The following is a 144,179-nucleotide window of genomic DNA, read 5'->3' on the forward strand; positions in this document are numbered from 1 at the left end:
TTTAAAGGGTCGTAGACTAGAATAATAACCTACAACTTAGCAAAAAATAGTTTTGAATCAATGATATTTCACTTATAAAGTTTTACTGTAAGAGGAAATGGGGAAACATTTTTTTTAATTTATCTGAAATGAAATGTGCAATTGAAGCTCACGCTGAGTATATAATGTTCGGTTACACCCGAACTTAGACACCTTTACTTATTTATTTTATATTTATCTTAAAAATCGCTTAGGTATGTACATCTGTTCACTATATATCGCATATCTTATACAGCTAATTATTTGGATATTACGAATAGGATAAGATTATTGTTCAGCCCCTTTCATGAAAGGCTCAGCCGAAGACAGTCCCGTCCTTACTTGTTTTTTTTTAATAAACCGTTTGGTTCCATTTTCATTTTATTTTAGTTTATTCGTGATGTAGTCTCTCCAACTCTCTAGATTAATTTCTTAAGAAATTTTATAAGAAATCCCTCCTATTTCGAAAGTCCCCTAGGGCTTAACCTAACGATGTTGAAAAAAAAATGGTTTAATGGGTACTCATTATATATGTATATACATTTGTACTTTCACCCACGCGTTAATGCGTATTTGTGATTTACCGCAAATTAGTGGATATATTTAATGTGCATAAAATTATACCACATACACGTGTATGGAAAAGTTTTTGTCGCACTAAGCCTTGGCAACAAGTTAATGATTGCCAGTTGAGACTCATATACATACATACACATGGATATGTATGCGCAAAAGTTTTGGCACAAACCACACGCGTAAAAATGAAAACATGAAAATATAGAAATAGAATATAAACACACATATTTCGTTCTCAAAAAAATAATTGAAGTGAAAATAATAGAAAAAGCCACAAAGAAGCATGAAATTTGTAAAAACAGAGAGAGGAGAATAAAGTACTTAAAAATTTCGTAACGAATTTAGGGAAATTCCGCTTATTTCAAACCTTCTGCTAACGTTCGAATCGCTAAACTGTTGAATAAATCACTCCAATATTCAGTAAGCAGTCAGCAAACCGGTCTTTATTTAGATTACTTTGGGAATAGTACTTCACAATTATACTGCACTTCGCAACTAATAGCGTGTTTAAATCAAACTGATTTATCATTCCTCAGCTTGCACTGCTTTTATACTCTATGTTGCCTCGTCCGCATATTTCTACTAAGTTCTAGACGTTTCGCCTTCTAGATCTATTGTATATCCTGCTTGGTAACTGAGCTATATGCGTGTGTATGTGTGAGTAACAACTTCGGCTGATGACTACCTCTGCATGAGTGAGTTATCTCTTCGTCGCCTTCTATGCATGTGCATAAATGATGTGATGTGTGCATGTACACAAGTGTAGCTTGCTTTAATGTTTCTGTTGTTGTGCCTTTATTTAGTAGCAGCTTAGTGATGCTAATATTCGTTAAAATATATATAAAAGAGTTAGGTAGAGGTGAGAAATTCTAAAAACAATTTTATGTATTCAAATTTTCTCAATAGATGGGGCAATCAGTAGCGCAGCAACACGCTATTTAGTAGAAGGACTAGCCACGACAGATTACTCGTTTGAAGATAGGTCAAATGGATTGCCTAGAACGTTGGACGTCATCAGTAGTAGTATCTTAATTGTGCCAGTTTCCAGAATAAAATAGATATATATCTAACTAAACTCCCAAAAGCTTTCGGAAAGTATTTTAACTGCTAATAAAAAAAACAAGAACAACAACAGAGTATACTACTCTCTCCATTTTTATGGTTTTCCCCTGAAATTCGACTATAGCACGATGACCATTTAGAAAACCTAGTCGCATACCTAGATCGCCTCTTAAAGAATTAGCTTGTATTACATTAAAAACGAGTTAAAATTAAAAGAACAGCCAGCAAGGATCATTACTTCGAACTTTACCTCGTGATTTGGCTTCACACGGCCAGCGTTACACCGAAGCTTAGTTAAGGCGTAATAATATGGTGACTAGATCTATACACACAATTTAAAGCCAAAAGACTAAAAAAATTACTACAAGTTTCCTGAAAAAGGGTAAAGTCGTGTACAACAGTCCTTCAACAAGCACTCTTTTTTCTTTCACATCCTTAAAAACACAAATTAGTGAGCCTGAAAGTATGAAATCAGCTGATTGGACAAGGTGATATCTTAAGCAAGCTTCCTGGTGAAATTCTAGTAACTTTTTTAGGGTAAGGTAGGGACAGGAAAGGTTTTCGGGAAGGACGCCATCATACTCCACACTGAAAGATTAAAAATGTACGGAATTGGAGCTACAGTTAATGATCTAAGTGACCGAATATCGCTACCTGAAATAAGTTTTATCTTCTAAACGGAAGCAACTTATGGAGTGAGATTGAGCTAATAGCCATTAACTTTACGTCATTACACCATTTGGCGACAAGAAGTGCTCTCACGCTGAGCAAAAGCATAATTCAGATACGAAACTAGGGACACGTAACGGTATTAGATGACATGAAAAGGATACGATTAAACTGTATAAAAACAACCCCAACATCTCGTTGTTGTAGCACCCTTCAAGGAAAGAAGGGGAGGAGTGATTAGACAGTGCGAGGGAAAATAAAATATACACTGACGGCACAAAATTGGAAAAAGGAACTGGCATTGGGCTTTTCGCGAAATATCTGCGGGTCAAGTAATCTCACTGATTTCCTCAATCCTGTAGGGTCTTCAAATATAATGCCTTTGCGATAGAAAGGCTAACTAGATTGCTTCGAAAAGGTACAACTCCAGCGACTGAATAACTTCAGCGATTTGGTTATGAATCAACCGCTTCAATTGCAAGATCTCAGGATATAGCCTTATTTCAATAGAAATAGGTGGAAATTTCTTCTCAAACCTAATAAATATGCGAAGAGGGGACATATGGGAGGCATAAAAGGACATTTTTTATCGCAATGGTTCAGTGAGTTAAAAAGCAACTAAAATTTACAGACCCGAAGGCACCAGGTGTCAGGACAAGCTATTTCCAGAGGGTGTTAGTGCCGGAGCGTATCGAATTGAATCCGACAAGGGACTGTTCATATACAAAATGCACTCCTAAACTTCGAAGAGTGCATTAACGGTTAAAATAATAATAACAAATAACTCTGCGAAGCTATCAGTATGGCGAGTGAAATAAGCTTACAGTATTCCCCCCAAAAGGCATGCCTGTTGTAAGAGTTGACTGAAATCCACAGACCCGAAAGTGAGAGGGGTTAACCAAATTGTTCCCGCGGCACACAGTTTAGTATGGTATAGTTCATATCCGGCAAAGGACTTCCTTTTCGGGGAGGGTTTTTGCATCCATAACAACCACTAATCTGCTGGTCAGGCAGTTGTACCATTTTCATGAATACTACAGTATCCAGGTAGAGATATACTTATAGAAAGAGCAGTGAGATTTCTCGAGAATAGTTTGACTCTAGCGACCAGCATAATGATCTTTCCAGATAGCCAAGCTGCCTTAAAGGCATTAGAATATAGTTCGAAGAAATCATAAATAGTACATACTAGAAGGTTCACGGGGTCGGGCAAGTACCAGAAAGCGCTAAAAACTGAATATATATTATACACTAACTTTACCTCAGGAAATTTTTTTATGGTAAGGCAACAACAACAAAACCAATAAGTTGCCTCTCCAGAAGCTATCACTTTGAGGAGAAAAAGGAATTGACGCATAACTTTCTTGGCCCATATCCAGAACTATATACAAAACGATGCACAACTGTGGACGCATGATTTTTCGATAGTATTTTGGAATTCGCGGAAGTGGAACTTTAGCCCTTGCTTAGGTTCAAAAATGTGGTTTGATTAAATGTGCCTTCACGGAGAGCACTCTTATTGGATCTCGCTTACCCCCCTAAACATGACCTCATCTTCTTTTGAACCGATGGACTTAGGTTACCCTTAACGAATCGAACCGAATTTATTGCCAGGTATATACTATAATTGAATTTTCTTCATAAAGGCTTTCCCAAAAATTAATTATACTCTTTAACCGATTTTAGTTTGAGACTGTCAAGAATAAAGTTAATATCAAATTATAATTAGATATTATTATATTATGGAAACTGCAAAATTATTAATTTTTTTACGCCAAAATGTCGTACCACGGAGATTAATTTAATTTTCTTGCCAAGCATTAATGTACATATGCCAATGTATCCATTTGCCACAACCGCACTAGAATGCTTTTGCAAATTCTTTTTTAATATCGTCTCTAGGTGCAAGAAAAATAATATGAATTTCATGCATGCCAACAACACAAAATAAAAAAAAACAAGAATAGAACGTTTGAAAGGAAAGTGAAATGAACACCCCCGAAGCCAGACGTCAGATAATGTACACCAGCTCACTCACATATGAGATTGATAAATTGTCGATGGCATAAGCAACTGATGCAAACTTTTCTGCACTTCAAACACTCATCATCATCATCGTATGTTCGTGCCAATCAATGAATGTAGCAACAGGAAATATTCCATATGTTGCAATTCGTCAAAAATATGCATTTCCCTTTTAGCTTGATTTTGACGTTCTCACTTTCTTTCATTTCCTTAATTTTGTATGTGAGAAACATCAAAGTTTTTTGTGGTTTCCGCTTTCAAGTACGTATATGTTTCCTTTGCATTTGTCTTTTCTTCTTTGTCGTTGAGGTTAGATCACAGTGCATTACATTTGATGATATGGATTGTAAAAACGAAATTACAGTTTAGTTTAGCTTACACATAAGGTTTTTGCCACCATCTTCAGTCCTCGCACTATCTGTCATACTATACTTCAGTTAAAGTTAAGCTTAATAGGAGATGGTGAAAACGGCCCTTAATGTGAGACTTATTTTACTTTAGGTAGATGAGACATATAAGTGTGAACTAGCGCACCTTTCGCTCCTAGAAATTTGATTTGCATCCATCTGTGAAATTATAACTACATCCCCTGTTCTCTCCCTTTATCTTCCATTCATCATGTTATTCTTCAATCATTTACTCACACTCCCACACCAACTCCCACTACCACTCCCACTCCCACTACTACTCCCAATCCCACCCTCACGCCCATTCCCACTTCCACGCCTACTTCCATTCCTATTGCAATTCCCACCCGCACTACCACTTCCATTCCTAGTACAACTCGCACTAACCTTCCACTTTAAATGGACTATGAATAGATTGGTATTGAAAATAGGGGAAGTTGAACCCAACCACGCCCATTTTTAGATGTTTCTAAAAATGGAAAAAGTATGATAGTCCATTACCAAAGACCGGTATATAACTAAATAATGTTTTAAATTTAACCTCAGTAATGACAAGACGTAATAAAGCACGACAGTAAGAATATTTTGAAAATGGGTTTGGCCCTGCCCCTTTCTCAGGTAATCTTTATAATACTACTAGAAGACCCAGCAGACGTTGTCCTGCCCTAAATTTGGCCTATCTGCATACATTTTAATAAGCTTTTTCCGTCTGACTCTGCCCCCCCCCCCTTCCCTTTTTCCTAATCCTTTTATTCACTCCTCCCTCCTTCTTTTTCGCTTCATCTATCTCCATCTTCGTCTCATTCTATCTCTTTCTCAATCTCCTTCTCTCTTTTCTCTTCTCTCTATTCCTTCTCATTCTTCTGCATCCCTTATTGCCTGTCCCAGAGGGTGGTATGTATATTATTCCAGTCCCAGTCCCAGTCCCACTCCAAGTCTCAGTCCCAGTCCTAGTCCTAATCCCAGTCTCAGTCCGTCTCTGGATAATATATTACTCTGTACCAAAGCACTCATCAACAGCTTTCATTTGATATCCATATTGTATAAACACTGTCTAGGCATTCACTGGCCCGCGTTTTGGCCTATATCTCGAGACCCTTTACCTGTAGTAACCACCGCGTGAGGTGTGCGCAACTTGTGTGAAAGTTTGAACAAAATCGACCGACGCATCTCTTCAAACACCGGCAACCAATTAACGCACATTTTAGCCTTTCTTTTTATGTATATAGATTTTTATTTTTCACACTTCACTATAATATTAAAACGAAATGCAGATTTTCGTTGCTTTTGAAATTTGGATTAAAAATTGCACATGGAACAACTAAAGACTCTCCTGTATTAAAAAAAATGTCATAGTACCTCTAAATCGCGGGCCCCCTCAGAAACCCCTCCCCCCTCTCGGCGGACCCGGTGATGTGCTATACTTGATATCATTCGCTATAATATTTTTTATTGATAAGCAGGTTGTTTAACTAAACATCAAGCAATTACACGGAAGTATATCCGCACCACCTGAAAATATGAGTGTCACTACGTATACGTAACATTTTAATATTACGTACAAACAAATAAAAAAAATGCTTTTTGGTAATTTTTATAGCCTTATGCGTTTATGTTATGTTAATAATAATGAGCTTAAAGGCCGTGGTTAATTAAAACACAATGTTTAAAATTTCATTGGTTTTTTTAATTTGTCAATATTTCGGCTTCAGTCTGAAGCCATCTTCAGGAACTTGTGGTTATTCTTTATCGACTCCACGGCCTTTAAGCTCATTATTATTAACATAACATAAAAAAAATGCATTAAATTAATAATAAACTGAGATATAACCTATCCTATATTTCAAGTTAGATCAAGCTACACGGGGTGCAAAACAAATTCAAAATCGGTTCAGTAGTTTAGGAGTCCATTGGCCCCAAGCATAGTGACACGTGTTTTTTATATATTAAGATTTATGCAATAGTTCCAAAAAAATCGACTAGTCCTAGCAAATTTTTGTATAAGGATTATTTATAAAATAAAACCTGTTTCATGTAAAACTGGACGAAATCAGTTGGCAACGAATCCCAATTATTATACCCAGTCGTACGTATTTGCTTCCGTTCATCCGTTAGCACGATCTCCTGTACAAACATTGAGAGATCCTTATCAAATTTAGTACACAGACTTATTCGAATTCAAAATATATTTTTATTGAAAATGATCGAAAGCAGATGTTCACCACGCCTATTTTTTCGATATCGAAAATTTGAAAAATGGTATAATGCATTAGAAAATACTGAAAAAGTGAAGAAGCTTTGCAACTGGACTAGAAATTTTGTAAAATTTTAGAAAATGGGCATGACAACGCCCACATTTATAAGAAGAAAATTTTAAATTTGTGCGTGCTGTAAGCATTACATATAAATTTTGCAGGTTAATAAGCAAAATATTCGGCTTTGCTACCATTAATTAATCTTTCTAGGCAGTAAGTTATCGTGCCTCAAAGGCACTTTATGTATGTAAAAGAATGCACGTACGTGGGGTGTACGTGGAGTGTACGTGCCCTCTCTCTCTCTCATTGGATATTTACAGCGATTGTAGAGCCTATCCTATGCTTTGGAGTCCTTTTTGGTGGACAGCCACATAAAAAAGAACCTACCTCAAAATATTAGAGGATAATGCAAACTATCAATGCTTAGCATTAGAGGAGCCCTGTAAATAACACCGACGCCAGTACTAAACATGCCACCTTAGACCTGGTTGCAAAGAACATAGTGTTAAGAACTGCAACGAGACTAAGTACAACATCATCAATTGCAAGGCAAACAATCTACTTGATTACGTATCTGCGCCTGGAAGGGAGCTTACAGCCACAATAGAGATGGATGGTTGGCGCAAGGGTGTCCAAATAGCAGACTGGGCGATACACGTGTACACCGATGATTCCAAAGTAGTTGAAGTGTTAAGGTCTGCGGTATACTAAGCTGATCCGGAAATAAGCAGATCCTACAACGAGCCAGATCACAGTTGGTAGGCGGAAGATGTAGCCGTAGCAGTAGAAACACTGGAAGACAGGCAGCAATTAAGGCTATAAGCTCGCATAGCACAGCATCTGAAATTATGTTAGAGTGTAAGCAATCCCTGCAAAGAATCGAGACAAGGAGGAGCAAACATCTATATTTGGTCCCAGCGTATTTGGAAATAAATGAGAATGAAAAAACACATTGGTCGGCCATGTCGGCTGGAATGACGTGGACCCAAGCGCGGATCTGCAAATGTTCGGAGATAATGCGTAGGTCCCAAAATCTAAGACTTACAAAGTTACCCCTATCATTAAATAGAGACGACTGTAGGCTCATCACGGGTATTCTGACTGGAAGCTCCCTACTGGCGTCACACGTAGTTTTATTAGGCTTAGTCAGTGATAGCAGATGTAAGAAGTGCAAGATGTAAGAGGAAACGAGCATATTTTGTTATCATGCTCTGCGCTTTCCAGACTAAGATTCCAGCTATTAGCAGCAAATGGCTTATGTCCTAGAAAGCTTGTATGTCCTAAGCTCTTGTATTTGCAAAAAGATGTAGTTATTGTATAACATATGTCCTGGTATTTGACAGGACTTTTCACATATGGACTCTTTTAGCTTCTCTGAGGTTCTCATGGACCTTCTAGTTCAGGCTAGTCAAACCTAGCATTTAATATTTGTGATATTTCTCTTTCTCTTTATATATATATATATGAGAGCACACTGCTGGATACGTAATGTTCCATTTCCCCCGAACTTCGGTTTCCCTCCTTGTTTTTCATTACCCTAATCTGCACATTGTTGGCCTTAACAAAGGCGCTGTGAGTACTGGCTTCGCTGGATTAGATTAAAAGCAAAAAAGTTGCTCTTGTTGTAAATGAGGGCAAGAGGAAATACTTGCTCACTTCCAAGAAAGAATCGGTGAATTCGAGCATTAACAACCACGTTGAGGAACCAGCATTTACAACAATAACAATGTCAGCTAAGAAATCAAACGGAGAATTGCCCTTGACAACAAGTGCTACCTCGGCCTTTGTAGGGAATTGAGAAGTAAAGTGTCCTCTCGACGAACAAAAATCACACTTATGGCTTGGAATCATTGATGGTGTCGAGAGAAGATGAGATGAGTTTTCGAAAGGATAGTACTCAGAGGATTCATGGTACTATCCGTGATGCCGGCGACGAGTATATGAGGCGGTATAATGATGAGCTGTAGGAGCTTTACGCAGAAATAACGAAATCGCAGCGGATAAAAACCCGAAGGTTTGGCTGGCTGGGTCGTTTTATACGAATGAACGAAGAGGCTCCGGCCAAAAAAATATTTCAGCTGACATCGTAGTTTGGAAACAGAGGAGTGGAGTGACTTCCATTGAGCTGGGTGTCAGGTATCATGAAACAGTGGGAGCTGACGTGACAGCCAAATCGCTTATTCGGTTAACTAATATGATAATGATGATTAACGCATTAAGCATTAAAGGCAAAAAAATCATTCACTTTAGTCGAAGCAACATTAAAACCATTTTTCATTAATAGAAAATAGGACGCAATTCTTTTCTATAATAATTTTCAGAGCTTTGTTCTTTGTTAATTCTTCTTAATCGCCTCTAAAGTACGTAAGCAATGGCAAAGTATTTGATTTTCCACTATTTCTGTTCAACTGTAATATACGTGTATGTGCTGGTCATTATTTTGCAACTGACGTACATAGATATGTGCGTATGTGCACAAATAAGCTACCCTTCAGTCAAACCAATTAATTGTATACTAGAAGAATACTAGTTTGCCGAAAATCCCAACTAGTTAGAGTTCTGTCTTTTTTCCATATTAGCAACCTGTATTTTTAACACGGCGATGTTCTACGAAATATCAATTGCTAGTATCTGCATCAGCATCATACCTGTTGACAAACTAGTCATTATATGCACCAGAATCGTACCAGATGATGCATCAGGGCCATACCAAATAATAAACAAGTCGGCGTCTCGCCAGAGTTATACCAGATGGCATTGTAACGAATTTTGGGGGATTCGGATTTGCACCTTCTGCTAATGTTCGAATCGCTGAACTGCCCAATAAATAACTTTAATATTCAGTGTTGCAAAATGGTCTTTATTTAGACTACTTTGGAATAGTACTTTGCAATAACAATTATACTTCAATAATAGCGTGTTTAAATCAAACTGATTAATATTCCTCAGCTTGCGCTGCTTTTATAATCTCTGTTGCCTCGTTCGCATATTTCTCCTAAGGCCTAGACATTTCGCAACCATGCCTTCTAGAACAGTTGTGTCTCATGCTTGTTTATTTAGCTACACACATGCACATATATCTGCAGTTTATGTTTTTGTTCTAGCCATATGCGTGTGTATGTATGAGTAATAACTTCTACTCTTAGCTGCCATATACATAATCTCTATGCTTCAAGCTGCTGGTTATGTGTATGGACTATTCCCCGTTGCCTTGTACATAAGTGTGGCTGCTTGCTGTTTTTGTAACTGTGATTATTTACTAACAGCATTGGATGCTAACATTCGACACAATATACATCAATATTATACCAATTGACATACTTGTTAGTTTAAGCTAGATTATATTGATAACAGCGTTCTCCGTGCGCGAACGCGCGATGCTACTTCCCGACTTAGCGTGGATTAGGATTAGGACTCCTTATGTTAACCTGGATCAACTGGCTGAGTTGGAAGGTGGTGTATCTCATCGTAATGCATACGGATATGTTTCCTTATTCCTCTTGGAGTAGCGCGCGGTGGATAACTGCGTCAAAATCTTTTGAAAGGTCAAGTGCCACGAGCATCGTGAACACCGTCCCATGATGAAGTCTTGGTTGTTTCAGTCCGCAATATATCTGGGTTTTATTGACGTTTGACGCGGTGGTAGTGATACGAATTTTACGGCAGCCATGCTGATGGCTGGCTAACAGAATATTTGTATCTAAAAGAATAACATCGGTAGATACGACTCACCATCGTTAACTGAATTTCCGGGCTTTGGTATTGGGATTATTCTGAAATAACAAGGGGTTAAATGACAAGTAGAAAACATGCATTAGGTAGCTGATGCGCTTATGCCCAATGTGTTTTAGCATCGGCTTTGCTACTCCGTTTGGGCCTATCGCTTTTAAAGGCTTGGACCTTTTAATGGCTTCTTTAATATGCAAAAGTAATGATAAGATGGTATGTGCGCGTGTTTGTGTTTATGTGCCCCTTGATTTATCAAAGATTATCGAAAAGTAAAGATGTTGCAGGCGCAAACTTCGGTGGAAAGCAGCGGAGCGTAACAAAATTCTAGTAGGTCACTTTAAGCACAGAAATACACTGATTGCAGCTTTAGATAGTAAAAGTTAAAATTCTGAACACATTACCTGAATAAAAAGTGTAAAAATAATTATTAAATAACAAATAAAGACAGTGGTAGTTAACAAATTCTGCTGTGGTAAGTGGTGAATGTGACCTACTAAAAGTTTTGTGAAGCTTGCTTCACACGATTTTTCGTCCCTGCAACATCTTTACTTTTCGATAATCTTTGGATTTATACAAAATCTAGCTAAATGAAATACTAGTTAGTGTGAATAACGCCACAAAATTGCAGTCGATATACTATTCAAAAACTGACTAGTATGAATAAGCTCGAAAAATTGTAGTGAATGAATTACAATCCCTCTCTCTCTCTCTACTGGCTCATTTGGCTTTTGACTGCAGGGTAGTAATGAGTTTCAGGAAAGTGCGTATCAGTATTTCTAGCATCAATATTTAATACTGGCTTAAATAGAGTCATACGTATTGTTGCTTAAATTATATGCACGTGCCATAACTTTTATAAATATATGTATGCAAAAGTACATACAAATACATAAGTAAGGGAGCATACAAAGATAAAATGCGATATAATATTCATAACTGCTCATAAGCGCTCCAAAGTATGCTTAAGTATTAAAAATTTTCTGTGCTTTTAACACTCCTTATTATTTTACGTAGAGCGATTATATGAAATGGGGAAAGTCGATGTACCTGGGGCGTTTTATGATTTTAAATCCCTTGGACCACGAAGGAGTTCTGGGGATTGACCGTTCACAAAATTATTTTTATACCTTTCATGAAAATTAAATGGTATATTAAGTTTGTCACGAAACTCAAAATTGTAAGGCCTTAAAAGAGAATAGATAGACCCACCAATAGGTATACCGAAATAATCAGGATGAAGATCTGAGTTGATTTAGTCATGTTCGTCTGACCGTCTTTCTGTTTGTATGCAAAGTAGTCCCTCAACTTTTGAGATATCTTGATAAAATGCGGTGAGCGGGTATATTTATGTGTCTGATTAGACAATTTGAAGCTTCAACCTTCACCATATGCTTTCGTATATTGCACATATTGTTGTCTGAAAAAATGAGTGATATTGGTCGTATATATAGCATATATCCCCCACAACCGATTGTTCAGATAAGAAGCTTTTCGTAATTACTGCCCCATTTTAACAACTAGAAACTTCAAATTTCACTTATTGCTTTCGTATATAGCAAATATAGTTTTCTGAAAATTTCGGAGAGATCGGTCGTATATATAGCATGTGTCCCCCACAACCGATTGTTCAGATAAGAAACCTTTCGCTATTTCTACACCATTTGAACAGCTGGAAGCTTCAAATTTCAGCAAATGTTTACGTTTATAGCATATAATATTGTCTGATAAAATCATAGAGATCGGTCGTACATATGGTATGTATCCCATACAACCGATTGTTCAGATAACTAGCTTTTCGCAATTTCTACACCATTTGAACAGCTAGAAGCTTCAAATTTCAGCAAATGTTTAGGTTTACGTTACACATATGTTGTTCAGAAAGCTTCTTAATTATCGCTGCTATTTCATGCAGACCACAAAAACGTGAAACTTTGCGTCCTCACGCAAACTACCTACTTATTTTTATTAAACGGTTTTATTTAGCTTGTCTTGACAGGCTATCTGGCCGTCACGAATTTTGAAATTGAAATTTAAGTAACTTTCCGATAAGCTACACGCTTGAAACTTGGAATATAGTTCAGAAACCGATGACAATGCAATAATAAGAAAAAACTCCACGCAAGTATCGAGATATTCAAAAAAATCGTATTTGTGGTCCGATTTGGCTCCTATTTGGAACACATAATACATACATGAATAGAAAGCGCCCTGTGAAAATAATCGCCGCAAGGTGGCGCAAGGATCGATATATTAAAAAAAATCGTATTTGTGGTCCAATTTGGTCCGGTTTTGAATAGAAAGCGACCTATGATGTCCGATTTGGCTCATATTTGGAACACATATTAAATACAATCCGCTAGAAGTGACATCAAAATATTTTGGAGTTCGAGGAGGGACAAGCATACGTGGCGCAGAGTCGAGTAAAGTCTTTGGAAGGATTATGTATTGAGGACTTGGATAGTAACAAATTGTCAGGAAAGAGTCCTTGTAATCATGAGTCACTAAATGATCTTTATAGAATGAGAAATAATAGGCATTTAAATGAAGACTATGTTACGGTCTGCTGCTACGGTCTACGGCTACGATCCACTTGGGAGCGTGTTCACGCGAACACACCTAGCGATGTGGCGAAAGTTGCGATAAAAAAATATCGAAAAACAAGGAAAAGACAGACCGGCCATCACTAGCAAAAAAGATGAAATTGAGTTTCCGGCAAGATAAATGTGTGGAGGTACGTAAAAATTTTAGGAATCGGAAAACATCCTCGCCGGCTGTGCACTTACCCAAGGAACGAGGAAAGAGTCAATAGCGCAAAGCACCGAAACAGTTCTTTGCGATAAATCTCGCTTTACGCGGCTATTTTGGGTGATAATAAACGCTGTACAGGTTATGTTGTGTGGACACAAGGTCCAGTTGAAGTAGGTCGGCGTTCGCAGTCATACTTAGCGAGATAAACCTCTTCCTCTACGTTTACTAAGAACACTACCACCTGCGGAAAAGCGTTCGACACCAACGGCGCCTACTATTATCACGGGCGTCACCATCAGTAGTATCTCCCCCAACCCATCCATTAGCGCCAACCACGAGCGCACAACCACCAGACGCACCGCCACCGCCAGCTGCAACGCACACAGCGGAGCCGCGAGCATAGGCCTGCGGCCACTAATGTAACACCTACAACAGGCGGTACCACCGAGAGCAATACTAGCCGCACCTTCATCGTCTACGACTATAACGGCTATAATAATACTATCGCAATCCTATCAGCTACGACTGTAACGGCTACAACAATATAGCCGAATCTTTATCAGCTACGACCATACGAGCTACAATATATCGGCTACCGTGACAACCACCGGGCAGCGAACCTAGGCCTGCGGCCAGGCCAACTGCGACAGTGAATATCAGCGCGTAAAGCGGTGAGTCCGTTCCTTTATATTTTACCTACGTTTGAGTGATTTTATGAATAGCTCTACAAGTTTTTTTTTTCACGAAACCAAGAAGGTTTGCCACCGGCACCAGGTCGATGAGGAATAACCAAAGCATACACACCACCCTATATGAAATGGTCATATAGCTAAAGCAAGCAAAACTATGTACAAAATTTAGATAATTCGCTTGTAAATGTTTGGATTTTGTATTCGACATATTTTACCGAGTTAAAAGGTTAGATAAATTGTTTTGAACCGTGGGTTAGATTGTAATATGTAAAGGCTCGTAGAATGTAGGATGTCGTATATACACCTGCGAGCAATAAAATTGCAGCAAAAATGATACGCAATTTTTATCATTTTCAAAGCAAAATTCTCATTGTTGTATGGAACGAAATTATATATATGATAGTTAATCATTAACCTTGGAAATCTCGTAAATTAGATGAGTTTCCAACGTATGTTTACGAGCTTTGTACGGTTAACCAGATTTGGGACTTTTCATTAGCTATTTTACGATTATTATCTCTATATATTTAGGTCTAAAATAAATTTTAAGAATAACGCAAAAAGAGCACTAGCCGCTATGGCTATCAGCTCGGCATTATTATATTAAAGTAATATACCAGTTGGAAAAAAAAAAAGTTTTGACTGTTGTTTAGAATAAAAATGTGTAGGTTCGGTGATCACTACTATAAATTTGAATATACAGAACAAGAGTGCTAGTTTAGTGAGCATCACTGTAAATTTTAACATCTAATTTTGTATTAATAATAAGTCTTGCACATATCCTTAAATGAAACAAAAGTTAACAATGACCTTACTAGTTTAGTTGTCGAATGAAATTTTTTTTTCTGCCTCCATTACGAAATTTTATTAAGGAGGGAATTTAAAAATAAAAACAATGATATTCTACATATGCCCACAACGAGGTGAGCAAGTATAAGGAAGCTTCCATTTATATACATGCATACATTTAAGTTGTGATGGTCTAATCATTCTTGAATTTAGTACACAAATAAATATTACCTTGATTTAAAACAAGTTTTACGCCAACAGAAAGAAATATAAATATATGTGTTTAATTTACTAATCACCCCTGGTGAATCTCTTTTTTTGTACGGCATCATTTCATTCACTTTTAACGTACCTACCTTTAAACTTATGTAAACTTAATCGTAATCATAAGGAATAAGCAGTAATTGCCATGAATTATAAATAAATTGTATTTAAAATGGGAATGCTGACTTCCTTATTTGTTTAGAAGGCACTTAGGGCATACAGGTAAGGGGCCACCGAAAATTAGTTGCGTCGGTGGCCATGGTTTTTGAGGGTGGGCTAAGCACCGGGCGTCGCAACAACACCCGCGGCGCCCCTCTGTATATTCGGCCCATTTCTTTTTCATTTTAATTTTCAGCTTTTTTTTTTGCAATTTTATTTTTCAGCAGATTTTTTTTTGAATTTGATTTTCAGCGTTAGTAACCGGCCATGTCCGGTTCGGTAGTTTTTTTTGCGTCAGTTTTTTTTTTGAATTTGAATTTAAATTTTTGAATGTTAACGGTCTGTTCGTGACATCCGGTTCGGCCGGATGTTGTTTTATTTTGTATTGATAAGCGTTTTGAGTCGGTCTCTGCGCTTCTGTCAGGGTTTTTGATTTTGACAGCTTTCAGTTTTGATAGGCATGATAGGAACTTTTTTCTGCTTATGGCGCAGTAACAGTAAGGTTGGCAAGGACCCGCCCCAGCCGACAATGACTAGCCACTGTGCACCACAACATCATGCCGACCGCCTTCCTTACTGCTCCCATCGTAAATGCGTAATCCATAACAACTAAAAACTTGAAAATAAAATAATTAAAAAAAAATTTTTAGTTAAACGGTTTTATTGAAATCAATACTTACATTAAGTAATAATAATAACAAAAACTAGAAAATAATTAGTTAGACCCTAGGTATTAGTCATCACACTCCTCATCAATCTAAGGCATTGATCATACAATGAAATAAAAACGTTAGACACGTCAAATTACTATTGATAGTTATATAATAGACCAACTGAACCTTAATAAGGTTTTTTTTAAAGTGGGCGTTTTCGTAATCCGATTTTGCTAATCTTTAAGTAACATATATATAGTTATAGTAGTAACGTGCCTGCCAAATTTTATCATGACATCTTCAACGACTACCAAATTACAGCTTGCAATAGTTTTAAATTACCTTCTTTTAAAAGTGGGCGGTGCCACGCCCATTGCCTAAAATTTTACTAATTTTCTATTTTGCGTCGTAAGGTCAAAGCACCTACCCAGTTTCATCGCTTTATCCGTCTTTGGTAATGAATTATCGCACTTTTTCGGATTTTCGAAATTTTCGATATTGAAAAAGTGGGCGTGGTTGTAGTCCGATTTCGTTCATTTTAAATAACGATCTGAGATGAGCGCCCAGAAACTTTCTTAACAAATTTCATCAAGATGCCTCAAAATTTACTCAAGTTATCGTGTTATCGGACGGACGGACGGACGGACATGGCTAAATTAATTTCTTTTTTCGCCCAGATCATTTTGATATGTAGAAGTCTATATCTATCTCGATTAGTTTATACCGTTACGGATTACCGTTATGCTAACAAAGTTAATATACTCTGTGAGCTCTGCCCAGCTGAGTATAAAAAATTCCAGGTATTGATGAACAGCAAAGTTAACGTTTAGGTATCAGAGATGAAGCTATTTTGCAGTTACTTATAATATGCTGTGATGTTGTTGGTGCAGGATATACACAATTCCAACGATAACCTACAAAAAATAGTGCGACTAGTCCCCAAAGACAGCGGTCTCCGATTGATCCCTCTTGTCTACACTGGGGCATAATTGATTTACTCAAGTCCCTTTTAGGTACAGTTGAATTGCATGTAGCCCATTTTAAGAAACATAAAAAAGCGCCAACGAATTGAGTTAAATAAAAAAGAATATAGGCGATTGATTCGAATTATTTAAGAAAAATGTGGAGCCACATACCGAGCCTAAAGGACTTGGACCATATGTTCCATTATCGTCGACCCATATCTCTTTGCATAAGTTGGCGGCTTAATAACTTTTTTACTTAGATGTACTTAACAATCTTTCGCAAGTTTTAGTGTGATGTTTAAAATGTATATAACCTCGTAGCATACGAAAACTAACACTTTTTGACGATAAAAGGAATTAGTTTTCATTCGTTCCCATATGGCTACAAAGTGGATTGGTCCTATCGTTCCCGTTCGGGTATAAATGGGTACAATTAGTCTCTTCATAGGATATGCTCAAACAAGAGGGAACAGCTCAACGTATACAAAGAGATTAAAACTGGCATTAGTCGCATACTTCTTTGTGACTCATCCCGGACTCATCCTAACTTAATAGCATTTTTTGCATGGTATGTATATAAATAATTGTATTTGCATGTATTGCACCGCATACTAACATATGATAAAAGGCTTTTCAATGCACATTCCAATTATGTCATTATAGTTTTCTCACATTCAACGTCAATTTACAATAATTAAAATGGCAATTATGAGAACAATTATTGCTGTCATTTTGCGAGCTAATTACATGTATGTATGTGCAGGATTGTATATCGGTACATACATATTAATGTTAATTACGCTGAATAATCAGGCATAATTGGTTAGCCTTTTTGTAAATAAATGGTTGAGGTTTAATTTTGTTTATCATATTGAATTAATTATGTGCATAAGCACATCAGGCTTAACATACATATATATACTGAAAGAAAAAGACTGCTAAAATCAACCGAAACACGGGTCAATTCAACCGAAATTTCTGTCAATATTTATCCGTCGCAACAAGATGTTGAATCAACTGCGCACAAATCGTTGATTCGTAATTGACCGTTTTAGTAGTCAAATAAACAAAAAAAGTTGTTTCATTATACTTTACACATAGTTTTGTTAAATTAACAATTATTACTGTCGCTCTAGGAATACCAATCAAAATTGTTATTATGAAAGGTATTTCTGTTCTTTTGAAATTACCAGTGCAAATTGTTAAATTAACAGAGTTTATTGTCGAAATGACACTCTCAGTGAAATCTATTGAAATAACACTTTGACATCAACAGGGTTTTCTGTTCATATGACACCTATGAATACATGTGCAAAATAAAAGCCAGATAAATATATATTTAAACCTACGTAGTTAACTTAAATCTGAATTCAAATTAACAAAACTTGTTCCGAATTACCATCGACAGCTTTGTACGAAAGTATGTCGCCATATATATACGTAAATATGTGAACCACGAACCACATTGGCGTCGGTTTCAAGAATTTTATCTCAATTTTTTCTTCAAAAATTTTCACCATACTTTTATATTATAGTTATAGTTATATTTGTGTACGCACATTTGATATAAAATGTTTCCATTTTCTTTGAATTTAAAACAAAAATTGGACAAATAACTACATATGTATGTACCTACTAACCGGACTTAAATTGGGCGCAGGTACATCAAAGCAGTAAGCAGTCTCTAGAGAGAATCTGGACAGGGAGAAGCATACATCTACATTGGGTCCCAGAGCATATGGGAATAGATGGGAATGAAAAAGCAGACGAACTATCTAAAAAGGGCGCATCCCTTGAAGCTTGCTCCGTAGACGTCCCAATTAGACTGGGCGAGATTAAGCGAAGACGACAGGTGCACATTATCGACCAAGCGGGAAATGCGTGGGTTCAAGCGCGGGGCTGTAAAGTGTCGAAATTATGTGTACGTCTTACAACCTTAGACTAACAAAGTTGCTTCTATCATTAAAAAGATAGGACTGTAGGCTCATGATGCGTATTCTCACTGAACAATGCCTGCTGGCGTCCCATGCCTTTAAATTAGGCTTGGTCAGTGATAGCAGATGTAGGAAGTGCGGGTTGGAGGAGGAAACGATCGAGCACGTTCTGTGCTCGTGCCCTGCACTTTCCAGGCTAAAACTCCAGTTATTAGGAGTGATACAGCTGTCAGATCTAGAAGCAGCAAGTGACTTAAGTCCCAGGAAGCTTCTAATATTTGCCAAGAGGACGGAGTTATTTTATAACATAGGTCCTGGTTTTTGATAGGGTTTTTCAGTATGGTCGTTAAAACAAACTTCTGGTAACACTACAGACTCAATCAGTCTATGTGAGGTCCCCATGGACCGGCCAGTTCAACCTAACCTAACCTAACATCAAATATGCTAGCACATATTAAACATTATACACTTTTATAAAACGCACTTTCACCAAATTTAATTTTTATATAATTTATTTAATTTATAGTTTTGAACTTCGCCGTGCGTTACTTCACTTTTCAAACAGAAATGAAAATAGTCATGAATCAATAAACAAATCCCGGATTAAAAAATGAGAGAGCAAAAAAATCATAGTTAGCTGTGAAATAAATTTTCTCGGCGTGACGTCACGCTTTTGACAACATGTTTCATTGCTGATGCAGTGTTCAGACTTTATTCCAATCGGAGTATTTTGCTCCGCTCTTACCTCCTACTACATTTTTTATCTCAAAGGTTTATTTGGGTCGAGCTGAAATTGTATCCAATAAATAGGTGTCCCGGTATCGCATAATTTTTTGCAGTGTTGTGCACAGTAAATTGAAAAAAGGCTTTTTTCGTTTTGTATTGATAACTGAAAAACTATTTTTTGTTGTTTTCGCAATTTGTGGTATTTTTTTTTTTTTTTTTTTTTTTGATTTTGTGGTTTTCTTATTTTGGTGTCTTTTTTTAACAAGTGGCACCATCGTCATAAGTACAAAGTAGAGAGCGTAAAATTCCCTTTGAAATTTGCTCATGCATTGACTGTTGTTCGCAATTTAAATGACCAGTGAGATCAGTTGTGTTAAGAGAAAAATCAGTTAAATTGATTAGGAGTCTGTCAATTTTACAGAATTTTGGTAACTTAAGAACAACAATTTCTCTTCTGTTTAAATGACTAAACTAATTTGTTCGCTTGACGAATAACTCGGTCGAATTAACCATAGTTCGATCAATTTCACCGAATATCCTATAAGTCAAGAAGAACAGAACCGATTTGTTGATATTACTACCACCATTTCTTTCATTGTATAGACAATACCAATGGTTTACCCATAAAATTAAAGCATACGTATTAGGCCGGGTCGATTTGTGGGGAGGCAAAAAAATCGCCCATTGCTCTGTGAAAATCATATTCTAGGGATCAAAATAAGAAACTTTGCCGAAGGAGCCATACATCTAAAACGAATTCTGATGTCCCCCCCCCCCCCCTTTGGGTCGTAGGGGAAAATTTTGAAAATCCCACTTTGAAATGCTATGTTTTTTCTTTTTGGAGTTTATTTTTCTCTTTAGAAATTTATTTAGTCAGAACATATGTAAATGAAAAAATTAATTTAACTTAGTAATAGAAAAGGGATTAAAAAAAAATTATTAGAAATTAGCGTTTTTACAACCCCCTTTTAAAACCAAGGTATCACTGTGATGCATTTGCATGTCGTAAACATAGTTGTGTGGGTTTTTTATTCAACCGTTTTAAAAAATGAAGGTATCACTGTGACACAATTGCAGATCGTAAAATTGCTTGTGTTGTTTTTTTAAGCCACCACAAGACACAGCAGGTAGAATTGAAATTGCCCCTACCCAAAAGTTCGACCCAAAGGGGGGACATCAGAATTCGTTTTAGAGGTATGGTTCCTTCCGCAAAGTTTCTTATTTTGATCCCTAGAATACGATTTTTGCAGAGCAATGAGCGATTTTTAAATCGACCCGCCCTAATACGTATGTATATATATTTTCCATTCATCGTAGACTGTCCATGCTCGGCCCGCATTCACCATTTTCTCAATTCACCCATAATGGCATTCCTTTTTACATTTGTCCATACAAATTGTGACACCGAACTGCAGGTTAATGCGACCCTCATTTTTGCATTAGTATTATAAATGCGTAAATCAAGGATGGCTGTTTTGAAAAGTTTAACAAAGCGAGTGTCATTTCTGTTTATACTGGTTATAAGTTTTTCATTTTCTCCATTATATATATATTTCCTTGTTTGTTTAAAAACTCATTGTATTCGCAAATTCGCGCGCATGTTTTACTTGTTATGGCCAGGTCCTCGAATTCTGTCCTATTTCTTGGTGAGTTTAATCTGCCTTTGGTAAATTAGAGTGGCATAGATGGCTTGCTGATTCCTGCTCCTTCCCATGCTATATCTTACGAGTTTTTCTATAAGCATGTTGTTCTCATTTTCTTCGCTGCCCAAAAGCGTAGTCAGGTAATATTACTGTTCATTACAGGAGCTATGCAGATGGAGGAAACACATCGGCGATGTTTGACAGAGAGCTAGGTTGTTTACTGATTCATATGTTCCGTTAAGTGATTTAGTGAGTCTGTAGGAATATATCTTTTGTTTCAGTCAGCACCAATTATCACATTAGGTAATTTTGCCCCTTCCTTAGCAAGTTATACCGGTCATTCCCTCTTTGTGATATTTGAAGCTAATGGGGAACATCAAGTGTTCCTCCAGCTATTTCTCCCACCTAGGGTGTCTGCCGCTTCCTCTGCTATCAAACAGTGGTGTCGACATTAATATTTTTCAGATCGGAGCGTCTTTAATCATATGCACTACATCACTTAGCAATGCTACATTTATAACTGACTAGCTGACCCGTCAGATGTTGTTCTGCCCTAAATTTGGTCTACCTGCATACATTTTCATAAGCTTTTTCTCTCTAACTCTGCCCTCCCCTCTTCTTCTTAATCATTTTATTCTCTCCTCCCTCCGTCTTTTTCGCTTTATCTATCTCTATTTTCGTCTCACTATATCTCACGGCGGCCACCGTGGTGTGATGGTAGCGTGCTCCGCCTATCACACCGTATGCCCTGGGTTCAACTCCCGGGCAAACAACATCAAAATTTTAGAAATAAGGTTTTTCAATTAGAAGAAAATTTTTCTAAGCGGGGTCGCCCACCGGCAGTGTTTGGCAAGCGCTCCGGGTGTATTTCTGCCATGAAAAGCTCTCAGTGAAAACTCATCTGCCTTGCAGATGCCGTTCGGAGTCGCCATAAAACATGTAGGTCCCGTCCGGCCAATTTTTAGGGAAAATCAAGAGGAGCACGACGCAAATTGGAAGAGAAGCTCGTCCTTAGATCTCTTCGGAGGTTATCGCGCCTTACATTAATTTTTTTTTTTTTATTTATATCTCTTTCTCAGTCTCCTTATCCTTCCCTCTTTTCTCTTCTTTCAAGTTTTTCCCATTCTTTTTCATCCCTTATTGCCAGTCCCAGAGGGTGGTATATATTTTGTTCCAGTCCCATTCCGAGTTCCATTCCCACTCCGAGTTTCAGTCCCAATCCTAGTCCTAATCGCATTCCCAGCCCGTCTCTGGTCTACTTCCCCGAAAAAAGGATCGTAAATACTAATATAGGCAAATGTGTGTACCAAATTTCAGACAAATCGAATAGGATGTATGTAAATAGGTATGTGGGTATTATCAATTAATGCTTTTTTTCGGCTTCGCATGCATATTTATCAGTTTTGCCAGGTTGATGCGACTAAATCGAATATCACAATGAAAATTACTTTAAAGCTCTGAGCAACAGCTTTCATTTGATATCCATATTACACACACATTCTAGGGTTGTCCGGGTCCACGTTTTGGGCTATATCTCGAGACCCAAGTCACCCAGCGGTGTAAATTACTCTGTACTAAAGCATACATCAAAAGCTTCAACTTGATACCCATAATGTAAAAACACATCCTAGTGTTACCCTGGTCCACGTTTTGGCCTATATCTCAAGACCCTAGTCACAAACAGATATGAAAATTACCCTGTACTAAAGCACTCATCAACAGCTTTCATTTGTTATCCATATTATATAAACACATTCTAGGGGTACCCGGGTCCACATGTTGGCCTATATCTCGAGACCCCAGTCACCCACGGGTACTAAAAATATCCCACATCAAAGTACCCATAAACAGTTTCCATTTGATGCCCACATTTTACAAACATATCCCAGGATTACCCAGGTCCACGTTGTGATCTCAAGACCCTATCCAGAACGGGATAAAAAGTATTCTATGTCTGTATCCTGGTTCTAAGCTACCCCTCCACCAATTTTCAGCCAAATCTGCTCATCCGTTCTTGAGTTATAAATAGTGTAACTAACACCACTTTCTCTTATATATGTACATATATACATTACATTAGAAACTTCAAAAATAACAGTATTTCTCCACTATTTAGTGGATGTTTTTATACAATCTACAAACTGCAATCACTATATCTATTAAAAAAAGCGCATGAAAATCCGTTGCGTAGTTTTAAAGGTTTAAGCATTCACAGGGACATGGGACAGAAAAAGCGACTTTGTTTTATACTATGTAGTGATGTACATCCATACATACCTATAAACCTACGCCCGAAGTTAAATAACGCAGCGAATGCTATATTTGTACGTATGTATGTGTCGCATTAAGCCTCACTCAAAAGCAATTAGCGACGACAGTTCATAGCGAACAAACACACATACGCATTTTTTGATAAAAATGTTACTTTTGTTTGTAATCAAGTATTTTTTTTGATGCAGATCGAAGGTAAATATTTCAAAGTTTTACTGAAAAGTAGAATTTTTGAAATCCATTCATCCGTTTATGAGTTATAGCTGTGTAAACAAAAATTTTATGATTTTTTGCTACATTTTGGCAATTTGCCACGCCCCTATAATATATATCTTCAAATTGTATCAACTGTACCATCCCACGTAGCTAAGCTTTCAAATGCAAAAAACCGTTTTAAAATTGGAGCATTCTCTGTGAAGTTATGTGCATACATGGCATTTAGTACTTTATTTTATAAGGTTTATAGATTTTTTTTTTATAGATCCAATGCGTTCATGTCTCAATGTTGTTGTTATGACCAAAAGGGCAATCATATGTGGATCTTGATTTTTATAAAATGGGCCTTTATTTATTTACTAGCCTTTACACGCGGCCCCGTCCGCAAGGAGAAAATAAAATATATGGGCTATTCACGTTAGCCTGCTTATCAAGTAATCTTTTAAAAAATTTGTTTACGTCTAATGCATTTTATATTTGTAATTAAGTAAAAAAAGAACTAAATGAGCTGATAACCTGATAGGATCACCAAATTATTCCGAAATTATCTATAAAAAGCCACGAAATGACCCCGACGCTATCTCGGACGGATCCCTAAACCCATCCAGAAATGCCCAAGAAGGGTTTCCAAAAGTTACCGGAATAAACCAAAAAAAACCCCGAAATGACAACTTCACGATTCTAGACTTATCCAGAGAACTATACAGAAATGATCCCTGAAGGGTACCAAAATGATCCCGAAATACTTACGAAAAAGCTCCAAAATGACCCTGACAGGCTCCCGGACGGATCTCAGAAACCATCCAGAAAATATCCAGGAAGAGTTCCTAAATTATCCCGACATAGTCCAGAAAAAGTTCCGAAATGACCCCGAGGGGATCCACGACGTATCGCGAAAACCACAAATAGAAATTATTCCGGAAGGGTCCCAAAATGATCCCGAAATAGTCCGGAAATAATCCCGATGGGATCTAGAAATGATCCCGGAAGGGTCCAAAACTATCCCGAAAAAGTAACAAAAAAATCTCGAAATTACTCCTATGTCATCCCGAACGAATCCAGAAATGACCTCGGAAGGTTCCCCAAATGATCCCAACATTGTAGCGAAATTACCCTGATGGATCCGGCAAGCCAACAAGAATTGATGCCGGAAGGTCCCCAAATGATACCGAAATAATACAGAAAAAGTCATGAAATGACCCCTAAAGGGTCTCCAAATGATCCCGAAATAGTCCCGAAAAAGTCCCGAAATTACCCTGATGGGTTCCCGTACATGATCCCGAAATGATCCCCGACGAATCCCGGAAGCTATGCAGAAATGATGCCGGAAAAGTCTTCAAATGATCCCCTAATAGTCCCGAAATTATCCCTAACGGATCCCGAAAACCATCCAGAAATGATGCCGGAAGGGACCCAAAATGACCCCGAAAAAGTCCCGTAGTGATCCCGGAAACAGTAAAGAATTTATCTCTGAAAGGTACGCAAATTATCCCGAAAATACCCCGACGGGATGCCGGACGGATCCCGAAAGCCATCCAGAAATGATGCCGGAAAGGTCCCCAAACGATCGCGAAATAGTTCCGAAATTATCCCGGAATAGTCCCGAAAATGTTTCAAAATAACCCCGACGGGATCCCGGACGGATCCCGAAAACTATACAGAAATTATCCCGGAAGGGTCCCAAAATGATCCCGAAATAGTCCCGAAAAAGTCCCGAAATGACCCCGGCGGGATCCCGGACGAATCCCGAAAACCATCCAGAAATTACACCGGAAGGGTCTCGATATGACCCTAGCGGGATTACAAATAAGTTGAAGCTAATTATAAAACCGTGTTAATAAGGCAGCATGCGCGTTGGAGCGAATGAAGAGTTACATAGAAACATACAGGTAAAGCTAATAAAAGCAATTGGTGGAGGGCGGATATCAGGAGGAGAAGGGGAGGATCACTGATCGTTTTCCAAAATTGTCTAGATCTCGATCTGTATGTGCCAGATACCAAAAACTACTGATTTAGGAGAAAACTTATATTAAGTTATAACAATTTATAGATTTTACACCGAAGGGAGAGATAAAGGGAGGGGGATGGGACGGAGGGTGTCACTGCTCACTTTGTAAGCCCTCGACTTATTTGACCCCTTGAGTCTGTGATATTGGTGAAGGCTAGTATACGTAAAGTTATAATGTGTAAAAATTATTAAAAAGTAATTGCTCGAAGGGGTCGTGGGTCCCCCACCCCTCTTTCCATGTTCGAAAAATATTTCGCTAGTAGACTTATGTTTGTGTCCCAAATTTCATCAAAATCCGTGTAGCCATTCTGGCGTGTTTCAGTCGCAAAGACGAAAAAACATAATAATTAAATTATAACTGTTCCTAGGGGGCGGGCACCACGCCCCTTTTGTAAAACATATAGCTAGTAGATCCTTCTAGACTATTGGCTATATGTGTGCAAAATTTCATCAAAATCGGTCCAGCCGTTCTTGCGTGATTGAGTCACAAAGACAAACGTCTGGACAAACATCCAAACATTCCAACATCCAAACATTCAAACATCCAAACTTTCCCATTTATAATATATACTAGCCTTTACCCGCGGCCCCGTCCGCGAGGAGAAATTTAAATATATGGGCTATTCGCGTTAGCCTGCTTATTATCTGTTTAAAATTTTGTTTTCTGTCTAATGCATTTTATTTTTGTAATTGAGTAAAAAAAAGAACTAAATGAGCTGATAACCTGATAGGATCCCAAATGATCCCGAAATTATCCAGAAAAAGCTACGAAATGACCCCCACACTATCGCGGACGGATCCCGAAAACCATCCAGAAATGCCCCGAAAAGGTCTCCAAAAGTTCACCGAATAGTCCCAAAAAAACCCGAAATGACAGCGACACGATTCTAGACGTATACAGAGAACCACACAGAAATGATCCCAGAAGGTGTTCTAAAATGATCCCGAAAAGGTTCCGAAATGACCCTGACGGGCTCCCGGGCGAATCTCAAAAACCATCCAGAAAATATCCAGGAAGGGTCCCTAAATTATCCCGACATACTCCAGAAAAAGTTCCGAAATGGCTCCGAGGGGATCCACGACGGATCGCGAAAACCATACAGAAATGATTCCGGAAGGATCCCAAAATGATCCCGAAATAGTCCGGAAATGACCCAGATGGGATCCCGCACAGATCAAGAAATGATCCCTTAAGGGTGCAAAAACTATCCCGGAAAAGTAACAAAAGATCCCGAAATGGCTCCTACGGCATCCCGTACGAATCCAGAAATTATCTCGGAAGGGTCCCCAAATGATCCCAAAATGGTCCCGAAATGACCCTAATGGATCCGGCAAACCATCAAGAAATTATGCCGAAAGGGTCCCAAAATGATCCCGAAATAATACAGAAAAAGTCACGAAACGACCCCTAGAGGATCCCCAAATGATCCCGTATTAGCCCCGAAAAGGTCTTGAAATAACCCCGACGGGATCCCGGACAAATCCCGAAAACCATCCAGAAATGATGGGGGAAGGGATCCCAAATGATTCCGAAAAAGTTTCGCATTGATTCCGACGGGATCCCGAACGCATACCGAAAATCATCCAGAAGTGATGCCGGAAAGGTCCTCAAATGATCACCTAATAGTCCCGAAATGACGCTTAAGGAGTTATGGACGGATCCCATAAACCATCCAGAAATTATCCCGAAGAAGTTCCGAAATGACCCTGACGGGATCCCGGACAGATCTCGAAATCCATCCAGAAATGATCTTGGGAGGGACCCCAAATGATCCCGAAAAAGTTCCGCAATGATTCCGACGGGATCCTAATCGGATACCGAAAACCATCCAGAAGTGATGCCGGAAAGGTCCTCAAATGATCACCTAATAGTCCCAAAATGACCCTGACGGCATCCCGGACCGATCCCAAAATCCATCCAGAAATGATCTTGGGAAGGTCCCAAAATGATCCCGAAATAATCCCGAAATGACCTCGTCGGCATCCCGGACGGATACCGAAAATTATCCAGAAATGATGCCGGAAAGGTCCACAAATCATCCCCTAATAGTCCCGAAATTACCCTGATGGGATCCCGGACGGATCCCAAAAACCATCCAGAAATGATGCCGAAGGGTTCCCAAATGATCCCGAATTAGTCGCGAAAAAGTCCCGAAATGACCCCGACGGCATCCCGGACGGATCCCGAAAACCATCCAGAAATGATGCCGGAAGAGCCCCCAAATGACCCCGAAAAAGTCCCCAAATGACCCCGACATACTCCAGAAAAGTTCCGAAATGGCTCCGAGGGAATCAACGACGGATCGCGAAACCATAAGGAAATGATTCCGGAAGGATCCCAAAATGATCCCGAAATAGTCCGGAAATGACCCAGATGGGATCCCGCACAGATCCAGAAATGATCCCGGAAGGGTCAAAAAACTATCCCGGAAAAGTAACAAAAAATCCCGAAATGGCTCCTACGGCATCCCGGACGGATCCAGAAATGATCTCGGAAGGGTCCCCAAATGATCCCAAAATGGTCACGAAATGACCCTGATGGATCCGGCAAACCATCAAGAAATTATGCCGGAAGGGTCCCCAAATGATCCCGAAATAAAACAGAAAGAGTAACGAAACGACCCCTAGAGGATCCCCAAATGATCCCGTATTAGCCCCGAAAAGGTCACGAAATAACCCCGACGGGATCCCGGACAAATCCCGAAAACCATCCAGAAATAATGCCGGAAGGAATCCCAAATGATTCCGAAAAAGTCCCGCAATGATTCCGACGGGATCCCGGATACCGAAAATCATCCATAAGTGACGCCGGAAAGGTCCTCAAATGATCACCTAATAGCCCCGAAATGACCCTTAAGGGATCCGGGACGGACCTCGTAAACCATCCAGAAATGATCGCGATATAGTCCCGAAGAAGTCCCGAAATGACCCTGACGGGATCTCGAACGAATCCCTAAATGACCCTGAAGGGATCCCGGACAGATCCCGAAATCCATCCAGAAATGATCTTGGGAGGGACCCCAAATGATCCCGAAAAAGTCCCGCAATGATTCCGACGGCATCCTGAACGGATACCGAAAACCATCCAGAAATGATGCCGGAAGAGCTCCAAAATGATCCCGAAAAAGTCCCCAAATGACCCCGACGAGATCCCGGACGGATTCCGAAAACCATCCAGAGATGATGCCGGAAGAGCCCCCAAATGATCCCGAAAAAGTCCCCAAATGACCCCGACGAGATCCCGGACGGATCCCGAAAACCATCCAGAAATGATGCCGGAAGAGCCCCCAAATGATACCGCAAAAGTCCCAAAATGACCCCGACAGGATCCCGGACGGATCCCGTAAACCATCCAGAAATGATGCCGGAGGAGACCCCAAATGATCCCGCTAAAGTCCCAAAATGACCCCATCAGGGTCCCGGACGGATCCCGTAAACCATCCAGAAATGATGCGGGAAGAGACCCCAAATTATCCCGCAAAAGTCCCAAAATGACCCCGACAGGATTCCGGACGGATCCCATAAACCATCCAGAAATGATGCCGGAAGAGACCCCAAATGATCCCGCAAAAGTCCAAAAATGACCCCGACAGGATCCCGGACGGATCCCGTAAACCATCCAGAAATGATGCCGGAAGAGACCCCAAATGATCCCGCAAAAGTCCCAAAATGACGCCGACGGGATCCCGGACGGATCCCGTAAACCATCCAGAAATGATGCCGAAAGGTTCCCCAAATGATCCTGTATTAGTCGAGAAAAAGTTCCGAAATGACCCCGACGGGATCCCGGATGGATCCCGAAAACCATATAGAAATGATGCCGGAAGGTACCCCAAATGATGCCGTAATAGTCCCGAAATGACATCGACGGGATCCCGGACGGATCCCGAAAACCATCCAGAAATGATGCCGGAAGAGACCCCAAATGATCCTGCAAAAGTCCCAAAATGACCCCGACAGGATCCCGGACGGATCCCGAAAACCATCCAGAAATGATGCCGGAATGGACCCCAAATGGTCCCGAAATGACCCCGACGGGATCCCGGACGGATACCGAAAACCATGCAGAAATGATGCCCGAAGATACCCCTAATGATCCCGAAATAGCCCCGAAATGGTCCCGACGGGATCCCGGACAGATACCTAAAACCATCCAGGAATGATTACGGAAATGACCCAAACTGACCCCGAAAAAGTCCCGTAATTATCCCGGAAACCATCAAGAATTTATCTCTCGAAGGTACGCAAATGATCCCGAAAGTACCCCGACGGGATCCCGGACGGATCCCGAAAACCATCCAGAAATGATGCCGGAAGGGTCCCCAAATGATTGCGAAATAGTCCCGAAATGATTCCGGAATAGTCCCGAAAATGTCCCAAAATAACCCCGACGGGATCCCGGACGGATCCCGAAAACTATACAGAAATGATCCCGGAAGGGTCCCAAAATGATCCCAAAATAGTCCCGAAAAAGTCCCGAAATTACCCCGGCGTAATCCCGGACCGATCCCGAAAACCATCCAGAAATGATCCCGGAGGGTCTCGATATGACCCTTACGGGATTACAAATAAGGTGAAGCTAATTATAAAACCATGTTAATAAGGCAGCAGGCGCATTGGAGCGAATAAAAAGTTACATAGAAACATACAGGTAAAGCTAATAAAAGCGTGCTAATAAAAACAATTGATGGAGGGCGGATGGCGGGAGTAGAGGAGAGGACCACTGATCGTTCCTCCAAAATTGTCTAGATCTCGTTCTGTATGTACCAGATACCAAAAACTATTGATTTAGGAGAAAATTTATATTGAGTTATAACAATTTATAGATTTTACACCAGAGGGGGAGATAAAGGGGGGGGGGGGGGAGGTGGGCGGAAGGTATCACTGCTTACTTTGTAAGCCCTTTATTTGACCCCTTGAGTCTGTGATATTGGTGAAGGCCAGTATACGTAAAGTTATAATGTGTAAAAATTATTGAAAAATAATTTCTCGAAGGGGTCGTGGGACCCCCACCCCTCTTTCCATGTTCGAAAAAAATTTCGCTAGTAGACTACTGTCTGTGTCCCAAATTTCATCAAAATCCGTGTAGCCATTCTGGCGTGATTCAGTCGCAAAGACGAAAAAATATAATAATTAAATTATAACTGTTCCTAGGGGGCGGGGACCACGCCCCTTTTCAAAAATATATAGTTAGTAGATCCTTCTAGACTATTGGCTATACGTGTGCAAAATTTCATCCAAATCGGTCCAGCCGTTCTTGCGTGATTGAATCACAAAGACAAACGTCTGGACAAACATCCAAACATCCAAACATCCAAACATCTTAACATCCAAACTTTGCCATTTATAATATAAATAATTAGATTAGATTAGATTAGATATTAGATTAGATTTATTTACGCCATGCTCTTCCTAAATATATTAATTGAGTAGAATTTATTTCCTAGAATATTTGTTATTTGCGCACAATTTTAACCCTATAGCTTGTGTAGTTACGGAGATATCAAATTATCCAGAATTGGATCAATTTTTTATTTTGCACATTTTTCTGAATTTGCTTTTAACTTTTGTATTTTATTTTTAAGTCTAATAAGTCGTAGTAAAAAGTCACGAAATTTATGTAGTGAGCTGATTCAAGTAGCGCTAACTCATTTTTATATGGCCTTTTCTTGGGAATTGCGCATATGTACGTGCAGTCAAATAAGTTCAGTGAAAGACAGCACCAAATTTTGCAGGAAATATTTGAAGCAAATCACATCTTTTAAAATGACGTTTTCGCAGACATGAAATACATGCACACATATGTACATGCATATGGCTCTTTCAAACTTTCATTTTTTATTTCATTGTCAGGCACAAAAGAAATTGCTTTCAAGTATGCTGAAGTGTAAATGTCAAAAAGTTTTATCACACTAACACTTTTTCAAGTGTGACGACTAGCGCAGCAGGACAAATGAAAGGAAATGTAGCATATTTTCTGGCGACGATAAGAGAAAGTACGGTGACAAAAAAAAAAGAAAAGAATAGAAAAAGTATAGAAAACTGTAAAAGACAAAAGTTGAAAACGAAGTGGAAGGAAAGAAAACTTAACGAACAAAGCGAATGCAATGTGAATGAATAAGAATTTGCTAAGAGCAAGACGAGTTCGTATTTTCGTTTGGCAATACCCAGCAAATAACATTGTAAGGCGACGATAGCCGAGCCTTAAAGCACGCAATTAGTAATTCTTCTTATTAACTTAGGGTTTATGCAAACCTGAGCGTAAAACATCATCTATTAACCCATAATGTCTCCCGTTAGAAAGAGAAAGGGTAGTTGTGAGAAAGGGCGAGAGGAGGGGGAAAGAGAGAGATTATCTTATATTACAGATTTACTTCACACATGTCTTCACCCTGATACGTTAAGTTACGTTCGAACAAAATAAGATGTAGTAGGTGTAGTGGGATGGCCGGTCTGGTCTGGTATGTCCATTAAAGACTTCTCAGCAGAAATCACCTGTATTAGCCGGCAAAATAATTTCCGCCCACCGATTTCATGAAAAATTACAACCAGTATAAGGGTAGGCCAAAAACATTTCTTTTCATTTACAAATGGCGATGGTTATACTAGGATATGTTTTCTGAATTTCACTTCTTCATCAGCTAGTTTTTCGGGAGCTGAGCGTTGAACTCGAATCTCCAACATTCATATGAGTGCAAAGGCAGATGCCTTTAGCTGCTTAGCCATATGAATGTCCCGTTGTTCGCTGTACAATTGGTCTCTAAGAGTTGCCTTTTTTGTTTTTATTCCTTTTGATCACCATGTAGGCACATACACCCTGTATGTAGTTTATTCCTAATGGTGTGGATATAATTTTTAGGCGCGCTTTTGAAAGCTTAGTAACATTAGTTATCATAGTTTTTAATACTTCCGATGTTACTATTGTAACGAATTTGCTTGCAAATCCTCTTATTTGCAATCCTCTGCTAAGTTCTAATCACTAAACTGTTGAATAAATAACTCCAATTTGTAATAATGCAAAATGGCCTTTATTAAAGTACTTCACAATAACAAACTGTGCAACGAATAGCTTGCTTAATAACCACACTGATTGATAGCTCAATGAAACTCTACTATTCAAAATAACACTGCTATTGCTCGCTAGATATCGTCTTAATCAGACTGCTTGACAACTCAAATCAAACTGAATTACTTCTTACTCGCTTGCCCCGCTTTTATAGTTTACGACTCATACTTCTAGGCTCTTCCATTTCCAGAACTTACCAACTATATTCGTGTGTGTATAGTTCTCATATAGTTTCTACTTGTTTACAATTGTCTACTTTTTAGCGCTTCTCAGATGTACATATGTGAGTTTGTAGTTTACAGTCTCCCGCACACACATAAGCGTATAAGTAAATTCATCTGTGTGTGACATCTCATCTCTCGCTGCCTTGTATGTAAATGTTGCTCGTCGGAATGTGTACATATGTGTAGACGCAATTATTGATTCGTTTATGTAGATACATAATGATTGAATTATTGATGTGATTTCACGTCACTGCTTAGCATCGGCCTGGAGATGGCAGCACTCCTTAGATTTGCTAATATTCGTAACAATATAATAGTGTTACGAATATTAGCAAAACTGAGGAGTGCTGCCATCTCCAGGCCGATGCTAAGCAGTGACGTGATTTCACATCAATAATTCAATCATTATGTATCTACATAAACGAATCAATAGCCGTGTTTTTTAACGCGTATATCCGTTTACGCTTAAACTTTATATTGACTGCTAAGAGACAAACTATAAATACACCTCTGAAATTGCTGCGCATAAAATTTGTCCTACTAAATTTCAATACGCATTATACTCAGATGTAACTGAAATATGTGTCTTTGTTTCACCCTGTACACTAATTCTATGTATTATATGTGTGTCCACAATTCATCGCAACTGATTCAGCTATATGTTATACCCTATGGCCATCAGAGCGTTGCGTCTCCGCTTTTCGGTACACCCTGTTGCTGTAGCTAGTTGTTTTACCACAGCCGCTAGATGGGTCTCCTAAGCATTATCTAAGCGAAGATAGGCGTTTTTTAACACGCGCAAACGAAACGTATACGAGCGTGTTAAAAAACACGGCTAATAATTGCGTCTACACATATGTACACATTCCGACGAGCAACATTTACATACAAGGCAGCGAGAGATGAGATGTCACACACAGATGAATTTACTTAAACGCTTATGTGTGTGCGGGAGACTGTAAACTACAAACTCACATATGTACATCTGAGAAGCGCTAAAAAGTAGACAATTGTAAACAAGTAGAAACTATATGAGAACTATATACACACGAATATAGTTGGTAAGTTCTGGAAATGGAAGAGCCTAGAAGTATGCAGCGTAAACTATAAAAGCGGGGCAGGCGAGTAAGAAGGAATTCAGTTTGAGTTGAGCTATCAAACAGTTATTGATTAAGCACGCGATCTGGCGGCCAATAGTTGAGTTTCATTTGAGTTATCAATCAGTTTGGTTATTAAGCCAGCTAGTAGCAAAGTATAAGTGTTATTGTGAAGTACTTTAATAAAGGCCATTTTTCCATTATTCAATATTGGAGTTATTTATTCAACAATTTAGCGATACGAACGTTGGCAGAAGATTGCAAATAAGGGGTTTTGCAGGAAATTCGTTACAATATCAATATGATTATATATATTTAATTAGCTCGCTAATTAAATACAACATTTTTTTTTTTTTTTGTTATACTGAGAAAATTGTACATCACATCCTCAAAAATTACAACAAAAAGTTAGGTCCGTCAATTTGATGAAAATAAGAAATATGCATTGGGGTGGGCACAAAAAAACTTTTCATATTTGCTGTACTGAAAATATTTATGGCCACCAATTTGATGAAAAATTAGATATCAGGATTTGGGTGGGCAAAATAAAAAACTATTTCTTTTTTTCCTTTTATTTAATAAAAATATTGTTCAGGACATTAAGCTGGTAGCCTTAGGAGCTAGTGCTCTTTCCTCGCTTGTTCCAAATTTATTCCAAATCTATATATATAATAATAATACTAGTTGTTCAGGACCTCCAAAACATAGCCTGTAAAAATATCAACGTTTTATTTCAATGTTCAGAGGCGCCGTATCGAGACTTCAGTTTTTCTGTACAAATCGTATGGCGAATACAATAATGTTGAACTTTAACCTCGAATACCTACTGAACGAGTCAACTTAGCAAAAACTCTGTGAAAACGGTTTTTCGTTTTTGTAAACCGTTCAATTTCCTTTCAGAATGTGTGAGGCTGGTGATTTGGGTACTTAGGGTTAAGGCGGTACCCTTCTCACATAAAATTTAAAAATTTTTAAAATTTAAGTCGCGTCGGGGCACATCTTAACATAAAAATAAAAAGCTAAAATTTTTGCAGCCTATCTTTTTGGATGTCGTTAACAATATTTTCACACAAAAAAAATGTGTTTGCCCCACCCTAATCAGCATCTGGAAGAGAAGGTCAGTCTTATTCTCTTCGAAGATATATCGCATCAAGTTCGTAATATTGTGGCGAATATTAGCATCACTATGCTGTTAGTAAATAATCTCAAGGCAAAAAAACATTAAAGCAAGCCAGACTTGTGTACATGAACACATAAATCATCATTTACACACATACATGGAAGGCGACGAATAACCAGCAACCAGCGACACATAACCAGCAAATTAGAAGTGAAGAGATATCTCACAGACACACACACACATAAAACTAAATTACCAAGCAGGAGATACAACAGTTCTAGAAGATTAAACGTCTAGACCTTTGCAGAAATATGCGGACGAGGCAACAATGAGAGTATAAAAGCAGAGCAAGGTGAGTAATAACTAATCACTTTTGATTTAAACATGTTGTGAAGTATAATTGTGAAGTACTACTCTTAAAGTTATCTAAATAAAGACCAGTTTGCAATACTGAATATTGGAGTGATTTTTTCAACAGGCTAGCTATACGAACGTTAGCAGAAGGTGCATAAATATCAGAAATCCCCAAATTTCGTTACACTATTATTATTTCGTTTTCAGGGAATTGAACCTAAAGCCGGAACATACCTGCCAGTTTCTTACAACGCCGTACACCATATGGTTCTTAGAAGTAGTCTTAGATGAGGCTGGTGCAAATGGCAATTTTTTTTTGGGTATACACCTACTAAGTATGAGTAAAATATATATGTATTCACTAAGTATGAACAAGGTGCGAGTGCACTTGAATACGCCATCTTGACGCCCGCCAAAAAAGCCCGTTTGACACTTCTTGCCAAAGCGTTTCAAGTACAATATTACTGCAAAGAGTTTTTAGCACAAATAATTTAAAATTGTTTAGATGTGTTTTCCTACTCCTCATGCTCATGTATTTGGTTCGTTTAGTCAGGTTTTAATTAAGTTATAAAATTTTTTATGAAATAGGAACAAAGAAATGGATAAAATTGCTGCTTGCTAATCCGTTTCCCTACAAAATTTATTATTATTTTTTTTATTTTTTTTTTTGAAAGTTGCTATGAACCTGTAGCTCCGGCAGGAGTAGAAAGAACCTCTCGAAGATGAACTCATGGCGGGTTATATTATTAAGATGAGAACACATCTGCTTACGGCTTATACAAAAATTTTAAATATGAGCCAAACTTTGCTGACACATATTGCACGTTGATAATGGGATGACTTATGGTTCTACCATCACTATCTGTATGGTAAGGAGACAGCCAAATGCTGGGTGGACTCTTTAAGGCTATATGATTATAACAAAAATCAGCATATTTGGAAAGATCTATCAACTTCTTTCTGATAGTGAAGAATGTAAATTCCCACTGAAGGCTTAGATAATGTTAAGCTGGGCGGCCTGAGTGTCACCAGAAAGTTGTTTGGCGTTTAAATAGATGAACCCACAACAAAAACCAGGACTGCTCCTTGAACAAGCTTTGGAACAGTCATCTTCCCGAGAGAGGAGTGAGGAAATAATATGGGTAGTGGACTTATTACCTGGCTTACGAATGGGTCGACGTTAGGTGGGAAGGTTGTGGAAGGGGTTTTGCGTCAGTAGCACGACGTTTGCCGCAAGTTTAAGTTGGCTGATCACTACACCGTCTTCTAAGCAGAGGTTGACGCAATTAAAGAAGCGGTGGATGGAATGCTTTTAAGTGCTGCTAAGGGTTGAAAATTCTACTTCTACTCTGATAGCCAACCTAATATTAAAGCCTTAAATTCAACTGTTGTGCGGTACCGAGGATGGTATGGGAGCGGTCTTGGCCTTGCTCGTGGTTGCGTTGAACTCTTTTATTATTAATATCATCTTGATCCCATAACAAATAAATATACCTGGCAACTATCAAGACCTCCTAGTGCTAATGTAGAGAATACGTTGTACCCTTGGCAACCTATGATCTGCTCGTCTATAGATGAAACTCTATTCAACTAAGCAAAATCTGGGTGGACACTATCTCTTGCAGGATAGCGAAATCATTTAGGCCGGAAGCGAGTAGTAAGCGGTATGTGGAAATTATTGGGCTCACCAAGGGTCATCTATCCATGGCGATTAGGGCTTTTACGGGTCACTGTCCAATAAAAGTCCATGCGGTACATCTCAACAAACTGGAAAACCTATCTTGCTACAGCTGCACAGAGGGTAACGAGGTCAAGTCATCGAAATACTTCATGCGTGACTAGACGAAAATATTTCGGTCTCGGCACGCCAAGTTTTGCATTACATATTCGACTTTGGTCCTCTTAGAAGCTACATCGCTCACATTCAATGCTGCTCTAAATAGCTATATCTTACGTCACCGTAACCTTATGTAGTATCACAACGAACCTAAATGTTGTGCAAGTGGGCTTCCCCTGCCGGGGAGGCCGCCACTCAACCCAACCTAACGTAGTGACCATACTAACTTTATATGATTTGTTTGTTGATGATATGCAACTATCCGCCTTTTTATATCACCCAGTCTGATCTGAAACTCTGCCGTATATGTAACGGTCATTTATTTGGATGCGTTTATTGGCGTTGAAACTATTGCGCTTTCACGAAACTTTCTATCGGCACTAAGTTTGTCCTTTCGGGCTTCTCCTCCTAGCTTAGGCGTAGTCCAGCTAGGGATTTCATACTTATTAATGAAGAGAACCAGATACGCCAAGTATCGACGCATTAGCCGACGACCCAACAGGCATTCTATTCAATTGAAACATCGCAAAAATGTATGTCTGGACTACTGAAAGAACATTAAATGCAAGTTCTGGACTACAGAATCATCATAACCGTCTCGTACGTTCAACAAAGAGAACAAATATAATACGAGCCACCAGTCTGCTACGAGTGGCGGGTAACTCGCTGGAAATCAAAAAATGGATGCCGGATGTTTTCTAAGAATGACATTTTTGTATTATCTCGCATTTATCCATTTGGTGTAAGCACCTTAGACATCTTTGATTTTTGGAAAGATAATTATATAGTTAATTAAATACAGTCGGAAAAATAAAGACAAATACCCCACGAAAATGTATAGAAGACATTTTATGCATAGCTCGCCCATAAAACCAGCGACTACCTTTTAGAAAACATCGAGCAAATGGCTGTGAGTAACGAATGACGTCTCTTATCATAACTTATCCTTTTTGCTTACACATAATGGCACATTTCAATTTGTGAGATAGCTCTACAATTTTCAGTTTGTGTACACGAATCTCAATCGTACCTAAGGCAAAGAGGATAAATAAAATAAGAGCCGTCACTCGTTATTTTTTTGGCATTTACTCGATGTATACTGAGAGGTAGTCGCTACTTTTTTTTTTGGGCGAGATGTTTATAAATGTCTTCTATACATTTTTGAGTGGTATTTGTGTTTATTTTTCGACTGTATTTAATTAATTTATTTAATTCTCTTTCCAAAAATTATAGTTGCACAAGGGGCCTACACGGCATGGATAAATGCGAGACAATTAAAAATGTCCCTCTCAGAAAATATTCGGCATCAATTTTTTCAATTTCCAGCGAGATACTCGCCACAAAATAACGAGTGACGGCTCTTATTGTATTTATCCTCTTTGCCTAAGGCATATTCGCTGATATGATTGCCATCCCTTTTCCTCCTGCCCACATGTTTCTACTTAACAAATATTCTTGTTCTTTCATATAAAAAATGCCATGAAACTTCAGTGCCGGTTCCGTCGGAGCTACAGATTGATTTATTTTATATTTTACTCGATATCCTCCTTACATTAAACTAGATATGTATATGTCTCATAGCCGCCTTCGGTTTTTGTTTCTGCTTCAGCAAAAAAAATTTCGATTCCAATTCCGGCTCTATAACATCCCCAATTAAAAAAAAAAAATAAAAAAAACTTTAACAATTTCAAAGTTACGAGTTTCGCATGCCAGTTTTGCATACAAGAGTCAACTTATAAAGTATTGCAAAAATTACTTTAAGCACAGTTGCGAATAACTGTTATCGCAATATTCAAATATCAAAAACGTCTAACAGTCTTCATTTATAAATATGTAGCTCAGTTTGTACCTGCACTTTTTACCTTTGATAAGCGCGCAAGAAGAAATGCACAAACGCACGTTCCAAAAAATTTTAGCTGTGCGTTAAGTAAAATCTTTAAGTGAAGCAGACGGTAGCTGCAAGAATTAGCAGTCAGGTGCAAGTGGTTGCATGTAACCTTGAAAGACTTTCAATTGCCGTAAATAAGTTAAGATCTTACACTTTTCAACTTTTATGCTCAGCAATTAGCTCACTTTTGCACTTAGGCGCTGATACATATTATGCTGAATGAAAGTAAAATAGAGTTGCCGTTCCAAGTTTTTATAAACACTCACAAAAAGTTCCATAACGTTCCCAAATCCCAAAAAAAAATCTGAATTTTTTGCGAGTTCCACACAAGCAAAATATATAATTTGAACACCTTCTCAAGGCAAACTCTGCCACATATTCGCTGAAGCTGTAAAACCAGTCCCATAGGTTGCACTAGCTGGTCAATGAGGACCTAAAAGGTCCTTTACATAGAAGCAAACGAATTTGCTACTTCTACTACTGGGTAAGATCAGATAGATAGGTTCATTAAATTTTATTGCGCTTATTTTAAATTTTTTTGTTTTTTCATCTTTAAAACGACCCCTGTTATCTTTGTATGAGCGGAAATACAAAATAGCATTGGTTCCCAAGTTACATCTGTACGGCGCGACTTTTAAGACATCAATTCCATGACACCCATGCATAAAAAGCGAGCATTGGCTCTGACTCGATGTTTTTCTTTTTTTTGATACACCTGCCTCCTCCAACTCAGTTGAGGTCTACCCTTTTCTTTATTTCCAAACTGCGGTGTCGATTGAAATACTTTTTTGGCCGGATCGTCTGCGGCCATTCGCATAACATGACTTCCTATCTGCGTTAAGCCCATACAGCTCTTCATTATACCTTCTAAGATACTTGGGAAGGCATCACGGACAGGACTTTATTTCTTCCGAAGAACCTTTCTCTCGAGCAGTCTAACAGCTCCTCTTCTTTCGATCACGTATTGGAGGAACTTGGCATCAATTTTTAGCTGCCTGCTCAGTCCAAAGTAGCACTTATTACCAAGAAATATTCTCCATTTGATTTCCAAGTTGACATTGTTTTAGCTGTTATTGCTGATTCGCATATGAAAAAAGGCCCTCACAGTCCCGAGCTTATATCCGTCAACAGTGACGTGGCTGCCAAGCTACGAATGCCTTCATTTGCCGCGTCTTATCCTCATTTACCGCAAGACCCATTTTTTCCTCTTTGTCTAATCTAGAGAAGGCAGAACTCAATTTTTTTGTCACTATACTCTAAAGAGGACCGAAACCTCCACAAAAAAAGCGTTTTCGATATACTAGGACTGTAAACCCGATATCAAACAAAGTTGAACTAAAAAAAAAAAAACAGTCTGTATCACATAAAATCACAGCGCGTATGGTTTCGAATGGCTAGGAGACGTCCTTTACAATCCTTGCGGAGCTGGTGGTGGTGCTCAACGTGTGCCTTATAAATTTAAATTTAGACACAGCAAGAAAAACCTACTTCATTTCGCGCTATCAAAGACTGGTTTGAAGTAGACAAAGATATTGTGAGTGTTGATTCTTATATGGTGAGCCTTTCTCAGGATCTGGCGAATCGTGATGACCAGATCATGGTATATTAACCAAGTCTGAAGCCACGCTGGCAAGATCCAATCAAATCGTTGACTTAAGGCTTCAGCCTTTCGCACAGTTCGTCCAGTAGAGCATTGTAGGTGATATTGAGCAGGCGAATTCAGCGGTAATGAATTCAGCGGTAATTGGCTCCGTTTGCGGGATCGTCTTTCTTGTCGATTGAGCAGAGCATGCTTAAATTCCAATCCATGTGCATACGCTAATCCGACCATATGTTGCATAGGAGTTGATGTATGCTCTTTACCAATTCTTCGCTTCCTTGTTTGAATATGTCGGCGGGTAGTCCGTCATTACTCAGCGCCTTTTTATTTTTTAGCCGGGATATTGCCATATTTGGGTACCGGAAAGTGTTTTCTGTTATCGGCGATTAGGGGAATGCGCACCCTTCTCACATAAGGAAAAATCGAGAATGTAAATACAAGGTAAGTGTAGGCGTAGGCGTGGCTTATGGAAAAAGTATGCTGTATAAGGGAATATACACCTACATAGGCGTAATGTGTGGTATAGGGGAATACAAAATCTAAGGGTAGGGTAAGTGTAGGCGTAATTTGAGGTATTGGAGAGAGTACAGAATATAAACTCAAGTGTAGTCACTACACTGCATAACGTGGGATTAATGTAGGTAGTAGCGTTGATATGAGCGAAATCAGACAGCAAATCCAGCAAGGAAAGGAAAGAAGAGGAAACGTAATGGATGAGAAATTTCTTAACGGAGTTAAACGATAAACTTACTATCGATAGTAAAGGTTTTTTTACGAGTTATCGGGTTTTAATCGAAAAGTTGTCGATTTATTAACAAAAACTATCGATTTTTTATCGAAAAGTTATCGGTATATGATCAAAATTGTTTCGAACTGCTAACGAAAAGTTTTAGATTTCTCTTCGAAAAATTAAAAATTTGCCGTCGAAATGCAATCAATGTTATCTAAGTCTTATGGATTGTTATCAACTTTTCGAAATTAATATTGTAACGAATTTTGGGAAATTCCGCTTATTTGCAATCTTCTGCTAACGTTCGAATCACTAAACTGTTGAATAAATAACTTCAATATTCAATAATTCAAAATGGTCTTTATTAGACTTCTTTCAAAATAACACTTCTACTTCTCAACAGATAGCGTGCCTCAATCAAACTGATTACTGCTTACTCCACTTTGACTCCTTTTATACTCTGTGATGTCTTGTTCCCATACTTCTAGGCGCTTCTATTTCTAGAATTTACTACTCGTTTACCAGCTATAAATTTCTCAGCTATAGCTACAGATGCACGATTATTATAGCTTCTCGCATAGCCATGCGCGTTTATATGTGAGTGATACTTCCACAGATGATTGCCTACTTTTGGGAGTATCTCAGATATATGCATGTGTTTGTGCGTTCCTCTCCGCTGTTTGTATGGACATATGTATAGACATATTGATTGATTTGTTGATGAGCATACAAGTCACTTCTTAATATTGGCTTAGAGATGATTGTATCCCTTATTGTTGCTAATATTCGTCACAATATCATTAACTGTAATTTTCTTTCAAAAGTGAATTAGTGTCAATTGGCGTTAATTCCATTGACACTATTACACTTCACCATCGCAATACAACCTACAAATTCAAATTTCCTCATATTTGGGTAATTACCCAAAAAAACAGCAACGTTAATATAAACATATAATTACCTAAATACATATACATTAGGCCGGGTCGATTTGTGAGGAGGCAAAAATGTTGATGTTACTGTTTTTGGTGTGTCTATTGATTTAACTGATCTTAATTTACCAACCCATCTGGATATCTTGAGATATTATTTTTAATTAAGCGAACGTGCTAAAACAGAATAAAAAAAGTTTTCCCATAAATCATTCACTATTCAAGTACAAGATAAGTTGATTGGAATTTGGGAAAAACTTGATATGGTAATAATGCTGGAAAAAAGTGTATTTAATAAATTGCTTGACAAGTATCAAAAGCAAATCAAGAGAAGAAACGATAGATAAAATTAATGAGAAGTATCATACTAGGATGGTAAAAGAACCTCATCCTGTTATTTTGAGAGAACCCAATTCCGAATTGATTGGTTACGTAAGACTGGAACATCATGCTTGGGTATATGACTCATTGGGTTTTCGGTAGTTGTTGATGTAGTTGCTTCATCTTGCGGTGTAGAGGATGGTGGATTCATTGCAAACTTTTTGATTTGGAATGGTCACTTCACTTATTTTTTTTTTTGAAATATTTTTTATCTGAAATTAGCACTTCACACTTTGAGTTTTTCACAACGACTTAATGCATTCACAAAAATTGTTGCATTATATATGGTCCACGAGACGAGGTAATAAGAAAGAAATGGTAATTTCAATTCCACCTGCTGTGTCTTGTGGTGGCTTAAAAAAAAACAACACAAGCAATTTTACGATCTGCAATTGTGTCACAGTGATACCTTCATTTTTTAAAACGGTTGAATAAAAAACCCACACAACTATGTTTACGACATGCAAATGCATCACAGTGATGCCTGGGTTTTAAAAGGGTTGTAAAAACTCTAATTTCTAATATTTTTTTTTAATTTCTTTTCTATTACTAAGTTAAATTCATTTTTAGCACGCTTTTATTAGCTTGGCCTGTATGTAACGGAATCTTTGAGCTTAATTTTCACCGGTTTCTGGAAGTCTGATTAATTTGAAACTTTGCATACGTATCAAGGACCGATGACAATGCATTAATGTGATGGTGTGGTGACATAAGGTCAACGGCCATAAGGTCAATTGGCCTTATCAGCACTTTGAATGGCGATAAGTTTGATTGCAACTTTGCACACCTATCAAGGCTCAATGACAATGCATTAATGTGATGGTGTGGTGACATAATGTCAACGGCCATAAGGTCAATTGGCCTTATTACCACATAGCCATTTAGCTGATTTTTTCATGTAAAGTGCAAAACCGGCGATTTTTTGAAATGTTTGTATCGTGACCCCCCGGGGGGTTCCAGGGGGTGTGCCACTGGCATCGGTGGGTCGGGCCTCCAAAGTTAGTGGGGGTAGGTCATACATTTGGACTCGATTGGAGCACTCTAAATGGGTCAAAGTGAGATTTTTCAAAATTTTCCCCTACCCAAAAGTTCGACCCAAATTGGGGGACATCAGAATTCGTTTTAGAGGTATGGTTCCTTCGGCAAAGTTTCTTATTTTGATCCCTAGAATACGATTTTCACAGAGCAATAAGCGATTTTTAAATCGACCCGCCCTAATATACATACATATAGGCATTTGTTTATATGTTACATGCCTGGTGGGTTTAAATGTATGTATAGGTACTGTGATTAAATTATCTCTCAACCCTTCTTCGTTTACAGGAGCATGTTGCATTTTACATTACAGTTGAAAGCATTTTGTAAAAGCTTTTACTCTCTTCAGAACACATACAAGCACACTTATACATATTACGACTAAAGCATTAAATAACTCAATTAAAAATTATATTAATTAAGTTTCTTTCATATAATTTCATTATAAGATATTTATATACAATTATACTGCAGGAGGAAATACTGAACAAACAAATTTGAAGAAGGATAATTTATAAATTGAAATTGGTTGGAAACTTCTTTAAATGTGTAAATGTATTTGGGCGCTTGTTGACATGAAATATTAGCCGTGTTTTTTTACATGTATATATATGCATACTTCTGCGGGTGAAAACAAATGCTTATTATGACTTAGATAATACTAAGAAGACACATCTAGCGGTAATTATTGAAGACTCGCGGCAATACCTTGCTACGAAACGGGTTGTACTGAATAGCGGAAAACGCACCTCTTTTGGTCATAGTTTAAAGCCAATAGCTGTATCGGTTGCGATGAATAGTGGGCACACGCACTTTTCGGTCATAGAAGTAGACAGTAATATGGAGATCCCCATTTCAGTTGCAACTGAGTATAATGCATACTGAAATTTAGCAGTACTAATTTTATAAGTAACAATTTCTTAAGTGCAGATAAATATATACACTTAGCAGTACATATAAAATTTAAGTGCATATGTAATTCTATTTTTTCCATCACGAGTATAGTAGAAACGTAATCTACAGATGATTGTAAGAAGAATTGCTGAAGTCACCATAGCTCTAAGTGCGATTTCGGTATAGAAAAGCCGCACGTGATAGAGTTATCAAAAAAATTTTATACTATCGAGAAAAAATACTTGATACAACTAAACTCAGAGTTTACAAAAAATATAATATCAATTTTAATGCTTCACATTATACTGATATGGTTAATCTGAATGACGGTAATTTACTATCTGAACCGGCATTAACAAGAAGTATTCCATACGATCACTTGGTACAATTCTTAGAATATGATGAGCCAACACTAGATGATCATAATATTCCAATGCATATACAAGGAACAGAAAGATATGTACAGTTGTTAACATCTGTTTCCAAACGTGTTAAAGAAAAAAACGTGAAGGTGTTATGGCTGTTACAGCAGAAAGTCGTGAAAAACAACCACGAATAGAGAGCAAAAAAGATTTTAAAAAATAATATAACGTTACTTTTATTTTGAAAACTACGTTAAAATGGTCAATTCTATGTAAAAAATAATTTTTTAAATAAATTACATTCAAATTATAAAAATTGTGTTTTTATGCTTATTACTTGAAAATATATGTTTTGTTTTAAATTTTTTTCTACTAAAACGAATTCGAAAAAAGAAAAACTGTGTGAATGAAAGTTATTGGAAATGTTCTGACCTTATTTTAGCTGTAAAGAAAAAAAAACATTTACATAAGAAATTTGTTAAAAATGATAATATAATAGTTAAAAGTTCATTTTAGGCTAATTTCTCATAATTTAAACCTGATATCTCTACTAAAATTCAAAAACAATATAGATATTAATACAGATTCTTAAATGTACGTAAAATACCTTCAAAGTAAGCCCAAAATGTTATTTTTCCTAAAATTCTATCAGAAGCTTGAATATTTTTTGGCCAAACCCCACATTCATATGGCAAAATATCTATTTTGCAAAGGTGGGGGACTCGAAATCGTACTTGAAGCTATTCTTAGAATCATGCCTAGATTACGTTTTTGCTATACTATGAAAAAAAAATCCATCCATAAAATTTGACCCGCGCTAATATACATGTAAAAAAACACAGTTATTATTTGTTTAAGGTTGGTAAGCTTATTTGATACACTGTTTCTTTGATTACTCAAAAGGCCATTTCATCTGCTTTGTACAGGGTCCATAATTCTGAGTGTAACATTAGAGAAGCTTATAAAGCGAGTTTTTTATAATCAGCGTGCTTTGCACACAGAGTATATTAACTTTGATTGGATAATGGTTGGCTGTACAGGTATAAAGGAATCGAGATAGATATAGATATATCAAAATCATCAGTACCGAATGATTGAGCCATGTCCGTCTGTCCGTCCGTCTGTCCGTTAACACGATAACTTGAGTAAATATTGAGATATCTTCACGAAATTTGGTGCACGAGCTTATCTGGACACAGAATGGATTGGTATTGAAAATGAGCGAAATCGGATGATAACCACGCCTCTTTTTTTATATATATAACATTTTGGCGGCCACCGTGGTGTGATGGTAGCGTGCTTCGCCTATCGCACCGTATGCCCTGGATTCGCACCCCGGGCAAAGCAACATCAAAATTTTAGAAATAAGGTTTTTCAATTAGAAGAAAATTTTTCAAAGCGGGGTCGCCCCTCGGCAGTGTTTGGCAAGCACTCCGGGTGTATTTCTGCCATGAAAAGCTCTCAGTGAAAACTCATCTGCCTTGTAGATGCCGTTCGGAGTCGGCATAAAACACATAGGTCCCGTCCGGCCAATTTGTAGGGAAAATCAAGAGGAGCACCACGCAAACTGGAAGAGAAGCTCGGCCTTAGATCTCTTCGGAGGTTATCGCGCCTTACATTTATTTTTTTTTAACATTTTGGAAAACACAAAAAACCTGATTATTTAGTAAATAATACACCTAGAATGTTGAAATTTTACTTATATTAAAACTCTTGATAAAAATTTGAAAAATTGTTTTTAAATGGACGTGGCACCGCCCACTTATGATAAAATCAATTTTACAAATATTATTAGTCATAAATCAAAAACCATTAAACCTATCGTAACAAAATTTGGCAGAGAGGTTGCCTTTACTATAAGGAATGCTTTGCAGAAAGCTTAACGAAATCGGTTAAGGACAACGCCCACTTTTATATAAAAGATTTATAAAAGGGTCGTGGACGAAAATAATAAGCTATATCTTTGCAAAAAAAGAGCTTTATATCAATGGAATTTCTTTTCCCAAGTGCATTTATAACAATAAATACGAAAAACTTCAAATTTTTAAAAATGAGCGTGGCACCACCCCTTTTATGACTAAGCAATTACTATGTTCCGGGGCCATAACTAGAAGAAAAATTAACGGATCGTAATAAAATTGGGTACACAGATTTTCCGTATAGCGCGAAATATTTCTAGAAAAAATGGACGAGATCGGTTAAAGACCACGGCAACTTAGATATAAAACAAATTTAAAAGGGTCGTAGACTAGAATAATAAGCTATAACTTAGCAAAAAATAGTTTTGAATCAATGATATTTCACTTATCAATTTCTATTGTAAGAGGAAATGGGGAGAAATTTTTTTTAAACGGCCGGTGCCACGTGTTATATAGAAAAGTAATTTATCTGAAATGAAATGTACAATTGAAACTCACGCTGAGTATATAATGTTCGGTTACACCCGAACTTAGACACCTTTACTTGTTTTTCTTAGTGTTTGAAAATCTCTTTCTCATAGACGAGTGATGGAATGCAGATTCCAATGCCAGCGCTTGAAATATATCTAGATTTTTATCCCCCGTGCTATTTTCAACACAAAGATAAGTACTCTCAGCATAACTTAGGTTTACTATGAAGTCGGTTTCAAGGTCGCCATTTTAGTTAAACCGGGAACACTCTTTAAACGTAAAACCTTCCGTCAACCCTCAATATTTTTCTTACGCTGTGTTAACGGTATAAGAAAACAGGAGTAATAATCAAAACATACTAATGAAGCTTAACATATTTTTAATTAACTAGAGGGACATCATTGCATTGAAGAAATATTTCGAGTATTCACAAAAGTGGCTTGAAACATTATAAATATGTGTGAGTATAGAAAATATTTAACAAAATCATGCCGCCGTCTAGAAGCATAATGCCAGGGGAGGCAAAATTCGCTTGAAATTTAAAACTAATTCCAAACATTTGGCTTCATTTAAACAACAGATAGTCAAAGTATGCCAATATGAAGCTCTGGAGAATATTAACATAGCACATGCTTCATTTAAATCCACTCTTTGGAATATGTTGGCGCATACTAAAAATTGCACAATTTGCATTATTTTCACACACACACGCATACAACAACAATAACAATAAATTTAATTGGAATAATGTAGTGAGTGGCGATGCTTTAGCGGCTAAGATCAAATAATTCGATTTCATGGCAAGTCGCAAATTTGTTGAGCGCATCGGCGCAATGTTCAACTTTGACAGGCGTCCTTCCACAAAAAAAAAAATAAGCAAAGGCATATGTGTGTATATTTAAGTAATTGCAGATACTTAACATGCCCAACAAAAAAATACGTAAGTGGTTGTATTCATATGGCAGCGCGATTTGCTCTGCTGTTAGATAAAGCTTATTTTCTGGAATAAATTGCAGAGCCCCTAGCAGTAATGAGTTTTATGGTAAGTCTTGAAATAAATGTGTTTGGACATCGTTGCTAACGAAATGTAAGAAACCAGAATGTAAACATAAAATAAAACTGTATGCGTAGTATTTGGAAGTTGTGTTCTATATGATGGAATACTGAAAGTAAGTGTAAGTGAATTCACTACACTGCAGCAAAATTGTGGAAGCATAAAGGGAAGGCAGGGAAAGGAGAGGAATTAAACGAAGCGGCAGCAATAACGAAAGGAGGGGAATGGAAATATTTAAAGGTAAAACCGTAGCCGGAAACGAAACCGGTTGGCGTATTAACAGTTTGCAATAGAAGTCCCAACAGTTTGTTGACGATGAGTTATGGGTTTGTTATACATAGGGCTGACATCGACGTGGTGAAGGCAAGTAATCGATTTTTATCGAAGATTAAAAGTGAGCTACCGGTTTCTTTTTTATGAGAAGCTATCGGCGTGTTATCCCAAAAGTTACAGATTTATTATCGAAAAGCATTCAACTGTGTATCGAAAAGTTATCGACATGTTATCAAAAAGTTATCGTTTTATTATCGAAATATTATCCATTTTCTATCACAGACTTATCGATTGCTGTCGATATGTTAGCAAGAAGCTATCCATTTTTATCGAAAACTTCTCGATTTTTTATCAGATTGTTTCAAAATTGCTACTGACGTTAATAACACAAGAACTTGTCGCTGTTCTAAAAAAGGCCGAAATCATTTGTTTCTGATAAAATTACTTCTTGTGGTTAATCCCAGTGCGAGCTCGAGTTAAATTAAAAACTTTAAGGCCGAAACACATTCGACTTTTGCGTCGCTTTGCATTTTGGAAACCGATTACTTTTATTTAACCTATTACATATGGTGAACCCTATGTCTGTTATGGAATCGATAACATTTTGGGAACCGGTTACTTTTATAAAGTCGTTTACATGATTATGTTTGGAGAACCTTTTAGTTTTATAAAACCGATTACATTTAGCGAACCGGTTATTCTTTTTAACACCTTTTTTTCGATTTCAGTTTGGGAACCGATGTCTTTAATGGAATTGGTTACATTTGGGGAACCGTCTAGTGAACTGTATTTTACCGATTACTTGTTTCGAAGTGATTACTTTGTTAGATCGGTTACTTTGGATTTGTTTTTTGCTGGTTATCATTTGTGAACCAATTACTCTTTTAGAACTGTTTTTTTTTTTATTGATAGTTTTTAACAAAAGTTCGACATATTGATCTTGACACGTTTTTATAATTGGTAATTTTTTAAAAAAAATTCTACTTTATGAGCACAAGTAACGCAATTGAAACCATTCGATTTTAAACAACCGGTAAGTTTTTAAGAAACTTCGAGTTTTTTCAGCACTAGAAATTTTTTAAACTTTTTCCTTTTTCAAGAACTGAAACCTTTTTGAAAACTTCAACTTTTTCTGCACCAGTAACTTTTTTTGAAATTTTTTAGAACTGGTAGCTGTTATGAAAACTGGGTTTTTTGGAAATGGGAACATTTTTGTAAAGATATACCTGATAAATTTGAGATGCTTTTTACAGATTAAAGACCTCATACTATAAGCAATTTAACCAAATGAAATTAGCTTTATATAAGGCAGAAATTTTTTTTGGTGGGTAGACCCAATATATGCCAATACCTATTTTTCATGCCTAGATACATATGTATGTTCTAAATTTTATGACAACAACTGAATTTATTTGCAAGATTTCAATTTCGTGCCGATTTAATTTCATCACATACTTATTCAGAGTGCGTATTTACAGCATAATTTAAATAAGAGCACATACTTAGTTGTTACTTTTATTATTACGCTTAGAATTTTATTGCTAAAATGACATAAGATTGAAGTACATAAATCAAAGATGCCGCTGGCATACATTGAAAGCAGATGTGCAATGTGTATTAAAAATCAAATACATATACAATCACACATATGCATGTAGCCTACGATAGGGATTCATATATGTAGTTCTTAGAGGTTTTGATCAAGTTCGAATTTGATCTCACATACAAATTTTATAGCACTTCTTACTTTAGGATTCAAACCACTTACAATATTAAACAAAGTATTTCTTAGAAAATAATTGAATGGAAAACTATTAGGTTGGACTAGGCTAGGTTGGTTGGTCACAGCCCAGTAATAGGACGGCACCGATAATACTGGCTTACAGTTTTTTTTTCGAAACGCTGTGTGGCAACGGTAAATATGCGGATAATGCAGACATCTATTTGGCATATTTCCTCCGTATAGTCGAATACATCCTCACAAACTATACTGCTGCAGACAAAGTGACTAGATGATGCTATCTCATTGTACTCTATACAGCTAGCTCAGCAGCGGTTATCCAGAATATTAAGGCGCACCGCGTGAGCTTTCGGAGGGCATTTCTCGGTTAAAACTCGGTTAAAAATCCAAAAATGTCGCTGCTCCTAGCATGAGATATTGTCAGCTCAGCGCTTGTATAGCTGACCAGAGGTAAGGCCCACCTATTCAGAATCAGAAATCAAGTGGCCAGTGGAATCCTAAAGTCTCTACCTATAGTCAGGTTCAGTTCGCAATGCCTGGACCTGCCACTCAAATATTTTTGTCAAAAAGTAATTCTATGTCACTGCGGGTGAAGTCAAACAAGCCCTGACAGCTCTCAAATTCAAGGTCACAGAGCTTAGCGCCTTGGGACTAACCTTTCTATCTGAGTAAATTTTAATTTCCTCTAAAGTGATCGGACAGGCAAAATTTTCGGCTAATATCGAAATTCTGATAGAATACACAACCTCCCCCAATATTCCGCCATCCAGCTGTATCCATCTGTTACCAAGCTCACTAGATCCCGCCTCACATTAATTTCTACCGTGAGGAAACATTAGTGGATATTTGAAATACAAAAATTGTACGGAAACTTTAATTTGCGTCAATTAGTCCATCGTCACCTATATCTTTCTAGAAGTAAACATTCTTCCGTCTAACTTTACCTCTACGTGTAGCTCTTCCTCTACATCTTCCGCAATCTCTACCTCTACATCTACATTTACCTCTGGTAAATGCCTTCACGCACTTTGAGCCCTTCGCCGAGGGCAATGAATAATCCCTGTTCTGAGGATTCTAGTTCATTGGGGTAGGTTCAGAAGAAGAAGAAGAAGAGATGGGGTACAAAAATAGTTATGTTTATCGTGCTTCCACTCATATCTTTCATGCCTTTGCCTTTTTTTGGTGTCTTCACCTAGTAGCTGTTCAAAGTCATTCCTTTATTCTTCCCACGATGCCCTAACATAATGTTGGGCACATAAAGTGCCTTGTACACTACTACAACTTCACTATGAACTGATTGTAGGCAAGTTTTTTGTCCCACTGAATTTTGATCTTTAACACAACAGCTCGCATTGTTTTTCACAGCGTTGAGGAGCGCTGCCATTCAAAGCAAGGATATCTACGATCTTCGGCGGACTTATCCATTTTGATATTATATCTAATGGTATCGAAGCGATTCTGAAGTATTAAAAACGGAGCGGTGACATAACGTCAACGACCATAATGTCAATGCACCTTATGACCAATTTAAATGCCCATATGATTAGTTGGTTTTATGACCATTTAAATGCACAATTGACTTTATGGTCATTCTTAACGTCACTTTATCGCCCTTGAGGAAATTTCTGTTTGACAGCGTGATTTTTTGTTAAAAATTTTATAAAAACTTTTAATTGAATATATTTCTTTTATCTCGGTGAGGATTTTTATGTCTTAGGCCAATTTCCCCTTTTTTCAAAACCAAAAGTATATTTTCATTCGACTTAACAAAAATAAAGCGAAAACAATAAAATGTAACTATAATTCAATAGTTATTTACATTGTTATATGTGATGCGAAACAAAATAATTGACCTTATGACCACCTGAGAAGGAAATAGTGGATGTTATGATCATTTCGAAAAGTCAGGATGAATATAATGGTAATATCGTTGACACTGTAACCAGTTGAAAATTTACGTCAAAACAGCAATTGAATTTGTGGCCATTTGAAGAGGGCATAAGGTCAATTGACCTTATTTCATCCCTCCAATTAAAACTAATTTTGTTTTAACATACTATGCTGTATTGGACTCAAATTACCCTACCCTTGGTCAGTTCTCCGGACATCATTGTGTTTGTTAGGAGATCGAAATGGACACAGGAACGCTTTTGGGAAACCAGAAGAACTAAATCCGCTTTTTATATGAAAGAAAAGAAAAAAGAAAAAGTGGACATCATAAGTACCATTTTACCATTAAACACAATGGCAGTGGGCCTGCTGGATAACAGCGCGGTCATCTACAGAGTCCCTTATATTGGTACATGTAACTATGAAATTAGACATGTCTTAGACAATATAATCATGCTTAAAAACGAATAGTGCTTTTTCAAAAACCTTATAAGTTTACTTTTAAAGTTTGCTACGCTCGTTTGAGAAATCTTTGAAAATTTACACTGAAATTCGTTTTTTATATTTATTTATAGAAACCAATTAGACTGCAAAGCATCCACTCGAACTATGAAATATCATAAATCGAAGTGATGCATACAAAGTGAAGATCAAAGGGTAAAATAGCGCGACATAAAGCAGCAATTGCTCTTAGAAGCGCATGCGCAACATAATTTTATAGAACCTTTAACTTAAGAACATGCATACAAACATACATATGTGCAGCAATAAAAATATAAATCTAGCGATAGTAGATATTTTAAAAAGTAGGAGATTTATGACGCTGCTTGTGGGTTGATGTACTTACATACATACATATGAACATATAAATATAAGTAAGTTGTCACCTCGTTTCTCTTTTTCTACTTTCATATTTCAGATTAGGGCCGGTTTTTCAGTAGTTGGTTAAACTAAGCTTAAACTAAGTTTTCTTAAACTCTAGTCAAATTTAACCTCCAGTTAAACTACTGAGCAGTTTTTCAGTCACAGTTTAGGGCCACCTTTGGGGTAGGCTATTTTGTGCGGCAACATTGGTTTTTTATTATCTAAATAATTTGTAGTTACAGAAACAACTGGCTTTTGTTTACCCAACAAACATGGAAAAACAAAATTTCTCCAGCGAAATATATATCTAGTTCCGGAGGTGATACATAACATCATTATTTAATTATTCTTAAACCAGATAGCTTTCAAGCCAATATCCAACTTCATTCTCCAACCACTCTCCCACCTTTGAAAAATTTTGTAAAATTTAGAGTTCTCGAGTTAATCTTCAACGTTATTATCGTTAGCAAACTATTATCCAAACTTTGAGATATTTTGAGAAATATACAGTTCTCAAATGAATATTCAACACATTTCTTCAGTTGATATTCTACCTTGGATATCGAGTTGAAAAAAATCTCCAAGGTGGTACCACCAAAACCAACAGCTGTTTATTGTGAGAAATAAGCACTTGGTTGATAGCAGTAGTGAAGTGCAATTAATCAAAAATATATTATATATAATTTATTTTATTTTCGTGAAAATACTGTAATCTGGAATCTTACATTCGAGTCCAGTTAGAGAATCGCAAGTTGGGAATTAAATTTTTTCAACTTAAGTAATAGCATTTTTTGCTTTCTAACAAATGCCCTCTTTTGCTGAGTACGCTATGATTGTGGAGTGAAGCCACTGTTTCAAAACAACTCTTGAGATTTTAGATGTATGCCTAGTTATAAACATGAGCTCTAATGATACTCAAGCCCAAATGCATGTTGGGTATATTCGACCCCATTTCGAACGAACGGTAAATAACTGGTGGGTGAACTAGAGTTTAACCATGGCAGATCGGCCGCGTAAGCTCAGCTCAAGCTTCAGTAAATTAGACTGAAAAACTGCAGAATAAGTATAAGCGTAGTTTAACTAACAAATTGAATTAAACTTGTACTGAAAAACCGAGCCTAAAGTCTTAAAAGCTTCAACAAATTTTAGCACCACTTTTACTAATTTCACAAATTAAATGACATCTTAAGTGCTTCATAGCATGTTGTTGTTAATTACTTGACAAGATATGTATGTAAGTATGCCTAAGTATTGGTCTCCTCAGACATTCTTCAACACGAAGAGCATAAAAAATATTACCTTGTCAAAATGGTAGTGCTTAATTGAGGTTTTCAAATAATATTTGTTTGGCCTTTTATTTAGACAATAAATATATTTGATCTCTAAATATGTCAAATTAACACATCTGTGCAAAAATTACTAGGGAATATGTTCAATTGTAACTGTAAACTGAAATAATAACAATTTGGTGCGAAAAAAATGCGAAGAAATTGAAGCTGGTAGGCGAATTTTGGCTGAGATGCTTTTTATCAGCGGAATACGCTAGGGCATGCACACATCTCTTAAAACATCTGTACGCTGCAAAGTCTAAGCAAATTTTGTTAAAAATTCTTGAAATTTTATTGCTGCACGTTTAAGTTGTACCTTAGGGTGGTCTTTAATGAAGTCTTCCTAGGTGTGATATTCGATATGTAGATCTACATTTCCATGACTATATAGCCGTAGTTCCAACTATACGGTGTAGTGGGAATACTCCCCATTAAGGGGAGAAACGAAGTGCTAGATAAATAATTTATGCTAATTTCCCAGAAATCTGGACATCATAACAGACATCTGAGTGATTCCACTTCGCCTCCTAGGGATATTCATGGACATCTCGCAAGTACTAAGAAAGAAATACGGCAGACAAGATTTCAGCTGTTTAAAGAGAAAAAAGCACTCAGCGTTATTCACAAAGAGTAGCCAAAATCATTTTCCCCACGAGCCCTGTCCTCAGAGTCCAATAACGGAAACTCGCAGTAGAGGAGAGCAGACTTACCAAGGAGATCCATGTCACTCTGGCACAACTTTGTTCTGAATGCTTTAATAGGTTTAACTCTTTCTTGTACTTTGTCCCTACATAACACCAATAATATTATGCAAGTTTTCTTAGAATTCCCTTAGAGGATAGCGATGACAATTTGTGGGCAATCGCACCTATTGATCGGGGTAAAGCACTGCTAAAGAAAGAAGAAGAAGATATCCGCACGCATCAGTGCATCGAAAAAATTGAGGAAGCAAGGATAGTTTGAAAGATTCGATAATCTTCGACGTAGTGTCGTAACTTGTAGTATGACATGATTGAACCCCACAGAACTGAAGGCTGGAGTGATTAATCAAAAGTTATTCCCAAAGCAGTCGGGCTAGTTCCAGAGGGTGCCAATACCCGATAATATAGAGTTAAATACGGAAAAGGTTTATCCATATCTGTTACACCGTAATCCAAATTATAATGACTGATGCCGCGCAGTTTAGTTAAGGTTAGGGAGGTAGTCGACCGTTGCAACAAGGTCACTTGAATGCTTTTACCGACCGTCGTAATACCCCACTAACCTTTCTATTCCCTCTGGGAAACGCATACATTCATACTGAGATATTTACACGTTATACTTGCAAAAGCTGGACAGAAAAGAATGAAGTGAGTAGAAGAACCCACCTCGCTTACTTATACGGAGCTTCACTAATTCTCCAATCACTTTTAAGAAATAGGCTTACTTCACGCCAATACTATCGCTAAGCGCTTGGCATTAACAATAGACCAAAAGGATGTCGATGTCTATAACGAGGTTGTTTAAGCGCTCACTTAGTTGACTGAGGCCCAGGTTTACAAAAGCATTTTAAAGTGACCAACGATGCTGCAAAGTTCCAAAAGGCATCTTACTCTATATCGAATCTACTAGCTCGGCCTGAGGATCCGCCTTAAAATTGCTATGTCCTAACACCCTGATCATTTTTATCCAAAGGTATATCCATGCAACCAAAGTTGAAAGCTTGAATTTCTCCTTGATTTTCTCAATAAATTTTAAATGGCCTTTAACATGACATTCTAGATAGTATCCTGTCCACCGCGCTCTTGACGTCTGCTTGGACTATTGACAGAATATCAGCCTAGTATCCAGCTTGGATCCAACCATTCCCTAGGTAAATGTCTCTGAAGAGATGGGCATAGTGTAAACATGGGGACTAAGGGGCCCAGAGTGATGTAATGATTAAAACCTTCACAAAAAAATTTGGAGTCACTGAATCGCACTAAATTACCCGTTCAGAAGGCGTATTTTAAGTAACTTCTCATAAGAAATATGGCAATCCCGAATAGTGGACGATTCACTTCGCTATTCGACTATCATATAGTGCTAAAAGCAATATATCAGCCGGAGTTGACAGAGCTGCTTATGAGTAATTTCAAACCTAACTGGGTTTAAGCGAAGGCTGCTTTTTATTGTTCTGTATACTTTGCCTGATGCTGGATGAAGTAGAGAGTTTTAAGCAAATTGAATTATTTTGATACAAGGTTCGATTTTCTAATGACAATTATTGTTATTTTTTAATTTTCCAAATTTGAAAAATTGTATTTTGTTTTTGGAATAGAAAGTAGAAAATTTTTCAGAAAATCTGCCATAGCTGCGCAGATAGATCCATTTCGAAGGGTGCTAAGCCTTCATCCTCAGTACGCTTTAGGCACGCAAAATACAATTTTTAAGAATTAAAAAATAACAATAATTATCATTAGAAAAAAATTAGTGTTCTAGCCTTGAGCTCGAATCGAACCTTGGATTATTTATCAATAGGCCGATAAAAAAAAAACAACTGAAATTATTTTGTTTGGTTGATTTTCTGACATGGTAGATAATGAAACTGAAGATGGAAGAACACCCAAACCGAATTTAACAAGAGATAATTTGTGGATGAAAATGCGCCGATTCAAAGGTTATTCCTATATAGTAAATGAGTGGCCCCTGCTTCACTTCTGATAGCAACTCAATAATATCGTGATCTCTATATATTACCAGAGCTGCATTTGCTAGCGTATGCCGTCGATATTGGCATGATTGACCACAATAAGTGCGCCGTTTCTTCTACCCTCTTTAGCTCAGATAAGGATGTCAACATATATAATCTTTCGTTTGACAAGAACAAGGGGACCATCTACCATCAAAGTAAATATCAACTAATCACGCTTTACGCACCTCACTGTTGAGGGGACCATCATAATCATCATCATTACTTTGCCCTGGACCTCCTAAGCGATTTTAGCCGTTTCGTAACAAATCACGAGAGTTATCTCTGTTTCGCGGCAATTGGGAGCACAAAAGGAGGTCAAATCTTCCTCCACCTACCTCTCCCAACTCAGTGGACGTATCCTCTTTCCTCTGCTCCCAAACTCTGGTATCGAATGAAATACTTTCTTGGTGGAAGCAACTTCGTTCATCAGCATAACACGACCTAGCAAGCGAAGCCTTTGTGTTATTATTGGCTACACTATCTTCATATCTACGTAAGGCTCATACAACTTATTATTATATCTTCTTCGATACTCGCCATTGGCATCATGTACAGGACCTTAAATCACCGCGGAAACTTTTCTCTAGAACATTCGAAGAGCCATCTTTGTCGGAAAATTTTTCTTAAAATTTTAAAATTTTTTATTGAACAAAGCATTCGAAAATAAACAATTAAAATTAATTTAATTAAAATATAAAATAAAGAATAAAAAAATCTTATGATTACTTAAAAAAAACGATAAATGACGATATCAGAAAATTCAACACAAAACACCGACAGCAAATTTTTCAAGTTTATGTTCTGAATTTCCAAAATGTTTATTCACTTAGGAAATTTATGAAAACAAGGACGCATTTATAACTTAACATAATAAGATTTTGCATGATTTTGCACTAAAGTTAAGTAGTTTTATGTTTATATATATCTGTACATAATTTCATTATATACATATCAAATGAACTTCTTTAAGTATGCAACATATTTTTGATGCATATTACACATGAACTGAACAATTTATTTTACATTTTAAAGCCATGAATGTTTAACTACAAATATTGAATTGAAGTAACATAAGTTTCAGCGTGATATTTATTTAATCATAATTATCTATAACTTAAATAATAGGGGGACTCATGTAATCGTATAAATGCCTTATAAAGTGTGTAAACGTATAAATTTATCTAGTTTACGCACGAGCTGTCAAACTTTGTATGAAAAATCATTTACACAATTTGTATAAATTTACGCGCACATTTCATTGTGTAAACGCGGTAAACTCAAAGGAATGCAACCTTGCAGACATTACAGCCGGCATTTTCATCAAAAATCTCCAACATCAGCAAGTAAAGGCGTTTTAGTTTTGATTTTTCACTTAATCTTGGTATTTTTTAATTTGTATAACAATCAAAAAAATTTTTTTGGAAATAATACAGCTGAAAAACAATCAAGTTTATCAAGAGTATTACTAGGTGCGTTCATATAACCGCGTGTGTAAATGGATATAATTTTACACCTTATAAGTTTATATGCTATCATGAGTCCCCCTAATATGTTTATGCCAGCAAAAGTTCTCTGTATACAAAGAAATGCATTTTACGCCTAAATGCACACTACATAATTATACCTTTCATGAACATGAAATGGTATATTAACTTTGGTCCGATGTTTGTAATGTTGAGAAATATAGAAGATACACTCACCATTAAGTATACCGAATTGATCAGGGCAACGATCTGAGTTGATATAGCCATGTCCGTCTGTCCGTCCGTCTGTACGTAAGTCTGTTTGTGTGAACGCAAACTAGTCCCTCAAATTTTGAGATATCTAAATGAAATTTGGCACAAGGATATATTTTTGTATTATATTAGACATTTGTCGGATCCGGTAGGATCGGACCACTATAACATATATCTCCCATACAACCGATCGCTCAGATAAGACGATTTCGGTCATTCCTGCCGCAATTTAGAAAGTATAAACGTGAAACTCGGTGATATATATTCTAATACATTACAGAAGATATCCTGAAAAACTCACTTTGATCGGAGCTATATATAATGTTATATCCCATACAACCGATGTTCAGATGGAAAGATTTTTGGCCATTTCTCCCTTAATTTAGAAAGTATAAACGTGAAACTCGGTGATTTAAATTTTAATATATCATAGAAGATTTCCTGAAAAAATCACTTTGATCGGAGCTATATGTAGTAGACACCTATCCCATACAACCGATCGTTCAGATAGAAACTCCCTTAATTTCCAATATAAAAACGTGAAACTTGGTGATATATTCTAATGTATCATAGAAGATTTCCTGTAAAAATAATTTCGATCGGAGCTATATGTTATATATATCCCATACAACCAATCGTTCAGATAAGGGGTTTTTTTGCCATTTTTTATTTTATATTTATCTTAAAAATCGTTTAGGTACGTACATCTGTTTACTATATATTTCTTTTCTTATACATCCGATTATTTGGAGATTACGAACAGGATAAGATTATTGTTCAGCCCCATTCATGAAAGGTATGAAGTCCTTACTTTTTTTCCTTTGTCCTATTTTGGAACAGCAAATTTACATAATTGCATTTTAAATTGAATTTGCAATATTAAAACAAGATTTTATAATAATATTATAATTAACTTCGTATGCAAAACTTCAATTAACATACATTGACAGTAACCAACTTACGTAATCGACATCAGTACAATATCTTCGTTTTCTTAACTTCAGCAATAGCTGTGAAAAATAGCAATATTCTTTTGTGATTGTGTCAAACGCCTATCTGTTTCTAGCATCGCCTTCGATGGATATCCTCTCATGAAATTGAACTGACGGTCAATCAAGCGGCATGAAATGCGATTGTGTCTGCCAAATCCTGCAACTAAGCCTCAATAGTCGAATGCCCAAAAGCTATGTTAAAATAGTGTAACGAATTTACTGTAACTCCGCTTATTTGCAACCCTCTGCTAAGTTCGTATCGCTAAACTGCTGAATAAATAACTCCAATATGTAATAATGCAAAATGGCCTTTATTCAAGTACTTCACAATCACACTTGTACTTTGCAACGAATAGCTTACTTAATAACCAAACTGATTTACAGCTCAAATGAAACTCTACTATTCAAAATAATACTGCTATAGCTCGCTAGATAGCGCTTTATCCAAATCTCAAATCAAACTGAATTACTTCTTACTCGCTTGCCCCGCTTTTATAGTTTACGCTGCATACTTCTAGGCTCTTCGATTTCCAGAACTTACTAGTTGTTTCGGCTACAAAACCGCCAGCCACAACTACGTGCACAAATTATTGCTCTCTCTTGTGACAACTCAGATAAGATATATGCATGTGTTTGTGCATTGCCGCTCCGCTGCTCGTATACGTACATATGTGTAGACGCAATTATTTATTCGTTTATGGAGATACATAAAGATTGAATTATTGATGTGAATGTTTGTAGTTTACAGTCTCTCGCGCGCACATAGGCATATAAGTAAATGCATCTGTGTGTGACATCTCTCTGGCTGCCTTATATATGTTTATACTTGATACTTAGCATCGCCTTAGTGATGGGATAATTTAGTGATGCTAATATCCGTGACAATAGCAAGTTTTTATACTGAAACTTGTGTTTCTGTTTTAAAAAAAAAAAACAATCATATACGAATACAGTTGTGAGCATAAATATAGCACACCTTGAGCTAATAGAAAAAGGATTTTTATTTAATAATTTGACAATTTATTTCTCAGAGGATGAACTACAAGATTTCATATGAAGAAATCATGATCTTATTTTGTGTTAGAATCAAAATTTTTCTGCATCTCACTATTTCGTTCTAGCTCTTGGCTGGTAAGGGACATGATTGTTACTTTTTTCGATTAAATTGTATTACATATCTGATTAGCTTTACTGTATTCGATGGAGTTAATATTAACTCATGCCGCATTCCTTCCTCCACCCTCCCGCTTAAACAATTTAGTTAAAAAAGAAAGCAACAAAAGCCAGTCAATTGGAATAATAAAAAAACGTGTTTGAAACGAAAGACATCGTTTTACCATACCTCCGAAAAGATTAAAGCAATAATGCTTTATCAGGATTTGTCTGTACTTATATGTCTGAATTTGAGTTTCCTGAAAAGGTTAAAGTATATACCTCCCTAATGATTAAGAAGTGCTTCTTTGAGCTACTTGAAACCATTTTACGCTGCAGACAGAGGTTTAAGGAATGCGTCGTTAGTTCTACCTTCTCTGCCCTGATAAAGAAGGAGGAAAATTTGACTGGACGTTGACAACGCAGAGTCCTCTCTAATATAAAAGCCAGCCAGCCAGACAGACACCTTTCGAAACAGTGAAAAACTTCGCCTGCATAGGACCTAGCTGTAACAGCGAAGAAGCATAGCCTAGAAATCAAACGGAGAAGTAATGTTGTTATCAAGTGCTACTTTAAATTAAAAGGGTATTTGAAAAGTCTTCTACCGGCGAACAAAAATAACGCCCTCTAAGTCTCTGATCGAACCTATTTTAATGTATGGCATGCTATCATAAACGGTGCTCGGAGACTTTGGGATACGACTTGGCCCTTTGAAAATAATTGTCCTCCACAAAACTTGCCATCCTTCAGGTAATGCAGATAGCGTATATTGATGGGTTTTATAATGGGCTACCCATGGGATTTCCGCGTTCAAAGGTCAGAAGGGAAAAAGGTGAATGTTGAGAGGAAATTTGCGTGTCTATTCAATCAATCTAAGGATCTGCGAAAGTGCGAAAATGCTCTCAAAAGCAAAATGTTTAATCCTTTTTCTTAAGGAAAGATGATGAATCATGAGCTGAGAGCAGTGAAGGTACTTTTAAAAGCATGCCTATGGCTAAAAAAAATGGGATGAAAAGGGAAATAAACAGTTTTCCATCTCAATATAATACCCTGGTTGATATGTATCGCTAAGGCTTTTATTCAACAAGCATGGCCTTAAGGAAAGGAAAGGGCATCATCGAAAATTTATGAAAAAGGTTTTTCAATTAGAAGAATGTTTTTCAAAGTGGGGTCGCCCCTTGGCAGTGATTGAGCAAACATTGTGAGTGTATTTCTGCCAGGAAAAACTTCTCAGTGAAAACACATCTGCCTTTCAGTGTGTAGATGGGCCATGACTCTGGCGAGTCCACATAGCATTTCTCTAATTTGAGTGTCGCGACATCGAAACATCCCAACGGAAAGAGCGTCTTTGAAAACCTAGGACTCATCAGGTGTCACATCTCCCAGCAATGACCTAGTAAGCTAACAATAAGTGGAAGCGGGTGCATTCCTTTATAGTTTCTAAGACAATGTGGCCATCTTACCACTAAAAACGAGGCATGAGCAGCAAGTGTTCAGGAAGTTTGTTATGTAAATAAACCGTTGAGCGTCTGTTTAATGTGTTTAAGTTAACTGCGGCCAGTCAGGGATTGAAATTAAACCACAACAGAGGTAACATTACCAAACACACACAAGTAAAATCGGGCTTTTTGAGGAAAGTTTCGTTCGTAACAACTGACATCGACAAGTTATTGTTCACCTATCGGCTTATTATCGATAGCGAACTTATTGTCATCGAGATATCGCCTTGTGGTCGTCGATTCATCGGCTTCTTATTGGATTTTTATCGGATTGTTATCCACGGGTTACAGATGTGTCATCGATTTTATAATAAAGGTAACAACCAGTTTTCATAACAAACCGATGAGTGGTTGATAGCAAATCGATAACACACCTATAATTTTTCCAAACTTTTCGATAGCGAATTGGTAACACTTTAAGAAAAGTCAGTAATTTTTCGATTAAAAATCGACCAATTTTTCATAACATGTCGATACATTTTTGATAAAAAATTTATACTTTTTTGATAACTAATCGATAACTTTTCGATAACATATCGATGACTTTTCGATTAATAATAAATCGATAACAAACCGACAACTTGTCGATTAAAATTCGGTTAAACATTTATAACCGCTGTTACCGATAACAAATTTGTAACAAATCGTAAACTCATCTGTGTTTTTGGATTTTCCTTGTGCTATCATTTTGCTCCTTACTGTTTTTGTTTATGATTGTAAGCATGAATATGCACTGGCGCTTTCTCTTACTTACACACATCCTCGAGTGCAAGTGTAAGCCATCAGTGCTAATACACAAAAGAGTTTTGTGCAAAAGAGAATTTAATGAAAACGGTGGGATGGCGGAGAAACAAAAACGAAATCGACATATCGGTTGGAAGCTAAATAAGCGGCTGTTCAAAAAATCAATAAACTGGCCACGCACGCAAAATAAAGCTGATTATGGACTAATATAGCTATTCCATAGATGTTGTTGCTGCTGATGTGATTGTTGTTGTTGTTGTTCGTGTTCGTGTTGTTTTTGATGATGAGATGGCGATTGTTGCGAATCTTGTAGGAAATGCTGGAGTTCGTGATGATGTTGACCATAGTGCTGTTGATGATAACCATGGGTGATAGCCAAAGCTGATGTCTCGTTCATATCAATGCCAGTCGCATAAAAGCAATTACCGCCATTGCTGCTAACGCCTACTATTGTATTGCTATTGTTGTTGTCATTATTTGTATTGCTACCTCTGCTATTGCTGCTGTTGTTATTTGTGCTGCAGCCATATTTGCTTGTACTTGTCATACCCGCATTTCTTGTTATTGATGTTGTTGCTTTTTTAGACGATGTGGGCTCTAATGGATGCAATTCTAAAACATCATGCTGTTGTTGTTGCTGCTGCTGTTGCTGCAAATGTGATTTGTATAGGTCATGAAATGAGGCAGTGGATTTCATAGAATTACGGTTTGATCCCCGTTCCCCCACATCACCACCACCATCAGCGCCTCCTGAGTTATTCGCAACATCTGCTTTAGCTGTTATGCATGAATTGTTGTCTGATATGGATGTTGTTGTTGTTGATGTGACTGCTGGTGGCGCTTTCGTTATTGTTGAGCACAAAATGCTTGTTGCGGGCGCACTAAGAGTGCCTGTATGTGGTGGCGGATCAGGCAATTTAGTTACGATAGCCTGTGTTAGTGGTACCATTTGATCCATGAGGTATTGGTCAATCTCCTTAGGGTCAATAGCGCTATTGCTTAGCGTTGTTGGCGCTAAATAACTATGCCCCGCTGCGTATTTTCCCATAGAGCAAGGGGAGTGAGCTTTATTGTTACTGATACCTGCATTCACAGAAGACCCAATCTCCACTGTTGCAGCCTCCGCACTCGATTCCAAGTAATTTAAAACGCCAATGGAGTGTGGTGAACTGCAAGCTTCCGAATTGTAGGCAGGATATTGATTTGCGCTATAATTGGCATAGTTTTCGCTCACAACGCCATCTATACCATAAATGCGTCCCATATTTAATGAGCCCTGGGCGCCAGCGCTATGTTGATAGTGTGAGTCTATATCATTTGCATTCAAAAATTCACCACCTGCACCACGTGAGAACTCTAACAACCCCACGTTGTAGGGGCTCTCATCCAATGAAATATACTCGCGTACGCCATCCGTCATCATACCATAACCGGCAACGGCATCAACAGCGCCCATCGTTATCGATTCACTTAGCGGTCGCAATAAATGTGTCGATATTGCTGCTGTCGCTGTTGTTGGTGTACGCTTACCATTCATACTTAGTAAGCTACCACTGGCACTTAGTGTGTAAGGTGTAGCGGGCGGTGTTAGAGGTTGTCCATCTGCTGAATTGCTAGCACCAGTCGACTGTAATGAGCTGGCAGTGGAACATGGGGAGTCTATAGGGCGCGCATAGTCATAGCGCTGTTGCTGTTGGGAATGCTGTTGGCCAACAAAATCTAGTCCCACCAACTCAGGCATCAAACCTCCATTAGCTGCGTTTTGCAGTGAGGCAGCACACGCACTATTCAGTGAGTTAATAAAAGCTTCGCTATTCAACATATCCGCTGTGCATGTGATGGTGCCATTGGTAGCACTGTTGCTTGGGAAGCTGCCATTTGCGTTATATCCATTTAGTGTATTCATTTTATTGCTACTATTGCATTGTTGTTGTTCTGTAAGCTTTGTACTACGTGCGCTAGTTCGATTTGTAGTTGTTGTGGTGCCACCACTACTGTTACCCATTCCCTTACGACCATTGCAGTTTTTCGTTTGGTATGCAGCGGATGTGAGGAAGTTTGTTGTTAACTGTAATGCTGTTGTTGTTGTATTTGATAATTTTGTAGTTGCTGTTCCATCCGTACCGGCAGCCATCACTTCATCGCATTGTACGCCACTGACAGCAAGGGCACGTGCCTTTTTACGCCTTGGCTGATATTTATAGTCCGGATGCTCTTGCTTGTGGGTGAGTCGCAATTTTTCAGCAAATTCCATAAATGGTTTTTTGTCGGAATCCTTCAGATTTCTGTTGGGAGAGATAGACAGAAGGAAGTTAAGTTTAAAGTTTTCGTTTAAATTGATAGAAAGTTATTAAAGATCAATTGAAGCAATCAAGAAAATATTTCGATAGCTTACGGCTAATTAATTGAGAAATTTATCCCTCATAATGTAAGAGATATACACTACAATATTCCAGTCCCATTTGATTATCGCAATATCTCTAAAAAACTCCCATTCCACCCATGAAACACGAGTGGCAACACAAACTATCTATATTCACCATTTTGTTACCGATGAAATGGCATAAGGGAGTGTTGTCGATAGTACTTCTCCAAATATATAACCGTTACATTTCGTTACTTGCACTTTGGGGTGCCCTCACGTCTTGGACAAGATCATCAGCTTCTGTTGCCTCACACCATTCAGTTAATGTTTTGTCTGATGCGAATTTCCTAGATGCTCAGGCCTTAGCAGAGGTAATCGCCTGGCGGATGATTTGCGGAGTTAGGTAAGTAACACCGAGTTAGCCAGCATCAAAAGTGGGTGTAGTGGATCGTAAAAACCCAGGGCTGCGACAGCACACACACCACTGGAAAAATCGTGTGAGAGAAAATCGCTTTTGCTTAATTAAATTATTTCCCCCTCACCACTTCGGCTCTAGCCCTTAGACTACTGGTGACTTAAATTGTCGTTAACGCTATGTTGTGGTCTGACAGACCACAAGGTAATGTATACGTGCCACTACCCAAAAAAAGTAATTGAACAAACCAAGTGTGTTACAATGTTTATTTAATTCAAAAATATAGTCAAGAATTGTTGCAAAAATGTATGAATGTTAATTTTTTAAATTAATATGCCAGTCTTAATGAAACTAGACTCCTATAAATCCTTAGTTCGAGGAGTATCTTGGTGTTTCTTCAGCAATCTTTTTGAAACACATTTAACTTGAATACGAATCACACACCGGAGATTTACATTTCATGCAATGGAAACACTTTTTCTTTTATCCTCCTTATAGCAAATACGACAAATAGGCCGGTTAGAGGCAGATGGGGCGTATATAGGCAAATTATTTTGTATTGGCACTGAAGAAGATGAAAGCTGAAGAGAAATTGTTTTATAAGAATACTAATACGGTTTAAGAAAATCAATTAACTTACGAAAACATTCAAACCTTTCATGGCATCTTTGATATGTTGGAATCGCGATATATTCGGCTTGGCTGCTCGTAACTCCGTGTTTGGTTTAACCAATTGATGTGCTAATTCAATCAAAAATTCCCGTCGTTTATCAGTTCCCCTCTTTGGGGATAATTCATCAAATATAATGAGCGAGCGCTGAAACGTCCAGCATGTTGTAGAAGAACGCAAGTGGCCATTGCCTTGTTTGGCGTTTCAAGAGTAAAGTTATATCATTTGATCCATGGCGTCTACTCCCGCCTTATACTTATTGTAATCTAATATTTGCAGTGGCCTCCCCATTAACGTCTAAAGTGTAATGTTCGTTTGAAATAAGAATGAGAGACTTGTTTTTCTTCGGCACGTACGAGCATAAAGAAAAGTAATTATCGTAGATACCGAAGATGCAAATTCAAGTTCGAAAATTCTAATTTGAATTCAGAAAGTTACGACTCAAGTTCAGAAAATTACAGCTCTAGTTCAGAATTTAAATATAAATTCAGAAATTTGCAATGCAAGCTCAGAGATTCTAATTTGAATTCAGAAAAATACGACTCAAATTCAGAAAATGACAATTTAAATTCAGAATTTCCAATTTTAGTTCGGAAAATACCAATACCAATACAAATTCAGAAAGTTACAGCTTAAGTTGAGATAGTTTCAGAGAATTGCAATCAGAATTTCCAATTTTAGTTCATAAATTCAAATTCAAAAGGCTATAATTCAAGTTCAGAAAGTTGCAATTCAAATTCAAAAATTCCAATTTAAATTCGTAAAGCTGGAATTTAACTTGAATTCTAATTTTCTGAATTTAAATTGATATATCTGGACTTAAATTGTCAATATTCTAATCTTGAACTGTAATTTTCTCAAATTGAACTATAAATGTCTGAATATGAATTGTAAATTTTTAAACATAGGTAGGAGTAGGTAATATTAAATATTAAATATTTAGTTCCTCTTCTTTTTATGTACTATTAACCAGCCTTTTCATGTGACTTATTTTAATTGTATCGATGTAGAATACTAAAGGGGTAATTACACTTCGAAATTTAGTGTTCAAGCGCAAATTTTTTAATATTGTAACGAACTTTGGGAAACTCCGCTTATTTGAAACCTTCTGCTACCGTTCGAATCGCTAAACTGTTGAATAAATCACTCCAATATTCTGTATTGCAAAATGGCCATTATTAGACTGCTTTTGGAGTAGTACAATTATACATCACAATTATACTTCACTTCGCAAATTATAGCGTGTTTGAATCAAACGGATTACTGATTACTCAGCTTGCGCTGCTTTTATACTCTCCGTTGCTTCATTCGCATATTTCTACTAAAGTCTAGACGTTTCGCCTTCAACAACTGCTGTATCCCCTGCTTGGTAATTGAGCTTCATATATGCATGTGTATGTGTGAGCAACTAGCTTCGACTGACGACAGCATGTGTGTGCGTGAGTTATTCTTCGTCACATTTTATGGACGTAGCTTAGTGATGCTAAAATTCGCAACAATATTAATATTTTGTTTATTAAAAAATAAATATTTTAAAATTAAACATTTCATAAACAGTTACAAAACATTCGCAAACCTAGCAAATTTCCTGTTAACCAAATAAAATTCCTCCAATTTATTTTTTATCAATTGATGATTGTCAATCAATCTGCTGCTGTAATGTTTTAGGCATTTAGTTTTTCATATTTGTATAACAAAATTTCAACGATATCCAAACAAAAGAATCATTAGTTTTAAGCCTTTTTTACATAAACTGCAACGGAAATATTCGAAATGTAAAAAGTATAAATTAAAAAAAAAAAAAAAAAAACATTATAATAATTTTAAGTGATCTCTGTTTATGAAGTTTGTATGAAATTGTGAGTGGTGATTGCCAATGAAGCGCATCAAGCAATTGATGACCAGCTGTTCGGCGAGGAAAAAAACGCACAAATATTGTGACTAAATATGCGGCGTGTGGGCTTTGTAGCTTTTGTAATTTTTTTTTTTTTTCGTGCTACTATGTTGATAAGCACTTCGTTAACTTGTTCAGTTAAAAGCGCCTGCACAAAGCTTATCGCTATAAACACCATCATTGAACCATGAAATTTTTTGAAAATATAAATAATTTGCGCTTGGATGGGAAAGTGTCTTATCAAGCACATGTTGCATATATTTCAGTTCATGGATTTATTTATAAACTTTTAAGAGCCTCATAACGAAATATTCCGCGCATTGAAAGCGGCGATTGGCAGCTGCTGTGGTATATTTTGTGTAATCTACCCTTGGTAAATAAGCTTGGCCGCCATACCCAGTTTTTAATACCGTGGCAAGATATTTGGAAAGCAGTGTAACCACTTGTCGTAGCACTGTGAGATTTATTTAGATTTATTTTGCTTGGCCTTTTAGCCCATTACTATATGTGGAGGTTTTATTTCACACCATTTAGATGGGAGAGTCTCTGTCTTGCCAGAGCGACACATTCGCAGAAAATGTGAAGCGACGTTTCATCCTCAAGCTCACAAAAGCTACAGATTTGTGTATCGGCTAGATTTAAGGTGATATCGTGGACTACAGTGTCCCGTATAGAACCCAGTGAGAGTTCGTAGGTTCTACCTGCTTAGATTAATGAGTTTGGCTGATACTCTCATTGTTGAGGATATTAACAATTTGGCCTGTGTTTGCCTAGTCATTTAATCCAGTGTTGTAGGAGCTGCTTTTTTACCCAGTTCCTTTTGGTTTTCCTACTATTTGTCTTTGTTAGTTCACAGAAGGGTTTTGGACATTAAAATACTGGTATAGCACCCTGATTGACTAGGTAGTCTGCCTATTCATGCCCGGGAACCCGTCTTAACAAAACCTTGTTTTTGACTCCAAGATCATTTAATACTGCAATATATTCATTCACTTTGAGGTAATTGTGTAGGACTGTAAGACACCTAAGGCTGTCTGGCAATCTGAGGATAATGAGGGTGCAGTTCGAAGATAAGCCTCATCGTTGAGATTCTCTGTAGAAAACTTTAGTATCTAAAATAGTGGAGTAGCATCCTATTAGTATCAATTTCGTTTTTCAGACATCAAAATTTGATGCATTCGTGAATCAGACCTCGGATTGAGGGCCACTAATCTATGAGACACTAATCGTTGATTGTCAAGCAAGTTTTTAAAGTATTGCATTGCAAACTGAGGGAAAACTTTGCCTCAATCTTCCCGATAATATTGCGACGAATATTAGCAACACTAAGGGATACTATCATCTCTAAGCCGATACTAAGCAGTCACTTGTATCTACATAAACAAATCAATCATTATGTCTAGAGATATGTACATACAGCAGCGGAGAGTTACTCACAAAAGTATGCAATCATCAGCAAAGTAGTTCTCACACATACACATGCGTATTTCTGAGATACTCACAAAAGTAGCAATCTTCAGCGAACTAGTAAATTCTAGAAATAGAAACGCCTAGAAATATGCCAACGAGGAAACCGAAAAGTATAAAAGCAGCACCAGCTGAAGCTTAAAGTAGTCTAATAAAGACCATTTTGCATTATTAAATAGTGGAGTTCTTTATTGAACAGTTTAGCGATAGGAACTTTAGTAGAAGGTGTAAAATAAGCGGAATTTCAGTAAATTCGTTGCAATATAGTGGGACCAAGTTGTTGAAGTAATATATTTTTTTTTTTTGTGAAATAAGATATATTGTATTATATTTCTTTTTATTATACCCGGCTGTACTTGTACACATTGTATTATAACTTTGATTGGATAACGGTTTGTTGTGCAGGTATAAAGGAATCGAGATAAATATAGACTTCCATATATCAAAATCATCAGTATCGAAATAAAATTTGATTGAGCCATGTCCGTCCGTCCGTCCGTCTGTCCCTTAACACGATAACTTGAGTATATATTAAGATATCTTCACCAAATTTGGTACACGGTATATGGACCCAGAATAGATTGGTTTTGAAAATGAGCGAAATCGGATTATAACCACGCCCACTTTTTATATATAAAAAATTTTGGAAAACACAAAAAACCTGATTATTTAGTAAATAATACACCTACAATTTTGAAATTTGAGGTGTGGACTGACATTGAGACTCTTGATAAAAATTTGAAAAAAATTATAATGGGCGTGGCACCGCCCACTTGTGATAAAATCAATTTTACAAATATTATTAATCATAAATCAAAAATCGTTAAACCTATCGTAACAAAATTCGGCAGAGAGGTTGCCTTTACTATACGGAATGCTTTGGAGATAAATTAACGGCATCGGTTAAGGATTTTTAAAAGGGTCATGGACGAATAAAATAAGCTATATCTTTGCAAAAAAAGAGCTTTGTATCAATGGCATCTCATTTTCCAAGTGGATTTATAACAATAAATAGGAAAAACTTCACATTCATGTGGCACCGCCCCTTTTATGAATAGTCAATTTTCTATGTTTCCGGAGCCATAACTCGAAGAAAAATTAATTCAGAATGGAACCCCATATCTAATATATAAAATTCTTCTGTCACGGTTTTAGAGGCTGAACTCCTCCGAAACGGCTGAACCGATTCTCATGAAATTTTGTGAGCATATTGGGTAGGTCTGAGAATCGACCAACATCTACCCTTTTTTTCGCTACGTGTCTAGGGTCTTGAGATCAAAACGTGTACCCGGGTACCCCTAGAATGTGTTTATACAATATGGATATCAAATGAAAGCTGTTGATGAGTGCTATAGTACAGAGTAAGTTTTACACCGCTGGGTGCTACGGTCTCGAGACATAGGCCGAAACATGGACCCGGATACACCTAGAATGTGTTTTTATGTTATGGGTATTAAATTGAAGCTGTTGATGTGTGCTATAATACAGAGTAAGTTTTACACCGCTGAGTGACTAGGGTCTCGAGATATAGGCCAAAACATGGACCCGGATACCCCTAGAATGTGTGTGTATTATGGATATCAAATGAAAGCTGTTGCTGAGAGCTCTAAAGTTTATTGTGATATTCGATTTAGTCGCATCAACCTGGCAAAACTGATAAATATGCATGCGAAGCCGAAATAAAGACATGAATTAATAATACCCACATACCTATTTACATACGTCCTATTCGATTTGCCTGAAATTTCGTATATAAATTTGCCTATATTAGTATTTATGATGCTTTTTTCCGGGAAGTATACCAGAGACGGACTGGGACTGGGATTAGAACTAGGACTGGGCCTGAGACTGAGTCGGAGTGGGACTGGGACTGAGACTCCGAATGGGACTGGAACAAAATACATACCACCCTCTGGGACTGGCAATAAGAGATGAAGAAGGAGGAAAACTTGAGAAAAGAGAAAAGAGAGAAAGAAACTGAGAAAGAGACAGAATGAGACGAAGATGGAGACGAAGCGAAAAAGATGGAGGGAGGAGTGAATAAAAAGATTAGCAAACAGTGTAGAGGGGTAGGGCAGAGTTAGACGGAAAAAGCTTATTAAAATGTATGCAGATAGGCCAAATTTGGTGCAGAACAATGTCTGCCGGGTCTGCTAGTGTATATGTATTATTGCGCAGACTTGTAACATTATTAAGCACACAAAACAAACAACAACAGCATTTCAAGTGTACAGATGGGTATGTAATGTTCGGTTTCACCCGAACTTAGGCTTCCTTACTTGTTTTATATGCCTAAGTTTAAAAAAAAAAAATGCTCTACTTTCCAATTTAGTAAATTTCTTTTCATATATGCTAAATCCTTAACTTATTTAACAATTTACTATATGTATAATTTTCTACTGTTATGTATATAATACTCAGCTGATGATTTTTATTCTGTAGCTGAGCAGTTTTAGATCTCGACGCTTAACAAACCTCCGCCTATCAACAACTCGGCAAAAACAAAAACAAATCCGTGCGTCATGCGGATGCGCCCCTCGTGTCGGTTGGGCGGGCTTTGGAGGGTATTAATCCGTTGGGTTTATTATTATTATTATTATTATCATTGCACTCCATACAATAATTTTAAATTAAACATTTTTAATTTATGTGTGCAAACACAATCAGCGAAACAAATCTTTCCAATATTCACAGAGAAATTAAAATTCAATGAATCATCACAAGAGAAGCCAACTAAAAGCAAAATTAATTGTTTTTTATTTGCAGTGCAGACGCAGAACTTTGCTATGTATTTGTTCGCTCGAAGCTGATGATCCAACTACCGCAGGAAATTTGACTAGCTCAGATCTAGCGTTGAGCCATATCATTTCACGATAGTACTATTTTCCGCTTAGTACACGGCGACCTGATCGGCGTTGGCCATTGTCAACAATGCATTACGTCGGTATTCGTTTGCAACTGATTATGGAAGGAATATATGTAGTTCTAAGATAGTGTCGCTAAAACTAGTACTCAACCATTCAAATCAAATTTAATAAGCTATCAAACTGCGTACTCAAAAAAAATTCTAAAAATCTCTAACAAAAAGTTTAAAAGTTTTAGTATTAAATTTTTCTAACTGTTTGAATTGCTGGCAATTTGCTTTCAGTACTGAAGCATTATACAAAATACCCAAAGGCATTGTCAATAAGACCAATATGATATCAAATAGAAAATAGAAAAGACCAGCTGATTTCGAAGGATACTATCGTGGTCTCATCCTCCGTGATAAAGATAGCCGACCGTATGCGCCACCATATTGAACATCCTGTCAAAATGCCAAGCAAAAGCTATCTTGAGCACCCTGTCAGTTAGTTTGAGAGATAAGATATGACACTTGGCTTGTACAGCAGTTGTGTATACTGTCTTAAAATAAATGTGTGTTATTTAAGTGACCACCACTGTATATTGCTAAAAAAGCAAAATGTAATCGAACGTAAAACAACCAACAATTGAAACTTTAGCTTCGCGAAAAGCTTCATCCATTGCCTTCTTATATCTGAATGAGGCGAACCACAATGGCGGATTGAAAACTTCCTCGCTGCTACTATTCAAGTTCAAGGTAGGGGTTTCTCTCTCCTTTCTATTTTTTCCTGTTTTCTATTGTCTAAAATTTTTTGATTTATTTCAGTGCTTCCTCATTCTCTAACTTTCAACGCTTTATAGCTGTATTTATTTTGCTTGAAGGCTAAAGTGCATTTGGTTGTAATTGGATTTGATTTTTCGTTTAAAGTTTAATTAAAAATTTTTAGTTTAATTTGTGATTGATACACTAAATTACGAAAATGAAATTTGTTATGAATTTTTTCAACATAATTTCTTCAGAAAAATTCAATTCGATGTCAAATTTATAGAAGCCATAAGAGCCTTTTCGAATTTCAGTGTTTGCTATGTGCTTCGTTGGGCGTTCGTGGCCATTTCGGCGTATAATTCGCTGTAATTTCGGAATGGTTTTAGGAACCATTCGAGGTAATTTAAGGGGTGATATGGTTTATGATTATTTACAACTTATTTCCGAATGGTCTTAGGGGTATTTCGGGACCATTTCGTGGTAATTTAAGCCTGATTTTTGATACTGTTTCAAGATTCTACCAGGGTGTTTTCGGGATTATTTGAAGTTCATTTTTATTCACTTCAGCCCCATTTTACGACTAATGTGACCCCTAAATAGTTCCCAAATCCTGGGAAAATTACCCCAAGAGAGCCCCTTAATGACCCGGAAAGCATCTCGAAGCAAACCTCAATATCATCTCAAAACTAACCTAGTTATACCCCGAAATTTTTCCAAAACGAACACGAAGTTATCCAGAATAAACCTTAAATAAACTCAAAATGTCCCCGAAATTACCCGAAATTATTCCACAAAATCAACACGAAATTATCCAAACTGACACCGAAACTACAATGGAAGGAGCCAGAAATAGTTACCAAAATGATCTTCAAATAATCCGTGAGGGACCTCTAAATGGCGCCAAATAGTCCAGAATCCTAAAATGTCTCGAAGACCATACCTATATGGCCCCGAAATGACCACGAAATGTCCCCGAAATAATATCTGACAACAATCCAAAATAACGCTTCAATGATCCCGAATGGTCTCTAACATCATCCCGAAATCACAGCGAAATATCCACATTAACCGTACGGAAGTAACACCGAAACTATTCCGTAATGGCCACGAACTCCCGATAAAGCACGGCACAGAGTAGTGGCAAAGCTATCAAATCTAGAAGGAGCAAGTATTATAGGTCCTAGAAAGCTTCTAGTATTTTCGAAGAGAAAGGAGGTGTTTCATATCATAGGTCCTGGCTTCTGTTAGCGTTTTTCAGTTTGGTCGTTCAGCAAACTTCTGGAAACACTATTAATTAATTCAGTCTATGTGAGGTTCTTACGGATCACCAAGTTCAACCTAACCTAACCTAGTGGAGCACATAGCTATGAATTTTTTTTTCACTCGCTCCACTTCTGCTATTTGCTCCGTTCTAAAAGACGACGTAGCTTACTTTTTTATGCTGCAGCTCTGCTCTATGCCTTTTTTCGTGTTCAGTGAATTTGAGAATTTTCGGTCTGCTAACGGATATAAAAAATGTTACATGGCAGGCAAAGAACTATTGGAACTTTTCGTTGAAAGCATATTTACTTTATGTGTGGCCAATATTTGATGTAATTCTTATGCCAGGTCCCAAATTGGACCAGGCCTAAGTTAGGAGGGGGGACTTTAGAGGAGAAATCTTGCACAAAATATCTAGGAATCATCCTAGACAGTAAGCTGTCATGGAAGCTCAACGTAGAGGAGAGGGTCAAGAAGGCCTCAACGGCACTCTATACATGTAAAAGAATGCTGGGGTGTACGTGGGGCGTATCGCCCTCAATTTCTCATTGGGTTTTTACAGCGATTGTAAGCCCTATTCTATACTATGGAGTTCTTGTTTGGTGGAAAGCCACACAAAAAACAACATACCTCAAAATATTAGGGGGTATGCAGACTATCGATGCTTAGCATTACGGGAGCCCTGAAAACAACCCCGACGGCTGCACTGTATGCCATTCTGCACATTCCACCTGTAGACCTGGTAGCAAAGAACAAAGCGTTAACGACTGCAACCAGGGTCGGTGCTTTGGGGCAGCTTGAGCGCCGACCATATGGCCATAGTAGTATAGCGTCATCAATCACAAGACGAACAGACTACCTGATTCCCTATCTGCACTTCGAGAGAGATCTTAAGACCACAATAGAGGTGGACGGTTGGCGCAAGGGTGCGCAAATGGCGGACGAGGCCATACATGTGTACACAGATGGTTCCAAAGTAGTGGAAGGAGTAAGGTCTGCGGTATAGTGCGCTGATCCGGAAATAAGCAGATCCTGCAGGCTGCCGGATTACTGTACCGTTTTCCAAGCGGAAATATTAGCCGTAACTAAAGCAGTAGAAACCCTGGAAGAGAATATCTTAAGCTGCAACCGTTTTAACTTTTATATTGACAGTCAAGCAGCATTAAAGCAATAATCTCGCATAGCACAGCATCTAAATGCATGTTAGAGTGTAAGCAGTCTCTGGAGAGAATCGGTGCAGGGAGAAGCATACATCTATATTGGGTCCCAGGGCATATGGGAATAGATGGGAATTAAAAAGCGGACGAACTAGCTAAAAAGGGCGCATCCCTTGAAGCTTGCTCCGTAGACGTTCCAATTAGATTTGGCGAATTAAGCGAAGGCGAGAGGTGCACATGATGGACCAAACGGAAAAGGCGTGGGTTCAAGCGCGGAGCTGTAAAGTGTCGAAAATTATGTGTAGGTCTTACAACCTTAGAGTAACACAGTTGCTTCTATCATTAAAAAGAGAGGACTGTAGACTCATGATGGGTATTCTGACTGGACACTACCTTTTGGCGTCACATGCCTTTAAATTAGGCTTGGTGAGTGATAGCAGATGTAGGAAGTGCGGGCTGGAAGAGGAAACGATCGAGTACGTTCTGTGCTCGTGCCCTGCACTTGCCAGGCTAAGACTCCAGCTATTAGGAGGGATACAGCTGTCAGATCTAGAAGCAGCAAGGGGCTTAAGTCGTAGGAAGCTTCTCGTGTTTGCCAAGAGGACGGAGTTATTTTATAATATAGGTCCTGGTGTTGATAGGGTTTTTCAGTTTGGTCGTTAAAACAAACTTCTGGTAATACTACGGACCCAGTCAGTCTATCTGAGGTCCTCATGGACCGGCCAGTTCAACCAAACCCAACCTATGCCAGATTGGTTTGTTACCTCCTACACTATCAAACTGCATAAAAAATGTATTTTTGGAAAAAATGGAACTTAACAGGCTTGCACTCTCAAGCCGACTATATAACCCAATTGTAAATGTATGCATGAAACATCGATATTTGAGGCATGAAGTATAAATGCATGTTTAATTCTTTTTAACACGTGTAGTTTCTCAGGGCACATACACACTCTATTACACCCTTTGTATTAATTTTGTATGCATATGGTTGTATTTATGCCGAATGCATACAAAACAACTACAAAACATATATACTTTCATAAGTATGTTTCTTACCTATGTAAGAAAGCGCTAATCCCTGCATTGATGAATAGTATTCTACAATTTAATTACAATAACAATAACATTAATATGATGAACGATGGGGCAACTTGAAGCCATCAACTCGGATTATATAGACCATTAATGCACGCACAATTCTTACCGGTTTAGTCAAACCCCACCATCCTGAAAATTGTCCTCACTACAGTTCAATGGCGGTAAAGCAGGCGCCAAACGGTTGGCGGTCGTAATAAATCATCGATATTATACAAGTTTATTTCTCCAAATTGTCCAATCCCTTATTAGTTACGAATAAATTTTTCAAGACAATGAAGAAAATTCAAAAAGTCCTAAATTATATACGGGCAGACAAAATTCAGAAAAGTGTATTTTTACAGAGAAACGATCATTGATACAACATGCATATTTCATTCAAGCATAACTTCCCACTCGGGTTCCAATGGACTGTTCATACTTTTTGACAAATACTTACTTTTTATATAAATAAATATGTTTAGAATTCCAAAAATATGAATCTTATATACTTTTTCATACACTTAGCATACATACCTCGTGTATGCATAAAATTTATTCCAACTGGATATATGTGTCTTAAAATTTAAGTGTGAATTAAATGTGATAAAATTGTCTTAATCTCAATCCTTTAATCTCGAGATGATATTTAGGTTAGGTTGAACTGGCCGTTCAGTATGTCCATAGTGTTACAAGAATTTGGTTGACGACCAAATGGAAGAACCCCTATCAGGTGTCAGGGCATATGTTTTAGAATAACTCTATTCTCTTGGCTAATACTAGCAGTTTTCTAGGACCCAGCTTAATTGCTGCCTTGATATCTGTCAACTCTGCTGCCCTTATAGCTTGAGCCTTGACCTGTCGAGCGCAGGACACGAACACAGAACATGCATAATCGTGGATTGACTATCAATATATATATATATATATATTGATGCGACTGCAGCTTAAGCACGCTTCCTCCTGTATTTCTGCTGCTTTCTTCACTGCTATAATTTCCGTCTGCAGTAATCTGGCAGCCTGTAGGATCTACTTATTTCTGGGTGTACACAGTAAACGGCAGACAACCCCTTTCATTAATTCTGTACCCTTCGTATACACGTGTATAATATGTTCTGCCATTTCTGCACCCCGGCACCAACCCTCCGTCTCAATTGTGGCCCCAATATCTCTTTTGAAGCTCAGGCACAGGACAATATATTTCGTTTGCCCGATATTAGATGGCGCTATACTGTTGTGGTAATAAGGCCTGCACTCAAACTGCCCCGAGGAATTAAGCCTTGTTGCAGTTATTAACGCGATGTTTTTTGCCGTTAGGTCTGCAGGCGGGATGTGTAGAATGGCATGCAATGCTGCTGTCGGGTGGTTTTTAAGCTCCCGTTTTGCTAATCATTGTTTCTTTGCATACACTCACAAGTTTTTTGGTACACGTACTTTTTTGTGTGGCTGTCCACCAAACAAGAACCCTATAGTAAAGTATGGGTTTGACAATTGTCGTAAATACCCAATGAGAGAGTTTGAGTGATAGGCCCCACGTGCATCCTAGCATCCTCGTGCATGCATACCATGCCGCGGAGGCTTTCTTCGCTCTCTCTTCCACATGGAGTTTCCACGACAACTTATTATCTATGATACTTACTTCCATAATTTTCCCAATGATTTACTCAGTTCCGAATTTTGTAAATGTGGATATTGCTTGGACATAACTCGACGTGCTGCTTGGGCCCATACCATAAATGCGTTCATAGGACGTTTTATGTGATCCTTTTTTCGATCTGAAGGAACTCTGTAGCCAAAACAGAAAATAGTAAGTTAATAAATCATAGTTATTTAATTTTTTTTATTACTTTAAACTAACTGAGTTCAAACCAAAGGTTGAAAAAGTATCTAAGTTTTTTTGCAAAGGGAGATTTTTCATCAAGTACTCTAACAAAAGAAGTCTAACTCTTCGGTTAGTAGTCACTCAAGCGCATAATTTTTGTGATACAATCAAAATTAAAATCCCAAACACGCACTCTACAAAATAACTTATTGAAATTTTGCAAATGTTTTAAAATAAATATAAAAGCATATCTTAATAGCCCATTATCTTTATTGCGAGCTTTAAATGGAATCCAAGACAGATATATAAAGTTTGTTTTCTTTCAATTTTGTGCTTACGACTTTCGCTTTTGTTACAGCAGCTTTTGCACTCCCACTTGATATTAAGTAATTTTTTGCTGAGTGAAATGTGAAAGCAATGAAAACAATAAACGCCAAGTGTCAACAATAACGAAAATAAAAATTTCGCATACTTCTTTCTTTTTCATTTAATATACTGTAACGAATTTAGTGCAATTCCGCTTATTTGCAACCTTCTACTAACGTTCGTATCGCTACACTGTTGAATAAATAACTCCAATATTCAATAATGCAAAAATGGTCTTTATTAGACTACAATAACACTACCACACAACCAATAGCGTAATAAATCAAACTGATTGCCCATTCCTCAGCTGGTGCTGCTTTTATACTCTTCGGTTTCCTCGTCGGGATACCTCTAGGCGTTTCTCCTTCTAAAATTTACTACTTGTTTACGAGCTACAAACTCTCACCAGCTATAAAACCCAGATGCACGTTTATAGCTTCTCATATGCGCGTGTATATGTGAGTGATACTTCGACCGATGATTACATACTTTTGTGAGCATCTCAGATATATGCATGTATTTGTGCATATCTCTCCGCTTCTTGTATGTACATATGTGTAGACATAATGATTGATTTGTTTATGTAGATACAAGTGACTGCTTAGTATCGGCTTAGAGATGATAGTATGGCTTAGTGTTGCTAATATTCGTCACAATACATAAGATTCAATTGTTCAAAAGAAAAATATGTGGATTTTATTTACAAGGAATTTTGGCTTTACGTTTCTTGTACTTGCAAATAATATCGTTACCCTCATTCCAGAAACATTAGCGCGTAAAAATCAAAATGTTTCGAAATTCAATTTCAAAATTTCAACTATTTCGAAAAATCCATACGTTTTGTCACATTTCCTTTATTTTTTTTTGTAAAAATGCTACCTTTTATGCCTGGTATGCAGGCCTCTAGTTTTTCGTTTTATTTATTTATTTATTTATTTATTTATTCATATTATAGTCTAGGACAATCAGAACCTCCTTACAGACTATTGACTAATATATAGCTTAACTAATAAATATAAAATATTCAAATAATTTCATTCAATAGCAGTTTAAACCTAAATTTATTTAATGCAAAATCAATATCTATAGAATACAGCAAATTAAACTCCCTCATTGCCCTAGCAATTGGAGAGTTGGAAGCATAAGTCGTTCTAAATCTATCTAACCAGAAAAAATCGTGACATCGAAGGGTTCGCGATGGTACATTGAACCGTATACGTTCTAAAAGATAGGGCGAGTCAACCGTCCCATTGATGATATCATATAAAAATGTCAATGAAAGCATTGATCTTCTACTCACTAAAGATTTAAGGTTAATTAAAAGACACCTAGAACTGTATGTTGGAACAGGGTCCTGAAAACGCAAAGACCGGAGGGCAAATCGCAAAAATATTTTTTGAATACGCTCAAGTCGGTCTATATGGCAGGCATGGTACGGCCTCCAAATGAAAACAGCATATTCTAGTTTAGACCGCACTAGGGTTGTAAATAAAAGTTTTAAAGTATAAGGATCACTAAAATCCATACTGAAACGGCGAATGAACGCGAGTGTGGAATAAGACTTCGCAATGACATAATTAATCTGACTGTGGAATAGAAACTTCGCATCAAAGACTACACCAAGATCTGATATTTCATCAACAACCCTCAGCGTAGAGTCCCCAATATGATAAGAAAGAGGAAGAAAATTTCGAGTTTTAGCAAAGGTAATACTAAAACATTTACTTATATTTAAAAGCAGACGATTCCGTTTACACCAGTCCATTACGTTATCAAGATCAGCTTGGAGCATAGTGGACTCAGATTGAGTCGTGATTGATGCAAAAATTTTCAAGTCATCAGCAAACAATAAGAATTCAGCATAACTGAAACAATGACGTATGTCATTAATAAAGATAACAAATAATAAGGGACCCAACACACTCCCTTGGGGTACACCAGAATTGGCAGTAAACGACCGCGAAGAAATACCATCTACCACAACAACACAGCTACGATCTGCCAAGTAAGATCTCACCCAAGATATTATGTTATTAATCAAAGTCTTAAATTTTGGCAAGAGGTAACTACTGAACGCAGCTGTTCAAAAACAATTAACTCATCTGCTACTGAAATATTTAAGAATTAAGTTTTAAAATGTGTTCAATTCGCACAGCATTGCTCCGACCGAATGAAAATTCAACGCTGTAGCCTCAAAAAATTTAATTGTGTGAGTCGTAAATCAACTTCCCTTTCGTTATTCGGCTAATGAATTGGTTTGTCGTACGTGTTGTTGATTTCACCATGCATTTAGCGCGTTAAACTTATTCAATTAGGTACAAGCTAAATAAGAAAATTAAAAAGCCCATTTAAGTCTACCAAATATAAATGGTGAAATATTTTAATAGAGGCGAGATTTTACACCAAGTTATACATTGAAAGGGTAAGTGTACCATATTTCTGGTAGTCTGTTTCTTCTACAGCCCAATTAATCAACATTTTTGCAGATTTTTTTATTGCTAATTTTAAAGATAGCATTCTGTTTAATAAAATTTCTTGAAATTCAACCCCATGAGACAGTAATGCCGATCCTCCGCTTTCCACACACGGCCTGAAAGCACGGATCTAATATCTCCTTGTAAATTAGTTCCTTTTTGCAGGGTTGATAGCCAATTCACATGGATTTTTCCACATATTCTTTGTGTATAGAAGGTCCTGTCGAACAATGTGCAGGTTAACCATAAAAATATCCTTTTCTAGGTTATAAGCATAAGTAGCAACTTGGCAGCCACTGGTTTCGAGATTTGTGTGCATTTAACGTTTATAACACTGGATATATATCCGTTATGTCACGGTACTGACACCTGCTGCTACTACCCCGATCAGCTAAAGCAGACGAAACATATCAAACCCTTACAATGTGCCTTCACACACTCTTCTTCCGGTTGTGGCTGCACTCCAGTTGAATGAATTAATGTAAAGCGCGATAACTTCCGAAGAGATTTTAGACCATGCTTCTTTTCCAATTCATGTCGTGTGCTTTTTAAATTTATCCTACAAATTGGCAGGACTGGACATACAAGTTTTATTCCGACTCCGAGCGGCGTCTGCAAAGTAGATGAGTTTTCACTGAGAAGCTTTTAATGGCACTCGGAGTGCTTACCAAATCGACTGCACCCCACTTAACGACATAAAACATCCACGAAAAATATCCAATGGGAACGTAAGAGTTTTTTGTCTGAACCCGTAATACTGTTTTCACACAGAAACTTAATGATCTCATTTCACCTTCTAATGAAATCGTAAATTTTTTGCTTTCACACAGAAGTAACTGCTCGATTAGTATGAAGGATGAAATGTCAAGCGAATAAAATGACAATGCTATATGACAGACAATCATGGCGGAACGATGCAAGGTGGCAGCATGGTGACATACCTACATACATAAGTAAGAATTCCATGTACTTTGTTTTTGTAAATTCGATGGACAAATGTCAAAATCGTACTGCGCCGGAAGTTGATGTATCAAATCAAATAAAAAAAGGTTATAATCAGCTGTTCGATGCGGCCACCTTGTATCGTTCCGCCATGCAGACAATGACATTTACTTTGACAAATGACATTTTTAAGCACTGAGCACACCAAAAACTAAGAAACTGAACGCTCCCAACAGAGTTACATTGTGCTTTTGACTTCATTAGGCATTCGATTAGCTACCAATGAAATAATTATAGATTCGAATTTTGTAGGGAAGATTGAGCTCAATAAGCGTCTTAATGTAGAAAACTGCCTTTATTATTCAATAAGCCGTCTGTGTGAAAACAGTATAACTTGTGTTGGCCAATTATCAATGAGCAAATTTTTTATAACAAGTGCCCTTCAAAAGTCAATATTTTAATACAATACATTCATACATAAATGCTAAGTATCATTAAATTACAACCAAACTGATTCCTTAAAAGTATCTGACACCTTCTTAGTTCATTATCAACAAGTAAATATGTATGTTGGCAACCGCACATTACACTTCCTGTTTATTTGCCATTCTGTCTGTTGCACATCATTGCCGTAGAAGTATTACACAATGCAAAAACAAAATACAGAGCATTTCTATCGTAGTTTATAATCATTCACACTTATCTGTGCTATAAGCAAAGAAGTGGGCGAACAATGGAATTTGTCGGAAAAGGAATACAACTAATGGCAAATATCTACTAAGATTGAAGCAACATGAAGGAAAAGTGCTATAAAATCAATACTCAATTCAGCCCGAGCACATTAAGGAATGGTAACATTTTAGCAAGACTGTTGCATACCAAACAGCTAGACAGAAAGGATTTCTTGGTAAGTATGTATTTATGGTTTTTTGTGGATGACTTAAATTTTTATTGGTTTCTGTGGAATAATCAAAAAGGTTTATTGAATGACTTTAAAAAAAATTACAGTAAAGCAAAATAAAATAGTTCTGAATGTTAAGCTAATAAAAATGCATTAAATTTCTTTCCATACATAAACTCTTAGCTCCGGGAAAGGTATTTGAAACACCCTTAATTTTCTCAAAATATAGATGAGCTATTACCGTGACTATGGTTATCGGCTTATGGTTCAATTTTTTTCACTGTTTATAAAAATCAAAGTCCACTGTAAAGAAATAATTACTAACCAGATAAGTTGAAAGGGAGCTGACCTAAGTACGCCATATGTGTGCGATATAATTAAGACAGCTTTTGAAAGATTTCCTGTAAATTTCAATTGCCTTCTTATAACTTTCCTTCTAACAACTACTTCTGTTGAGTTTTCTTTACTCTTAGGGCGCAATTTGATCGAAATTGAACCCCTCCAACCATTGTAATAAGTTATAGTCCCAGGCCCATTTCCAAATCTACACCTTTTCCAACTGATTTTGAGAAAAGGGCAAATGTATCTGAGAAACAGGGAAAATGAAATTGGGAGAAGGGGAGATGTCGTTGAAAAATTGGTAAATGAAATTGCTAAGGGGGAAAATGCTTTTGAGAAATGGGCAAATGTGTTTGAGAAAAGCATTTTATTTTATTCGTTCAAAAATTCATTTACCCATTTCTTAATTAGATTTTTCCATTCCTCAAATAACATTGGCCCTTTTATCAAATACATTTGCCCTTCTCTCAAATACAGTTGGAAAAGTTGTAAACTGACCTATACCACTTCGGACACCTTCAAAAGGAAGAATATGATCATCTCAGTTTAGGTTGAATTGGTCGGTCAATAAAGACCTCACAACGACTGAATGAGCATGTTAGTACTGCTATAACTTTACGTCTGTGCAGTCTGGTCAACACGGGTGGCACATTGGCTCAGGACAGGAATAAACGAAATTTCATTGAAACCACTTTGGCATGATTCGCTGAAGAGCTCACTTAGGATTGCAGCTTCGGTGCACCAAAAGGTGCGACTTCGAAGCGACCATTTGTGTAAGGTCATTGAAAATGAATGATTGTGCGACGCACCAATGGACGGTGGTCAAGGATATGTATAACCAGCCCGCAAAACTCTGCTATTTAATAATGTAAGCAAACAGACCATCACCTTGGTGGGCATACGGGTGTAAACAGCAGCCACTACGATAGTATTGAAGGGTCTATACCAAATGAGAAGAAACAGACTATCGCTGTGGGAGCTACTTCTGGTTCACTGTCCATATACTCTACACGGCAGGCTTCGAAAAACGACAATGAGAAATGAGGTGGGGTTAAAATCCCAAACACAAAAGTCACACACACGCCAATCACACCGATCACCTTTGCTATCCTCCGCCTCCTCTGTCTTAACACATCCAAACTACAAACAACACAACTACTTTTACAAGCCAGGAAGCGAGCTCTGCGCTGGACTCGGAACACGTCAAACGTTGCAAGGCCTCGAGGCAAACAGAAAAACAAAACTGCGGAACGAACAAAATAAGAAACGTAAAAGGAGAAAAAAAAGTTAATGTGAAGATGTTGAAATATTGTAAGTGAAGAAAGAAACTGGAACTAAAACCGAACGAAATCCTTTACCGTAACAGGGCAGAAGCCAGGACCTAAACTGGGAACGGAATCTATGCGAAACCGAAAAGGGAACTGGAAAAATACCAGCAGCTACACCCAAACCAGAATCGAATACTTTGCCTACACTGGAACTGGAACCAAATCGGTACTTATACCATGACCGAGTGCCGAGCAAAAACTGGAATCTAAACCGTAACCAGAACTGAATAAGAAACCGAAACTACAACCAAATTTGGACCCAGTCTCTTACGGAAACTGAAGTCGCGATTGAAATCGAAATCTAAACGAAACCAGAACCAAAACCATAGACAAAACCGAAACTGTAATTTGGTCCAAACCTGCATAGCGCCTGAGCCGATCTGGAGTTGTAAATAAAAAGACAAATTAAAAGTCAAACTAAAGTCAGATTTAAAATCGAACGCCGTTTTTGGTAGAATGGTCCGAAAATTAGGTATTTATACCGTAACATCAGCCAATGAGGAGATAATAATATTTAAGAGGATGTTCAGCACAACGCAGAGCTTCATAGCTTTACAGGTTCCCCAACCCAATTGGCAAAGGACCATCAACATCGATAACACTATCCAAAACTTTCGGGAAGTGTCTTTATTCCTACAAGAAGTAGGAGAGGAAGGATAGACTGCTTTCCAGCTATAAATCGAAGGGAAAACGCTGAATAAAAAGATTAAATATTTTCACCAATTTATGCATAAGCGAAATAATGAAAAAAATCACACCTTCATTCTTCTGCACTTTCACAAAATTATTGCCTCAAACTGGCAACATCCGTTCGCAAACCCTTGCATTCTTTCATAAGCATTAAGAAAATTCAAAGTCACTATGAAGTGTTCGTTTCCCTTTGATATTAATGAAAAATGCAGCTTAAGTAAATGCCATGACAGGGTCAAAATCTTATTTCCCCCATCTTAAGGGAACAAAACAAACATAAAGAGGGCATCAAGCAAAATCAATGTTAAGTGGCAAAAGCAAGTGTCAGTTAATCGAAGCAAAGCACTAAAGTGGTAATAATGTGCCAGTCAAGAGTAATACAAAATAGTTTTGCAAAAAATGCTGAGGGTTAATTTTTGCAGAGTACAAACAAAAACTAACGACTTGATTGCATGCTTCAAGATTTTTTTAAGAAAAACAATTATGGCGCTTCCAATGATTTGCTATTAATATTTCGTTTAAGGAAATTAAAAAAAAATCTGTAATTTCCTTTTGTCATAATATTGTTGTTGATTCTAATTACATCATACAAGTACTTAAGCATGATTTGTTTACGTAAGCATGAATTCACACCAAAAATTGTGTGAGCGATTATAAGTAATGCGGAATTAAGCGGCAATTCTACAAAGACTGAGAAACTTTTAGGATTAAACAAAGGCACATATTGGAATATGGGTGTGGTAGCGTTTACATTTCGAGCTAGAAAATTCTAAACTTGTATACGTCGTAAATCCATTTGCATTGAATATTGTAACGAATATTAGGAATTATTGATTATTCTGCACCTTCTTTACTCGTTCGAATCACTGCCGAATAAATAATCAAATATTCAATAAAGTAAAATATTCTTTTTTCACAACACTAATATGGTAGTAGTACTTCACAATTAAATTAGTCTCCTACTTCGCTTACAACTTTTAAAGCAAACTGTTTGACCATTAGTTAGAATGCGCTGCTTTCATACTCTCAGTTCGCCTCATTCGCCTATTTCCCCAGGATAAAGACTTTTCTCCAACAGACGTCTCGAATAGTTGCTTATTTGTTTCTCATTTCTGTAAAACATATTGGCTTTGGCTACATACATGTATGCCTGTAGCTGATGTAAGGCCATATGCGCTATTTGTTACTGTGTATATGTGTGTGAAATATTCTCTTCGCTATCACCTGCTGTTTACATGTGTGTGAAAAATTCCCTGCTTGTTTTGCTGGTGTTTGCAGCATTTATTTACTAGCAGCATTGTGACGTTTCGAAACTGCTAATATTCGTCACAATATTATATTAAACTGTGTATCATAGACCGGGTGACAATTACCAAACTTAATTGATCACCACATCATCTTATTTAAAAGCTATATTTAAAAGGTTGTACCATAAAAAAAAACTTTTACATTTTTCTGGTGTAAAAGTAAGTGCGAATCATTTGTAATTTGTGTAAAAGTTATTAAATCTAAGAAAATGGAGTTTTTTGAATCCAAGTACAAAACTGGGTTCCGTAAAATAAAGTATGTTGAACACTTTTTCTATATTTTGGGTTCGTTTCAGCGCAAAATCGGATTAAGAAGATGTCTGCTAAAAAAGTCTTTGAAATAAAAAGATTTTATTCATCTTAAGAAAAGGAAAGGAAACCCGAACTGGGAAACCCGAAAAAAAATTGTTTCAACTCAATGTATAATGCATCCTGTGGAGTCTCTTTATAATAAAACAAAATAAAATTAAATTAAATAAACTAAAATAAAATTAATTGCAATTAAATAAAAGAAAGTAAAATATACTAAAACAAAATAAAATTGAACAAAATAAAATAAAAAAATAATATAGTTCAATAAAACAGAATAACATTAAATAAACTAGAATTAAATAAAAAAATACAATAAAATAAAATAAAATAAACAAAATAAAATTCATTTGCACTAATCAGAGGTTAGATCGTACTAGCCTATGGAAAAAGAAAATTCCTCTAAAAATACATATATAAAAATAAAATTTATTTAAATAAAATATAAGAAAACAAAATATAATAAAAAATTAAATAAAGTTCAATAAAATAAAATAACACTAAATAAAGTAGAATTAGATAAAATAAAATACAATAAAAAGGATAAAATTAAATTTAAAAAAATCAAATTAAATTAAATTAAAAAACAAAATAAATGAAAATTAAATTAAATTATATTAAAAATAAAAACAAAATAAATAAACCAAAATAAAATAATTTTAGACCAAATAATATAAATAAATGATGAAGTTTTTGTTGTTGTGGAGCTGTTGCTTATGCAATGCCATCAACAATTTGCGGTTAAACCGTTAGTTGCTTTTTAATTAAATGTCTAATTTATATGCATACGCAAATCTACACATTAAATGTATTAAAACTAATAGAAATTGCGATGCGCATAAATTATTTAATATCTATAATAAGAGCCTTAGAAACAAGTAAGCAAATTTATATGCGGATGATATCGAACAAATTAAATTAAATTATATTAAAAATAAAAACAAAATAAATAAACCAAAATAAAATAATTTTAGACCAAATAATATAAAACAGCGTTAAAATAAAATAGAATAAAATAAAATAAATTAAATTAAAATACAATAAAATAACATTAATTTATATTAAATAAAATAAAATAAAACACAATAAAATAAAACCGAACAAAATAACATAAAAAAATTAAACAAAGTTCAATAAAATAAAATAACATTAAATAAAATAGAATAAAATAAAAAAATACAATAAAATAAAATAAAATAAAAAATTGTATAAAGTTCGTTAAAACAAAATAACATTAAATAAAATAGAATAAAATAAAAAAATACAATAAAATAAAATAAAATAAAAAATTTTATAAAGTTCAATAAAATAAAATAACATTAAATAAAATAAAATTTTTATAAAGTTCGTTAAAACAAAATAACATTAAATAAAATATAATAAAATAAAAAATACAATAAAATAAAATAAAATAAATCAAAATAAAATGTATTTAAATTAAATTAAATAAAATATAATAAAACAAAATAAAACTGAACAAAATATAATAAAAAATTAAACAAAGTTCAATAAAATAAATAACATTAAATAAAGTAGAATTAGACAAAATAAAAAATAATAAAACAAAATAAAACTGAACAAAATATAATAAAAAATTAAATAAAGTTCAATAAAATAAATAACATTAAATAAAGTGGAATTAGATAAAATAAAATAAAATACAATAAAAGAGGATTCAATTAAATTAAATTAAATTAAAAATCAAATAAAATTAAATTAAATTAAAAAACATAAAAAACAAAATAAATTAAAATTAAACTAAATTATATTAAAAAAAATAAAATAAATAAAACAAAACAAAATTATTTTAAGTTAGACAAACTAAAATAAAATAAAATAAAATAAAATTAATTAAATTAAATAATCTGAAAACAATCTTAAATAGGATACAATAAAATAAAATAAACTAAAGTAAGGTATCTTAATATATAAAAATTACGTGTCACTATGCTTGGGGCCAATGGACTCCTAAACTACTGAACCGATTTTGAATTTGTTTTGCACCCTGTGTGTAGTGTGATCTAACTTGAAATATAGGATAGGTTATATCTCAGTTTATAGTCGCAATATTATTTTATTGCAAATTTTTTTATTTGTTTATACGTAATAATAAAGTGTTACGTATACGCACTGGCACTCACATTTTCAGGGGTGAGGATATACTTCCGTGTAATTGGTTGGTGTTAATTAAACAACGTGCTTATCAATAAAAAATATTATAGCGAATGATATCATGTATAGCACATCACCAGGCCCGTCGAGAGGGTGGGGTTTCCGAGGGGGCCCGCGATTTAGAGTTACTATGACACTTTTTTTAATTCAGGAGAGTCTTTAGTTGTTCCATGTGCAATTTTTAAGACGAATTTCAAAAGCAACGAAAATATGCATTTCGTTTTAATATTATAGTGAAGTGTGAAAAATAAAAATCTATATATATAAAAAGAAAGGCTAAAATGTGCGTTAGTTGGTCGCCGGTGTTTGAAGAGATGCGTCGGTCGATTTTGTTCAAACTTTCACACAAATTGCGTCAACCTCACGCGGTGGTTACTACATAGGTTTGGTTGCGATCGACGTACAGGGTCTCGAGATATAGGCCGAAACGTGGACCCGAGTACCCCTAGAATGTGGTTATACAATATGGATAACAAATGATAGCTGTTGATGAGTGCTTTAGTAGAGGGTAATTTTCTTACCCCTGGGTGACTAGGGTCTCGAGATATAGGCCAAAATGTGGGCCAGTGAATGCCTAGACAGTGTTTATACAATATGTATATCAAATGAAAGCTCTTGATGAGTGCTTTAGTACAGAGTAATATATTATCCACAGACGGACTTGGACTGAGACTCGGAGTGGGACTGGGACTGAGACTCGGAGTGGGACTGGGATGGGACTGGAATAAAATACATACCACCCTCTGGGACAGGCAATAAGGGATGCAGAAGAATGAGAAGAAATTGAGAGAAGAGAAATGAGAGAAAGAGATTGAGAAAGAGATAGAATGAGACGAAGATGGAGATAGATGAAGCGAAAAAGACGGACGGAGGAGTGAATGAAAGGATTAAGAAAAAGGGAAGAGGGGGGGAGGGCAGGGTCAGACAGAAAAAGCTTATTAAAATGTATGCAGATAGGCCAAATTTAAGGCAGGACAGTGTCTGCCGGGTCTTCTGGTATTAAAATAAAATTAAATTTAATTGAATTAAGTAAAATTTAATAATTAAATTATTGAACAATATGGGAAAAATTTAAACAGCGTGACATCAGGACATCGATTACACCTTGTAAATCTCTTCAAATCCTTTTCTTCCGGGAGTGGAATTCGAACCCGCACTCCTACGATTCTTGAAGTGTTAGAAACGCATTCAGCCACGCCATGCCTCAGTTGTTGTGAACTTATCCCAACTGCGTTCGTTGCATTTTAAAAATTTCTTCAAATAAATGTTTTGATACATTTAAAAGCAGTGAGGATAATCCCCGCTTAATGCATATAAATTAAATGAAATTGAACTAAGTTAATTGATCTTATGGTCGTTGACATTATGTCACCCAAACAATCATATATATACCTATACAACCGGTTGTTCAGATTACAGGGTTTTAATACAAACCTCAAAAATCATGAGCCGCTTTCATATATGATAAGCAAAGTTATTTGAAAAAATCGCCAAATCGGTTGTATATATACATATACATATATATGTAACACATACAACCAATTGTTTAGATATGAAGAACATTGCACGACATGAGGGTGTAGATAGCTAAAACAGTTAAGCTTTGCGGGGAACTATCAAACAAGTATGTATGTATGAGTTTTGTCGAAAATGTCTCAAATATTTGGTCTCTATGTATTTAATATACATATATCGTGTACAACTGATTCTTCTCACATTACGAATTTTAAAGATATTATCAGGTTATAGTTAAACACGTTCATAAGATCACATATACAAAGTCCTTCGTTTTATTGGTCTTTAGGTAATGCTTGCGATATTAGCACTTCAAGAATAAATATACCTTATACAAGCTGTAAATTTTTTGGTAGGCACACATACACCAACACCTACGTAATTCATTTCGTTCGGTTGACGCTTAGCAACTTATCAAAATGCAAATATAACTCATACTCACTCAGTGAACGTAATGCTTCATTTACACCGGACGCTGATTAAGAATGCCAAATGCAATAATGTTGCACGCAACGCGTCAATATGTCTATACAGAGTACATTTTTACATACAAATATACCCATCTGCAAATGACTAAATGCATTTACTTGTATGTGTGTGAATTGCTGTATACATTTTGCCACATAAATATGTAAAGAAATGAAGAAACCTCGTACACACTTGAAGCTATCATTTTAATGAGTTTTGCGCATCTGTATAATACATGTTATACGTAAACAAAAATAACAACAACAACACTGCAATAGAAAACAAAAAATTACAAAAGCATGATGCACAGCAACAAGTGCCATATTGGGTTGGGGCGGAGAGGTAGGATAAATGCATCATCAGTTGATTGTGATTAGCGCGCTGCCAAGCGTGAAGTGCCCATCCGCGTAAGTGCAGAAGAGGGCAAAGAAAGCAAAGCCACATGACAGAGGAAAAAGTACTACCGGGACGAAAAGAAATACAAAGGCAGCTGGGAGGTTGGAATCACTTACCCAGTAGAAAAGGAGCTTGTTTTTATATGGCTTTGAATTAAATTGGGGCGGTGTCGCCATTCATGTTATTTATGAAGAGCAACTAGTTCAGTGGTCGGCGCGCCATAATTGAGCCAGACTTGCTTCACACTTATTCTTACTCTCCATCAGCAGTCGCTAGCGAGACAGCAATGAATAAACTCTGCGTAGAGCTGTAGCACAAAAGTTAAGGTTCCCTGTGAGAAATATTACGATTGGGAATCGCAACTGGTTTGGCGGCCTTTCCACATGCTGCTCATCATCCAAACATGTTTATTGGGTTTTTAACTTTTTGGGTATGTTATATTTAATAACTTTTCAATACAATATAAGTTTTTAAAATTATTTTAACAAAAGCTGTAACAATTTCATTATGTACTCCCCCTTTTTCTGAGCCAAAAAAAAGTTGAGCTTCTGCACTTCAAAAAACTACTTTGCAATGTTTATAGAAACTTATCGAAATAAAAACAAGTAGGGAACATTATATACTCAGCTGAGAGCTTTGAAGACAAAATAAGGGAAAATCGCCATGTAGAAAAATGAACCTGGAGTAACCCTGGAATGTGTTTATATGATATGGTTATCAAATGGAATGTATTAAAGAGTATTTTAAAAGGGAGTAGGCCATAATTTTATAGGTGGAAGCCTTTTCGTGAAATCGCCATAAAGGTGGACCAGGGATGACTCTAGAATGTGTTTGTTCGATATGGGTATCAAATTGAAGGTATTAATGAGGGTTTTAAAAGGATTTGATTTCGCCCTGCAGAAGTTTTTCATTTTCTTCTACTTAATATGGTATGTGTCACACCCATTTTACAAAGTTTTTTCTAAAGTTATATTTTGCGTCAAAAAACTAATCCAATCCCCATGTTTCATCCCTCTTTTCGTTTTTGGTATAGAATTATGGCATTTTTGGAAATTTGCGATATCAAAAAATTGGGCGTGGTCATAGTCGGATTTCGCTCATTTTTAATACCAATATAAAGTGAGTTCAGATCAGTACGTGAATTAAGTTAAGTAAAGATATATCGATTTTGCTCAAGTTATCATGTTAACGGCCGAGCGGAAGGACAGACGGACGACTGTGTATAAAAACCTGGCGTGGCTTCTACCGATTTCACCCATTTTCACAGAAAGCAGTTACCGTCATAGCGGCTATGTCCTTACCAAATTTCATAAAGATTGGTAAATTTTTGTTCGACTTATGGCATTAAAAGTATTCTAGACAAATTAAATGAGAAAGGGCGGAGCCACGCTAATTTTGAAATTTTCTTTTATTTTTATATTTTGTTGAACCATATAATTACTGGAGTTGAATTTTGAAATAATTTACTTATATATTGTAAAGATATTCAATTTTTTGTTAAAATTTGATTTTTAAAATTTTTCTTTTTTCTGCCCGTCATCCGATTTTGCTAATTTTTTTTCTGAACACATATAGTAATACGAGTAACGTTTTTGCCAAATTTCATGATGATATCTTCAACGACAGCAAAATTAAAGCTTGCAAAACTTTTAAATTACCTTCTTTTAAAAGTGAGCGGTGCCGCGCCCATTGATAAAATATAAGGGTCAACCTAGCTGCCAAGTTTCATCGCTTTATCCGGCTTTGGTAATGAATTATCCCACTTTTTCCGTTTTTCGAAATTTTCGATATCGAAAAATTGGGCGTGGTTAAATTACGATTTCGCTCATTTTAAATAGCAATCTAAGATGGGCGCCCAGGAACTTACATACCAAATTTCATTAAGATACCTCAAAATTTACTCAAGTTATCTCGTTTACGGACGGACGGACGGACATGGCTAAATGAATTTCTTTTTTCGCCCAGACCATTTTGATATATAGAAGTCTACGGATTACCGTCATGCGAACAAAATTAATATACTCTGTCATCTCTGTTCAGCTGAGTATAAAAAATTGCCATGAATGTATCTTTATGTTTTTTTAAGTCAGCTACATATTTTTTAAACATATTATATTTCGCTGGTTACGGTAAATCTATTAGTTTCGGAAATATGATTTTTTAAGCGAGTGATCGCCACTATTTTTACGTTATTTGCCGTGTTGAGCAACTTTGACAAACCAAATTTCATGTACATTTGCATGTAAAATATCAGTTACCCATCGAAGCGAGTAAAACTTAATAAATTGAGGGACTTGAGAATATTTCAAACTATTTCTGAATCAAACAAAATTTCCAAATTTTTTGGTATAACTGTTTTTAATAAATGCACCATCTGCATGTTGTAATTTTGACTTTGATTTCCTGCTGGGATCATCATGCCCTCGCTCGCACTAATATACTTACATTTAAATTTTTGCCGACCACTGAACTAGTTCTTTTCCAGAACACTAGCAAGTTTTATTGTTGAGTTATCAAGAATACTCCATTACTTTTTATGTATGAGGATGAATGCCTTTAAGTCTAAATGTAAACATACGACAGCATAGGAAATATGCACCAATGTGAACTTGTGTCATCTGTCAGAGTCACACAGACATTTCGAAAATTGCAATCTGGGCAGCATGAAAGTTATCAGATAACAAGTAAGGAAGGTTAAGTTCGGGTGTAACCGAACATTACATACTCAGTTGAGAGCTATGGTGAAAACATAAGGGAAAATAACCATGTAGGAAAATGAACCGAGGGCAACCCTGGAATGTGTTTGTATGATATGTGTATCAAATGAAAGGTATTAAAGAGTATTTTAAGAGGAAGTGGGCCTTAGTTCTGAAGGTGGACGCCATTTTGGGATATCTCCTTAAAGGTGGATCAGGGGTGACTTTAAAATGCTTTTGTACAATATGGGTATCAAATGAAAGGTGTTAATGGGTATTTTAAAAGTTAGTGGGTCTTAGTTCTATAAGTGGATACCCCTCCGAGATATCACCATAAAGGTGGACCAGGGGTGACTCTAGAATGTGTTTGTACGATATGGGTATCAAATTAAAGGTATTAATGAGGGGTTTAAAAGGGAATGGTGGTAGTTGTATATGTGAAGGCGTTTTCCAGATATCGACCAAAATGTGGACCAGGGTGACCCAGAACTTCATCTGTTGGATACCGCTAATTTAATTATATATGTAATACCTGCCAAGATTTCAAGGGTTTTTTACTTCGCCCTGCAGAACTTTTTCATTTGCTTCTACTTAATATGGTAAGTGTCACACCCATTTTACAAAGTTTTTTTCTAAAGTTATATTTTGCGTCAGTAAACCAATCCAATTACCATGTTTCATCCCTTTTTTCGTGTTTGGTATAGAATTATGGCATTTTTTTTCATTTTTCGTAATTTTCGATATCGAAAAAGTGGGCGTGGTCAAAGTCCGATTTCGGTCATTTTTATACCAAGATAAAGTGAGTTGAGATAAGTATGTGAACTAAGTTTAGTAAAGATATATCAATTTTTGCGCAGGTTATCATGTTAACGGCCAAGCGGAAGGACAGGCGGTCGACTGTGTATAAAAACTGGGCGTAGCTTCAACCGATTTCGCCCATTTTTACAGCAAACAGTTATCGTTATAGAATCTATGCCCCTACCAAATTTCACAAGGATTGGTCAATTTTTGTTCGACTTATGGCATTAAAAGTATTCTAGACGAATTAAATGAAAAAGGGCGGAGCCACGCCCATTTTGAAATTCTCTTTTATTTTTGTATTTTGTTATACAATATCATTACTGGAGTTGAATGTTGACATAATTTACTTATATACTGTAAAGATATTAAATTTTTTGTTAAAATTTGACTTAAAAAAAAATTTTTTTTTAAGTGGGCGTGGTCGTTCTCCGACTTTGCTAATTTTTATTAAGCATACATATAGTAATAAGAGTAACGTTCCTGCCAAATTTCATCACGATATCTTCAACGACTGCCAAATTACAGCTTGCAAAACTTTTGAATTACCTTCTTTTAAAAGTGGGCGGTGCCACGCCCATTGTCCAAAATTTTACTCATTTTCTATTTTGTATCATAATTTCAACTCACCTACCAAGTTTCATCGCTTTATCCGTCTTTGGTAATGAATTATCGCACTTTTTCGGTTTTTCGAAATTTTCGATATCGAAAAAGTGGGCGTGGTTATGGTCCGATATCGTTCATTTTAAACAGCGATCTGAGATGAGTGCTCAGGAACCTGCATACGAAATTTCATCAAGATACCTCAAAATTTACTCAAGTTATCGTGTTAACGGACGGACGGACGGACGGACGGACATGGCTCAATCAAAATTTTTTTTCGATACTGATGATTTTGATATATGGAAGTCTATATCTATCTCGATTCCTTTATATCTGTACAACCAACCGTTATCCAATCAAAGTTAATATACTCTGTTAGCTCTGCTCAACTGAGTATAATAAATTATGCGTAGATGTATGTGTTTATGTTTTAGTGTGGGCGTATGTGTTTTAACAAGTGCCTTAGGAAATGTAGAAAAATGTTCAAAATGTGACAAGCTGCGCAAGAACGCGTGAAACTTTCTCAACAAAACTAATGATATTTTTTGCGAACTCTCAGTTCTATCATAATTTCGTAATATACGTATTTTTGGGGTATTCGTTTCTGGTTTTGCTTATTTTTTTGATTACGTTGTCTGCGTATTTATCTCGTTTTTGTTAATTTGTTAGCAACTTGCAGCAATTATTTGATTGTTTATCTTTTAATAAGAGATTTTAAAATGTAATTGAGTGTGCGCAGTCGCATGTTTGGCATAAAGAATCTTAAATGGTAATGCGTATTGCACGGATAACATAGTAACAGCAACAAAATACACACAGAAAATTATATGCAACCTGTTCAACTTATAGTGTGCTTTAATCTATGCTTATTTTCGTGCAACTAACCCTGCTTTAACGATATTAATCTCAATCCTTTCATTTCGCAGATTCAGCAATTGGTTTTTTATTTCTTCGGTGTATATTGTTTCTTGTGCCATTTATTTGTTGCATGCTATAACTTCGCAATGAGTTGCTCTCGTAGTCTTTCTTATGTTGTCGCAGCATATAAACAGTCCGTGCAATTCGTGCAACTTGCAAGACAGCGAATACCCCTAATATTCCACAAACTGCACAAAAACATTTCGATTGAGCAAAACAATCCTTTGGGGGAAGTAGGTAGGTAGATAGATAAGTGGCATACTTAGTTTTATGTTCATTGTGGTATCATAAAATGGTGGGATGATAAAAGGTCAGTTGACGTTATTACTGTAGGTACTTCAAATTGTAATAAGATCTATTGGCTTTATGACCACATCAAATGTTCGCAAGGTCTACTGATCTTCTTACTTTTCTTAATTGAACTTTATGGACATTTAGGAAATTTCTGTTATGCCCATTTGGGAGTTGATTCTAAAGGTTTCATAAGCGCAATACAAAGCATAATAGCTTCAGTGCTTGCGCAATCCTTTTGTCAACCTCACCTACGCGAGTGGAATCCTGTCAACAAATATGAATATGAAATATGAATGTACTAGCTAGAGAACTAGGAACATAGAAGGTTTAATATGGTCATATTAATCGTTCCTGAGATGATCGGGCTAGTATCTTAATGGTACTTTTTACCGAAACGTACCGGATCTATATCCGGTAAAGGATTATCAACATTAATACCACTCTCCAAAACCTTCGGAGTGTGTCTCTATCGTCAACGCAAGAACAACAAAATCATTTGGGGAAAAATACCAAAACCATGTACAGCAATTTAAAATCAGCACATAGGCAAAAAGGTTCCGCAAAATGGCTTAAACGTTTAGTTGCGTATTTTCTTCTTACTTCGAAGAAATCTTTACCGGCCTAGCTTTTAATCTGGTTTTGCACTGTAATGACGTCAAACCAAAATTTATTCAAATGTGCGAAAATTTATTTGCATTTCATCATTACATAGACTAAAAACTCGACCCGGCATTCGATTTAACAATATTAATAGGTCTTTTAAGGGGTCCATTAAATTTAGGATTCGCTAAGGACCTTTCAATTATGACTTTGGTATCATTCGGTAACGAAATTGAAGCCTTTTAGAAATCGTGTAGTAGCAAAATTATGTATAGTTTCGGCATCACTTTTGATGTCTGCGACATCATTTGGGGTCTTCTTAAGGATGTTTGTGAAATGTTTTCAGGAATGATATCGGTTTTGTTTGGGGACTGTTTCTTTTTTCAACAAATTTGCGGTGATAATTTAGGACCTTCTCAGGGATTCATTAAGGCTCTGTATCTTCCAGGACTGATTTTGATACTGTACTGTAAAGTAATTCGAGACCTTTCAGTAATTATATCTATACTGTTTCAGGATCACTTTTAATATCTGCGAGGTTATTTCGAGTCTAATTTCTTTTGGGACCATTTCTAGGTTATTTTGGAATATTTCAAGATTACTTTGATAATTTTTTGGGATCAGTTCTGAAACCTAAGTGGTCCTTTCAGGTTAAGTTCCGGAAATTTTAGAGATTTTTTGGGTTTGCACTCGGGTTTATTTCGAGATTGTTTCGGGACTATTTGGTACCGTTTTCCAGTACATTTTGGAACTACTTTGGCAGTTTTCAGTCTATTTTGGTATTACTTCGAAAAATATTTCATTTCTTGCTTACAACAGATCACCATATTAGGGTCCGGTATAAAAAAAATTGATATCACTGTGTCGATATATGTAAATATACCGCAAAATGCTAGGGCTAAATCCGCACCGATAACTAACAATTGAAGTGGGACGAGAGCTGTGACTTAAGGAGCGTTCCGCTATTCAAATTAAAAATTTTGAACTAAAAATTGTTAAAGCGCTATTTGTCAGTCATAGCTGCGTAAATTGAGGTGGGGAGCTGGAAACTCATTTACGACTTAATCTTCTGAATCTGTAAGTGGTCAATGGCAAATACTAAACTATATATTCGAAGGAATTTTCAACTTGTTATCTGTCGCTAATTCAGAAGTTAAGCCCCAAAATGTTTAAAAAAAAGAGTATTTAGTTGAATACGAAACAAAATAATTCGTAAGCAAATTTACATTTCAGTAACAAAATAAACGCAATTAGCAGCTTTGATGTGGTTGTCATTTAAATACCAGCATATAAATACATACAAACACACACTAGCGAGTAAAAATTAGCAGCAAACATTTTAGTCAATTGCAGCAGTTATTATATTTCCCATTTTCGTTATTTAAAAAAACGACTGCTGAGTGGAATGTCATCATATCTCGGCTGCCGTTTCAAAACCGCCCTATCCTAGAAAACATTTGAATAACGTCCTGCCCCAGAATTTGTTTCAAAAACGCCCTATCTGAGCCCAAATTCAATTCTTTTTTGACATTCACGGGGGTGTTTATGAAAAAAATTCAGATATACGCCGTTCTTCAACCGAACTTTGAGAAAAGGCGTTTTTGAAACAAATTCTGAAATAGGGCGTTATTCAAATGTAGGGCGTTTTTAAACGGCAACCGAAAGGGAATGCCTTTCCACCCAGCAATCGATTTGATGTGTAAATATCTTTCCTCACTGTATGAGGGAATACAAAATGTAAGGGCAAGTGAAGTCATTAAACTAGCTGCATTTCTTTGCAACGTTGTGGAAATAAAACAGTAGATTAGTGAATCGCACAATACAAAGTAAACTACATATAAAAGTTGGCTAAGCGGATTGCGAAGCAACAGTGGACTTAAAAAGGGCTCTACTGTGAACGACACAGGAAATGTACATACGAATATGCAGATGAACAAAAACAACAAGGTGGCGGAAGGGTATACAAACAAGCAAAAATACACATTCCATGTGTTTTGTTTTTGTCAGTAACTGTTTTAGTGTCACAAATTTACTGCGCAAGAAATGTCAAAGCTGCTAAAAAAAGTACCAGTTAGCTGACATCCGTCCACCACCTTTGTGGTTCGGGCAACTGTTTACTAGTTGACCATTTTCTTTCAAGCTCTCCTGTTATAAAATGCCCTTACCGTAGCGCAACGCGAGATCAATGTAGTTATGTAGTAGAGTTGATATGAGCGAAATCGGACAGCTAAGGAATTAATGAAAAAACAAATTGACGATATATGTTTATAAAAGAAATATAAACAACAAAGGATAGGAAAGAAAATGAAATGAAATAAAGGGGGAGGAAGGAAAAGGAAAGTACAGAAAAATAATTTAAAGCAAAGGGAAGTAAAGGAAAGGAAAAATTAGAAATCAGCTCGAAACCGAAACCTGATGACATGTTATCAACTTATTTTCAAAGTGTTAACATTTTGTTTGCGATGAGTTAAGGGCTGTTATAGGTGTGTTATCGACGATGTATAGGCGAGATATCGATTTTTATCGAAGTGATGATGACAAGAAAGGCTATCAATAAATTACTGGTGTTTTTTTAACGAGTTATCGGTTTGTAGTCGATTTGTTATCGAAAAATTGTCGAATAATTTATCGAGAATTTATTAATATGTTACCAAAAAGTTATGGAATAACTATCAATATAATATCAAAAAATTTTTGATTTGTTAACGAAAAATTATCGATTGTTTATTGAAAATGTATCGATGGTCTATCAAACATTCATAAATTTGTTATCGAAAAGTTATCGATTCATTATTACTGTGTAACAAATTGGTTAACCAAGTGTTATCGAAAAGCTATCGTTTTGTTAAAAAAAAATGTCGAATTGATATACAAAAGCTTTCGATTTTATTCATCGGTTTCTTATAAAATACATATATACCGATAATACTTTAATATTAAATCGATTACACAGGTTATACATCTGTCGATAACAAGTTAAGAAGAAACTCATAAGAAGCCGATAACTCGGCGACAACAATCCGATAACAAACCGATAACTTGACAATACCTTCTCGATATAGAATAAAAACTTATCGTTATCGGTTGCTACCGATATGAAACCGGCGAAGCTCTTTTCAAATAGCCCGAAAATATTGGATTATGGTAAAGATGCCTCACGAGTACTTTTTTTTCCGAATTCCTGAAACCCAAAGGAAATACATTTTTCAAATATCATTGCGAATTCTGAGAGACTTAGAATTTGCAATTTGTTGAACAAAAATTAAATTTACTACAAAATATACTGAAAAAATATTCCAATTTAAAAAACGAAAATTAAGTTCTCTCGAACATTTTTAAAAATTTCTCAAAGTTTGAAATTTTTTCAAAAACGTTATTGCAACTGGTGGAGGTACATCAGTTTCATTAAAAATTCATTAAAGTTTAAAATTAACGAAAAAAGGGTAAAATTGAAATAACTAAAAAATAGGTACAAACATTTTTGCCAAAAATTTTTAAATCGCTAGTGTAAAAAGGATGTAGGTCCGTTTATTTACCATTAGCAAACAAACTAATTTTCGGTTAAAATAAGCAGATTGCAGTCATGATGATGCAGTGACAACAACAAAAAACACAATAATCTAAGACAGCAACAAATTGGCTGCTAACTACAAACAGACATACCAAAAAGCAAATATTTGCTAAGAAGATAAAAAACGAAATTAATATACGCTCGCACGCCTTCATACATACATACGTATGTTAGTATGAGGAAGCAAATTGGGTTGTATATATATATGTGTGTGTGTTTTCATCAAATATATGTAAATTCTAAAAGCGTAACAACGAAATTTTATGGAAGTGCGACTTCACTACAACAATAAACAATGTTAATATTTGGATGATGTATCTTTTTTACAATTAAGAGCTTGGCTTACATACATATTTACAACTGGTGTACGTCACAATTCCCACGCACCGAATACCTTGTATTAAGAGTATTTAGTTTGTTTACAAATACACTAAGCAAGCAAGCACAAAATGCATGCAAATACAATCGGGAGTATATGCACTTGACTATTTTTATACCCAGCTATGCTTGTACACAGTAAGCTGGGTCGATTTATTAACCTATATCGCGCATCGATCTTTCGATAGGTTTTGGGCTCAGGAAAAAAAGTTTCACTATGCATACCAAAAAAAATAATTTTCGAGCCTGCAAAATTTGAGTTTTTTGACTTTTTTTTTTTTTTTCTTTGATTTTTAAGGTTTTTTTCATGACCTACTTAAAAATTTTCATTTGATTTTAAAATTTTCATGTATACCCCGTCCGACTCAAAATTGTCAGCTAAAAACTTTGACGATAACAGTTTTTTGAAAAAAAAAAAGAATCTTTTTTGGGTTTTGGGGAGTGTTTTGGTGAAAAAATTTATTTTTTCGATATTCTTTTTAAGGGTTTCTTCAGAAACGTGCAAAAGTGTTGCCGATGAAAACGAATTTGTCTCATAGTTCCTATCCCACTTAAAATTATGCGATAAAAACGTTGGCACTAACAGTTTTTAAAAAAAAAAATTTTTTTTTTTTTTGGTTTTTAGGACTTGCTTTAGTCGAAATCGATTTTTTCATTTTCAAGGCTCCAAATCATTTTTTATGTATATGTTTTCGTTAGACCCACCAATAAGTATACCATAATGATCAGGGGACGAGCTAAGTTGACTTAGCCTGGTTCGTCCGTCCGTCCGTCCGTCCATCTGTCCGTTTGTTTGAACGCGAACTAGTCCCTCAATTTTTGAGGTATCTTCTTGAAATTTGGTAAGCAGGCATATTTTGGTGGGGGATTTGACATTTGTCGGACTCGACCGGATCGGACCACTATAGCATACACCTCCCATATCATCGATTGTTGAATAAGAGGGCTTTCGTAATTTCTGCCCCATATCTGCCTCATTTTAACAGCTAGCAACAGCAAATTTTACAACAACCTTACGTATAAGGCATAGATGGTTGTCTGAAAAAATCGTCAAGAAAAAAAGACAAAAAACTCAAATTTTGCAGGCTCGAAAATTATTTTTTTGGGTATGCTTAGTGGAACTTTTTTTTCCTGAGCCCAAAACCTATCGAAAAATCGATGGCGCGATATGGGTTAACTTTCGTCCATGCAAATCAACCCAGCTTAGTACAGAGGCTATTATAACTTTGACTGGATAACGGTTGGTTGTACAGGTATAAAGGAATCGAAAAAGATATAAACTTCCATATATCAAAATCATCATTAGCGAAACAAAACTTGATTAAGCCATGTCTGTCCGCCCGTCTGTCCGTCCGTTAACACGATAACTTGAGCAAATATTGAGATATCTTCACCAAACTCGATATACTGACTTACCTGGACACAGAATAGATTGGTTTTGAAAATGAGTGAAAACGGACGTTAACCACGCCCAATATTTCGATAACAAAAATTCAGAAAAATGGAAAGAATGAGATAATTCAAAAACGAATACCGGTAAGCTAGTGAAATTTGGTATGTGGATTGGTTTTACCAAATTTCACCAAATTTTGGAATATGGGCGTGGCACCACTGACATTTAGAAGAAGAAAATTTGGAAGTTTAACAAGCCGTAAATCAAAAGCAGTTAAAGATATTGAAATTTAGCAGAGACACTATACTTGCCAAACTACATAGACTGGGTGAAGATTTGCGGCTGCCTTAATGGAATGGTAGTCCGCCATCCACACCGAAGATCCTGGGTTCACGCCCCGGGAAAAGCAACATTAAAATTCGAGAAACAATTTTCTTCAATTAGAAGAAAATTTTTCAAAGCGGGGTCGCCCCCCAGCAGTGTTTGGCAAGCACTTCGAGGGTATTTCTGCCATGAAAAGCTCTCAGTGAAAACTCATCTGTAGGTCCTTTCCCGCCAATTTGTATGAAAAATTAAAAAGCAGCACGACGCAAATTGTAAGAGAAGCCGGGCCTAAAATCTCTTCGGAGGTTACCTTACATTTATTTTTTATTTATTTTTGAGTGAAGATAATCCAAATCGTTTAAAGACCACGTCCACTTTTCCTAAAGGTCTAACCTTGCGATAACTCTAAGGTATTCAACTACGTTTGACTGATATTCTACCACAGTAGTGAAATGGTTGAGCTAAGAACTAAACTTAACAAATTTTGAAAATAGGCTTGACCTGCCCCTTTTCTTATTACTCTTACCAACATACTTTTAATGCCATGAGTCGAACAAAAATTTCCCAATCCGAACGAAATTTGGCATAAATATTTTTTCATATTTCTGCGTTTCAAGTGCACAGCTGGGTATGTAATGTTCGTTTTCACCCGATCTTAGACTTTCTTACTTGTTTTTTATATATTTAAATGTAAATTTGTTTGTTAGTTAGTGGCCTTTTTTCGGTAGCGCACACAATTTTCAATGCAATGGAAGGTCGGAAGCTGTTTGTTGACGTTTTTGTTGTTGTCATTTTGTTCACTTATTTATTTACAAATTTGTTTATTTAGTTTTTGTGGTTGATATTTTGTTTAGATTCGTTACTTGTTATTTACCTGCATAACTACTTATACCTTGTAATGGAGTCCTGTTGCAGATTGGTTTTTGTTTTTTGCTAAAAGATAAGCAAAAACTTCGACAGTAAAAAAAAATTATTTCATTCATTTTCAAAACCTGGAAAACCTGCATAGTGACAAAAGTTATAAAATTTTTATTGTGGGAAATGACTGATGCTGTCATCTGGAGATATTTAGTTACAATATCGCACATCTATATCAACACAGCAATCAACTCAAAAATTCCATGTTCAGGAAACGCGAAAAACTTACGCCAGACCTTACTTACCAGATGCAGATCCGGCACGTTCCGGTAAAAAGCACCATAGAGGAACTAGCCCGACCATCCCGGGAACGATTTGGTATGACCACATGCAACTTTCTAGGCCATCCCGCACTCCTACCCCCTAGATCCATAAGGCTGCATCGGGGTTCGCGAGAGCCTCGCCTATTAATGAAACAGGATTCGACACGTGTAGGTAGGTTTGACAATTGGATGGGAGAAGCTATATATTGCACTGGCACCAACCCCCCCCCCCCCCCCCCCTTGAAAGTGTTGCGCTACACAAGCCCTTGAATCAATATGGTATGTTAGTCGCCTCTTACGATAGGCATACCTACCGCGTGTATATTCTAAGCCCCCTAACCCGCTGGGTCAGAGGAAGTAATTCGAAATGAACCGCCAAATTTTTCCAAAATCGGAAACGTTACCATTTCTTCGATTTAAACAAGAATCAGATTTTCTAAGCTGCTTGCATGTTTGAATTGAATTCATTCTACGTATTCGAGACATTGGTTACTGTAAGCGTAATCGTAATGGATGAGATTGGTATGCCGTATATCTGAATACAGAATGTAAAGGTAAGTGTAGTCACCACATTGTAGAATAACGTGGGAACAATGTACGTCGGAGCGTAAATCAGACAGCAAATCAGTTCATGGAAGTTAACGAAAGGAGCAATACAAATCGATAAAATACAAAGGGGAAATTAAAAGACAAAAGGAAATTTGCAGTAAATGTGATGGGGATGGAGCAGAAGAAAAAGAGGAATGCAAATATCAGTATAACAACAATACCGTTAATTATGTGGATAATGGTAACGAAGCTAAAGCAAGGAAAGCAAAGTAAAGAAAAGTTAAACACAATAAAGGCAAATGCCACGGGATGTCTTCTTATTTAGCCACAGCACCATCTACACAGTACCATCTACACGCATTCCCTCATAAAGGAGAGAAACGAAATGCTAAACAAACAGTTTCTGTTTGATACTCAAAAAGCTGGGCATCCTAACAGACAACTGATTGAAGAGGCTCGCTTTCCAGAAACATAAGGAGCCATCTCCGCAAACACTACGAAGAAATCCAGCACTCAAGAACCCGGCCGTTTTAACCAAGACAAAGTTTCCTTGAACTTCCGTTGGAGCATTTGTGGGTAATTCCATCTTAGGATGGCGTGGAGCACTGCTACAAGAAAAAGGAGAAGAAAAAAGGAAAGGAGAGGAAACAAAAGGAAAAAAAAAGGAGGGGAGAGGAAAAAACTGAAGCGTTGACAATTTGTTATCCATGAATTAGCGGTTTATTATCGGCGGTATATGGGCTTATTATCCATTTCTTGGTTTTTTGTCGGTGTGCCTTCCATAAATAAGGTCATCAACGAGTTATCGGTTTGTTATCGAAAAGTTATTGATTAACTATCAAAAGTTGTCGATTATGTATCTAAAAATTCGATTTGCTGTCGAAAATGTATCGATTTGTTATTGGATTTTACCAATTTGTTATCGGCGTGCTATCAATTTTTTATGGAAAAATTCAATTTCTTATGGAAAAGTTGTCGATTTGTTTTCGAAAAGTTACCGATTTACTTTCGCGAGGTTACCGACTAACTATTCGCAAGTTATCGATATATAATTAAAGCTTTATGGATTTTTTATCGATTTATTATTGAAAACTTGTCGATTTTTTATCGAAAATTGTCGATTTGTTTTCCACTCGCAATTTTTTATCGGTTGTTTGTCGATTTGCTGATAATGAGGCGATAAACAATCGACTACTAAACGATAATTTAGCGATCGATTATCATCAGTAGAACCATACGAAGTCCATATCGGTTGTTGCCGATAAGAAGCCGATAGAGCTCTCCCCAAACAGCCCGATATTGTTTGTTTCTTATAAATTTATCTCTGTTGAAGTGTAACCACAGCCTCTGGGCGAGTTTAAAAATAAAATAAATAAATGTAAAGCGCGATAACCTCCGAAGAGATCTAAGGCCGAGCTTCTCTTCCAATTTGCGTCGTGCTCCTCCTGATTTTCCCTACAAATTGGCCGGACGAGACCTACATGTTTTATGCCGACTCCGAACGGCATCTGCAAGGCAGATGAGTTTTCACTGAGACCTTTTCATGGCAGAAATATACCCGGAGCGCTTGCCAAACACTGCCGAGGGGCGACCCCGCTTAGAAAAATTTTCTTCTAATTGAAAAACCTTATTTCTAAAATTTTGATGTTGCTTTGCCCGGGGTGCGAACCCAGGGCATACGGTGTGGCAGGCGGAGCACGCTACCATCACACCACGGTGGCCGCCAGCGAGTTTACTTACTTTAAAAACATTAGTTTTCTAGACGTACACCAGTATGTTTAGGTTTTGAGCTCGACAAACAATTGTATAGCAATAAAGCTACCGTAAAGTGTTCTTTCAACCTGGAAAGGTAGTTTGGTAGATTTTAGAGATTTTCAAATGTAATTATATCTCTAAGCTGACCATGAGAATCCGAAATGAGCTTAAAGACCAAATATTTAAGGAAAAGAATTTCCAGTTAAAGATATAACTGCAATAGAAATTTTACTTTTACTTTCACAAAGCCCGGAACGAACAACCACAATTTGAAATTGTTGAAACAGGCGGTTGGTATGTCCATGACAGGTTCCAGCAAAATTTGTATCAAAATATGCATTCATGCTGTTGCTTCTTTGTATGTATATGTTATTCATATTCATATATGTATGTGTTTGAATGAAACCTTATTGCCATGTCGTCGACTATGCTATACAAATTTTAAAGAATACTTGATTGGACATACAAACATTTATATATTACTCAAAATATGTAGTAAGTTTTAAAAAGAACTCGCAGGGTTAGGAGTTTTCAAACCCCTTAATGACACTAGACCCTAACTAGGACTATGTAGTAAACAAAGAAAGACATTTTGATAATAGGTATCGGAAGATCCTGGAGCGCTGATCCACCTGAGGCAATCGTATGTATAGATCCAATGGTTTTGAAAACTATGGTACTTCTCATTGTAAACCCATCTTTGCATTTTATTGTTCTCTAAACGCTTTAAGGAATTGAAGTACCAAGTGAAGTAAAACTCGCAAAGCAAAGACAAATCGGTTGAGAGGTAATCAGCATCCTCGAGAAATTATATACCTTGACAGACCTCCTCAACATTTAGGATGCCTTGAACAACGTTAAAACGTAAGCTAGGGTACGTTTACGTCATAGAACCCAAGACTCTATGGTTGCATAGATGGATTCCATGCTCAGGAGTAGGGTCCTCATCGCAACCTTAGGAGCAGACTCAGAGTGGTGTGCTATCAGCTCTTGTATCGATATTGATAGTAAATGAAATTCTAGAAATCTTCATGGCATATGGAACGATGTTAGTCGCATACGCCGATGATTAGTGAGCACATAGGACCGGTACTTTGCAGGAAAGGTTCCGAGTTGAACATAAGGGAGATGGATAGCGCCGTACGACCACCGCTGAGTTATGTCCTGAGGAAATTTGCTGTGGACCAACCGAGATGATTGCAAAGTTCTTACGGGCATGTTTGGATAGTATATAAACTAGCTTATACCTCAAACTAAACAAATCTGCACTTCGCGTACTTACGGTTGTCATCGTAGTTAATTGCGCTATTGCCCCTATGCTCTGAGAACAAGGTGACTCAGTTATCTGTACGTACGGTTTTCCATCAATCTTGCCGAATTTGGGAAGACCCAACATACTTAAGCTCATCAGAGAAAGCTATTAATATGGTAGTACGAACGCCACCCGGCACTCGCTGAGTGCATTCACATGGAAAAAAATTCCCCCAGCGGAAGTGTGGGAAGTTCTCATGCACCCGTATCTTAACCTAATGTAAAATCAAACCCAGAAAGGATTTTCTGCTCTTACAGCATCGGTCACTCGAAAGGTCCATAAACCAATCGAAAAAGGTTTCTTTCGGCCTTGTGTCGACCTATCCTAATAGAAAGGTCGTAACTTTTAAGTTTGCTTAAAATAACGTATTTCAGGACACCGGTTAAAGGGATTGTAATTAAGATTAAAAATATTTTAATAGAAGAGATATGAAATAAATTTAGTTTAATTTCTTTTTACAGTTCGTTAACGACGATATAATGTCGATATATAATAATTTTGTTCGAAGGTTGAGAACTTACTCGATCACTGCAGGGTACGCCAAGTCCAATGCGTTTCATATAAGCCTTGGTGAACACAAAACATTGAAGATGGCGTAACGCCTAAACTGGTTTGTCTCGAGACCATAGTTCAAATTTAAACTTCTTTTAGCATGAGGCAATCATCTATGCTACTGGGTTCATTGAGAATACACTTCAAGTGCATGCAGGCGATAGACGCACCGGTCAAGCTTTTCATGATAGTTGACAATTAAATGTTGGCAGCTATGACATGCTGACCGTGATAAAACTTTGTTGCTGTCAGTTAGATAGGCTTTTTGTATATGCTTGTCGTTTGAAAATACAAATATATATTAGGGTGGGCCAAAAAAGGTCGAACACGTTTTTCCACAGAAACACGTGTTGCTACGCATCTCTGGGGAGGATATGGTCATAGTTTCTCATTACATTCCCAGGCAAGGCTTATAGGAATATGAATAAATATTACCTTTTAACTATCGCTCAGTCGATGTCTTCCCAAATATCTGTGAGAAGCTTCAAAGATGAAATTGGGAAAAATTTTTGAAATACAACTCTTTCAAAAATTATGTTGCTTTTATAAAAATTTTATTAACGGTTAACCAGAAAAAACAATTCAGTTTGTCAGTATAACAACCGATTTCCATGCACAAGAAGCCTTTCTCAGTGAGATGTTTTTTACAGAGATTAACTTTTGTTTTTCAGTATATTCTCACTATCACTGATGAGTTTTTCAAAACTCTTTTTTTGCCGAAATAGGTTTCGGGAATGCTAAATCTCTCGTCTGATCTGTTAGAAGTATCACAATGTGAACTTAACTTAATTAGGTCATTAAAAGGATTTGTAAATAATTGTTGTTCGTCAAAGCTTAGACCAGAAAAACCGTCTCGCTCGTAACTTTTGGGATCGAGCATGGACGATTTCCCTCGCCATTTTTAGATAATTTCTGGACTGTTCTGCTAAAATTTTGGGATCATTTCGATACTTCTTTTTAGTAATTCCGAGACTATTTTGAGATCACTTAGATATTGTTTTAGGTATTATTCGAGATCAATTTGAAAATTTATAATAGAAAATTTCTTAAGACCATTCTGTTACCATTTTGAAATAATTATGGGATTAGGTCACCGACTGTTTCGAGATCAATTTGGTAACATTTTGAAATTATTACTAGGGTTCGGAAATATTCAGTTTTGAATACGAAAAATTATCGCACTTTTTTTATTATCGGCATGTTTAGGTTTGTTGTCGCCGAATTATCAGCTTGATATCGATAACAACTCTTCTCCAAGAGATTTGAGTATTTATTCGATGAAGCTGCTATCGGAAAAATTTTGCTTTGCTATCAAAATTATTTTCGATGTATTACCAAAAATAAAATAAAATATGTAAAAGCCCACGAAAATAAAATACTATAATTAGCACATTTTTTCAATAAGTATTAAGAGACCGTATTTGATGAGCTGCCAAGCAACAACGGTTTCTGTGACCCATTCAAGAAGAGCTTACTTCGTGTGTTATTTTTGCCACCCTAATGTAATTATGAATGCACATGTGGAGCTGTATCCAAACTAAGTAATGCTATTTCTTTAATTGTTATTTAAATTAAAGCTTTTGGAATTGAAGAGTATAATTTTGAATTCCTTATAGTTCAAGAAGGAATTAGAGCAATAGTAGACAATTTTTAGAAAAAGACATTATCCTGCTCTTGATAACAAATGTCAAATTATAACATCAAGTTGAAAGCAATTATTGGATCAGCTTAGAACCACATCACTGAAAAGATATAACAGGAGGCTGATTTAACCCCCGCCCCCCTGGTTTAATGTCCCCTCTATTTCCTCACGATACCAATGTATATATTTCAATGTTGATATTTTTTCAATTTACATACTCCATCGTGAATACCCCTATTAAAAGTAGCTTTCCAATCAGCACGCGCAACAAGTGTCAATTGATGACTAATCTCTACCTTCAATTAGCACAAGCACCCGACTAAAAAAGTAGCTAAATAAAAAACTTTTTTATTTACAGAGCAAAATTTAAACATGTAGGAAAAATACACACAACATACAATTGTGTACAAAAACAAAATAAATGCAATATTCATACCAGTACAACGAACGTTGAAATTAAAATTTTATTTAAGTTTACTAATACCCTAAAAAACAAATATTATAACATATTGAAACCTTAAACAATATAAACAAGTAAGGACGGAACTGTCTCCGGCTGTGCCGAAGACTTCATACCTTTCATAAATGGGGCTGAACAATAATCTTATCCCATTCGTAATCTCCATATAATCGGCTGTATAAGATAAGAAATATATAGTGAACAGATGTACATACCTAAGCGAGTTTTAAGATAAATATAAAATATAAAAGTTTCTAAATATGTGAGGCGTAGCATAACCTTATTAGGGTTCAGTGCGTCCTACTGTCAATAGAAATTTGACGCGTCCAACGCTTTTATTTAATGGTCTGATGAACGCCCTAGATTGATGAGGAGTGTGATGACTAGTATCTAGGACCAACCTAATTATTTTCTAGCTTTTAGTATTATTATTACTTCATGTATGTAAGTATTGTTTTCAATAAAATCGTTTAACTTAAAATTTTTTTTTATTATTTTATTTTCAAGTTTTTAGTCTTTATTTAATTGCCTAATATTTCTCATTATATTTAGTTCATTTAGTGACTCATTATTACAAGGACTCTTTCCTGACAATTTGCGACAATCTAAATCCTCAACACATAATCCATCCAAAGACTTTACTCGACTCTGTTCCACGTATGCTTGTCCCCCATCGAACTCCAAAATATTTTGATGCCACTTCTACCGGATTGTATGTAATATTTGTTCCAAATACGATCCAAATCGGACTTCAAAGGTCGCTTTCTATTCATGTATGTATTAGGTGTTTCAAATATGGACCAAATCGGAATACAAATACAATTTTTTTGAATATCTCGATCCTTGCGCCACCTAGCGGCGATTTTTTTCATAGGTCGCTTTCTATTTATGTATGTATTATGTGTTCCAAATATGAACCAAATCGGCTCACAAATACGTTTTTTTTAATATATCGATCCATGCGCCACCTATCGGAGTATTTTTATACCTTTCATGAACATGAAATGGTATATTAACTTTGGTCCGATGTTTGTAACGTTGAGAAATATAGAAGATAGACTCATGATATAGCCATCTCCGTCTGTCTGTTTGAACGCAAACTAGTCCCTCAAATTTTGAGATATCTCAATAAAATTTGGTACAGTGATGTATTTTCGTATTATATTAGACATTTGTCGGATCCGGTAGGATCGGACCACTATAACATATATCTCCCATACAACCGATCGTTCAGATAAGACGATTTTGGTCATTCCTGCCGCAATTTAGAAAGTATAAACGTGAAACTCGGTGATATATTTTAATATATCATAGAAGATATACTGCAAAAATCACTTTGATCGGAGCTATATATGGTTATATCCTATACAACCGATCATTCAGATAGAAAGATTTTTGGCCATTTCTCCCTTAATTTAGAAAGTATAAACGTGAAACTCGGTCATATATATTTTAATATATCATAGAAGATTTTCTGAAAAAATAATTTTGATCGGAGCTATATATAGTATATATCCCATACAACCGATCGTTCAGATAGAAAGATTTTTGGCAATTTCTCCTTTAATTTCCAATATAAAAACGTAAACTTGGTGATATTTATTCTAATATATCATAGAAGATTTCCTAAAAAAAATCACTCTGATCGGAGCTATATGTATATAGTATATACCTATCCCATACAACCGATCGTTCAGATAGAAAGATTTTTGGCAATTTCTCCCTTAATTTCCAATATAAAAACGTTAAACGTGGTAATATATATTTTAATATATCATAGAAGATTTCCTGTAAAAATCATTTCGATCGGACCTATATATAATATATATCCCATACAACCGATCGTTCAGATAAAACGATTTTGGTCATTCCTGCCGCAATTTAGAAAGTACAAACGTGAAACTCGGTGATATATATTTTAATATATCATAGAAGATTTTCTGAAAAAATATTTTTGATCGGAGCTATATATAGTATATATCCCATACAACCGATCGTTCAGATAGAAAGATTTTTGGCAATTTCTCCTTTAATTTCCAATATAAAAACGTTAAGCTTGGTGATATTTATTCTAATATATCATAGAAGATTTCCTAAAAAAAAATCACTCTGATCGGAGCTATATGTATATAGTATATACCTATCCCATACAACCGATCGTTCAGATAGAAAGATTTTTGGCAATTTCTCCCTTAATTTCCAATATAAAAACGTTAAACTTGGTGATATATATTCTAATATATCATAGAAGATTTCCTGTAAAAATCATTTCGATCGGAGCTATATATAATATATATCCCATACAACCGATCGTTCAGATAAGGGGGTTTTTTGCCATTTTTTATTTTATATTTATCTTAAAAATCCTTTAGGTATGTACATCTGTTCACTATATATTTCTTATCTTATAGATCCGATTATTTGGAGATTGTGAACGGGATACGATTATTGTTCAGCCCCATTCATGAAAGGTATCAAGTCTTCGGCACAGCCGAAGACAGTCACGTCCTTACTTGTTTTTCTTATTATTGCGTTGTCATCGGGTTCTGAACTATATTGCAAGTTTCAAGCTTGTAGCTTATCGAGAAGTTACTTAAATTTCAATTACAAAACTCGTTCACAACGACCGTGCAGCCTGTTAAAGCTAAAAAAGCTAAATAAAACCGTTTAAACTAATGTAAGCTTATGGAATCCGAAACTACTCCGCCGATTTTTTAAAATTTGCAAGGTCGCTCCACAGCAACCCGAAGAATTCTAAATTCTATTCACGGTTCAATTTGCCTGAAATTTGGTATATAGATAACCTTTATAAGTATTTACGACACTTTTTTCCGGGAGGTAGACCAAGGACCGATCTACTCGAATAAATTCTATTCATGGTTCGATTTCCTGAAATGTGGTCTACCATAGGTAGATTAGTATAAACGACACTTTTTTCCTGAAAATGAACCAGGGACGACTGAGATAGAGGGATAAGAATAAATGGAGCGGAAAAAAGTGGGGGAAAAACGGAAAGAGAGAAAGAGACACCGAAAAAGAAATGCAGAGAAAGGTTAATAAAAGGATAAGAAAATGGTGGGAGAGTTAGAGGTGGACGAAGAGAAAGAGGTAAAAACTTCTTCAAACTTATGCAGATAGACTAAAAATTGGGACAGAACAACGACTGCCGGGTCTTTTAGTAATCATATATATATATCATATCTATATTGACTGCAATTCACTAAAACGTTCAATTCATTAAATAAATAAATATTAAATGACTCATTATTCATGAGTATATTCAGTCTTTTTTTGGCATTAATCTAGTAGGAACCCAATAGCTAATAAAACATCGACTAATATAAAACAACAAGCAATTTTCAAACTTGAAAATCGATGACATAAAAGCAATTGCTGTGTGATAAAGTACGCAAACAAAGAGGACTGTGATAACTCATTGCAATATTTGATTATCAAATTCCTTTTATTAGATATTTGTTGTTATAGTTATTAGCAAATTAAGAAGTGAAATTTAATATAACATGTACAGATGGAGTGTCGAGCCCTGTTTAGAAGACCGCGTAAGTGTGAAAAGCTTCTAATCGCTATTCACGAGGAAATGGTCAGGGTTATTCCTTTTCCATGCGGTTGACGCAGCAAATGTAAAAAGGCGATAATCAAGTTAGATCACTTCGCCATAATCGGTTAAAGGGCTTGCTGGGGAACTCCATCAGCAGCATCTGATCACTGTAAAGTGCGGCTGCAAACTGGCGTCGGTCCTGGATCAAACGGCTCGCTATATAAACGTGCAAGTCATACTTATCTGCAAACGTTTAAGGGACTATGATGAATGCACCTGTTCGTTCCCTTAATGGGATTGGTGTAGATGGCCGGCTATTTTATTTTCTCGTGGAAGCAATAGCCGACATCACTACCATACAAGAAATGCGATAGCCGAAGCAAGGAAAGAAGAAAATTAAAAATTGTGACATCTACATGGAGTGGAAATGCACATAAGCCCAGATTCGGCATCGGGCTCGTAGAGGGAGGAGGGCTTCGTTGCTAAATACTGACGTTCACGCCTGTGGATTGACGTCCCGCCGCTATCCGAATAAATTTTTTTAATATACCATTCATCTGCGCCCATGCATTGAAAGAGGAAAAAGACTATGACGCGAATTCACTCTCTATGAACGCTTAGAACGCACAAACCAGCGCTGCCCCCTGCTTAGCAACTTAACGCTAGGATGGACAAAGAAGATGTTTTTTCGGTCCCATGGTCCAAAATTTCAGCCTACACAATGAAACCTCTGTTAATGGACTGATGGGTCTGATGAGCTTCCCCGGTGCTCGAAAGATGGTCATATCCAGTACGAGGTACATGCATAAAAATATGCACCAAGACGATGTGGTTGATAAGGAATGAGGGCAAAACGTACCCCCTGTATTCGGGCAAAGAGTCTGTACATTCGCGCATACCACGCCGCCGGATGGCAACCAGAATTTCGAAATAGTAAAAGACTTCGTTTATTTGGGAACCAGCATTAACATCAAACAACAACATCAGCTTTAAAATATAGCGAGGAACCACTCTTGCCAATAAATGCTAACAAAGCAAATCATGCTCTGCAAGTCACTTATCGCACCCGTCCTGCTGTATGGTGCAGAAGCATGGACCATGATAACATCAGATGCGGCGACTCTGGAAGTGTTCGACAGAAAGGTCCTTCGAATGATTTATGAACCTCTACGCGTTTGCGACGGCGAGTACCGAAGATGATGAGCTGTACGAGCTTTGCGCAGACATCAACATAGTCCAGTGAAATAAAACACAGCGGCAACCCTCTCTAGGCTAAATTATGCGGAGGAATGATTATGATCCCTTGATGTGACCAATTGGCGACTGATGTGCCTTGTAGGAAGGCTTAAGGCTGTTACAGTGAATAATCCTTCAAATACGTCTACATATGTGCGTAATTAGACAACTAAAAACCAAGATTGAAAGTAGGGCATACATTTTGTGTGTCGGGATTGATTCTGGATAGTTTAACTTTATGAGTGCCGGATCAGTACACTTTTTGTCCTTCATTCATCGTAGTCTGGCCATGTAGCTCTTGATATTACACAGCTCATGGTGCTCTTCCACTTTTTCTGAGCTTACTTCACGTAGATATTTCGAATTTCTCCCTTAGTTGCGCCTAAAGGTATCTCTACTTGGACACTGGTTGTTCCCTAATTTCCTTTCGCTGGGCTCATTCATGAAAGCTCATCAATCCTATAATTTTTTCGCTTCCCCGTTCACCAGAAATGCAGCTAATGGATTTTTCTAGAGAGTCCGTTAACGCAGCCTAAAGTTGCTTGCCCTAGCTTTGGGCTGGTGTATGGTGCAGCTAGCGACTTCATTGCTGCACAATTGTCAAACAGGCAAGGGCCAGTTAGGTTCTGGACCTCTAGTGATTTACAGGCTTGCCAAACAGCGACAGCTTATCTAGAGAATACGAATAGATTGCCGCTCTTATACCTAGATGCATTTTGGAGTCGTCTGTATAGATTTGTATGTCGTTAATAGCTGAAACTCTACCCTATTCCAAACATTCCTACTTGAAAGGATAGGTTCAACAATGCCCTCAGACTGCAGTTTGCGGACTTAGTAATCTTTTTCAGAATTGAAAGTTCCCGCTTGAAGTAAATAAAAAATAATATTATGCTCCCTCTGAGTATTCTTTCAGCACACAGATTTCCTGAGTCTCGCTTTGTAGTTAAGCTTACAATCGATTGTCAGTCTCTGGTAATTGCGAGGGTTAATTGCTGGCCATTTAGCCTTGGTTATTAAGATGTATGTTGTTTTTATTCCCTCATGAAGAGTAGCGGATCCGTCTTCTCTGGCGCTTAAGAATGTGGCCCACCAACTTAGTTTTTTCAATCATTCATATTGTCAGCATATGCCATAATCTTCACAGCATTTGTGTCGAGTTCTCCTGGGTTATTTTTAAAGTAATGAGCCACAGCAAAGGTGACGGCACCGCACCTTTCATTTTGCCTCTACATATCTGCTTACTATTTTTAGATCCATCTATCCCTAATGTTTTTTACAGTACCTCTTTGAAAAGTGGTATCTATGTAGCTTTATAAGCTTTTGAAGTTTAGTTTTGCAGTGGTCTTATTTTTGCTCCTACGTTTACTTACCTCGGGTCTTATTCTTTCTCTCCTTTCCCCTGTCGTACTCTTTTCTATTTGCCTTCCCTTTTTCCTTCGCTTTTCGCCTCTCCCCTTTCCTTCAACGTTTTCCTTTCCTCGGTTCCTTTCCCCTGGCCCACCCGTCTCCTCCATTTTTCCTGTTTGCTTCACTTCTCTCCTCTGTTCCACTCCTCTAACTTTTCCTTTCCTCCCCCCCTCATTTCATCCCTTACTCCTCTATTTCGCCGCTCTTTCTCTTTCTTTTACCCTCTTTCCTTTTGACAATTTTTCTCCTTCCTCTTTTCTTTTTTTTCTTTTCTGCCCCCTATCTCTTTTGGCTTATCTCCCAACATCCTCGAATTTTTCCCTAGCTTCTTTCGGTCGCCTTTCACCTTCCCTTTTTTAACACACCTCCCTCCAAACTTATTCGCCTATATTCTGCCCTCTCTCATTACTTTTCATTTTCTCTCTTAATTTTTACTTTCGACTCTCCCTCTTTCTCCCTTGGGGGCCAACAAAGTAGATGAGTGCCATAAATTATCGTCTTTGATTAATGTGATCACACTTGGTACGCAAAAGGGTGCAACAAAATCGATAGCCCTGTTCAGTTATCTATACACTCACTTTGCAGTTGCTTGCACCAAATTCCAATCGTATCCTTCCAACACCTTCATCACTGCCGTCGTAATGCGTTCATCCTCTTTACGGACGCCGCCAACGCCATTACGTTTCTGCTCCGCTTTAGCGACATAATTGGCCAAAACCAGTGTTTCAACTGGTTTGGAACGTCCAGATGGTTTTGAGTCAGAGGAACTATTATCCGTATCCATCACAGTTTAGGCAAAGAGTATTTTTTTTTATTTATAGGTATGTAGTATGAATTAACTCAACTTTCGTTGTTTGTTTTTTGTGAATTTTTCATATACACTTTTTTTTTGTAATTTTTGAACACTCATGCACTCATACACTTTTTACATCGTTTAAGCATTCCACGTGCTACAAATAAGCGCCACAAAAAGTGCATTGGTCTTTTTCCGTAAGCGTTTTCAAAGTTGCGCGCATTACTCAAACCGTCGACAAAAACTGTCGTCACCGATTGCTGATCTGCGCTGAGGAATCAGTCTTAACTGCCAACCACCAACATAAATGTATTGCACCTATACACTGACATATACATAAGCGCAAATGTCTCCAGCACTGCAAGTAAACAATTTCACACAAAAACAAAATACATCAGCCCCACTAAGAGCTCCAACATCGACAATCTTTAAGATAACGACACAACCATGAAGCACGCCTTACGATCGTTTTGTACGATCTTTTGCCGAACTAACGTTTCGAACTATGGGAATGTAAATATATGTAAGGGTGTCTGTCAGAGTTATACAGTTAAAGCCGACAAGTCGCGTTCTAGTTGAGCCAAGTTTTGTCGATTTTTTATGATGAGCACATATGTTTGTAGGAGTGTATGTCAATACGATTGTAGGTTTATATATGTATGTATGTGTAAGTAGTAGTCGTACGTACATATATACACTATCTAAATTGCTCCGCTGATTTGCAAAGATAGCAACGTCCTATGTTAAATGTGTAATAGTCACCCCTAAGCAATGAGTAGATAAAAAAGGGAGTCCTATCACAATACTGAACAGAATTTATAATTGTCAACCACTAGAGAGCTGCGGTCGACACATCCGAGCTGGTAACCGAGCGTTGACATAAGCCCGTATATCTCTGGATACTGCATAAATGACCACATGCGAAACGAATAGCAGCGATCACTGAGAGCGACAAACCTGTTTTTAAAATTAAGTAAAAGGGAGGAAATATCCGAGTCCCGGGATCATAGGGTAAACTATCTACAATGGCGAGACATGTATGTCTAAAACTGCAAGGCAGACGGCTGGGCAGCTTCCTGTAACGAGAAACCGTGTACCTTAAAACCTGTAGCTGAAAAATAAGAATGTATAGAGCAACGAATAAAAGTGGTTGACAAGTCCAAGGTAATGAACGACGAGACTCCAGATTAATTTGCGAATTCAAAGGGAGCTAACGATAAGACTCGAGTTTCCTCGAGAACATAATCTCACCATCGTGTCAATTACGTTCAGTGGGCTTAAGATGTGTCAAAAACTGCATAAGCTCAACCAAGCAGGAAAGGCTTGACAAAAAGTTGGGGTTGCAAGTTTCCAAAGATTATACGAGTATGCAACTCTAGCACTATTAGACCAACAAAGTAAGGAACAGATACGAAGGATCTTGTGATCGTGTACCGCCTTCTGAAGGTTAAAACCCCAGAACGGACAAATGCTGTAGATTCGCTAGAATACTTCTAGTATTTACCACAAGGACAGTGTTATTTCATAAGATAAATCGTAGTTCTTGTCAGTTCTTGTCTAACACTACGGATACATTAAGTTTACGTGGTATATTTTATGTGGGGGTTTTACTAATGGATCAGTTCATCCTAACTTAATTTTCCTTTACCAAATATATTGTGTAACAGTAGTGCAATCTGAAGTTGTAGGTCTAGGCCAATACACAAACAACTGCATACCTAACAAGTAAGGAAGGTTAAGTTCGGGTGTAACCGAACATTACATACTCAGTTGAGAGCTATGGTGACAACATAAGGGAAAATAACCATGTAGGAAAATGAACCGAGGGAAACCCTGGAATGTGTTTGTATGACATGCGTATCAAATGAAAGGCATTAAAGAGTATTTTATGAGGGAGTGGGCCATAGTTCTATAGGTGGACGCCATTTAGGGATATAGCCATAAAGGTGGATCAGAGTTGACTCTAGAATGCGTTTGTACGATATGGGTATCAAATGAAAGGTGTTAATGAGTATTTTAAAAGGGAGTAATCCTTAGTTCCATTGGTGAACGCAGTTTCGAGATATCGCCATAAAGGTGGACTAGGGGTGACCCTAGAATTTGTTTGTACAACATGGATATCAAATGAAAGGTGTTAATGAGTATTTTAAGAGGGAGTAATCCTTAGTTCCATAGGTGGACGCCGTTTCGAGATATCGCCATAAAGGTGGACCAGGGGTGACCCTAGAATTTGTTTGTACAATATGGGCATCAAACGAAAGGTGTTAATGACTATTTTAAAAGGGAGTGGGCCTTAGTTCTATAGGTGTACGCCGTTTCGAAATATCTCCACAAAGGTGGACCAGGGGTGACTCTAGAATTGTTTGTACGATATGGGTATCAAATTAAAGGTATTAATGAGAGTTTTAAAAGGGAGTGGTGGTAGTTGTATATGTGAAGGCATTTTCCAGATATCCACCAAAATGTGGACCAGGGTGACCTAGATTTTTTATATATTTATATTTATATATGTAATACCTGCCAAGATTTTAAGGGTTTTTTATTTCGCCCTGCAGAACTTTATCATTTTCTTCTACATAATATGGTAGGTGTCACAACCATTTTATAAAGTTTTTTCTAAAGTTATATTTCGCGTCAACAAAACAATCCAGTTACAACGTTTCATCCCTTTTTTCGTATTTGATATAGAATTATGGCATTTTTTTCATTTTTCGTAATTTTCGATATCGAAAAAGTGGGCGTGGTCATAGTCGGATTTCGTTCATTTTTCATACCAAGATAAAGTGAGTTCAAGTAAGTACGTGAACTAAGTTCATTAAAGATATGTCGATTTTTGCTCAAGTTATCGCGTTAACGGCCATGCGGAAGGACAGACGGACGACTGTGTATAAAAACAGGGCGTGGCATCAACCGATTCAGCCCATTTTCACAGAAAACAGTTAACGTCATAAAATCTATGCCCCTACCAAATTTCAAAAGGATTGGTTAATTTTTGTTAGACTTATGGCGTTAAAAGTATCCTAGACAAATTAAATGAAAAAGGGCGGAGCCACGCCCATTTTGAAATTTTCTTTTATTTTTGTATTTTGTTGCACCACATCATTACTGGAGTTGAATGTTGACATAATTTACTTATATACTGTAAAGATATTAAATTGTTTGTTAAAATTTTACTTTAAAATTTTTTTTTTTAAAGTGGGCGTGGTCCTTCTCCGATTTTGCTAATTTTTAGTAAGCGTGTATATAGTAATAGGAGTAACGTTCCTGCTAAATTTCATCATGATATCTTCAACGACTGCCAAATTACAGCTTGCAAAAATTTTAAATTACCTTCTTTTAAAAGTGGGCGGTGCCACGCCCATTGTCCAAAATTTTACTAATTTTCTATTCTGCGTCATAAGTTCAACTCATCTACCAAGTTTCGTCGCTTTATCTGTCTTTTGTAATGAATTATGGCACTTTTTCGGTTTTTCGAAATTTTCGATATCGAAAAAGTGGGCGTGGTTATAGTCCGATATCGTTCATTTTAAATAGCTATCTGAAATGAGTGCGCAGGAACCTACATACCAAATTTCATCAAGATGCCTCAAAATTTACTCAAGTTATCGTGTTAACGGCGGACGGACGGACGGACATGGCTCAATCAAATTTTTTTTCGTTCCTGATTATTTTGATATATGGAAGTCTATATCTATCTCGATTCCTTTATATATGTACAACCAACCGTTATCCAATCAAACTTAATATACTCTGTGAGCTCTGCTCAACTGAGTATAAAAATTCCAATACACCCTCACACATTTGCTACAAAACGAGTTGTGCTTAATAGCGGAGACGCGCACCTCTGTGCTACGGTGCTATCAACATCAAATATCTAAGTGAATTGTAGGTACTAAATCGGCCCCATATTTGCGTGTTTGTTAGTTTTTTATATTATTATTCTGAGCATTATCCAAACGATTTCGTTTAACAATGTCATCCTATATTATTTTCGTTCGGCCTTTACATTTCTTATTTTATGTCAAACAGGAAGGCGAAAGCGATTGTCAAGTGATATATTGCCATCATATTGTAGTGCAAGTACACTAGCTATTCGTCTCTGATTCGAAACGAACGTTCGTTTCGTGATAGAGAATGAGGTCCTATATTTTTGGTTTCATGTTACAGTGTTTTGCTCAATAAAACTTGCTCAAAAATGTATTGTACATATTTATATGTATTTGTGCCACCGAGCATATACACCCACACAGAGAAACAAATAAGGTTATTTGCAGACCCGGCAAACGTTTTTCTGCCCTAAATTTGGTCGATCTGCATACATTTAAATAAGCTTTTTCCGTCTAACTCTGCCCTCCCCCCTCTTCACTTTTTCTTAATCCTTTTATTCACTCCTCCCTTCGTCTTTTTCACTTCATCTATCTCTATCTTCGTCTCATTCTATCTCTTTCTCAGTCTCCTTCTCCTTTCCTCTTTTCTCTTCTCTCAAGTTCTTCTCATCCCTTATTGCCAGTCCCAGAGAGTGGTATGTATTTTGTTCCAGTCCCATTCCGAGTCCCAATCCCACTCCGAGTCTCAGTCCCAGTCCTAGTCCTAATCCCAGTCCCAGTCCAACCATCTCTGGTCTACTTCCCGGAAAAAGGATTGTAAATACTAATATTGGCAAATTTATATACCAAATTAGGCAAATCGAATAGGACGTATGTAAGTAGGTATGTGGGTATTATTAATTCATGTCTTTATTTCGGCTTCGCATGCATATTTATCAGTTTTGCCAGGTTGATGCGATTTAATCGAATATAAGAATGAAAATTACTTTCAAGCTCTCAACAACAGCTTTCATTTGATATCCATATTACACACACATTCTAGGGCTATCCGGGTCCACGCTTTGGTCTATATCTCGAGACCCTAGTCACCCAGCCTTATAGATATTGCTCTGTACTAAAGCACTCTGCAACAGCATCAATTTGATAGCTATAATGTAAAAACACATCCTAATGTTACCGTGATCCACGTTTTGGCCTATATCTCGAGACCCTAGTCACCAATAGGTATGAAAACTACCCTGTACTAAAGTACTCATCAACAGCATTCAATTGATATCCATATTCTATAAACACATTCTAGGGGTACCCGGGTCCACGTTTTGGCCTATATCTCGAGACCCTAGTCACACAGGGATACCAAAAATGCCCCGTATCAAATTACTCATAAACAGTTTCCATTTGATACCCATATTGCACAAACACATCCCAGGATTACCCAGGTCCACGTTTTGATCTCAAGACCCTAGCCAGAACGGGATAATAAGTATCCTATGTCCGTCTCCTAGTTCTAAGCTACCTCTCCACCAATTGTACAATACTTAGTACATTATTTTGATAAACCTCGTAGGGTTCAGCCTACGTTTGCAATGGAAGCGAAAAAAATGTAATTATTTACGATATCACATTGGAAACTTCAAAAATAAGAGTGGTTCTCCACTATTTAATGGATGTTATTATACATGTAAACCTTCCTCTTCAATCACTATATCTATTTAAAAAAAAACGCATCAAAATCCGTTGCATAGCTTTAAAGGTTTAAGAATTCAAAGGGAAATAGGGACAGAAAACGACTTTTTTTATACAAGTGTAGTGAAGCCACAAACCCCAATGCGCTTTTCAATTTTCCTTGAGTTCTTTAAAGTTGGTCGAACTATAATGCAAAGCGGACAGACAGACGACCGTACATTGGCGGTGCGTTGGATGTGCCACAGTAATTGACTGCAGGAATCTACAAAAAAATTACTAAAGGAAAATTGTTAAAAAAAGTTAAATAAATATAATCCAAGCTTGTTCAAGGCTTTGAAATACAACTTGTTATGTACTACTTGCTGCATTTGTCTAATGCAATGAGTGAGTAGATATGGTAAATATGTAGTCACAAACACTTAAATAGGCGATACTTCCGATGAACAATGTGCGATTTAAGCATGCTGTGAGACAAAAATAAATCAAAGACTTTGTATGTATTTTGAACAGCAAAAAAGGGAGTAGTAAAATTGTAATGGTTTAATCTTTGATGAAATGCGTTATGATAAAAAATCAGCCTTGAGGAAGAAATTATGATGAAACATTCCTCTAAAAAAGCTTATAGTGCAAGAACTCACTACAGTGTACAAAAGTCTTAGATTCGGGGGGACCTTACAGTATACGAACAACTGAGCCTGCTCCATCTCGTTATCGTCTACGCAAAATAGTTGAGGTTCGCCCTGTCGCATATCTATCTTAATTTCAAAGATGCCCTATTTCAGATGTCGCATTGGAAACATCGTGCCTCATTAAAATTAAAAATTGAGATGAAATGTTTTTTGATCTGGCAGCCTTCATGGAACAATCTTTCACTTAGCTGTCTTTGGAGGTAATGTTCCAACATCCTAACCATAACTAAGAATTTACTCTCATATTACTATCACTAACACAATTTTTAGTCTCCAAATACTTCAAGAGCGTACACTGTGCTACACACTTTAACCATACTTGCCTACATCGCCGCGCATCCATCGGTCTTTTTGAAGTGCAAAATGCACGCCGCATTTATAGACATTACGTTTCTTTTATGTCTTCGATGCGAAATGCGTAAACCATCCTAGAATATTATAGAAGTATTGAATTTGAAGATTGATTTGAGATTTATATGAATGTGGGTTAAAAGAATATAAAAAAATTTATGCTTCAGCAATTACTTAATAAAAAATTAATTGTAACTCTTAGCGACGGCAAATCAAATCAAAGATGAGCGTCTCAAAAAATAGTCTTCACATTTTCTATACGGCTGCTTTTTTTGGACTAAAAACGATTCATGTTGTTGTTGTTGTAGCGATAAGGTGACTCCCCGAAGGCTATGACGAGTGTTATCGATGTAATGGTCCTTTGCCGGATACAGATCCGGTACGCTCCTGTAACACAGCACCATTATGGTACTAGCCCGACCATCTCGGGAACGATTTATATGGCCACATCAAACCTTCAGGCCATCCCTCCCTCCACACCCCCAAGTTCCATGAGGAGCTTGGGGTCGCCAGAGCCTCATCTGTTAGTGAAACGGGATTCGCCGCTCGAAGGTGAGTTGACAATTGGGTTGGAGAAGCTAAATATTGCGCTATACAACCACTTGAACCCCCAAAAAAACGACTCATAATTGTTGTTGCTTCTTGTCCTGCTAATTTTGCGAAATTAGGGATTCGCAATCGAACCGTCCTTTATAATAATTTTTTGTGATTATTATGATACATTTTTTCTTGAATTGACAATTTTTTATTATTTATTTAAAAAAAAATTACTCTGTCTAGTAGGGCTATTATTTACAATCGATTATTCGTCTAAACGTTTAGTCAATAAATGGAGCAGCAACTTTTGCATTGATCGAAACCCGATTAGCTAGTATTCGATTTCAACATAGAATGCAATGGTCGATTGCTGTCGACTTCCATTAAAAATAAAACTCAAAAAATTGTTATAAAACTTTCAAAATTTTATTTTTTGCTGTTAGATGCGTTTCTGGAAACGTATGTTATTTATTTTCTAGTTTCGATAATCCAAAAGTAGCAAAGCGCATACCACTAATCGATTAGTGATAATCGATTATTTTTCTAAACAGCTGTTGCTAATTGATTAATCAATTATTCGAATGGTCGATTACACTGGTCAACAGTGAAAACTTTTCCAGCCTTTTTTAGTCGTTTTAGGTGAACTTAAGGATGCTGATTTCGAAAAAATGATTTGTTTCTTTCTAACAGCTCAAGTTTTTAATTTTCGTATAGGTCTTAAATTCTTACAAAAATGAGAATTTTTACATACTTAATTTTAATGATTTACCGCGTATCAGCACAAAATTGCCTTTTATAAAACGTTCTTGCCTGTGGGTCTTGTTGAAAATCACGGCAAAGACTCCAGCAGTAATCGGTAATCATATGCATGTCCCATCTTCCTTGGTATCGCTCTTCCATAACACGAATATCCTGGTGAAATCTTTCACCCTGCTCTTCACTATAATATCCAAGATTCTTAGGAAACCGATTTAAATGGCTATACAAATAATGAATCTTAATGCTCATGTTGCAGCCTAGCTCTTTCAAAAATAGCAATCATCATGATGATTCGTAGGTTCCTACCAAATCATTGGTGTCTTAAATTTGAGAGCTGATCTTTTTCTATTCGATCGTTGTCGCAGAGACACAACACAATTTTGGCACGCAGTTTTTGGCACCCATGGCTTCCCTTCATCGCAAATTTTCGCTCTAAAGTAATTAAAATATCCTGTTTTAACAAATTCCGTGATGACTTTACGAAACTTTTGGAAGGTATATTCAACACAAACAACACAGAAACTATCTGCATCATTCAAACAACGCTGTCTTTTTGTGGCCATTGTTAGAATCAGAATTAATTGTACCTATTAATTTAAAAATAAAAGTTACGAAAAAATTTGAAGGTGTTTTAAGAAAACACAATAAATACTCTTATGATAGTCAAAGCGAACGAACAGGAATTGAAAAGTGCAATAGCGAAAGACGCAAACTTCAATTTCATTTTAAACTATAAAAGCTTTATTTAATTATATTATTTAATCTATTTAAATCTATTTAAATCATCGAAATCTATAATAATCCATCAGAATTGCAAAATTCACTGTGTTCACATTGCATGATATGAAAACTGAAGGGATTTGAATGTTCCACCTAGTCATCCTAAATGTAGCAAGAGTGTTTTCCAATCAAAACTTGAAATGTTCGTCATCCGCCTCTGATCAAACAAATTTCGCTACCATGCAAAGGGTAGTGTGTGCTTACCTTGTTAAGCTGATTCGAGGTTTATCTGTTTAAGAGCGGACTACAGATACCCAACGTAACTAGCCAATCAATTCGATGGAAAGTTGCTTATAGCCACTGGCTGTTTCCTCGGATTTTGGCTGGTCCATCGAGGGCAACATAAGAGTCGCTTTGATCTCCCCACCATCAAGATAAGGTCCTTCTTTGCAACTTGACTATCCGATCTCGAAGCGTAGTTATCACCTTAATATATTTTTTGTTACCTAGAATAAGTGCTTTTTGAGTTTTGTTAATAGCCTTATAAGTGTGTTTTAACTTTTTGGTTAATTATTGAGCTCAAGGCCTCAAGGATAAATAAAACACCATATATTTTGTGGTCTTATAATTTATATAATTGGTCTATATTTCGGTTTCAATCTAAAACCATGCTCAGGAACAAATGAAAGTACTTGATCGACTGGTCATAACAAGAGTCCAAATTAAAGTTCGAACAGCTGCCCACTGTCCTACAGTACCTGTTGGGTGTATAGATCATTACATTTAATGTGGTTTTTTCTCATATTTAAATCAGAACCTTCTGTTGGATAGATTCCAACAAATTGCTACCTGCGTCCAAAGTGTTCCACCCCTACAAGGTTATCGGAATGGCCACCATTTTATACAGCTAGTATATAACCTTTGGGGAGTGTCCTTATCGCTAAACTACCAACAATGATAATCCAAAGTTCTTGAGGTAGCCAGTCAGTTGAAGGAATTCGCCACAAGTCTTTGAAGCTGCGTAATACTTGATACAATCAAGCGCGCATATAAATTAGCTTTCCCGCCAGGCATTGTCAGCCTTTTCTACATAGCCAAAAAACGTCGGTAGTGCAGGGAAGATACTCTTGTACGTATCTTAAGCTAAATTGGGGTTTTAATAAAAAAAAATTGGGAAAATTTGTTCTTGAAACCATATATGTATAGAGTAGCAATAGTTGGGCATTTTTCAATTCCAGTACCACAAAATTTTTAGTGATGACTGGAATTGAAAAATTTTTGCGCTGTGCCAAAAATTTAATAGTGAAATAGCTAAGTGTAAGAGGAATAAAAAATTTAGTGCCCAACTAAGATACACGAAAGTATTAATAGAAATTTTCATCAAATTTTCATCAATAAAATTATTCTTCTTTTTTCGATAATTTAAAATAAAATTTCTTTGAATTTTGCAACTGAAACAATGCCAACCAACTTCGAAAAAAATTCAGCAAATTTCATACTTTTTATTTAGAACTTTCTGAATTTTTGAGCATGGAATTTTGTAGCCCAATCAATTTTAGTATAAGAAAAAAATATACAAACTCACACTTTGAATATAAAAAAAAATTTATAGCACCCCATATGCCCTCACATATAAATTCGATTCATATGAAATTGCAAAGAAAAAGCACTTCCGTTTGAAGCCAAGGCACCATAGTGGATAAGACAAGTTTCATAACTTCTGCATAGACTTCGAAATTACAAAACGAATGGATGACCTGATTTTTTATTGACTATCGCAGTCTCATTCTGTATCTCTTTCTATCACCCGCTGAAGATAGCCAGCCCTATGCGCCGCCACACTATGGAAAACCGTAGAACAGCCCTGCAAAAATCATTGGATCATGTGGTCCACTGGAGTACTTACCATTACCCTGCAAAATACGCGAGTACTCCATGCATGCATGTATGGAGTGCTCGCTATGCACCAAACGAGTGCTCCAAAATTAACCACAATTCATACAAAAAATATGGTCCAATTAACATTGCGATGTCCTAGGACTGGACCATATACTCCAGCTCCGAATTACATCAGAGTAATCCATGGAGTACCCACAGTCCTATAAACATTGTGCACTGATTACAATCGTTAAAAACGAGCAATGATCGGCTTACAATATGTTCGTGTAGAAACATGAGTTGGTCCATTGCTGCATTCCAGTGGAGTACCCTGCAAAAATCGTTGGATCATGTGGTCCACTGGAGTATCCTATTTTAAACAATAAAAAAAGTAAAGCATTAAGTGCAGTTTTGCATATAATATACCTACAATTCGAAAATTTGATGACGGAGTACTTATGAACGAGGTTAAAAGCGAATATAACGAAATTTCCAAAATACCTTTTGTTTCAACGCACTACCCTCATATTTCATATTAGTATATATATAAACAGAACAAAATATTAGGGAATTAACAGAAGTGTAATTGTTACGAATACACATAACTACGTGTTTTGTAGTCCCTTCAAAATGTCTACTTTCAAGTGTTTTAAACGTGAAATAATACTTTCGTATATCAAAGGAGGAAAATCATTGGAGGCATTATATCAATAGTTTTAAAAGAAAATTATCAAGCATCTGAAGACAACTTATGTTTCATCCTCAGTGTTTTTCAAAGAAATATTATTCATACTTTTAATAAACGATGGGCAGAAGCTTCACGGAAAAATGAGAAATTTTTAATGAAAAACAGTAATTAGTTTGAATCAGAATATTCAGTAACTTTACCGAAATCTGAAGACGTTACAACCGACTCCATACCACCTACTTCTTCTGGAAAACGTGGGAGACCATGCGCATCTTATCCAGATTTGTCAGAATCCAGTAAAAGAAGAAAAAATACAATACTACTTAATTAATATGGGTTTGAACACGTCTATAATGCGTATCTTCAAGGGTTACGTTCGATAGGAGAAGGAACAGAAGCTAAACTTGTAAAAACATTAAGGTTTGCTGACAGTGAAAATAAGACCATATTGAACACCCTGTCAAAAAGTAGCCATATCGAACATCCTGTCAGGTAGTTGACGGATAAGATATCACACTTGTTTCATCCACAATACAAGGCACTTCGGTATGATATTCAAATTTACACTAACAAAATGGCAACAAACGATTTTTCAAAAATATTGTGTCACTGAGAAAAATTTTAATTGAAAATTTATTCATTAAGGAAACCATCAAAATTCTTTAAACATTTAAAATAAATTTTAATTTTTTTTTTTTTTTTTTTTTCAATTTAAAAAAGTATCAGCGTAGATATAATTTTGTACTGTATGTACTGTAAATTGCACTTCTATATAAAAAATTTTGAACAGCTCCTGCGGTACAAAATCGCATACCTACTCAAAAGAATGTCAGAAAACTGAATGAAAAACAAGTAAGGAAGGCTAAGTTCGGGTGTAACCGAACATTACATACTCAGTTGAGAGCTATGGAGACAAAATAAGGAAAATCACTATGTAGGAAAATGAACCTAGGGTAACCCTGGAATGTGGTTGTATGACATGTGTATCAAATGGAAGGTATTAAAGAGTATTTTAAGAGAGAGTAGGTCATAGTTCTATAGATGGACGCCATTTAGGGATATCGCCATAAAGGTGGACCAGGGCTGACTCTAGAATGTGTTTGTACGATATGGGTATCAAATGAAAGGTTATAATGAGTATTTTAAAAGGGAATGGGCTTTAGTTCTATAGGTGAACGCCTTTTCGAGAAATCGCCATAAAGGTGGACCAGGGGTGACTCTAGAATATGTTTGCACGATATGGGTATCAAATGAAAGCTGTTAATGAGTATTTTGAAAAGGAGTGATCCTTAGTTCCCTAGGTGGACGCCGTTTCGAGATATCGCCATAAAGGTGGACCAGGGGTGTCTCTAGTTGTACGATATGGGAATCAAATGAAAGGTGTTACTGAGCATTTTAAGAGGGAGTGGGCATTAGGTCTATAGGTGGACGCCTTTTCGAAATGTCGCCATGAGAGTGGGCCAGGGGTGACTCTAGAATGTGTTTGTATGATATGGGTATCAAATGAAAGATGGTAATGAGTATTTTAAAAGGGAGTAATCCTTAGTTCTATAGGTGGACGCCTTTTCGAGATATCGCCATAAAGGTGGACCAAAGGTGACTCTAGAATGTTTGTACGATATGGGTATCAAACGAAAGGTGTTACTGAGAATTTTAAGAGGGAGTGGGCATGAGGTCTATAGGTGGACGCCTTTTCGAGATATCGTCATTAGGGTGGGCCAGGGGTGACTCTAGAATGTGTTTGTACGATATGGGTATCAAACGAAAGGTTTTACTGAGCATTTTAAGAGGGAGTGGGCATTAGGTCTATAGGTGGACGCCTTTTCGAGATATCGCCATTAGGGTGGGCCAGGGGTGACTCTAGAATGTTTGTACGATATGGGTATCAAACGAAAGGTGTTACTGAGCATTTTAAGAGGGAGTGGGCATTAGGTCTATAGGTGGACGCCTTTTCGAGATATCGCCATTAGGGTGGGCCAGGGGTGACTCTAGAATGTGTTTGTATGATATGGGTATCAAATGAAAGGTTGTAATGAGTATTTTAAAAGGGAGTAATCCTTAGTTCTATAGGTGGACGCCTTTTCGAGATATCGCCATAAAGGTGGACCAAGGGTGACTCTAGAATATTTGTACGATATGGGTATCAAACGAAAGGTGTTACTGAGCATTTTTAGAGGGAGTGGGCATTAGGTCTATAGGTGGACGCCTTTTCGAGATATCGCCATTAGGGTGGGCCAGGGGTGACTCTAGAATGTGTTTGTATGATATGGGTATCAAATGAAAGGTTGTAATGAGTATTTTAAAAGGGAGTAATCCTTAGTTCTATAGCTGGACGCCTTTTCGAGATATCGCCATAAATGTGGACCAAGGGTGACTCTAGAATATTTGTACGATATGGGTATCAAACGAAAGGTGTTACTGAGCATTTTAAGAGGGAGTGGGCATTAGGTCTATAGGTGGACGCCATTTCGAGATATCGCCATTAGGGTGGGCCAGGGGTGACTCTAGAATGTTTGTACGATATGGGTATCAAACGAAAGGTGTTACTGAGCATTTTAAGAGGGAGTGAGCATTAGGTCTATAGGTGGACGCCTTTTCGAGATATCGCCATTAGGGTGGGCCAGGGGTGACTCTAGAATGTGTTTGTACGATATGGATATCAAAATAAATGTATTAATGAGGGTTTTAAAAGCGAGTGGCCCTTAGATGTATATGTGAAGGCGTTCTCGCGATATCGACCAAAATGTGGACCAGGTGATCCAGAAAATCATTTGTCGGGTACTGCTAATTTATTTATATATGCAATACCACTAACAGTATTCCTGCCAAGATTCCAAGGGCTGTTGATTTCGCCTTGTAGAACTTTTTCATTTTCTTCTACTTAATATGGTAGGTGTCACACCCATTTTACAAAGTTTTTTTCAAAGTTATATTTTGCGTCAATAAACCAATCCAGTTACCATGTTTCATCCCTTTTTTCGTATTTGGTATGGAATTATGGCATTTTTTTCATTTTTCGTAATTTTCGATATCGATAAAGTGGGCGTGGTTATGGTCGGATTTCGGCCATTTTTTATACCAAGATAAAGTGAGTTCAGATAAGTACGTGGGCTAAGTTTAGTAAAGATACATCGGTTTTTGCTCAAGTTATTGTGTTAACGGCCGAGCGGAAGGACAGACGGTGGACTGTGTATAAAAACTGGGCGTGGCTTCCACCGATTTCGCCCATTTTCACAGAGAACAGTTACCGTCATAGAATCTATGCTCCTACCCAATTTGAGAAGGATTGGTAAATTTTTGTTCCACTTATGGCATTAAAAGTATTCTAGACTAACTAAATGAAAATGGGCGGAGCCACGCCCATTTTGAAATTTTCTTTAATTTTTGTATTTTGTTGCATCATATCATTACTGGAGTTGAATTTTGACTTAATTTACTTATATACAGTAAAGATATTAAATTTTTTGTTAAAATTTGAATTTAAAAAATTTTTTTTTTAAAAAGTGGGCGTGTTCTTCATTCAATTTTGCTAATTTTTATTTAGCACATATATAGTAATAGTAGTAACGTTCCTGCCAAATTTCATCATGATATCTTCAACGACTGCCAAATTACATATTGCAAAACTTTTAAATTACCTTCTTTTAAAAGTGGGCGGTGCTATGCCCATTTTCCAAAATTTTACTAATTTTCTATTCTGCGTCATAACTTTAACCCATCTACCAAGTTTCATCGCTTTAACCGCATTTGGCAATGAATTATCGCATTTTTTCGGTTTTTCGAAATTTTCGATATCGAAAAAGTGGGCGTGGTTATAGTCCGATATCGTTCATTTTAAATAGCGATCTGAGATGAGTGCTCAGGAACCTACATACCAAATTTGATCAAGATACCTCAAAATTTACTCAAGTTATCGTGTTAACGGACGGACGGACGGACGGACGAACGGACATGGCTCAATAAAATTTTTTTTCGATCCTGATTATTTTGATATATGGAAGTCTATATCTATCTCGATTCCTTTATATATGTACAACCAACCGTTATCCAATCAAACTTAATATACTCTGTGAGCTCTGCTCAACTGAGTATAATTAGTGGTTTTAGTTAAAGTTGCTCGAATATTTTCGAAAAGGTTTTGAGATTGATTGAATAGTTTCATTAACAAAATTCATGGAAGTTTTTGTTTAAATTATTGAAAATAGAAAAAAAACATGTAAATCATCTAAATTTGTCACTGCTATTTTCTAGTGAGCTGCTGTATGTAGGTCGAAAAAAGATGATGTTGAAAGATTGGATCATCTAGCAAATGCGGACGCACCCGTGGGGTAAACGAGAGGGTAAAAATCCAGAGCTTTATTAATGGAATACGGGATGTCAAAACGAAGCGAGTGACATACGCAAACCCGAAACCTACATTCGCAGAAACGGTATCGCATGCTCTGATTCAGGAATCAGCGTCGCTTCTGTGTAAGCAAATTTTCAAAGCACGCCGGGTGGAAGTAGAAAGGCCAGAGTGGGTAGACGCAATTTTGGAAGCTTTAAATGGAACGCAACAGAGGAATAATGGTGCAATCAAATGTTTTAAGTGTGGAAAGCCAGGGCACATTGCACGTCATTGCATCACCGGTCCTGGTAGTTCCAACTAGGGTGGAACAAAGCTGGAGGGGATAAGCAAGTGATCGAGAGCTAGCTCCAGCTATTGAATGTCCTGTGATATCTGTGTCGCAAATTGGAAGGACATCAAGCAGTCTTACCGTCAGAGGGAATGTGGATGCCAAAGAGCATATATATTATTACTATATAAAATACCTTTTTTTATCAATAAAAATTCCAGTTTTCTAGAGTTACCGTGAGGGTTGAATACAGCTTTAAACAATAAAAAAAGTATCTTTTCAAACATCGTAACAAAAACACTAAATGCAGTTTTACCTAAATTTTTCAATTTTAGTGGGCGGAAATATATTATTACTATGTAAAATACCTTTTTTTATCAATAAAAATTCCAGTTCTCCAGTGTGACATTGAGCGTTGAATCCTATTTTAAACAATAAAAAAAGTAAAGCATTAAGTGCAGTTTTGCATATAATATACCTACAATTCGAAAATTTGATGACGGAGTACTTATGAACGAGGTTAAAAGCGAATATAACGAAATTTCCAAAATACCCTTTGTTTCAACGCACTACCCTCATATTTCATATTAGTATATATATAAACAGAACAAAATATTAGGGAATTAACAGAAGTGTAATTGTTACGAATACACATAACTACGTGTTTTGTAGTCCCTTCAAAATGTCTACTTTCAAGTGTTTTAAACGTGAAATAATACTTTCGTATATCAAAGGAGGAAAATCATTGGAGGCATTATATCAATAGTTTTAAAAGAAAATTATCAAGCATCTGAAGACAACTTATGTTTCATCCTCAGTGTTTTTCCAAGAAATATTATTCATACTTTTAATAAACGATGGGCAGAAGCTTCACGGAATAATGAGAAATTTTTAATGAAAAACAGTAATTAGTTTGAATCAGAATATTCAGTAACTTTACCGAAATCTGAAGACGTTACAACCGACTCCATACCACCTACTTCTTCTGGAAAACGTGGGAGACCATGCGTATCTTATCCAGATTTGTCAGAATCCAGTAAAAGAAGAAAAAATACAATACTACTTAATTAATATGGGTTTGAACACGTCTATAATGCGTATCTTCAAGGGTTACGTTCGATAGGAGAAGGAACAGAAGCTAAGCTTGTGGAAACATTAAGGTTTGCTGACAGTGAAAATAAGACCATATTGAACACCCTGTCAAAAAGTAGCCATATCGAACATCCTGTCAGGTAGTTGACGGATAAGATATCACACTTGTTTCATTCACAATACAAGGCACTTCGGTATGATATTCAAATTTACACTAACAAAATGGCAACAAACGATTTTTCAAAAATATTGTGTCACTGAGAAAAATTTTAATTGAAAATTTATTCATTAAGGAAACCATCAAAATCCTTTAAACATTTAAAATAAATTTTAATTTAATTTTTTTATTTACTTTTTTTTCAGTTTAAAAAAGTATCAGTGTAGATATAATTTTGTAATGTATGCACTGCAAATTGCACTTCTATATAAAAAATTTTGAACAGCTGCTGGGGTACAAAATCGCATACCTACTCAAAAGAATGTCAGAAACAGGCATGCTTAACCAACGAACCGATATCATTTCGTTACGATAATCAACGTTAATAAACGAAACGAAGTCATTTCGTTTCGTTTATTAACGTTAAGATCGTCAAATTAACGAAATGATTTCGTTTCGTTTTCTGCCATATCAAAACGAAATCAAATCGTTTATGTTGATTATTAATTTCAAACTATGCTGGCAAAGCTGATTGATGGCGGAGTCATTAAAGGTGAAAGCATTATCCAAGCTGATTGCAACTTTTCTCATGAATTTTGACAGTACGAACATTTCGCAGAGTATTTTTGACATTACCACCAACGAATTACACAAACAAATTACATAGAGTTTGTGTGTGTATATGCGCTCGTTGTTGCCACCTTACGGCTTCACCATGGCTATAGCATTGCCAGCACAATTCAAACATAAAGTATCACGTTTTCGTTAACGTTTTTAACGTTAACGAAAGCTTTTCGTTTCGGTTAAAAACGAGATACAATTTATCTTGATAATTTCTTTATCGATAATATTTCGAAGTGTTTCAACGGAAACGGTGGAAATTTTTTGATAAACGATTAGCTTAACGTTAAGGTGCATCCCTGGTCAGAAAACTCTGAATGAAAATTTGGAGGTTTTAGTTAAAGTTGCTCGAATATTTTCGAAAAGGTTTTGAGATTGATTGAATAGTTTCATTAACAAAATGCATGGAAGTTTTTGTTTAAATTATTGAAAATAGAAAAAAAATGTAAATCATCTAAATTTGTCACTGCTATTTTCTAGTGAGCTGCTGTATGTAGGTCGAAAAAAGAGTGAAAATTTTTAACAAAGATGTTGTGAACTAAAGTTTCGTAGTTAGTTTAAAGTCTTAAAAGAAAATATTAAATAAATGAAAGGCGCGATAATGACCAAAAATATTGTGACGAATATTAGTGACACTAAGTGATACTCACATCACTAGTCTGGTGATAAGTAAATGAAGCCACAACAACAATAAAGCAGGCAGTCACTTGTATCTACATAAACGAGTCAATCATTATGTGTACACATATGTACGTACACGCAGCGGAGAGAGACGCACAAAGACATGCATATATCTTATATGAGATGCTCCCAAAAGTAGGCAATTATCTGTGGAAGTATCACTCACCTATAAACGCGCATATGAGAAACTATAACGTGCATCTGTAGTTATGTTATAGCTGGTAAACAAGTGGCCAATTCTTGAAATAAAAACGCCTAGAAATATGTCAACGAGGAAACCAAAAAATATTAAAGCAGCAGCAGCTAAGCACAACGAATCAGTTTGATTTAAGCACGCTATCAGTCGAGAAGTAGAAGTGTTTTTGTGAAGTACTTTAATAATGGCCATTTTGCATTTTTGAATATTGGAGTTATTTATTCAACAGTTTAGTGATTCGAACGTTAGCAGAAGGTTACAAATAAGAGGAATTGCAATAAATTCCTTACAATTGGTGTCAGAAGAGGAATTGTTGAATAAATCCGAAGATTGCGTATACAACTTGGACATGGCATGGATTGAGGATCCAGCAACTGAAGAAGGAGTTGGAGAGCCGTCGATTAAATACAACCGGCAATAAACTCGAATTTCAGGCAGGGCTACGAGACACTATGGAGACGGAAAGAATTAATGTGGACGATGATATCTTTCATCCTGATGGGGACGATACAAACACAAAAATTGAAAAGAAAAACGAACATCGCATGCAGTTACCAGCACAGACTTGAACATGATATTGGCTGCAATATCTGCACAAACATCGACAGTGTCATGTCAACTGGAATCGCAGGAGAACCGTATAACATCCAAGAGGGAAGCACAGGAGATACGCATTTTGTCGCATATGTCATCCCAACTGGAAAAACAGAAGACATATATCGCATCACAATTGGAAGAACAGAAGACATATATGACATCTCAGTCGGCTGAGCAGTTGAAAGCCCAAGAGGATCATATATCCTCGCAGCTGGAGGCAGAGAAAACAAAATTCTCATCGCAGCTGGAGGTTTTTAGTGAAAGACAAGATAAAATGGAGGCCGAGATGGATGCTTTGAAAGTTCGGATTCAGGAGTTAAAATTGAACCGTCCAATCACTTTAACGTCTACTCTGAAGGTAAAATCCTCAACGTTTGATGGTTCTATTCCTTTCCAGGTATTTAAGCTCCAATTTGAGAAAACGTCAGCAGCGATCAACTGGAATGCCGAAGATAAAGTTGCTGCATTGTTCCTGGCTTTAAAAGGACCAACTGCTGAAATATTACAGACCATCCCAGAGTACGAACGTAACAGTTAGGAAGCATTGATGACCGCTGTAGAACGACGGTACGGAAGTGAACACAGGAAACAGATCTACCAAATAGAATTGCAAAACCGGTCCAAAAAGCTAACGAGAATTGGCAGGATTTTGCCTCGGATGTTGAAAGATTAGATCATCTAGCAAATGCGGACGCACCCGTGGGATAAACCGAGAGGGTAAAAATCCAGAGCTTTATTAATGGAATACGGGATGTCGAAACGAAGCGAGCGACATACGCAAACCCGAAACCTACATTTGCAGAAACGGTATTGCATGCTCTGATTCAGGAATCAGCGTCGCTTCTGTGTAAGCCAGTTTTCAAAGCACGCCGGGTGGAAGTAGAAAGGCCAAAGTGGGTAGACCCCATTTTTATGAAGCTTTAAATTGAACGCAACAGAGGAATAATGGTGCACTCAAATGTTTTAAGTGTGGAAAGCCAGGGCACATTGCACGTCATTGCAGCACCGGCCCTGGTAGTTCCAACTTGGGTGGTCTTAATAACAAAGCTGGAGGGGATAAGCAAGAGCGAGTAAAATGTTAAGCTCGAGAGCTAGCTCAAGCTATTGAATGTCCTGTGATATCTGTGTCGCAAATTGGAAGGACATCAAGCAGTCTTACCGTCAGAGGGAATGTGAATGCCGAAGAGCGTGTACTGACTGTAGACATGGGCGCATCTCATTCCTTGATTCGATCTGATTTGGTCAACACGAAAGTAAAGCCATTACCTGGAGCAAGGTTGCGTGCGGTCCCTGGCGAGTATAACCAAGTCCAGGGAGAAGTGATCTGTGAAGTCTTAATTGAGAAGGTCATGGTTCTACACAAATTCGTTGTGGCGGAGATTGTTGATGAAGTCATATTGGGAGTGGACTTCTTAGTTGACCATGACATCAGGATCGACATGCAAAGAAGGAATATGCGCTATAAGAACCAGGATATACCATGGTATAAATATTACCAGGTAAAAACATTTACTCTTCTTGGCGGCCATAACGGTTTTTTGATTTTTAAAAAAATTTTAAAATCACTCTATTAAACTTTGTGGAAATGCCAAACCAAAGTAAACACACAAAAAAATGTTGGTTTGATATTAAAATTTTTTTTAATACCAAAAAAATAAAATGCTTATGAAATAAGTGAAAAAATAGTTCGAATAGTTTTGAAATCGGTTTTTATGTATATGGCAAAAAAATGAGTTACCAATATAATGGATGCCTGAACACGTGCTATCTTTGCAAAGGGAAAGAAGAACGAATGTTGGAGACCACCCCTATTGATTTTTCATTCATCCTTCCTCACTTGGTTGATACGTCTTTAACCCTTAAATATGCTGAAACTTCACTTTATAAGAGATCACCAGTCTCAAGTGTCCTCGATACTGCGGAAAAAATCATCTTGGAAATATTCTTTGGTTTGTTTTGGTCCTTTTCCTCGGGGTTGGAAGATAATTTTGTTAATTGGCGCTTAACCCTTTAGGAGATGCTGGTCATTGCGTAACAAGTCACTCCAGCTAACCCTGTTTCGCAACACGCCCACATGGGGCACCAAGAATGATCAAAGTCTTCCCCCACCTGTTTTTCCGAACCCAGTGGAGATCTTCCCATAACTTGCCCACGTCAACACGCTGTATCTCTTCGCAGCTTAGCTAAACATCACCGTCCAGTTGGAGTATGATAGTTCGTGGAGGCTGCATTTACCGGCTGAACTGTTAAAGTCTGCCGCCGTGGTGTAGAGCTAGTGTGTTGGCCTATCCATCAAAAAATATTTAAGAAAATTTGTATAAATGGTATTGATTGTCCCTTGGCACCAAAAGTTCGTCCGAATTAGCAGATAAATTTTTGGGTAGTCACAAAACATGTATTTAGGTGAGCCAGTTCGTAGAAAAACGAATACACCATAAGTAGCCTTCGAATTGGAAGGAAAGCTAGACCTTGATCTCCTCAAATATATACACCAAATTGTTATTATTAGTAGATATGTATCTCTTCCGTACACCTTGGCGGTAAGTCGGGTTTTTCTTCTCGTCGCGCAGACGCTGATACATTTCTAAACAATTTGTTGAAGAAAATTCCTCAGAAGAGGATCGTGGCCTGATTCTTCTTTCGCGGGAAACTACAATACAATTCTTCAATTGAAAATTCTGGAATGCGGTTGACCGTTGAGATTTCTTATTTTCTGGTTATTTCCACCAATAAAAAATTCGGTTTTGGATAAAATGTCATAATATAATTGTTAGAACGTAAAAATACATCGTAATTCTATACGACAGTATGACACCAGTAATACGCGCTTAAAAATACCAAGATGGTGTCAAAAGACTCGTGTTGACCTCGACAATAATAATCCGAAGGCGGAAAATAAAAATTTTAGATCGTTCAAAAGATATTAAAGAAAAACCGAAAAATTACCCCGGAGTGCTCCGAAACCGAGGGTGGCATCCATAGTATTTTTGCGCAGAACACACTTCTGCATTGGCGGCCTTTGGCCGCGCTTATAAAAAATTACATTGGGTGGGTCCAACACCGGTTTGGGGACCAAAACTATATCCGCGGAAAACACTTATGTTCACAATTTTTTTTGTGGGCACCACAAAATCATCAAAATTACAACAACCACATGAAAATTTTCAAAATTTCTTTTGCAAATATCTCTTGACATACCCAAAATTGTTTACCTCTGCTTTCGGATTGGTGATCCTGGATCCAAAACGCGTCTTTTGATACCCCTCTTGATATTTTTGGACGTGTATTAAGAGTGTCATGCTGTTGTATAGAATTACAAAATATATTACAGTTTGTTATATTTTTTTTATGAAAACAACACCAAAATAAAAAATAAAAATGTGAGAGCAGTGAGAATTTTAAAATTTTTTTAAACGTCATTTCTACTCTCATTGGTTTGTAATATTTATACCATGGGATATACCACTTAACTATAGTTTGGAGAAAAGATTCAGCAGTAATCGAGTACTGGTGGGGAAGACTCGACAAAGACCAAGAAAGTAAAGGTTGATGGATCGAATGGGCCAAATAAAGCGAAACCAAAAGTACCTGCAAGAGAAACACTGGCATTGACAAAACCAAAGGGACGCACAAAAACAAAGGAAAGAATTTCCCAGAATGAATGCGAGTGTAGTTTCAACCCAGGGCGCACTATGTTGGGAAACGTGGGAACGATACTGATTATGCGAAGCCAATCCGTCAAGCGCATGCTCTGAGAAGTAGTTCATTCGCCAAAGAACAGAGTGTGAGGGAACGGCCCAGGGTAATGAGTAGTATGATGAAACACAGGTACGACAAGGACTATAATTCGGAAGGTTTCTTGGAGGGAGATTTGGTACTGCTATACAACCCTCACCGGCGGAAAAGTGTTCCATCCAAATTTTGGTGCAGATGGGAAGGCCCGTGCAGAGTTGTGAAGAGGATCAGTGATGTCATCTACCGCATACAAAAAATTTGGAAACCACGAAACAGGAAGGTGGTTCATTTGGAGAGGCTAGCAGCGGTTAGATCGAGAGATTTGTCTGATCGGAACGATCAGACTTAGGTGGAGGGCAGTGTGACGAATATTAGTGACACCAAGTGATACTCACATCACTAGTCTGATGCTAAATAAATGAAACCACAACAACAATAAAGCAGGCAGTCACTTGTATCTACATAAACGAATCAATCATTATGCATACACATACGTACGTACACGCAGCGGAGAGAGACGCACAAACACATACATATATCTTATCTGAGATGCTCCCAAAAGTAGGCAATTATCTGTGGAAGTATCACTCACATATACACGCTCATATGAGAAACTATAAAGTGCATCTGTAGTTATGTTATAGCTGGTAATTTTATAGCTGCTAAACAAGTGGCAAATTCTATAAATAGAAACGCCTAGAAATATGTCGACGAGGAAAACAAAAAGTATAAGAGCAGCAGCAGCTGAGGCACTATGAATCAATTTGATTTAAGCACGCTATCTGTCAAGAAGTAGAAGTGTTATTGTGAAGTACTTTAATAAAGGCCATTTTGCATTTTTGAATATTGGAGTTATTTATTCAACAGTTTAGTGATTCGAACGTTAGCAGAAGGTTGCAAATAAGAGGAATTGCACTAAATTTGTTACAATATTTAAGGCCGAGCTTCTCTTCCAATTTGAGTCGTGCTCTTTTCCATTTTTCGTACAAATTGGCCCGATAGGTCCCATATGATTTATGCCGACCCCGAACGGCATCTGCAAGGCAGATGAGTTTTCAATGAGAGCTTTTCATGGCAGAAATATACTCGGAGTGCTTGCCAAACACTGCCCAGAGTCGACCCCACTTTGCAAAATTTTCTTCTAATTGAAAAAACTTGTTTCTAAAATTTTGATGTTGGTTTGTACGGGGCGTGAACCCAGGAACTTCGGTGTGGTAAACGGCTACCATCACACCACGTTCGCCGCAAAAGCTAGGATAAGACCTAAAAATTCTTAAAACTTTCTGCTGTCCATCGTTCTTCTGTCTACAAAGCTAATTCTGTATATCTTCCCGATAAAATTATATCCGCCCTAATTGGCCGGAATGGACCTACATGATTTTATGCCGACTCCGAACGGCAGATGAATTTTCACTGAGAGCTATTCATGGCAGAAATACACCCGGAGCGCTTGCCAAACACTGCCGAGGGGCGACCCCGCTTAGAAAAATGTTCTTCTGATTGAAAAACCTTATTTCTAAAATTGTTTTTATACTCAGTTGAGCAGAGCTCACAGAGTATATTAACATTGATTGGATAACGGTTGGTTATACAGGTATAAAGGAATCGAGATAGATATAGACTTCCATATATCAAAATCATCAGTATCGAAAAAAAATTCGATTGAGCCATGTCCGTCCGTTCGTCTGTCCGTTAACACGATAACTTGAGTAAATTTTGAGGTATCTTGATGAAATTTGGTATGTAGGTTCCTGGGCACTCATCTCAGATCGCTATTTAAAATGAACGATATCGGACAATAACCACGAACACTTTTTCGATATCGAAAATTTCGAAAAATCGAAAAAGTGCGATAATTCATTACCAAATACGGATTAAGCAATGAAGCTTGGTAGGTGAGTTGAACTTATGACGTAGAATAGAAAACTAGTAAAATTTTGGACAATGGGCGTGGCACCGCCCACTTTTAAAAGAAGGTAATTTAGAAGTTTTGCAAGCTGTAATTTGGCAGTCGTTGAAGATATCATGATGAAATTTGGCAGGAACGTTACTGTTATTACTATATGTCTGCTTAATAAAAATTAGCAAAATCGGAGAACGACGATGCCGACTTTTTAAAAAAAAATTTTTTTTAATTCAAATTTTAAAAGAAAAGGTTATATCTTTACAGTATATAAGTAAATTATGTCAACATTCAACTCCAGTAATGATATGTTGCAACAAAATACAAAAATAAAAGAAAATTTCAAAATGGGCGTGGCTCCGCCCTTTTTCATTTAATTTGTCTAAGATACTTCTAATGCCATAAGTCGAACAAAAATTGACCAATCCTTGTGAAATTTGGTAGAGGCTTAGATTCTAGGACGATAACTGTTTTCTGTGAAAAAGGGCGAAATCGGTTGAAGGCACGCACAGTTTTTATACACAGTCGACCGCCTGTCCTTCCGCTCGGCCGTTAACACGATAACTTGAGCAAAAATCGATATATCTTTACTAAACTCAGTTCACGTACTTATCTGAACTCACTTTGTATTGGTTTAAAAATCCGACTATGACCACGCCCACTTTTTCGATATCGAAAATTACGAAAAATTAAAAAAATGCCATAATTATATACCAAATACAAAAAAGGGATGAAACATGGTAATTGTATTGGTCTATTGACGCAAAATATAACTT

At 36.7% G+C, this 144,179-nt stretch overlaps 1 protein-coding gene across 1 annotated transcript; it reads right to left on the reverse strand.

Annotated features, from left to right (window-relative positions):
* Positions 1 to 63,901: 63,901 nt before the first annotated feature.
* On the reverse strand, positions 63,902 to 118,892 carry Sox100B. The gene is made up of 3 exons (XM_067767393.1): positions 118,456 to 118,892; positions 79,260 to 79,406; positions 63,902 to 65,990 (listed from the first exon to the last, which is right to left on the reverse strand). The coding sequence occupies exons 1-3, from the start codon at positions 118,659 to 118,661 to the stop codon at positions 63,902 to 63,904; spliced, it is 2,442 nt and encodes an 813-aa protein (XP_067623494.1). The 5' UTR covers positions 118,662 to 118,892.
* Positions 118,893 to 144,179: the final 25,287 nt, after the last annotated feature.

This window comes from Eurosta solidaginis, chromosome 1, assembly GCF_040869045.1.
Source record: "Eurosta solidaginis isolate ZX-2024a chromosome 1, ASM4086904v1, whole genome shotgun sequence".
NCBI classification, from domain to species: Eukaryota; Metazoa; Arthropoda; class Insecta; order Diptera; family Tephritidae; genus Eurosta; species Eurosta solidaginis.

What these genes read in the sequence shown, in the direction of transcription:
- Sox100B (XM_067767393.1), bottom strand. Translation starts at nt 118,661, where the DNA reads ATGGATACGGATAATAGTTCCTCTGACTCAAAACCATCTGGACGTTCC. An exon ending in TTGGTGCAAGCAACTGCAAA is followed by an intron (nt 79,407 to 118,455) that starts GTGAGTGTATAG and finishes TTTTGGCTACAG; the next exon opens with AGTTCCTTCAGATCGAAAAA. An exon ending in TCATTGGGAAAATTATGGAA is followed by an intron (nt 65,991 to 79,259) that starts GTAAGTATCATA and finishes CTCTCCCAACAG; the next exon opens with AAATCTGAAGGATTCCGACA.